Source organism: Gorilla gorilla, chromosome 9 (assembly GCF_029281585.2).
Source record: "Gorilla gorilla gorilla isolate KB3781 chromosome 9, NHGRI_mGorGor1-v2.1_pri, whole genome shotgun sequence".
NCBI lineage: Eukaryota > Metazoa > Chordata > Mammalia > Primates > Hominidae > Gorilla > Gorilla gorilla.
Window position 1 is genome coordinate 54,882,966 of NC_073233.2, and position 144,179 is coordinate 55,027,144.

The 144,179-nt window shown below is 36.1% G+C and overlaps 1 protein-coding gene and 2 pseudogenes across 7 annotated transcripts; 1 reads left to right on the plus strand and 2 right to left on the minus strand.

The window, feature by feature from the left end:
* Positions 1-7,840: 7,840 nt before the first annotated feature.
* LOC115936242 (cell adhesion molecule-related/down-regulated by oncogenes-like) lies at positions 7,841-11,678 on the minus strand (annotated as a pseudogene).
* Positions 11,679-23,977: 12,299 nt separating this feature from the next.
* LOC101147888 (glutamate carboxypeptidase 2) lies at positions 23,978-93,120 on the minus strand. Of its 7 annotated transcripts, XM_055354950.2 has the most exons (20): positions 92,767-92,854; positions 91,121-91,217; positions 90,409-90,514; positions 84,595-84,781; positions 77,164-77,265; positions 71,009-71,134; positions 70,034-70,220; positions 67,514-67,607; positions 60,194-60,292; positions 59,225-59,310; positions 57,684-57,803; positions 55,527-55,609; positions 53,526-53,589; positions 49,035-49,102; positions 42,266-42,357; positions 41,034-41,124; positions 38,553-38,817; positions 38,171-38,252; positions 33,008-33,100; positions 31,006-31,317 (listed from the first exon to the last, which is right to left on the minus strand). In XM_055354950.2, exons 3-20 carry the CDS (start codon positions 90,459-90,461, stop codon positions 31,128-31,130), a joined length of 2,082 nt encoding a protein of 693 aa, XP_055210925.2. In that variant the 5' UTR covers positions 90,462-90,514; positions 91,121-91,217; positions 92,767-92,854; the 3' UTR covers positions 31,006-31,127. The 7 variants fall into 7 exon arrangements, with proteins under 7 accessions (XP_055210924.2, XP_055210925.2, XP_055210922.2 ...); XM_055354947.2 differs by lacking the exon at positions 91,121-91,217 and having other exon boundaries at positions 92,767-93,087; XM_055354951.2 differs by lacking the exon at positions 90,409-90,514.
* A 14,369-nt stretch (positions 93,121-107,489) lies between these two features.
* On the plus strand, positions 107,490-107,634 carry LOC115936421 (uncharacterized; annotated as a pseudogene).
* Positions 107,635-144,179: the final 36,545 nt, after the last annotated feature.

A 144,179-nucleotide genomic window follows, 5' to 3' on the forward strand; every position in this document is an offset into this window, starting at 1 on the left:
CAAAATGTAGATATTTGAGGGAAAATAATTAGAGGACAGGTTTTGACTTCTGGTGCAAATACATATATACATACACACATAGAAAAGAAGGGAAGAGAAAGAAGAAAGAAAAGAGAAACCAGTCCGTAATTTTTGGTTCATTCGTTGCAACAAATTGCTAAATATCTTAAGATAAAACAATAGATAAAACATAAGAATAAAAGTAGACTATGTGTTCCAACGATTTCATTATTACTTCAGGGTTATTCGAATCTATGGAGGAAGATGATCCACGCTGAGTATTGGAGAGTTTATCATTTGCTTTATGAGGAAGAGGAATGTCACTTGGAGAGACTGGAATAGGAAAGCAAAGAGAAGTAAAGACAGTAAAGACAGAATGAAATGAAGGGGGAAAGGCGTAGGAGGAATGTATAAAAAACTGAAGGAAATGTACCATAAACCAGACCTGGAGCTGCTCCAGATCAGGACTGAGAAAAAGAGAGTCCACTGGGAAAAAATGATCTCATTCTCTTTGCCTTCTGTGTTGTGTTTGGAATGATGCTTTCATAAAGCTGTAAAAGTGAGTTGCTTGTCTAGTAATAAAAGAGACAAAGTCAGTTTTTCTTGATCCAGGAGCAAAAAACAAACAAAAACAGTAGAAACCACTCAAGAAAAAAAAAAATCCTTCTAAAATTCATTCAATTGCTGAAAAACTGCAGTAAAGAAGTTTGTTTGAAGCTTTCTGAATTTGTATTTAAATATGTTTAGATATTTAGAAATTTGGGAACTCATGCAATATATTTCCTCAATGGCCATTTCCTGGATACCAATTGCTATAAACTTTGGGCTCACCCGTCCTTAGGAATCTAATAAATTAAGCCTTCACTATGAATTTTGTGATGAATGTTAAGACTTTCTCTCTTCTTCTTTACATAATTTTGGAAATGTGTTAAAAGGTAAGTTTGTCCCTATATTCAAGGTTTGATAACTGTGACAGTAATCAGTCTAATACTCAAGTGGGAACATAATTTATTATGATAATGTACCCTCCTTCATAGTATATTTAATCTTCCCCTTCTTAAACAGTAGAAAGGTTTTGTTTGTTAGGCAGGGCTATTATTTTCAAGGAACTATAGAGAAATCACATAGAGAAAATTACCATTATCAGTTTTAATTTTCAAAGTGTATAAACAAATTGGCATAATGGCTGCAAATTATGCCAGGACTTATGGGGGAAATGTAAGTGTTTCTGACAGTGTAAGCTGGAAGCAGGCTGTAAATAAGCAAAAGAGCGGATCCTCAAGGATTTGTGGCTTTTGTATATAGTAGATGGTGGATTCCAACTTCAAATGTAAAGGCTATGGGGTGTACTTAGGGAAGCTGGGTCTTAGGAAGCAGGATGCCTGCCTCAGCTAAGCTTGTCAAGCCCTAGCTTGTGGTTATTGACACTGAGCATTACAGTGGTGTATGAGATTACACAAAAATACTTTGTATAATCATTAATTATATTAAGAATATTAGAGGAATACTTATGAACAACAGCCACAAAGTAAGCTGGCAACTTATTTTACTGGATTTATCCCTTTCTCAAGAGATAATCTGGCAGAGAATTCTCACAAAGAAAACTTTAAAAAGCATATGTGTATTTTCTTTTACTTTATTACACCTATACATGCTTTAGTGAAAATTACATAAATCTGAGACAAAGTGGTTATTTAAAATAAGAATTATTACTATTATTAATTATTGTTACTAATTTTCTGAGAATAAGGGGAAGCTACTTTTGTTACTGACTTTGAATTATTAGTAACTCCACAAATTTAAATGTTCTAGGGAACGTAGCTGAGCTTAGCAATAATTTCTGTTCTCTATATATTCCAAGAAAATTTGTAATTTTTCCCCATTTTTCTGGTTCAGGATTTGCTTGTTATGAATATGGAGTAACCCTTGAACATCAGTAAACTTCTCTAGTGTGCCCGCTGTCCTGACCCATATTTCCAGTGATAACCTGGCATACATAGACACTATGCAAAGCCCACATCCATTAGAAGTTTATAACACTATATTTTCATGTGACTGTTTTCTTATTCCTGCAGTGCAAATTTCCTGGGATAATAAAATAACCACTTGGTACATTCCCCTTGTTTGAAGATCTGAGACAGCTGCTCTTTGATTCTGATGATCTCAACACTGCCCCGAGTTCAAGAAAATCTAAGTGTTTTCTTGATGGCGAGCCCTACCATTCACTTTTGGAAGATATTACTGGGAGGAGGATGTTGGAGAGTGTTGGAACTGGGCTGCTGGATTTTGCAAGGTTTCTTGGACATGAGAAATGACATACTGGTTAGCACCAAGAAAATTTTTCTACTTTTTTGTGTCAAAGAGTGCTACTGGTGTCATCTCAAGACCTCTTCCCCACTATTACCTCAGTATACAGAAAGGCCTCTAGGCCAGATGGCAGTGTTTCTACATTATGAATGTGGCATGATAAGCTTTGTTTATATGGCCAACAATTTTCTCATTTGTAGCCTGTTCTTTCCCTTACACTTTTACACCTTTCCTTTGCTTTGGACTCACGGAATCAGCAATAGGTCAGTAACCTGACTAAAGTTATCAGAAACACCAGCTTCTGAGAATGCTAACATACTGACTACTTGATTTTCTTTATCTATTTCTATGAAACATTATCTGTACCATTTTTAAAAGTATAGAGGTAACATTTGTTTTGATTGTCTTTAAATAAAAATACTCTTAGAATACTGTGCATGTCTTTCCTTTTATGCTATATCTTTTCTTTTCCCTTGATCTCTAAGCCAGTCCAGGTAAATAAATACCTGAGCATGTTTATCCAAACTGATGGGCTAATGCAAGAGCACAGGTTTCTTCCCCCTGGCCTGGAATTTTCCTTTCTCTGCTAGACACCTGCTAAGTCCCAATTCATCAAGTGTAAGTTTCAACATTTCTTCAGGGAATTATTTCTTTAGCTCCTAGACTAGATTAGGTTATTTGTTGTATAGACTCAGAAAATCTTATACCTTTCCTTGTAAAACTCACAATGTAATATTGGGCTTCTTTTCTGGTTTTCAAATTACAAGAGAAGGATGGTGTTTGTACTACACACAGGTATATTCCAAGAAATTACACAATGCTTAATATATAACATTCAATAATTGTTTGAATAAAAGAATAAATGCACAAAATAATTGATAAAAACATGTGATACAACTGTTTAAAAGGCTACCAAACTTACCCCTCTATTTCTGTTGATTTTGGCTACTGAATGTAACCAAAATCAATAGGTATACTGAGAAATATTATTTAATAAAGTTGTAAATTGGACTGCTTATCAAATTGATAGGCTCAGCGAATTTTCTTTAGCTCAGTCACAAACTATTGATGAACACAGATCTTAACAGAATGACAATGATGCAAATAAAAAGACTCAAAATCTATAAGATTTTAGTAATTTCACCAATGGCATTCTACAGACACAGTTACCTGGGAACATGTCATTATCAGAATAGAAAATAAAACTCACTTTTTGCTTCAGAAAATACAGAATACTCAGAAGCCTCATTGCATTTTAATAAAATTCCAAATTTATTTAGTTCTTAGAAAGTTTTAAAATACATGTGCATTAAAATATCCTTATTATCAGAAATACCTATATTTTGATCATGTTAATTTTGTATGAAGCCTTTCCTTAAGTATCGACTGGGAATTGATTCCAGGACTCCCCACAGGTATCAAAATCCTTGGATGCTAATAATCCTCAGATGTCCTTACATAAGATGATGAGGTATTTGCATGTAGCCTAAGCACATCCTCCAGTATACTTTAATTATCTCTAGATTACTTAAAATACTTAATGCAATGTAAATGCTATGTAAGTAGTTGTTACACTGAATTATTTAGGGAATAATGACAAGCAAAAAAAATCTGCACATGTTGAGTGCAAATGAAACCATCCGATATTTTTTTCCTGAATATTTTTAATCCATGGTGAGTTGAATACATGGATGCAGAACCCTATCATACGGAGGTCCAACTGTATATCAAATATCATATATAATGGTGTATTTTCTGGTATTTAATTTAATTACTGACAATATGGCACACAACAAACATATCCAAAGTTTTTGATATGTAGTTTTTTAATTTATTTAAAGCATTCCAATAATGCCTCCTTTAATGAAGATTGCTGACAGCAAAGTCTAAAAAAGACTGACTCCATCTATAAGCAGTAGGCCTAATTCAAAAGTTTAATGACAGATGGGTTGCATAATGGGTTATTTCAATGATAGGAGTAATGCAAACATACAATTCTGTAGTCATTTATATTTTAATTGTATTATACTCTTTTAACCATCCTCATCTTGTATATTATCTCATTGTGTATTAGAATACAACTATTAGAGCAATAAGGAAGAGTGGATGAATACGGGCAGTTTTTTGTTATTGTTTTGTTTAGTTTTTTTGAGATAGGCTCTCACTCTGTCTCCCAGGTTGGAGTGCAATGGTGATATCATGGCTCACTGCAGCCTCAACCAACCCAGATCAAGCAATCCTCCAACCTCAGTCTCCCATATAGCTGGCTACAGGCTGCACCATCATGCCTGAGTAATTTTTTTTTTTTTTTTTTTTTGAGAAACAGGGTCTCACTCTGTTGCCCAGGCTTGTCTCAAACTCCTGGGCTCAAGAGATCCTCCTACCTTAACCTCTAAAATTGCTGGGACTATAGGCACAAGCCACAATGCCAGGCCTAAATTCAGCCAATTAAACTGAAGTTTAAATTATTTGTGTTTCACTCTCTTTCATTATAAAAATAATCTGTGTCTTAAAATGTGTTCTTGAATATGAATTACTTTATGATTGCACCTTCATAAGACTAGTTCTTAAAGTTTAAGAATAATTCATGAAAATATAAAAATTCATTTATAAAAAATCACTAGCATTAATAGAAGGAATACTAGGTACAGGCAGTGGATAATCAAACTTTAAGTTCATTATCTCATTCTGTCCTCACAATTATAAGAGAAAGTGGTCCTCCCACCTCAGCCTCTCAAAGTTCTGGAATTATAGGCATAAGCCACCATGCTTGGCCTAAATATGGCCAATAATTTAAGCTTCAGTTTAATTGGAAGTTCTTATAAGTTTATGAGAGAAATATGTTTCTCTTATAATTGTGAGGACTGGATTAGAAAATGCACATACAACCTCCACTGATAGGGTAGAATCTCCACCCTGGAACAGGAGGTCTAGGGTTGCTATGCCCAAGTTTCCTGCTGGCTGTATCTTCCGTCCCTCAAGGGATAAGACAAAACACTGGGGGACACCATCCCCCTACCTACCCCAGCGCAGACTTGTAGGGCATGTGTGAGTGCTAGAGAAGCCACTGTCAACTCCTTTGCAGTGATGTAGAGATTAAGCTAGGAGGACTGACAGGCCAGAAAAACTGAGAGCTTTGCTCAATGCCTCACAGTAATGATTGATTTTGAATCAGTCATGAAAAGGTACATTCCCAAGGGCATTGTCAAAAACAATGGAGATCTCGGTTAGGAACATTAAAGAGGAGCTTGGAATCTTTAGCATGCTTTGTAGCAACAAATAAACTTCTGGCAGACAGCCTGAAGTTTACCAAAGAAAACCAGGCAAGGAGAAAGCCAAGAAAATGTGTTTTAGGATCACTAATTTCTGGAGATCTGGAAGGCTGTGTATCTGTGCTAGACTGCACCCGCTCAAGAGCAATCAAGGTGGAATGTGGACAAATTTGTAAGCACTCCCCAAGCTAACCACTGATTCATCAGCAAAGAGCCTTTAGCCCTCCTGGCTAAAGAGCTAAAGCACAAATTCTGAGTGAACACTGGGTGAACAATAAATTATTCTATTCCAGGGAGTGGCTCCTAGAAGCCAGACTTAAAAACAAAATCACATTCATCTCCGGTGATCTGGAAGCCTGACAATGTACTGTCTTAGCAGTAACCAGAGAGAGGACCTCTGAGCTGTTAGTCCACTGAATGCGGGATGTAATTGTAAACTTCCTGACCAGTGAAAGCTGTCTCCAAGCCACACACATTGAATGACAAAGGATAAAAATCTAACTAGGAGGGTTAGACACAACTTTTGAAATACAGATTTAGGTAGAAATAGAGATAAATAGATATGGATATTGCTGAGTTTAATGTTTAACTGAATTTATGGTAAATATTTATCATCATGAATATGTTCACCTCAGAAGCCAAAAGCATAGCTACTCTCACATGAAGGTTATATATATATATATATATACACACACACACACACACACGTATATATGTGTGTGTGTATATATGTATATATATGTGTGTGTATATATGTGTATATATATATGTGTGTGTATATATATATTTCAAAGTAGTCATTTGTGTATATTTTTTAATTAGTAAGCTAATTTTCCAAGCACTATTATTTTATCCATGAAGTAAATATATATATGTGTGTGTGTGTATATATATATATATATATATATATATATATACATATATATTCTAGTGAAGTATAAACCAAGGTGCTTTCTGCATGAGTGACTTGCAGATAATTTTATACAATATATATTTTTTAATTTCAGCTTTTATTTTAGATGCAGGGGGTACATGTGCATATTTGTTACATGGGAGTATTGCATGATGCTGATGTTTGAATACAGATCCTGTCACCTTGGTAGTCAGCATAGTACCCAATAGGTAGTTTTTAAAAAACATATTATTGTTATTTATTAATGTGGAGAAGAGCCTTCCAAAGGCAGCTGCAAATGTCCTTGTCACGCAGAGGCAGCAGTGGTCAGGAGCTCTGCCGACCAATGCTTTAGGTGCCTATTTACAAGGATGACATTCTGAAAAAAGTGGCAGGAAACTTCAGAAGAAAAAAAAAAACGCTTTTCTTCCAAAGTAGGTATACTCTGACACTCACACCTTCAGGCTGTTGCCCCTGTGGGAAGTGAAAGGATGACTGGTTTCTGGCAGTGTGACACCAGGAGCATGCTCCTAGGCTCATGGAACAGACCGAAGAGCTCCCTCCAAGACAAGCTTCCCACAGCCCTTCCCTTTCTTTCTTCTGAAAATCTGTATCTTTCTTTTCAAGCCACCACTTAAAATCTTATTTTGTTGCTACTCTTAGAAACAGTAAAAAAGAGCCCCCATACTGGCCATTTTATAAATTAATGTAATTTTAAAGCAGTGGGACATTAAGGCATTATTTGTCTCTCTGGCCTTGGTTCCTTTTCCACATACTGCAATCATTCAACTACATCTTACACTCCACCATGTCCATGTCCACGACACTGCTTATGACTAATGACTAGAAGACTGAACATCAATTGTGCCCACCTGCAGATAGAGAGAAAGTCATCCAGTCACATTACCACTTTGGTGGAAGGCACTCTTATAAAATTCATCAGCCAGGTCTGCTATTATAAACACTGGGTCAAAACCGTGGTTGACTTCAAAGTGTTCTCAGAAAGTCTGATAATACGCTATTAAAAGACAATTTTCCATCTGAAAACCTGACTGGTGGCAACCTTCAGTTGGCCTCTGCATTTCCTCTGAGCTGAAGCAGCCAAGAGATGGAATCGTTTGCATGAGGAGTTCTTACTGCCACTAAGGTTGTTAGAAAACATGGAATGATCCCTCTGCCCTCCAGGTGATTGAAAGCTATGCAAAACAAGGTTGTTTCTTTCTGAGAGGAAGAAAGGAATGGGTAAGAAAACTTTTAAGGCACAAATAATATAAAAGGGCACACATTTCAAGATGCATTCATATGACATTATACTACAAAGAAATAAATAATGATTTTCTCTAATTGGAATTAAAGTCCTTCACACAGTTCATTCACAGGCCTGTTTTGTGCAGTTGGTTACAGACTTGAAGTCAGAACATGACTGGTTTTTTGCACATCCTCCAGTTTCCTGGGGCTGCTGGAGGACCTCTGAGGGGCTGTCTAAAGGAACACCAGGCGGAGGCCATGTTGTCTTTTCAGCACAGTCCTCTGAGATAGGTGGCAAAAATAAGAGGATTCCAATGTAAAATGTTGCTGTCCATTTCTGAAGAGACACAGCTGTCTCCTCTGCTGAACTCTTCTGGATCTTCTGTGTGATTAGAGCTGACATTGTTTCTATTATCCTGACAGCAAGTATGCTGAGTAGAGATTGGTTCCACATTGTTCTTGATGCTCTCGTGAGGCAACTGGCCACAATCAGGGATGCAGAAGCCAGGCATATGGGCATCTTCATTTGACCGAGGGCCTGATTCCCACACCATACTGAGGACAAAGTGCCACCCTAGAGACCACAGGAAAAGGGCTACTGCTGAAAGTGCTGTTGGTTTTGGTGAAACAGCTATTGTTTCAACAATTTTGACAGTTAACACATTCCAGAGGGTCAATCTGAGGCACCGCTATGTACATTCCACCTCCGTTCACTAGATGATGAGGCTGTTCAAAATTCACATGTCCTGGTTAGAGAGTTAGTGTGCCCAGAGTAAAGTCCTCCATTTAAGCTCCCATTCACAGTTGCATTGACTCCATTGGAGACCTTATGGTGAAGGTGGGAAGAGCCACTGCTGAGAATGCCATGGCTCAGGAAGCCTCCATGAACATTTCCATTCATCTCATTTGCTCCTGAGAGAGTGGTGTATTCCACCATCTGCCCATTAATATCTGATCCCTGGTAGAGATAACCCAGTGGGTCATATTTCTCTATGATATTCTGCGGGTGATTCTTCCACAGGCACATTGCAATAAAAAGCCACAAAAATAAGGACCATGACACCCAGCATACAGCCAAGGATCAGATATAACATGTCACTGCTTCTGGCAGGGCTGGTTGCTGGCCTCACATTTCCTTCACTTCCTGAAGAATTCAGAGGGATACTCAAGCCTTTAGGATACTCAGAAGCTCCAGGAACACGTTTTACTCTACTCTCGCAGATCACCACATTGATAAACTCACTTTCTTCTCCTTCACTGAAGCACTGCATTTTAATGCCATAGGAAGTTTCTGACAGCAGATGGCCAATCATGTGCCACTCCTTTGAACCTTCTACTACATCCCTCTTGTAATCACTGTCATTGTCACTATCTGATGGTCAGTAATAGATATAAAAGAATGGAAGTGTTACTGTTACTTCATGGAATGTATGTCCACTTTAGCACTATCTGGGCAACACTGACAGCCTCTGTGTAGGCAATGTGAGTTCCACTATTGGATGGCTGAAAAAATGACTGGGGAACCCAGCCACCTGATAAGGACAAGATTCTGGACTCTTAAAACTCCCTTCCTAATGATTGATAGCAATGACTTTCAATTTGTATGTTGAACCCAGTTCTAAGCTATGAACTTCCATGGAAATTTTGGAAGCAAGGATATCTTCAGCTGCCACCAGCCAATCACTGGTCCTCATCCTTTCATATTCAACTTTGAAAGCAGCGATTGGAGAAACCCAATTTTCCAGAAGAATCTGAGTGACAGACCAATGTCGCTGATGCATTGGAGATGGTAGGGCCATTTGGTGCCTCTGGAACTTCGCTGTGCCTTCAAGAATCTGTAAGTACCACTCCAAAATTATTTGCAGCTTCTGAAACAACAGGATACTTATGGATGCCCATGGGTGGACAGGATGCCTGGGTGTTTTTTGTCAATGCTCTTTTTTCTTTGCTGTTTCAGAAGGTAAGCATGGCAGTTTTTCCTTCACCTGCTCCACTTCTTGCTACTATCAAGACTTTGTAAAGACTAGACGGCCCTAGTTCAGCTAAAGGGAGCTCATTTTCACTACCTGGGACTCGAACCGTATGCCCAGTTCCTACCAAACAAATCCCATTGTTCATCTTTTGATATTTCATAAAATACACATTAATGGATAGCTCACCATTCCTGCCTGCCCTCCACACCAGGTTGTTCGTATCTGGTGTGTGGGTCTGTCAAGAGATCAGTATAATGGGGGCGTCAGGAACAGTGACGCCTTTAACATTTTTCTCTGATGCTGATTCCACTGCACTGGGATGTACCTTAACTGGACATGAGCTCAATCCAGTTTCTGAACCATCTCTTTTATTTCTTTCATCATTCTGAGTAGCAGAAGAAAGTGTGACTGTTTCCACTTCTGTATTTGTTTCAAAAGGAACAACCATGAGAGATGCTTCTCCCTGCATGGTACTGTGTCCATCTGCACATGTTTCCCCACATGTTTCTGAGTCACATCCTGAATATGGAGACAGCTAGAGCCAACTTGGGACATGATGAAGTAGACAGGCTTCAGGTCCAAGATTCCAGGTCTTGATAAGTGTGACTTTGGGGACTTAGATCTAAGGACTTAAGACAGATGGCTGGCTATTAATCCATAGCTGTCATAACCAAGGAATGACTGGAACTGGCAGCCCAGTGGCATTGCAGGACACAGTGACAAAGACTCCACATACCACCTTTGTGCTTATTGGTGCCATGATTATAACTGGCTTGAATCCATTGTCTTTTTCCAATTTCAAGTCTTCCAGTAGACTGCATAAATCCAGTCGCATTATCTGTTAAACACTGATACAGCCCAGTATCTTCCATGATAACCCCACTGACTTTCAGTCAATTTCCTGCAGTTAGATGTCATGGGGAAGGATGAATAGGCTGTGCAATATAAAATTAAGTATGGTTGGCAGCTGGGTTTCCATGAATATGACAGGTAAAATGTGCTGTGGCACCCAGAGACTGATCCTGTAGCCCTTTATAAATGGAAGCATATTCAAGCACATTAACCATGTATGTCACATATTTTACATCTCCAGTCTTGTTTCCCACCATGCGGGAATAGTTTCCAGAGTCTACTGGGTCAATGCTATCTGTTGCAACATGAGAATATAACCTTCTCCAGTTGCTTCCTGGAGCAATATTCCCTGTCCGTTAGCCAATACACTTGAGGATCCAGGACCCCACTAACCACACACTCCAAGGTTAGAGGAATACGTGAAAAAACAACTAATACCTGTGAACAAGCAGGAAGAAGAATGTCAAAATCATCTGAAGAAAGGTGACTTGTAAGGAGCTTTTGGCCAATGGGTTCAACTTTTAATTCATGTATGACAGGATTATAAGCCACATATTTGTATGATCCCTTGTCCTGTAAGGATACATTCAAAATGTAAAGATGTCCTGATGGAAGGATTAAGTAATTCTTTGTGGAATGTTTCAGCCACTTCCCCTGGATTTTAGCACACACCTCAGCTTTGGGGTTACTCTCTGGTACCCTGCAGCCAATGAAACCAGCACTTTTTTCTTCTGCTGTAATAACATGCTTTGTGGATGAACCAAAATCACCAAGAACGCTGTGGATACTGTTACAGGGCCACTTACAACAACATCAACCTATTGTTGGAAATGCATTGGTAGTAACCCAAAAGGGAGGCTTTAAGAGAAAAAAATTGTCAAAGTCCCCTGATGATTCTTAATGTATTCCATGTTTCTATCCTATTTTTTTTCCATTATGTAACAATGAGATATGAGTGGTCACAGGTTTAGCGGAACAATATAGTTCTACAGGTCCACTAAGTTTCTGGACGGCAGATAGTTACTCAAAAATGAAATAAGGTGCCACGTCTGAACTCACAGAAAAGCAGAGAATCATCAGAGTAACATACAGTAGTGTCCATAAAGGGCCAAGACCTGGATGCAGAGCACCAGATTACAGAAGCAGGCAGGACAGACTTCCATACCCAAACCCTGGCCTTGGTTCATTTTCCATAGTAATGCAGTCCAGGGTGATCAAACACATTCTTTAATCTTGACTCCTTCGTGCTCACAAAAGACTCTGATAACGGACAGTCTTCATGCTGTCCACAGGGGTCTCCCAATATTAAGAGTAACAGCTGGCTTACATCTTCAGTGATTCAAGTCTGCAAGGTGTATAGACTTCTGCTGGGGAGGAAAAGCAGAGAAGCCACTTTCTGTACTTAGCCTGGAACTCACTTCAGTGCTATAAACATCATCGCAGTCCTGCCTGTAATAAAGTCCAGACTAGCAATCTGCCTTTGAGTTGAGCTTTTCTCTTACAAGGTAAGTTGTTAAGTCATGCCTTGATTTTAGATCTCTCCACAGAGAGGGCTAAGCATCTAGAGCTCCTGCGTGGCAGCCAGCTGGGAAAGCCACCCCTATGTTATGCTCTTCCGCGGACGGCAGCAGCTGTGGTGACGGCTGCGATCTGAAGGGGCCCCTCCACGCCCAGCACAGGGCAGAGGAGGGTGTGGTGCCTCGCACGCCAGGGCAGAAGCACTGGGTAGGACCGGAGGGTGCAGGGTCCCAGGTCTCCTCGCACGGAGCGGCCTAAGCCGGGCACCCGGGCTCAGGGGAGGGTAGCTGGCGGGGCGGAGTGACAGGACGCGCCCCTGCAGCTGTGCTTCTCTGGGCGGAGGCTTGAGGGCAGGTAACCCGGTGGGCACAAGGCCTGCCAGGAGCAGGAGAGCAGCAGGAGGAGCGACTCGGAGAGAGACAGACGGGGTAGGCTGTAGAGATGGCCCTCAATAGGTAGTTTTTTAACCCATCCCTCTCCCTCCACCCTCAAGTAGTCCAGAGTCTATTTTTCCCATATTGATGCCTATATGTGTTCAGTGCTTAGCTCCCGCATATAAGTAAGAATATACAGCATTTGGTTTTCTGATGCTGCATTAATTGGCTTAGGATTACAGCCTCCGGCTCCATCCACATTTCTGTAAAGGACATGATTTCATTCTTTTTTATGGCTGTGTAGTATTCCATGGTGTGTAAGTACCACATTTTACTTATGCAGTGTGTAACTGATGGGCACCTAGGTTGATTATGTCTTTGTTATTGTGAATAGTGCAGCCATGAACATAGGAATGCATGTGTCGTTTTGGTAGAATAATTTGTTTTCTTTTGAGTATATACTCAGTAATGGGATAATTGGATCCAATGGTGCCAGTTACATTTCTGCCTGCTCCAGTTTTTGTTTGTTTGTTTGTTTGTTTGTTTTCCCAAAACGACTGCATTGATCTACAACTTGCGTAGTCAGTCTCCGTAGTAATATGTAATTATTTTCTTTATTCTCCCTCCCGCCCTCCTACTGGTTCTGCTTCTCCAGTTGAACCCTGACTGATACAAGACTAATAGATTTATTTTCACTATTAAGATAGCTTTATATAATTTCTTCATTACTCTGCATATCATTCTTTGGCAGACTAAGCTAATCTCACTAATATAATCAATACCCACACATGGTTAGCTAATGCTTTATATTTGGGAGATTTAACTCTCATAAAGTTAATATATACTAAACATTCTGTTAGCTAAGAGAAAACCCTGGAGATTATAAGAAAGACATATTAGAGACTTTTCAATTAATTCAGGCCAACACTACTGTGAGTTTTCCACCTCAGCTGACTTTACATTTTATGAACTTATTTCAAAAGTCATTTTCTTTAGTCACCTCCAGATAGTACAGAATAATATAACATAGAATGTTATAGTCAACAAATTAAAATAAAAACAGGTTATTTTCACTTTACTAAATATTGTTTGAATTCCTTTTTTTTTCTTATATATGTCCAGATTTTAAGAGACAATTTATTCTTAGGACTTCCAAATCCTTATTTCTTGCTCTATTTTCTTTTCCGAGTTGCACATTCATAAAGCCACCTAGATATTACCCAGGCTCTTAATATAAATTACAGCCACTTCAAGTTCCTCACATCCAAAAGAACCCATCAGGTTTTGTTCTTGAAAAGTTATTCTCATCTTGTCTTCCTGGTTTCAGGAATCAGTATGACTACTTACCTCCTTATCCATGCTGGAAAACTAAGATTTAGTTTAGACACTGTTTTATTCCTCAACCTCTACATCCTATCAGGCCCTACACAGTGTTATTAAGTGATTAAACTTTAAATGTCTGTCAGGTATATTTTGTCCTTCACATTTCTAATTTCTTCTTTCTTAATTCAAAGTTTCATTATCTCCTGCAAATTTCTTCTAATTTTTGGACTTACTTCTGCCATTAGATTTAGCCTCATGAATTGTTTCTGAAAAACCACTTTCCATGGGCACTAGGTGGCCACCCACTGGATTCTCCTTAGGTACTTGTGCTTGTGCCTGCCACTGGGGGACTTGTAGGTGAACCTGCCCAGTATGGCCCTGCTCATCTTGCCCCAGCTGCCCCCAGAGCTGAGGAGGGAGCTGGGAACGTTGTGTACTCCAAGAATCAGCCCATTGCCTGGGGCTTCTCCTAGTAAACAAGGGTCAAGTATAAACCCAGCCATGTTGGTCAAAACCAGCTCTAACACATAAGCACCATTTACTGGCTTGTAGGTCGAACCGCACAGCCCAATAAAAAAACCTGTAGACAGAAATGCCTAGGGCTGTATGAGAGAAGCTGAAAGACCAGCCAAACCCAGCATTCTCTACATCAACTGACCTTTGACAAAGCAAACAAAAATATAAAGTGGGGAAAGGACACCCTATTCAACAAGGGGTCCTCAAACCCTTGGCCTGTTAGGAACCCGGTAGCACAGCAGTAGGTAAGCAGTAGGTGAGCAAGCATTACCATCTGAGCTCCACCTCCTATCAGATCAGCAGTGACATTAGATTCTCACAGGAGCTGGAACTCTATTGAGAATTGCGCATGCATTGGATCTAGGCGACGTTCTCTTTATGAGAATCTAACCCGTGACGATCTGAGGTGAAACACTTTCATCTCGAAACCATCCCCCTTACCGCTTCCCAGGAAACCAGTCCCTGGTGCGAAAAAGGTTAAGGACCGCTGCTCTACAGTCATACTAGGAAGGAGGAAAAAGAGAAAGAGTGGGGTGGGGCACAGGTGGGGAAACAAAAACAAACAAAAAGGAAATCCAATAACATTACAGGAAAATTTAAAAATATCCTATCGGCACAAAAGTAATTACAAAAATTAGAGATGTCTAATCTTGGAAATAGGAGTCCATAATGAACTCCAATCCAGCCAATTTAACTTCAAAACCCATCTCTTAAGGACCAGCTGTCCTACCTCTCCAAAAAGATGGGTTGCAAGACAGGAATAAGCAATTATTTTTTTCTTCAATAGGCAATTTTTTTTTCTTCTTGGTGGCTCATTTAACATGCACTTCATCAAGAATTTATTAAGTAGGGTGGATAATAGCTTTTCTTGGTGCAGAGAAAAAAGGAAATAAGGTTTTATGGATTCTGACAATTGGCAAATAAGCCTGAAGTATAGCAAGGAAGATAGCAAGCAAGATAGCAAGGAAGTATCAGTAAGATTCAATAATAGATGGATAAATGGGTTTATATTCTGGCTAACCCAATACCACTGCAGAATTATATGAATGTAAGGAGAAAAACAATCAGTGTTTAGTTTTAGAAGATGCCTCTATTTCTCCATGAGGACAGACAACATAATTTAGAAAGACTGAAAATAGAGGGCAAGAAGAATTTTTAGTAACTTCATATATACATATATACACACACACATATGTGTGTGTGTATACATATGTGTATATGTATATGTTTATGTAGCTCTGGTTTATAAGACCAGAATGGCTCATAAGAGGGAGGATCTTAAAAAGGAAATGCGCCACAAGCCAGATACGGACTTGCTCAGGTGAGAAAGGAGATTTAGGGTATCAAGGTGTTGAACATTCACACGCATGGAAATTATTTCTCTCAGATGAAATCTACATTCCCTCCAACTTTCATTATTTGTTTCCGAAAACATACTTCTATAACTGTGGCTGCTTTATTGTTTCCCCTCAAAAAATTCTCTAGAATTCGTGCAGCTTACTTATACTTTATCCATGAACAAATGAACTTTGTGAATTGGTGAATGTAGAAGGCCGAAGGAAACCCGGCCATTTAAATGAATAAAAATTTATTTAGTTTCTTGTAAATCCATAAAATGATATTTAGGTTAATATTTTGGTCATAGAAATATGAGAAAAGCTTGAGATTCTAGCTAACTAACTGCCTTCCTCCTCTATTTTCTCTTTAACTGATATCACTAGATTTTTATCGTGGTCATCTTTGGGTCAGATATACTTAAGAATGACACCTTGGGAATTTTTGGACAACTCATTCATGTTTATAACAGAGCACATTGGCTTCCCAGATCTCCTTCCACCCCACTCACTCTGAGAAGATCCTTAGAAATGAGACTTCTTCAGAGGTTTCCCCTCTGTCAATCTGCTCAATTGGGAGTCTCTATTGTAAAGAAAATAGGCAATGACTTCTCAAGTATGAGGAAACTGAGGAAAGACTATTTTTCAAAATTGTCTCAAGTTCTTAGACAGGACTTAGTGAAAGAGATGTCCTGTGAAGACCACTAAGCCTCCTGTTTTTGCCTTCACTGGCTTTTGGAGACATAATGCACGGTTGAGTCTGTCCCTGATTCCAGCAGTGCACTTTCAGAGTTTTCACAACAGCTACTGAAATGAGCTCACACATTATTAAAATGTTAACTCAATTTTTTATGAATCTATTTTTCCCTTCCTCTGATATAGAAATGTTTCCGGTATTCAGTAATTTTATTTGGCATGGTTTAAAAGAAAAGTTGCAAAAAAAAAAAAAAAAAAGAAGAATTCTAATAATCTATTCTAGGTTAATTTTTTAGTTCTAAAAATCCTATGCATATGTGAAGTTGCTAAGTTTTTTTAAGTGTAACAGAAGCAATTACTTTAGTGAATGCAGGAATAGTGGATGCCAGAATAGAAAAGGAGAGAAGGAGTCTCCCTGGAGTGAAAAACCTAGTGAGTTACTCCTATATGTTACAATTGACAGCTAGAATAGATGAAAGAGACCCTATACGTGTGAGAAAAATGTGGTCCCAAGGGCAGCTCTATAAACCAATCTCACAGCCTCCACATTGGCAAACAAACAACATAAACTACTAGCCTTGAAAAAAATCCCATTGTTCCACACAGGGAGCATTGCAATGGAGTCTGGTAAAAACTGTATACTAGCCTTTTATTCCTGAATATTCTCAAGACATAAGAGAGTCAGGGTCTTTAAAAATTACTGGTTATTGGAAGTAAAGAATAGACTCAATTCTGACTGAGAATTTTCATTTGATTTGAAAATTTAGGAGCCACAAATAGGAATTAATCTGGGAAAAACAAAGTGATGATATTGTAGTTTTCAAATTGTGAAATAAAATAAGATTTTCTTGAAGCATCTTAAATACATAATACTAGTGACTTTTTTTGTAGCTGTATAAATGTTCACTGCAAATTTTTCCTTATAAAAGTGAGGCAGTATAGCTGCAAGTGCCCTAGGCTGTGAACTCAGATCTCAGAGCAGGGCTGATTTCTAGACTGATTAAAAAGCTCAACTGCTTTCTATGTAAGGGGCAGCCCATTAGCAATATGCTCATAATCTAGTATTTTTTTGTGAAATCATATGGATAATCTTTTTACTTTAATTATTGAATTTATTTTCAGAAATTATTACATCATTTTGACCTTGAAGACTTTTTATAATTGCATACATCCTTGTAATCATATTGGCAAGATGAAGAATGAATCAGTATGAAACTTAAATAGATCTAGGCTCACAATCGGTGACTTACATAATAGGCAAACAGAATGACAAAGTAAGGGAAAAAAGGAATAAATGGTGCAATGTTCAGAGTTCAGGTAAATTATTCAATGTTACATATAAAATTGTACATTTATTCAGTGTATTTAATTTTCAATTGCTAAGAGTAGATTTTTGGGGTTGTCTTTTGTACTGGTGTGCTGTTCTTTATATTATTTTTACAATGGCATATATTATTCATATGATATAAAATTTGAATAATATTAAAATTGTTTTTAAAAAACTAAAATAAAAACTAAGCAAGGAAGCAAAAAAAATTTAACTTACGGTATGAAGAGCTAATGTTAAATCAGAAAATTCAGGGTAGCCCAGTGTGAATGCAGAGAGTCAGACAGACTAGAATTTTAAGAAAATTATTTATAAGTAATACTTCTAAAATGCTTATATATATATTCACTTCAAAAAATAACATGTGTGGACTTCCTTTTGTTTTCTAGGGAAGATCTTGAATAAATGGCAAATTCTGACATCCTTGGCAAATGATGTTGTTATTTTGAACTAAGAAATGTTTTCCTGGAAATTATTATTTAGAACTAACAAATGTTTTCAGCCATCTCTGATAGCTGAAGGGAGTTAATGACAGAAAATTTATAGGGCATTTTGTTATGAAAGTTGAACTCAAATACATTAGTCTTATATTTGATTTTTGTTATTTGAATTTTCAGAAAATGGTTAATGTCTGTGGTTAGAGATTTGTTTGTTCTGCACATGTATTAGTAATCCTCTACTTTATTAAACAATTTAAACAGAATTGTCATTGGCCTCTTGACCTCATATTGCTCAGTTATATAATACCTTGGGAAAAAATATACTTTATATGCTTTTCTGGTGAGATAAGATCCCATTACTTATGTATGTATATGTATGCATGTATCTTTTTTCTTTTTGCAATGACTATTACTCTGTATCCTGACAAAGCTAATAGCCATACCCTCCTACTTGGAGACTTGAGAAGCATGAGTGTTGGACGCGATCCTCAAGATCTACCATGTACAGCTCCAAGATCTAAGTGTTTTCTTGAATGAGAACTCAGACTCTCACTTTTGGCAGACATTACTTGGAGATGAGAGATTCTTGAAATTGGGCTTTTGGTGTCTGTAATTATTACTGGAAAGGGAAGAATAGGGATAATGAGATAAATGACGTGGAGAGATTCTCTCCTTAGATTGTTAAAGAGAACTTTCACCACAATCTATTTACCACTTCCTCACTTTTATTTCATTATGTGCCATGGTCTTTCAGTCAGAAGAATTTCTAGTTAATGGAAAGGGAACTGTGAACTTTGTTAATATTGTTCAGTTCCCTTTTATATAGCACTCCTTCTCTTTGTCAGGCCTGTCTTTTACTGTAGTCATTTCTGACCAGAAACAAATCAGGAAATTATCCATATATGGAGGAACAGAAGTAGCTGAAGGAGCCCTTCTAGTGCGTGTGTCTTCTCAAGTAAGATGCATGGGTTATATCTGATTAAGTTCCTTCTAATTTAATGAAAGCACATTTACTATGATACTATTGGACGTATTTGGACATCTTATACTTTTATTTTATTTTATTTTATTGAAATAGAGTCCTGCTCTGTTGGAGGCTGGAGTGTAGTTGCACAATCTCGGCTCACTGGAACCTCTGCCTCCTGGATTCAAGTGATTATAAGGCCTCAGCCTCCCCAGTAGCTGGGATTACAGGTGAGCACCACCATGCCTGGCTAATTTCTTTTTGTATTTTTAGTAGAGACAGGGTTTCACCATGTTGGCCAGGCTGGTCTCAAACTCTTGGCCTCAAGTGATCTGCCTGCCTTGGCCTCCCAAAGTGCTGGGATTACAGGTGGCCTGTACCTGTAATTTATACTTTTCAAAATGTGCTTGTATATATTATTTATTCATTTTATGAAAATCATCACTCATGATGCATAGCATATTGCTATTCTATGTGAAAAAGTGCTTATTAATCATTAGATTAAGGCAAACTAAAATCACATGATGAACCACTAATCGCCCAGAAGAGCGACCAGAATTTACCAAGAGATTTATTACTATGTGTTGACAAAGATGCAGAACGAATGAAATTCCTGTCATACACAGGAGAATGTAAATTTATACAACCACTTCGAAAACATTTTGGGAAATCTACATAAAGTATTCCTTATGGCCCACTAATCCACTCCTAAATATACATCCTACATAAATACATTATCTTTTTTTTTGTAGAAATGGGGTCCCACTATGTTACCCAAGCTGGTCTCAAATCCGTGGGCTCAAGCAATCTGCCCGTCTCGGCCTTCCAAAGTACTGGAATTACAGGCTGCACTCATATATTAATTAAAATATGTGTACAACAGTACAACATTCTTCATACCATTACTATTCATAGTATACCAAAATTTAAGTTAAAAAGTTTATCTCCAGTAGAATGCCTAAATAAGTTGTGATATATTCATGCATATAAATTTTATGAAGCAAAGAAAAATAATGAACTCTCACTACATGCAACAAAATGAAAGAATATCAAACATCACTTTAAGAAACAAATCTGGACAAAACTTATTCTTAAAGAATACTTAATATCGAAGAATATTAAATATTAACAACAGACAAGTTCTATTCTATCTAAAGATTTTTCTTCTTTTACCCCACTTTTTTCTTTACCTCTTTCAATGTATCTAAAGATTATGTCACACACAAAGACCTGGACCTTCCCTGTCTCTTCTTCCCTATCTCCGCAATATAACAGAAGTCTAAACCACTGCAGGAGGATCGAGAAACATAGCTTCCCTTAAGGTACTGGTAAAAATTTATTCCAGCTCATAGACGGGAACAAGAAATTAAAAGATGGGAAATAGCATAAATATGTGTTAGATTAAGACCTAGAACCGAAGGCAGAGCAAGATCACTGAGAAAGTCCCATTTACAAGTCCCAGAGATACAGTGTCTGCCTATAACAGAGGCTTAATCAGAACTGTTTCATCTATCTGTGTGTATGTTTGTGTAATTATTTAGCCTGATCATAGAAAATACAATTTTTTAAATAATATAGAATATTCTGTAAACCAAATAATCATAAATTAAATCAAAAGGAAAATAGTAGTAAATTCCACAGTGTTAAAATACACACAAGATCTATATTATGATCTTAAAGTCTTTTATACAGTATATATAGTGTTTATGTGTGTGCGTATATATATGTATGTATATAAAGATTCCATATATATATATATGTGTGTGTGTATATGGCTTCTTCATCTATTTGATACTAAAAGTCCTATATAAATATTTTCTATATTGAGTATGTTTCTACCTAAGGTTTCTAGCATCTATTTTAACTTTTAACTTTACAATTTTGGTTCCTATACATTTGATACATAGCTATTTATAAGGTTTAATTTTTCATTGCAAATTTTGATAGCATTAAGTTGTCACATTGAAAGTTGTTGATTTAAATTATACTGACTTTCTTATCAGATTCTCAGATCCTTCTTTCTTAATGTCTCCATCTTTCTAGCATAATTTTGTCCTTCTCTTTACTTGCAGTCTTTCTGAATTATTTTGCTTTAGGTGTCTTTTTTTGTATACAGGACATAGCTGGGAATTATATTTGAGCTTATAAAAATACTTTTTATCTTTTAATAGGTAAGTTAAGACCTTTCACATTTATTTTATAAATGGTGCATGAATTGAACATCTCTAATATAACTAATAAGTACAAAAAAGATACTCAACCTCATAGTCATTGAGATTATTTTAATTAAAAGCACAATTACATGCCACTATAAGCTCAATACAACAGCTATAAGCAGCAACATTGCAAAGTAGGTATTATTTTATTTATTTTCAGAGGAGAAACTCGGGATTGATTTGTTCTAGAACACCTTAATAATAAATGTCAGAATAGAAATTCAAACTAAAAAAATAAAATAAAAAAATAAAAAACATAGACAATAGTATTCGTTGTTAAGGTCATGAAAAAATGGGAATTTTAATGCATTCTAGGTAAGCATGTAAAATAATACAGCCAATTTGAAAAATAGTTTGTTTTCTTAAAAAAAATAAATAAATAAACATAAATGTACCAGAAAATCCAGGAATCCCTTTCCTCAGTATCTACCTAAAATAAATAAAAATATGTTTATACAAAGACTTAAACTCATATATACCTGATAGCATTATTTATAATAGCTAAAAAGGTAAAACAATCCAAATCTTCATAAACTCTTTAATGAATATCAAAATGTGAACTATTCATACATTGAAATGCTAATCAGAAAAATAATAAATAATGAAATACTGATTTATATTACAATATGGATAAATATTGGAAATATTATGCCAAGTTAAAAGACACACTAAAAACTACATATTGTATAATTCCATATATATGGAACATTCAGAGGCAGAACATTAGAGAGAGGTAATTGATTTCTTGGTACTAGGGTAGAAGGTGAAATTAATTGTAAACCAGCACAAGGCATCCTTTTGGAGTAATGATAATGTCAAAAACTAAATTATGGTGACAGTTGCGGAACACAATAAATATACTAAAATTCATTGAAAGTTACATATGGGAGAATGTTACATGGGAGAATTTTATGGTATACAGATTATATCTCAATAAAGTTGTTGAAAGTACTGAGGAATATAAAAGTTATAAAATTGCCAAAGTACTCTTCAAAAAAGAATAAAATGAGATTTACATTATCTGTATCCAAATGTGCTATAAGTCTGTAGGGATCAAGAAAGTATATTAGTGTATGGTGAGAAAAATAAATATCTACAACAATAAAACAGAATTAGAGTCCAGAAGTAGATAACACGTATATGGTCAATTGATTTTTGACAAAGGTGGTAAGATCATTCAAAAGATTCAAGGATAATCTTTTCCACAAATAGTGTTTAAATTTTTGGAATTTAGGAGCAAAAAATATGAACTTCAAACCCACATTACACTGTACATAAAAATTAACTCAAAATGGATCACTAACCTACCTAAATGTAAGCTGAAATTATAAAACTTCTAGAAGTAGTCATATAAAAAAATTTAGTGACCTTGTGTTAGACAAGTATTTCTTAACATGTGGTGTCAAAAAAGGAAACATTAAAAAATGACAAACTGGATTTATTAAAATTAAAAATGTTGTTCTTCCAAGGAGACAACAAAATTAAAATATAAGCCATAGACTGGCAGAAATTATATTTGCAAAACGTCTATGTGATAAAGGATTTGTATCAAAAAGAACTCTTACAGCTCAGCAAGTAGACACACTATCCAATGAAATTATTGTACAATGAGCAGATTATTCACTAAAGAAGATACTTGGATGGAAACTAATGATAGTAAAAGATGCTCAAGGCCAGGTGTGGTGGCTCATGTCTATAATTACAGCACTTTGGGAGGCCAAGACAGGAGGATAACTTGGGGCCAGTGGTTCAAGATCAGCCTGGGCAACACAGAGAGACCACATCTCCTCAGACCATTTTAAAAAGTAGCTGGGCAGTGATGTGTGCCTGTAGTCCCAGCTATTTGGAAGGCTGAAGTGGGAGGATACCTTGAGCCCAGGAGTTTGAGGTTACAGTGAGCTATGATCTTGCCATTGCACTCCAGCCTGGTTGACAGAGGGAGATCCTCCCTCAAAAAAAAAAAAAATGTTCAACACCGTTAATCACTAGTAATATATATGCAAATTAACCCACAATAAGCTATTACTATACACTAAAAAATAGAAAAGCTTATGTAATAAAGGTTGAAAATACTAAATGTCAGTGAGGATGTAGAGGAATTAGAACTCTTATCAAGATGCTGGTGGCAATGTAAAATGGTACAGTCACTTTTTAAAGAAGTATTTTGACAGGTTCTTAAATGATTAAAAAATCCACTAAATAATTCAGTACTTTCACCCCAAGTAACTACCCACAATAAATGAAAGATGTGTGGGTTGATTTGAACAGAAATATAAATCACAGTTGCTAAAATTGGGAACAATTAAGATGTACATCATCTGGTGTTTGGATAAATAAAACGTGGTGTATACAAGGTATGAAAAACCACTCAGCTAAAAAAGAATGGAAGGGCCGGGCGCGGTGGCTCACGCCTGTAATCCCAGCACTTTGGGAGGCCGAGGCGGGCGGATCACGAGGTCAGGAGATCGAGACCATCCTGGCTAACACGGTGAAACCCCGTCTCTACTAAAAATACAAAAAATTAGCCGGGCGTGGTAGTGGGCGCCTGTAGTCCCAGCTACTCGGGAGGCTGAGGCAGGAGAATGGCGTGAACCCGGGAGGTGGAGCTTGCAGTGAGCCGAGATCGCGCCACTGCACTCCAGCCTGGGCGACAAAGCAAGACTCCGTCTCAAAAAAAAAAAAAAAAAAAAAAAAAAAAAGAATGGAAGATGGCCAAACAGATGCAAACGGAAAGCTCCATTCCTGCTGAAAGAGACCAAAATATTGAGTAAACCATATAGCTAACAGACACTATAAAGCAACTATACAATCAACTCTACAAAACAACCAGCTGACAGCATGATGACAGGATCAAAATCTCACATATCAATACAAATCCTAAATGTAAATGATCTAAACTCCACAATTAAAAGGCACAGAGTGGCAAACTGAATAAAAAGACAAGACCCAAGTGTATTTGGTTTTGAGAGATCCATCTCATATATAATGATCCATCTCATATATAATCCATCTCATATATAATCCATCTCATATATAATCCACAGGCTCAAAGTAAAGGACGGAGAAAGATCTACCATGCAAATAAAAACAAAAAAATGCAGGAGCATCTATTCTTACATAAGATAAAAAAGACTTTAAACCAAAAACAATAAAGAAGAGCATTACAAAATGATAAAGGTTCAATTGAACAAGAAGGCTTAAGTACCATGGTACCATATCTATGTATCCTTTATGTAATGATATTTCTCAGCCTGTTCTGTCTTGCTAATTATAGCTATACTGTAGTATATTTTTGTTGGTTCTATAGCTTTTGATTTTAATAATTTTACACGTTTATTCATTTAATTACTTACATATTTCTTGAATATCTCTCATATCATCAGACTGTTTCTTATTCCTATAATGAATGAGAAGAACTATCATTGGCATTCCCTTTTTGTAATTTACAAACTTGGAAAAAGACCCAAATTCTGTTAGGAGTTTTACAGAGGAAATGTATGAGCCATTCTTGACATCTGAGACCTCGTCTAGTTCAGAAAGGTGGGAACTGGTGAAGGGAAAGTTTTATCCAGATGAAGGCAGGGAATAGAGAATTTTAGGCTGACGCTGAGTTTTGAATAAGGGCTATCTGGAAGGCAACTTGTCTGTGCTTTAATTTGACTCAGTTAGCTGGGTTTTCATGCTCATGTATTCTTTTACCTCTAGTACGCTTTGATAGCAATTTAAAAGAACATGCATCCTAAACAATATAATAAGAGACATTACATCTATTCAAATAAAATAGAAATGACAAATGTACATTATCAACACTTTAAAAAATGATACAATAAATATATACCCAGGAGGTAAAATGAAGTAAAAGGTAATGAGATATGACTGATTTTCCCCATTAAGAAAGTAACCAGAATAGGAGCCTCCTCTGCTATTAGAATTCCCAAGGCCTTGGTTAGGTTTGTGACCTGTCCCTGATTATTTAGATCCATGGCAAATGAAAGGTCTGAGAGGAAAATAGAAGATGCATGAGAGGAAACTACAAATGAGGGAACTTTGGGCAACATTAACAAAGCTCACTACCCCACATTCATAATCCAGGAACACCCCTAGCCAGCCTTGGGGCCTTGGAACATAGTGAGGTAACAGTGGGGAGGTAGAGAAGAGACTGAAATGGTCATCCACTTTAAGACACAGGAGTAGAAAGATACCCTCAGAGTCAAGTCACATGTCATTCCTCTTTGTCCAGGCTTCTCTGCAAAGTCCTGTAACCCAATTACAAGAGTCTTTCACATCCACCTCCCAGTAATATTTGCCAGAGCTGAGGATCTGAGCTCCCCATGAAGAAGTATACTGTGTACTTGTTGGATTACAGAACATGTCTGTATCATCAAGGCTGCATTGCAAATGCCTCAGGTCTTCGAACAGAAGCTTGTGATTACTGCATATCTTACGATCCAAGGTGATATACACTGTAACAAAAGAAAACAGCGAATGCAAAAAACAGTTTAAGAGTTCAGAGGTACAGGTGCAGAGGCAGTCTGGCAAATGCTTAACAACCTATCCCTGAAAACAAATAAATAAACAAAAGCAACTGGTTTTGTTTATTAGGAATATTTCCACCTCACTAAGGACAGTTTCAAGTTACCAACAATTTAATAATCAGTCAAAAAATTTCAAAACATTTAACAATTTGCTCTCATGAGTCAGTACTAACTGGCTCCGGCACACCACTCTATCACGAGTGGCATACAGAGTATATCAGAGGAATTATGTAGACAGTTTAGCAACAGTTTCTTGCCCATTTGCAGGGCAAATGAATCTTTAATGAAGCAACTAAGACAAAAGAAAATTTAGAGAAAACATAAAGATGTAGGATGTCAAGCTCTGATTTAATTTTTACTAGACTACTAAAAATTTGCCAACTTATTCATAAGATGCCAAGAAAACATCAAAATCGCCCTTTATTTAAGCCTCCTTATTAACCAATTTTCACAAAATAAACATACTAAAAATAATAAAAATATTATTAATTATACTCAAGCTATGACATTGTTACCATTATTAGTCCTAAACAATACCACTTTACCTAAGATGGGAGGGCTTCACACTTGATCTTAGCCAAAAGGCCAAGAAGTAATGAGGGCTTCACAACTTAACCAAGCAAAAGTGAAATAAACTGAAAATCTATATGTGCCTTTTTAAAAAGGTGGTTTCTCTCCCAGAATTTCTGGTTTGGACACCATTAAATCAGAATTCTCTTCATCTCATCCCATGGCTGCCTCTCTTCTATATGCCAGACTCACCCTCCATTTCCATTTGTCTGTATAGCCCTCTACACAGTGAAGGGATTTTCTTTCAGACTACTTTGTGGTTGTACCTATTGTTTACAAACTTGTTTTTCTGCTTTTGAGAATCCTGTGGTTTTTCAAATGTATTCCTTAAAAACTTCAATCTTTAGGTAAACATTCGAATAACAACATTAAGATATTTCTAAGAATCGGATCATGTAAATATAACCAGAGTTGAAATGCTTTGAATGAATATGCAGTTTTATATGCTACACTGAAAACTGAATGCTTTATTTATAGCATTCCTCCAGGTCTTTTTTTTGAGTGTTTTTTTAATCACTTAAAATAATCATGTTACGCACTGTATTTCTTATTTGTTTATTTATTCCAGACTTCAGTTAGCTTTTCCTGAAAGTTTATTAACAGTTTTAAAATTGGTTATAAAGGTTTCCATATTTACCTGCTTGCTCACTGAAAATAATAATAGAGACAGAGAAGTGAATATAGACTAAAGTGAATATAGGTCATCATACTGAATGGGCAAAACTTGAAGCATTCCCTTTGAAAACTGGCACAAGGATGACCTCTGTCACCACTCCAATTCATCATAGTATTGGAAGTTCTGGCCAGGGCAATCAGACAAAAGAAAGAAAGAAAGGACATTCAAATAGGAAGACAGGAAGTAAAGTTGTCCCTGTTTGCAGATGACGTGATTGTATAGTTAGAAAACCCCATTGTCTCAGCCCCAAATCTCCTTAAGCTGATAAGCAACTTCAGCAAAGTGTGAGGATAAAAAATCAATGTGCAAAAATCACAAACATTCCTATACACCAATAATAGACAGAGAGCCAAATCATGAGTAAACTCCCATTCACAATTGCTACAAAGAGAATAAAATACCTGGGAATGCAGCTTACGAGGGATGTGAAGGACCTCTTCAAGGAAAACTACAAACCACTGCTCAAGGAAGTAAGAGAGGACACAAACAAATGGAAAAACATCCCATGCTCATGGATAGGAAGACTCAATATCGTGAAAATGGTCATACTGCCCAAAGCAATTTATAGATTCAATGCTATCTCCATCAAGCTACCATTTACTTTCTTAATAACAGAAAGCTTTAATAATTTGCCCATAGACATACTGTAAGTAAGTGGGAGAACTAGGGTTGGACCTCAGGCAGTCTGTCTCTAAAAACTCTGTTCCTGGTCAGGAGAGGTGGCTCTCACCTGTAATTCCAGCACTTTGGGAGGTGGAGGCAGGTGGATCACCTGAAGACAAGAGTTCGAGATCAGCCTGGCCAACCTAGTGAAAGCCCATCTCTACTAAAAATACAAAAAAAATTAGCTGGGCATTGTGGCAGGTGCCTGTAATTCCAGCTACTCAGGAGGCTGAGGCAGGAGAATCACTTGAACCCAGGAGGCAGAGGTTGCAGTGAGCCGAGATCACACCAATGCACTCCAGCCTGGGTGACAGAGCAAGACCCTGTCTCAAAACAAAAACAAAAACAAAAACAACTGTGTTTCTATCATTGCACTACCTCTTATGAATGACAGTGACATTAAATATGTTGCCAAAGTATGTTCCTAAGCCACCAAATTACATATAATATTTTGGGGAGATGCTTATTGCATGCTTGCAGAACTGATTGAAACTTGACAAAGCTTTCAAGTATTATGTAGGTTTTGGTCCATTTTTTAGAATAATAATATTCACCTTATCCTACATCTACAGTATTGTCCAACTCTCTAACACTGACATGACGAAAAGCCTGTTAGCATGCTCAGCCAAACCCTGTAACAAAGGCATTGTGGAAATCCTAGTGTGCAGTGCAGCTTTTATTTTCAAAGCACAGAGTGTCTCAGAAAGTCTCATATGCACGCTACTCTGATTACTCACAAAATGAGTGTCATCTATGGACTCTCCCTACTGATAGAGACTGAAGTGAAAATAAAAAAACAAGACTCAGTCTCTAAGGAGCTTATGGTCTAGTAAGGAATATAAGGGGAGGGGCAGTCATTCTGGAAGTATTCCTAGAAGAGATGACATGTAAGCTGAGACCTGAAGGATGAGGGTAGTCTTATCTTTTCTGGGGATAAAGGCTACATGGCAACTGTTGTCATGAGAAAAGATTTTGGGACCTGGCATGGTGGCTCCTGCCTGTAATCCCACCACTTTTGGAGGCCAAGGAAGGTTGATACCTTGAGCCGGAGAGTTATTGACCAGCCTGGGATACATGGTAAAACCGCATCTCTACCAAAAATATAAAAATTAGCCATGCATGGTGGTGCACACCTGTAATCTCAGCTACTTGGGAGTCTGATGCTGAAGGATCGCCTGAGCCCAGGAAGCAGAGGTTACGTTGAGCTGGGATTGTGCCACTGACCCCAGCCTGGGTGGCAGAGTGAGACCCTGTATTAAAAAAAAAAAAAATCTCTTATCTTTTGCTGGGTTGATGGCCTTCTACTCCATCTAGGCCAGAATGCTTTCTGAAATGCAAATATGCTCGTATCCCTATCCTGCTTAACCTTATTATGGGCTTTTGATAAACTACAGGAAAGTACTTACACTCCTCTGGATGTCTTCTATGCCCTATGTGATGTATTTGGTGCTCAATGTATGGATTGTTCTTCCCACAAATCCCTTGGATTCTAGAAACACTGAGTTCTTTGTATTTCTTTAACATGCCACAATCTTCCATACTTGTTTTTTATCTTGAATAACATGATTACTTTGCCAGTGGGAATACAAATAAATAAAATCACTTTGAAACAGCTTGGCATTGTAAAATTGAAGATGCACAAACTTTACAACACAGACATTCAACCTATAGGTAGATACTGTCAGGAAAGAGAATCTCTTGAATATTTGCATTAGGATACATGTTCACAGAAGCAAAATATAGAAAACATTCCAAATATACACCAGCAGAAAATGAATAAATACATTTTATTATTCACCAGTTATCCAAATTTGGGTTATCCACTCCAAACTCCTGCTTGATTGTCTTCATAAATAGATCTGGGCCCATTAAATAGTTCTTCTTTGTCACGTGTTAATGATGTTAAACTTTGTGAGTAGAAGGCATTGGAGAGATGTTCCAAGAAGGTGCTTTTCAATCTGCTTTCTGTGTGCACCCTTGGCAAACTCTGGCAATGCAAATGACATCTCCAGCATCTGACACGGAGGGCATACAGAGCTACACCAGTGCCCAGATTCTGTAGTTCAGGCTGCTGCTATGGCACCCACTTCCTGAAGTTCATGGTGGCCAGGAGAACCCAGTGGCCAAGAGCTTCTCCTGAAATTGTCCTTTGCCAAATTTGCAGTAGAGCCCCTCTGGCTTGACATTTCTTCATAAACAGCTTTACACATTGGCCCAGAAGACAAGTTTCTGGGGAGTTCTGAAGTGTCAATTTGAAGCAGATTCTTCAAGGGCAACACTACAGCGACTTCTTAACTTTAAGCGAGGCCACAATGTGAGGGGGCTCTTCATTGGTTGCTCCAAATTCACCATGGAGACAAGAGCAATTCCTTATATCTGCTCATCACATATTCTTGAGACTTCTCTTTACATATTACTAGACAATATTTCATTGTTCCAATGCTGTAACAATTAATAATTCTTCATATTAACTTTCCCTATTCACATTACTGTATGTTTTCTCTGTCTTGATGGACCCTGAATCCTACCCTCATGTGAATGAATGCTCTATATCAGCAAAATATGGCAAACTACAGCCACAGTGATAATATATTTGAACCCTTAAAAGTCAATGAAAAAAATCAAGTCCCTGAAAATTACGCATGGTATGCTTGTCTTCATAAAAAGTTCAAAAATACATAATGCCAAAACATGTAAAGGATACAGCCATGTGTGATAAAATTATAAATAATGACAGAGGAAAGATAAATAAACATAAAATTCAAGAAAATGCAAAAGCATAACTGTCATTAGTACATGGGGCATCCAAAGATATTAGAAATGTTATTTTCTTCATATGGCTATTAGGTTCACAAGTGTTCATTTAATTACTATACATATATGTTATACTATAGCCTTTTATATAAATAAAAAATAATTAATTATTTCTTATGCTATAGAGTGATAACATTTACTAAAAGTATGATTTGATCCATTTCCCAAATAGTGTGCTGAGATAGTGATCCTCTCAGCCCAGGCTGGCCAGGTAGGCCGTGAGGCCTCTGGCTTGGGATAATCTTGTGCATATTCCCCAGTGTGCTCTCTGACACACTGATGTTTTCTTCTGTGTGAAGTGACATGAATAGATTAGACTTGATTCCCTGATAATGCCAGATGAGAGTTTTACTATATTAGGCCATTCTCCTTAGATTTAATACTGAGTTAAATTTTTCCACTTCAGAATAACCTCTTATAACTATGAAATTTATTTTTCATCCATAGGGAGAAGATAAACAATATAAACGCACACATATATAAACACTCACATAACAATATATAATATTCAACTTTATTTCAAATATACCAATTTTAAAATTTATCAGTATACCCATTATGATTCTTTCTGAGTGACATACCACACAAATTCAATACGGATTCTCTAAAGAATCCTCTTAGGCTACTTCACTCAAAGTCTCTGCAGCTGCCTGCACTGTGAAGGCTGCAACAGAAATCTGTCTCTTCACTTCTCCCCAGGCCTTGGAAGGGTCCACTTTGCTTTCAATATCAAACAGAGCATCATAAATTCCTGGGAATGACTCCCCTGCATACTTGTTGTGGCTGCTTGGAGCATAGATGACATGCCTGTTGATAAAATCGTTTGCTGTTTATTAGGTGCCCAAATGATATACAAGAGAAACACAAGAGCACTCTGCAATTCCTGGATTGCATATTCCTATAACAATTTGAACAAGCCACTTGTCAACTGAACTTCCAAGTTCAATCATCTCTGAAGACTATTATATGAAATCTATAGTAATTAATTATATTTTTATTTCAAACAAATAAATTAAAGTGGTTCAGTGCTACAAAACTAACAATGATGATAGTAACCACAGCAATCATTCTTGGTATTTAATGTTTACTTACAATTTTTCTGATGTTTAGAAATAAATTCTACACAGTTGATATTAGTATTTCACAGAGAAGGAAACTGAGGTCTGAGAGATCAAGTAACTAAATGATTTGTCTCAAGTCACACGACAAGTAACTGCTGAGTTTTTAATATATCATGCTACCCCCCTACATTATAGCACAATTGTAATCATTACAGTCTTGCTTGTGATCAGCCAACCCTCTATTGTGGTTTTTTTTGTCTTTTTTTAGAAAGTCACACTACCATGTTAGAATGCTTAATATAGAGTTTGAAGAATCATCAAAAACAATTTTGTAATGTTCCATGTGACCAAGGCAGAAAATGTTTTACAGAATGGGCTACGACAGTTCATGTAATAGCCCACAGAAGAGAAGGACAAATTCCATAGTAAAGATGTAAATAAGGCCAGAAGCAGTAGCTCATGCCTGTAATCCCATATATTAGGGAGGCCAAGGTGGGAGGATTGCTTGAGGCCAGGAGTTCTAGACGAGCCTGAGCAACATAGGGACACCCTGTTGCTACAAATGAAAGTACAAATATTAGCTGGGCATGGTGGCATGTGACTGTAGTCCTAGCTTCTTTGGAGGCTGCCGCAGGAAGATTGGTTGAGCCCAAAAGTCTGAGGCTGCAGTGAGCTACAATTGCACAACTGAACTCTAGCCTGGGAGACAGAGTGGGACCCTGTCTCTTAGGAAAAAAAGGGGGGGTGGGGGATGGATAAAAATATGCTGCCATTGGTGATCTGATCCAGTCAACCTGCTTGGAAGATGCTCTTACTCCCAAGCCCGACCCTTTGATAATCCCTAGAAAGAAAGTTAGGGCCATTTCTGGCTGTCCAATGATCTATCTCATTCTGCAATATTTAGAAGATCAACCTGGGGACAGTCAATGTTTGGCAGAAAAAAATCCAACTGTCAGGATTTAGGAGGAAATAAAATATCTAAATATCAACATTAGGGAAAAGAATAAATAAATATATATTTATTATATACATTATATAGAGAGATGTTTGGGTTCTGTGTATACATAAGTAAAAATATATTTAAAATAGAAAAGGAGCTAAAATTATACACACAAGAATATAACAATGATTTTATATTTTTCTGATAAAATTGGGGAGATTTTTATTTTCTGTCATGGCTTTCTGTATCTTCTATATTTTCTAAAATAAATTTATATTCTTTTATAATCAGGACAAAGATATTCAAAATAAAGATATGCAAAAATCATATTACATTATATGAAGAAACAATACAACTATCACTTACTACATATATTTTGAAATTTTCTATTTGCTTGCAAGAAATCAACTACAATATTTTTTCCACAGTGAAAAAAATAAAAATAATTAGAAGAAAAAGTGATATTACAGAAAGGAGTCATATTTTCTTTTCTTACCTATAAAAAGGCCTGTCTGGTAACCCTAATGGATCAATAAATGCTCTTTCCAGAAACATGAGTTGATCATTCATCATTCTTAATAATATTGGGCTGAGAAAGAAAATGAATATAATTATAACTTCATGAAAATGTTTCTACCCAGAAAATAAAAATTTCAGAACAAAACTGAATTTAGTTATCTCCGGGGATTGGTTTCAGGACCACCCTCTACACCAAAATTTGTGCATACTCAAGTCCTGCAGGGAGGACACATGTATGTGAAAAGTCGGCCCTCCTCCTTTGTGGAATTTTTTTTTATTATTATACTTTTAAGTTCGAGGGTACAGGTGCACAACGTGCAGGTTTGTTACACATGTATACATGTGCCATGTTGGTGTGCTGCACCCGTTATCTCACTCATAGGTGGGAATTGAGCAATGAGAACACTTGGACCCAGGGTGGGGAACATCACACACCAGGGCCTGTAGTGGGGTGGGGTGAGGGGGGAAGGATAGCATTGGGAGATATACCTAATGTAAATGACAAGTCCTCTGTGGAATTAACGGGGTGAAAATGAACAAACTACCAATCAAATTAAATTGATCTCTCGGTATAATGATCCAGATTTAAGTCTAAAAGTTATTTAAAATTATATCGTTTCAAGTGATTTTCAGAATGGTTTAAGTACAGCGTTCTTGGAGCCTGATATGACTTTCTGGATTAACTTGGTCTGCCTCAGTGAGGAAATGTAGCTGTGTATGTGGAATCTGAAGCCACATCTGATCTCCCTTGGGTTAGCTGCCCCCAATATAACTCTTGCCACATGCTTAATCCCCCTTTCACATCTCAGTCTTCATATTGTTAAGACAATGAGATAGGCAATTATATAAAATGGAAAATGTTTGTGGAACACATGGCTAGTAGTCCAAATGGAATGCAACAGTTTTTTTTTAAGTTTCTATAATTCTCTTACTTTATATTTTTCATTAGTTTCTCATTAGCTACATCTGAGGTTCTCAGATTCAAGCTTGTAGAGTGAGCATCATTCTGTGATAAAAGTTCTAATATATCAAAGCTAAAAGAAAGATGATTGTTGAGATTTTTTTCCACATAAATGAATTTACTCACTTAAAATACTTTTGTTCTAGATTTATGTCCATCCTACTTTTAGATATTTTTAATGAAATCATTTTATGTATGCAATGCTAACATTTTCAAATGTAAGCTTGAAAATAAAAGATTTAATTTGGCAAAATAAAAAGTTTTCCATATTTAAAAATAACAAGAATAGTCAGCCCTCCATATATGTGGGTTTTAGTCCTTCAATACTGTATTTTATTTTGTTTTCTTAAGAGATGGAGTCTTGCTCTGTTGCGCAGGCTGGAGTGCAGTGGCTTAATCATATCTCAGTATAGCCTTAAACACCTGAGCTCAAGCAATTCCTCTGCCTCAGCTTCCTGAGTACCTGGGATTACAGTGAATAATACTGAATTTTCCAACTGTGTTTGCTTGCTAATGTGAAATCTATGGATAAAGAGGGCTCACTGTATTAACTGAAAAAAATTCGTAGATAAGTGGACCTGTGCAGTTCAAATCACTGTTGTTCAAATGTCAATTGTAAATTTTAACATTCTGTAATATGCAAATTAAGAACAATAACATACATAGCTATGACATCTTTAAAATCTTATAAAATACTATACTGCTCAGGCTTATAAAAGCACAGAAACAGTTGTATGTGCAAATGGAAAAAATAATAGTGATTTTTATTTACATTGGCATAATTAACTGATCAACCCAGACATACATATATAGGCAAGATTTTCTTCACCTTAGGTATCCTAGCAATCTACTCACTGAAGTAATATCAATATTAAAATAAGATGACTTGCTAATGTTTAGTAAGATGCCTGGCAAATTATAAATATTTACCAAGTGATAACTAACAATATTCCTTTTATTTTTAAAGCTAAACCTATTATGAACACAACGGATGGTGATTACTTAAGTCTTTCAACAATATTTGGATACCTGCTATTTATTAAACACTCCCTGCTTTTACAGAACTTACATTCTAAAAGGAGTGTTGGGGTTGTTATTATAATAAGAATGATTCGATATAATTGAAAGTTTATCAGCAAGCTCTGAATACTTCAACAATGAGTTACTGAATTTAATATACCAATTATTTCACAATTTAATTAACTGAGAAAAATCATTACAATAAGAAAGCATGAATCATCTTATTCATTAATTTACCTCTTGCTTTTCATAATTTAGTTTTACTATAAGAGCATTTAGTGATCATTTCCAATGTGCCAATTACTGTTCTGAATCTTTATACAAAATGCGGTTTTTAATTTTCAGAGCAATTCTGCAAGTTGGGTAGGGTAACAGCCCCATTTTGTAGATGAGATAACAAAGGATGCCTAAATTCACACTAGAAAGTTTTAGAGTGAAATAGGAGATTGATATTGTTCTTTCAACTGCACCTTGCTGACAAAAGGAAAATAGGAACAACTTAAACTCCCATAATTTGGATTTGAGCTATTTTTAACATTTATGTATTTGGCATCATGAATTCAGATTCTGTGATAGTATAAAGGTAAATGAAACACAGAATACCTGTTAGCAACTCCGATAAACAGTTGAGACAATCGAATGAAGGATAATTTCAATAAGATGCTATGGGTTTCGGAATCAAATTCACAAAGCATTGCTACAAGTACAAAAACTCATGTGGCTACACACACGTAAATGCGCGCGCGCATGCACACACACACACACACACACACACTTCTCTTTCTCTGTATCCTGTGTTAACGTCTTATATTCTTTGATGGGGCAAGAAGTGATACAAGAAAAGCAGGATAAAGTCATGTCTCTTCCTTAGATTTCAAAGTTTTGGTTGAGAAATTCAACATTCAGTTTAATTTACTTAGTCAGAATTTACTATTATTATGTGCAAAGCACTGCTCAGGTGTGTGAGAATTTGTAAATATCATATATGGAACAGAGTGTATCTTTACTATCACTTACAGAAAATAAATATAGAAATACTAAAGGAAGGGGAAGCCGAGTGTGCTAAACAATAAGTGTCCTAAACAAACCACAATTCAAACCATGAGGTATTTTGTCAGAGGGAGAAAACATTTTTTCTTGTAAATACAAAAAGAAAACCAGTTTTATAGAATACCTGGTGTTTGGGATCTCCTTAAAATGTATTTCTTATTGTTGACTTTTTTACTCACATATAAAAATTATAAAGAATTGAAAAGAATAGGAAAACAATTCTTCCAATATTCCCTGAGGATAACACAATTATTATAATAATTCATTAATTCCCTTTAAGTTTTTCCTGTATTTGTTAAATAAAAATTAATCAAATTATATTTACAATTTTACAACCTTTTTGCTTACTTCATATTTTATTCTAAGTATCTTCTATTATGTTGTATTTCTAATAATCCATTGTTAGGATTATAAAATGTTCAAATTGGTGAATATCAAATTTTTTAGTAATTTCTCTTCTCTTAGGCATTAGGTTATTTTGAATTACTTGCTATTATAATTTTATACTTCAAATCTTTCTCCAGGCAGCCTTTCTTTTCCAAAATTGAGACTTTTTCCTAAGAAATAATCCAAGAAGTGGAAATACTATGTCAAAGCACAGGACTCTGTGACAGCTCTTGAACACATTAGCAATATGTATCTATCTTTTTCAAAAAGGCTAAAATAATTCATAATGCTATCAGAAAAGCATGGAGAGCATATGCTTCAGTGTACCAGTTACAGCAATGGGCAAACCAAGGTTTAAATTGTTATTAATGTGTTATAAAAATAACATCACATTACTTTCATTTGTATTTCTGAATTATGCATTAGTGAACTGCAATATTTTGCTATGTTTCTTTGCAGGTGTATCTTTGACAACATTTTTAAAATTGTCTTGTTTCTTACTGATATTTTCAGCTGGTTCTTTTGGACTGTTTCAATTAATTTTCAAAAAATATTTTTATAATGTATATATTACTCTCCATTTTTGCTAGAAAATAAGTTTTCAACTTTCTTAATTTTTCTTGTGAATATTAATTTTCATATTCTGAACCATTTCAAATGGTCTCAAATCTGATTGCATCATTTCCCCATTGCTTCTAAACTTGGCATCTTTCAAGAAATTTCCATTTTTACTAAATAATTCTTTACACTTGTTGTTTATGTTAGCATACAATGTGAAGTGTGATTCTGAATTTACTTTTATAGCAGGTACTAACATAGTTTATATAATATTATGGCTGAGTAATCTTTCCCCATTAATTTTTGCTGTATCATTTATTACTAATATTTCCTTATAGATCACCAAGCCTATTTCTACATCATCTACTGTAATCTTTTTATGTGTCCTTACATCAGCTCCTGGGGATTTGATATTTATATCATGATACTATATTTAATACACAGATCTCTGCCCTCAAAATTATACTTTAAAAAAATTACCTTAGTATTCTCACCAAGTATTTTTCCTTCCATCTTAAAATTTTGTTCAAATTGTGTTGTACTTGTGTAATCTTACACAGAATTAATCCTAAATGTTTAACATTTCCAAAATTAATGGCTTCACAATATTTGCTATTCTGGATAAACAGAATTTTGCCAGATGGAAGTGGAAATAAGGAGCTCTATGTGGAGGTAATGACAAAAGCAAAAGAGGTAGAAAGAAATCATGCTTTGAAAAATAAATAGTCTGGCTGAGTTATGATGTACAGATACTGAAAAAGCAAGAAAAAAACTGGAAACAGCTGGGGTCACACAGTAGAGGACCTTCAATGTTAAGCAGAGTATTTTGTAACAGATCAAATGGCAGGAGGGAGGGACTGACATTTCTGAGCAGCGCAATTGCCGCTCAGAATGTCGAAAGTAGGTCTTTTGAGATAGGGCAGCCCTACATAGGACGTGCTAGAGTGGAAAGACAGAAAACAGCAGGAAACGACACTTGTATACCTATGTAACAAACCTGCACGTTCTGTCCATGTATCCAGGAACTTAAAGTGAAACAAATTTAAAAAAAAGAAAACAGCAAGAAATTCCCAAAGCTAGTTCAGCAACAGTGATGTCAGTTTACTTTTAAATATATATATCTATACACACATATACACATATGCACATATATGTAGAACATACTTGCTTTTGTCAAAGTCCTGGAGTCTCTCACTGAACTTGGAAGCAATTTCTGTAAAATTCTTTACTGCAGAAAAAAGTGAATCTGAAATAGAAATTGGGATCATCAAATGCTTAAAGAACATAATTTCTAATGGCACTGCTCTATAGTTCAAGAAAAGGAACAATATAGAAGCCATCATCTTTTGTGTTTTACAAGGTATTTATATTTTTATATTATAAGATGTGAGCATCCATAAAATGGAAAATACATTTATAGACATAAACAGAATATTGGATCACTTGAAATAGCAATAAATAATAAATGACCTAAGATAGTCCATTATATTTAGGAGATTAATAGAACCATACAGATGAGGAATTTGAAAAAGGAAGGGTAACATACCAAATGATACACTGTATGTCTTCATTTCCTGTGGATGTTTCATAGAAATATTGTAGATTTTGTCAGCATACTTTCTTAAAACTACAGCATAATATCGACAATCAAAAGGGAGCGCTATGGAGTTGGCTAGCTCAAACACCATCCCTCCTCGAACCTGGGCCACAGTGAGGTGATATTTAAACATTGGATCATAAAACTTTTCCACCAACTCATATGTTTCATAGACACTGTGATACAGTGGATAGCCGCTGAATTTGTTTGTTTCCTACAGAAAAAATAACAAAACATATCTCTTATAGGATAGCTTACAAAAAAATGATTAGCACCATATTTACTATTAATATTAGTAAGATTGGTCAGTGATGGATCAAGGAAAGTACTTAAGCATCTCAATAAGCTACATCCTAAATGGCTAATATTATGATACATAAACACACTCCAGGCTTGTATCAATTAAAATATGTGTATATGATATAACAAATATTATTTAAAAATTATTTGAAAGGGACCAAACTGGCTTGCCTTTAAGAATGCAGAAGATTGCATTCTTAGATTCATGTTTTAAGAATCTGAAAAAAAAGACAAGACAATCTTGCATTTGGATAAAAATAAGAAGACGAATTGTTAAAGGCAAGTACATAAGTATTACACAATATTATATAGGAGAAGACACTAAATTGCTTAATCACTAAAATTCCATGGGTAAATGATTGTCTGACAAGCAGTGTGCTGAAGGCTGGAGAGTCTGAGTGGTGAGGGGTGCAGTAGTGAATCCAAAATCTCACTAAGGAGAGAGAAGGGAGGCCCAGACAGGTGTCAGGAAAACCAAAAGCATAGGTGGAAGGAAGGACTTTTCAAACTGTGAATTGCTGGTTTATCACTTTTGATCATCTTAAGATGCTTATTTTTTATTATTAATATAAAAGGACATTTTATGTAGTGATGTGTTGAAGAGACTGGGATTCTGGAATTACCCTGCCAGGGTTTGAATCTAGGCTTCAGGACTTACTACCAAAAACTTCAGGTGGTCATTTGACTTTTCTTTGTTATAATTTTTTCATAGTAAAATGTAGACAATATTAATATTTATCCTCACTATCACCTCATACATAACTCTGCCTAACTTCCTACCTCACAGACAGGAGACTGAAGATTTTCCATCTGGGAAGAATAGCCCATGAGGAAAGGCTTACAGAAACTTAATGTCAACTCTAAATCACCAAATGTCTTTTCTGTATTTGGAGTTGAGCTCGATCTCTTATTATTGCAATATTCTTATTGGAATAGTTTTGAATGAACTCTTCCTTACCATTTTTATAACTGTGAGAATGATTTTTCTTTATAACATAAAATTTAAAATTGAAAAAGTATCAGGATTAAAATATTACTTATAAATATGGATGTATCATAAAAGTTGACAAAGTTTTCATCTGATGAACAGAAATCAGGGGTGGTATGAATATGAAATGGAAATAAGAAACAACTGTTTTTAATTATAAACCAGCGTTCTTATAAAACTACTTGACATTTTATAAACTATGTACCCAATTTACTTTGAAGAAAATGAAAACCATATATATATATATATATATATATATATAATCAACAGCAAAAGAAAGGGAATCATGACTTTTACACGTACACAGTGTATTATACTGATAAGATTTGACTCTGTGTCCCCACCCAAATCTCACCTTGAATTATGATAATCCCCACGTGTCATGGGAGAGACTTTGTGGGAGGTAATTGAATCATGGGGGTCGAGTTTTCCTGCACTGCTCTCGTGATAGTGAATAAGTCTCATGCGAGCTGATGGTTTTATAAAGGGAAGTTCCCCTGTATATGCTCTCTTGCCTGCTGCCAGGTAAGATGTAACTTTGCTCCTCACTCACCTTCAGCCATGATTGTGATGCCTCCCCAGCCATATGAAACTGTGAGTCAATTAAACATATTTCCCTTTTAAATGACCCAGTCTCGGGTATGTCTTTATTAGGAGCAGGAAAACAGACTAATATATATACCATTTTTCATTTGTTTAATGACTTGTTATTTGTTTAATAATTGGAGATACAGTAAGAGATGGAAATCCAAATACACTCATTAATTTTGAATGATAATGGGGAGATACTAATTTTGAATAAGGAGGAGGGTGAAATCAAAGACAATTCCTACATTTCCAACTTAAATGACTGAGTGAATGCAATGCCACCAAATGAAACAGAAAATATGTTTAAAGGAGTACATGGAAGTTCACATTTGCAGACATGAGTATTGATACCAACTGACACTTGAATTTAGGGTTGGAATACCAGATACAGGAGTTATCCTATGTAGTAGTGATACTGTCAACCACTGAGACTTCTCCCTCTGCTTTCAAATTTCTCTATTCCTCTAATGCTTGAGTCACTTTTTGGAGTCAGAATTATTTGTTTAGTTAAAACATATTCATAAATAATCTTGGATAATTTGAGATTCACTTACCCAATTTTTAGTATACCGTGCTCTGCCTGAAGCAATTCCAAGTCGTTGGAAGAACACCTCAAAATCATTTCCAGATCCCAATTTGCTTATCCTTTTAGAGATAAAACAACAGAATTATTTCAAAGTAATTTGTTCATTAAGCACAGATTACATGTCCATTAAACTAAACCCCATTCTTACTATTATAAATGTAATTTTAAACATACAGCTTTAGACATGCAGCAGAAACATGAAAAGAATATTAATTTTGATCACAAAATATCTCCTTCTATGAGACTATTTCGTGTAGGAATGACTATTTTATGTCACATTTTGTTAAAGGTTTCTGAAGTTGGAAAACATTTTCCTTAAGATTATTTCATTCCATTTATCAACTTTATTTGTTGTACGTAATAGAGTGAAAAGCAAATATTTTTCAGATAATTTGGACATAAATTTTGCCCTTAATAATATAAATAGTGCTGTTGACATCGATAAACTCAGAGCACTGAGATATTTATTCTTCTTCCCTTGCTTGTGAAGACACAACCAATGTTGAAATGATGCTTGCATTTTTATTGCAATAAGCAAAATATTTGTTAACTATATGATATTCAGAAAAAGGATAATTACAAGGTGATGAGGTGGCAGAAAAATGAGGAAAATTACTTTTCACCATTATCTCTATCATGGGTTGAGTATCCCTAATCCAAAAATCCAAAATCTGTATCAAAACATTTCATGCACCCCAAAAATAAATACACCTACTACGTACTCACAAAAATTAAATATTAGAACATTTTTAAAAATGCTGCAAAATCCAAAAGTGTTTAAGCACCTACGTGACACTGAAAGGAAATGCTAACTGAAGCATTTCAGATTATGAATTTTCAGATTAGGGATGTTCAACCGGTAAGTATAATGCAAATATTCCAAAATCTTAAAAAAACCAAAGTCCAAAACACTTCTCATCCCACGCATTTCATATAAGAAATGACCAATCTTTATAATCTGTTGAAATGTTCCATATGTATATATTACATATTCTAAACAGAAATCACATTTTGATATCCTGCAGATTTAACTACAAAACACACAATAATATTTTATTTGTGAACCAAAGTAATGCTTTTCTTTATCAGATTTTAGACCATTTTGAAACAGTTTTTCACTTAATGATTGAAAGAAAATATGCTTTTATTTTCAAAACAATCCCACACTGAATTCAGTGGAAACTTCATTCATTTGTTTACCTGGGCATGCCACTGAACTCTGGGGAAGGACTTTTTTTAGTCCAACTTTCATAAAGAGATTTGCCTTCAAAGCCTTCATCAGGGCTTTTCAGCTACACAAATTAAAAGAAAAAAAGAGAATATTTACAAATCAGATATATTAAAAACTAGATGTCCATTAACCAGAAGTGAGTAACTAAGCCACAATTCAGCAAAAACAAGGGATGCTATCTATACACTAGCAGTCATCAAGAATTATAAGTTTCTGACAAGTGGGAAAATACTCATGTGATTATATATAGGTGAACTATATTATAAAAATAAATGTATGAAGTGCATAGCATAAACAGGCTACACCAAATTCATACCAAGCCATTGTCTTTAGATGAATGGCATAGCGTATGATCTTTTTGTCTATTTTTCTGAATTAAAAGATACTACAGTCAAAACTATTTCTCATCTCACAACAAAGAAAATAAAAAGAAGCAAGCTGGTTAAGGGTAAGGATTCAATTTAATATTGTTTCTTGCCAGTAGGGTTGCCAAAGTCATTCAATAATATACAATAAACCGCAATGTCTGTTCTTGTACCAGTATCATGCTGTTTTGGTTACTGTAGCCTCATAGTATAGTTTGATGTCTCCAGCTTTGTTCTTTTTGCTTAGGATTGCCTTGGTTATATGGGCTCTTTTAGGGATCCATATGAATTTTAAAACAGATTTTTCAAATTCTGTGAAGAATGCCAATAATAGTTTAATAGGAATAGCACTGACTCTATAAATTACTTTGGGCAATATGGCCATTTTAATGATATTGATTTTTCCTATCCATGAGCATGGAATGTTTTTCCATTTGAGTATGTCATCTCTGATTTCTTAGAGCAGTGGTTTGTAGTTCTCCTTGTAGAGATCTTTCACCTCCTGAGTTAGCTGTATTCATAGGTATTTTATTCATTTTGTGGTAATTGTGAATGAGTGTTAATTTGTGACTTGGCTCTTGGCTTGTCTGTTGTTAGTGTATAGGAATGCTAGCAATTTTTGTACATTGATTTTGTATCCTGAGACTGCTACAGTTGCTTATCAGCTTAAGGAGCGTTTGGGCTTTGACAATGGAATTTCCTAGATATAGAATAATGTCATCTGCAAACAGGGATAGTTTGACCTCCTCTCTTTTTATTTGAATGAGCTTTATTTTTTTGTCTTGCCTGATTACCCTGGCCAGCACTTCCAATACTATGTTGAATAGGAGTGATTAGAGAAGAATCCTTATTTTGTGTCGGTTTTGAAAAGGACTGCTTGTAGCTTTGGCCCATTCAGTACGATGTTGGCTGTGGGTTTGTCATATATGGCTGTTATTATTTTGAGGTTTGCTCCTTCAATATTGATAGTTTATTGATAGTTCTTAACATGAAGAGATATTCAATGTTATTGAAAGCTTTTTTCTGCATTTATTGAGATAATCATGTGGTTTTTGTTTCTAGTTCTGCCTATGTGATTAACTGCATTTATTGATTTGCATATGTTGAATCAACCTTGCATCCCTGGGATGAAGCCTACTTGATTGTGGTGGATAAGCTTTCTAATGTGCTGCTGGATTCTGTTTTCCAGTATTTTATTGAGGATTTTTGCATCATTGTTCATCATAGATACTGGCCTGAATTTTTGTTGCTGTTGTATCTCTGCCTAGTTTTGGTATTGGGATGATGCTGGCCTCATAGAATTAGTTAGGGAGGAGTCTCTCCTCCTAATTATTTGGAAATAGTTTCAATAGAAATAGTACCAGCCCTTCTTTGTACCTCTGGTAGAATTAAGCTGTGAATCCATTTGGTCCTCGGCTTTTTTTGGTTGGTAAGCTATTTATTACTGCCTCAGTTTCAGAACTCATGATTGGCCTGTTCAGGGATTCAATTTCTTTCTGGTTCAGCCTTCAGAAGGTGTATGTTTCCAGAAATTTATCCTTTTTTTTCTTTTTCCTTTTCTTTTTTGTTTTCTGTTTTTGTTTTGTTTTGCTTTTTGATGAAGTCTTGCACTGTCGCCTGGGCTAGAGTGCAATTGCGCGATCTCTGCTCACTGCAACCTCGTTCACGCAATTCTCCTGCTTCAGCCTCCTGAGCAGCTGGGATTACAGGCACCTGCCACCACACCCAGCTAATTTCCATTTCTTCTAGATTCTTTAGTTTATGTGCATAGAGGTGTTTATAATGTCTTCTGATGTTTGTATTTCTGTGGGGTCAGTGGGAATATTCCCCCTTATCATTTCTGACGGTGTTTATTTGAATATTATCACTTTTCTTCTTTATTAGTCTAGTTAGCACTTTATTTTTTATTAATTTTTTTCAAAAAATCAGCTCCTGGATTCGTTAATATTTTGAAGGGTTTTTCATGTCTCCAACACCTTCAGTTCAGCTGTGGTCTTGGTTACTTCGTGTCTTCCGCTAGCTTTGGGGTTTGTTTGCTTTTGTTCTCTAGATATTTAGTTTTGACACTAGGCTGTTAACTTGAGATCTTTCTAATTTTTTTTCTTTTTTTTTTGAGACGGAGTCTCTCTCTGTTGTCTAGGCTGGAGTGCAGTGATGTCATCTCAGCTCACTGCAACCTCCACCTCCTGGGTTCAAGTGATTCTCCTGCCTCAGCCTCCCGAGTAGCTGGGACTACAGGCACCCGCCACCACGTCTGGCTAATTTTTTGTATTTTTAGTAGAGACGGGGTTTCACTGTGTTTGCCAGGATGGTCTCGATCTCCTGACCTTGTGATCTGCCCTCCTCGGCCTCCCAAAGTGCAGGGATTACAGGTGTGAGCCACCACACCTGGCCAGATATTTCTAACTTTTAATGTGGGCATTTAGTGCTATAAATTTCCCTTTTAATTCTGCCTTAGCTGTGTCCCAGAGATTCTGGTGTGTCATATCTTTGTTCTCATTAGTTTCAAAGAACTTCTTGATTCCTGCTTTTATCTCATTATATACCCACAAGTCATTCAGGAGCAGGTTATTCAATTTCCATGGAATTGCATAGTTTTGAGTGAATTTCTTACTCTTGATTTTGAATTTGCACGGCAGTACAAGAGACATTTTTAATTTTATTTCTTTTGCTTTTGCTGAGGAGTGTTTTACTTCCAATTATGTGATCAATTTTAGAGTAAGTGCCATGGGCTGTTGAGAAGAATGTCTATTCTGTTGTTTCTGGGTGGAGAATTTTGTAGATATCTATCAGGTCCATTTGATCCAGTACTCAGTTTAGGCCATGAATATCTTTGTTATTTTATGTCTTGAAAATTAATTAATATTTTCAATAGGCTGTTAAAGTCTACCACTATTATTGTGTGGGAGTCTAAGTCTCTTTGAAGGTCTCTAAGAACTTGCCTTATGAATCTGGGTGCTCCTGTGTTATGTGCATATATATTTAGGACAGTAAGCTCTTCTTGTTGAATTGAATCCTTTACCGTTATGTGATGCCCTTCTTTGTCTTTTTTTTATCTTTGTTGGTTTAAAGTCTGTTTTGTCAGAAACTAGAATTGCAACTCCTGCATTTTTCTGTTTTCTATTTGCTTGGTAGACTTTCCTTCATCTATTTATTTTGACTTATGTGTGTCATTGCATATGAGAAGGGTCTCTTGAAGACAGGATACCAATAGGTCCTGGTTCTTTATCCAGCTTGCCACTCTATGTATTTTAATTGGTGTATTTAGCCCATTTACATATAAGATTAGAATTGAAATGTGTGGATTTGATCCTGTCATCATGATGTTAGCTGGTTATTCTGCAGACTTATGTGATTGCTTTATAGTATCACTGGTCTGTGTACTTCAGTGTGTTTTTGTTGTGGCTGGTGACAGTCTTTCCTGTCCATATTTAGTACTTCTGTCAATAACTCTTGTTAAGACAGGTCTGGTGGTAACAAATTCCCTCAGCATTTGCTTGTCTTAAAAGAATCTTATTTCTCCTTCACGTATAAAGCTTAATGTGGTCGGATATGAAATTCTGGATTGGAATTTCTTTTTCCTAAGAATGTTGAACATTGGCCCCCAATCTCTTCTGGCTTGCAGGGTTTCAGCTGAGAGGTCCACTGTTAGGCTGATGGGCTTCCCTTTGTAGGTAACCAGGCCTTTCCCCCTAGCTGCCTTTAACATTTTTTCTCTCATTTTGTCCTTGGAGAATCTGAGGAGTATGTGTCTTGGGGATGATCTTCTCAAGTAGTATCTTACTGAGGTTCTCTGCATTTCCTGAATTTGAATGTTGGCCTATCTAGCTATGTTGGGAAAGTTCTCATGGATTATATCCTGGAATATGTTTTCCAAGCTGGTTCCATTCTTCCTATCTCTTTCAAGTACACCAATCAGTCATAGATTCAGTCTCTTTACATAATCACATATTTCTTGGTGGTTTTGTTCATTCCTTTTTCTCTATTCTTGTCTGCCTGTATTATTTCAGAAAGACAGTCTTCAACTCTAAGATTCTTTCCTTCACTTGGTCTATACTGCTATTAATACTTGTGACTGCATTGTGAAGTTGCTGTAGTATTTTTCAGCTCTATTCTTCTCTAAACTGGCTCATTTTACTGTCAGTTCCTGCAATGTTTTAACATGATTTTTAGCTTCCTAGAATTGGGTTACAACACGCTCCTTTACCTCAGTAAACTTTGTCCCTATCCATATTATGAATTCTACTTCTGTCATTTCAGGCATCTCAGCCTCAACCCGGTTCCGAAACCTTGCTGGAGAAGTGATGCAGTCATTTGGAGGAAAGAGGGCACTGTGGCATTTTGAGTTTTCAATGTTCTTGTACTGATCCTTTCTCATCTTTGTGGGCTTATCTGCCTTCAATCTTTGAGGTTGGTGACCTTTGAGTGGAGCTCGTCCTTTTTTATCTTTTCTTTTCTTTCTTTTTTTTTAAACAGTCTAGCCACTTTTCTGCAGGGCTGCTGTGTTGTGCTGGGGGGTCGACTCCAATCACTAGTTGCCTCAGATTTTACAGTACCTGGAGGAATCATCGGTGATGGCTGTGAAACAGTAAAGAATGTAGCCTGCTTCTTACTGTGGGACTTCCATCCAAGGGAGTTAAAGACATGTTGCCAGCCTGAACAGACCTGTAGGAGGTGGCTGGAGACCCCACTAGGAGGTCTTACCCAGACAGGAGGAAAAGGATCAGGGACCCAGTTTAAAAAGTAGTCTGGCCACGTTTTTGTAGAGCAACTGTGCTGTGGTGAGGGTCCACTTCAGCCCTCGGTTGTCTTGGACACTCCGAAGTCTGAAACCTGGGATGGCTAAGTCACCCAAACAGCAAAGATGGTGGTTTGCCCCTCCTCCTGGCAGCTCCATCCCAGGGTGTCCTAAAACCTCTGTTAGCCAGACAACATCAGTGGGGGTAGCCAGAAACCCTAGTTGGGAGGCTCCACCCATTGATGAGGAACGCAGTTGGGGATCTGCTTTATAAGGAAGTCTGGCCACGTTTTTGTGGGGCCACTGTGCTGTGCTGGGGTACCGCTTCCACCCCCAGTCATCTTGGGCTCTCCAAAGCCTAAAGTTGGGAATGGCTAAGCCACCCAAACAGCAAAGATGGCAGCCCACCCCTCCACCCTCCACTCCATGCCCCCCACCACCACCCAAGAGCTCTTTCCCAGATAGGCACAACACTGCTACCAGTGGCTGGCTGGAAATCCAAGCCAGTGGGTCTTATCCTGTGAAGTGCTGTGGAAGTGGGGCCTGCAGACCATCACTGCTCAGGCCCTTGAATTCGGCCTCTTTTTTATGGGTATGTATGGGGGTCTAACCTCCTGCTGTGCTGGAGTTGCAGTTACTTTTGCCATGAAGCCTGGAAAGCTGGTGTATCTAAAGCTCCTGTGTCTCCGTGCATGCCTGAGTGGCTGTTCTGCTAAGACTCCATGCAGCTGTGTATCAGACTGAAGGCCCTGGTGGAGTGGGTTCACGAGGGTATCTGCTGACCTAAGGGTTGCAAAGATCCATGGAAAAAGCATGGTTTCCTGGGGTTGCACATTCGCTCATCATATTCCTGGGTGGGGGAGGTTCCCTTGACTCTGTGTCATTCCCAGGTGGGCCATCGTCCTGCCTTGCTTTTCTCCATTCTCCTTGGGTTGGGTTGTTTCCTTGATTAGTCCCAATGTGAGTATCTGCTCGTTTCCGTTGAAGGTGCTATATTTACTTGCCCCTTCAATTTCTCTTTGTGAGAGCCACACACCATAGTTGCTTCTAGTCAGTCATCTTGGTTACTCCTCCATTCCATTCTTTTGAAACCAAAGCTTAATGGCATTTAAATTTTATTTATAATCCCTATCTGAAAAAATGTAATTGTGATCTCATCTAGCCTCTGTCCCTGGAAGCCAGCACCTGGTATTCTTATAAATATTCTTTCTCAATCAATTAGAACATTTAATGATTCCTGTGTTCTGAATTAATTGGTATCACTATACTGAAGAGTATAAACAAGTTTTTTAATTAAGGAGTTGAGCCATAGGACCAAGTCTTGGTTCGGCTACCATACAAGTTGTGTGTGACTTTGGTGGCCAATGTTCTTTGAGCTCAGTTTCACTGTTTTAAGAATGGAGATGGTAGACATGATGCTACTAATGGGCTACCTCACAGTGGTGTGGTGAGAAATGAGGCAATCTGTGTAAACAGTTTACTAGATGTGATGGTCTGTGAAGATGTGATGTCATATATGTTATATGAAATGAAGACAAGAAGTTATAAAACACCACCAATGTTTAACATAATAATACCTCAAGAAAACATCATTTGTAGAATTTGGGTTTTCTTAAATTATATGTAATTATATACCTCTTTTGTTAGGTTGTATACCAAGCTGTACATCAGCGGTGTACAATCAACTCTCAGAGTGTAGTTTCCTGAAAAATAAGAAAAGAATAGATTTTAAAATTTAATTTCTTTCTGTTATTATTTTCTTCAAAGACCACTGCTAAATTCCTACCAGAATGATTGTTTTAAAATCTGATTTCAACTGTAACTCTCCAATGGCTTCCCAACTAACTCTGTAAAGTCCATCATCCTCACCATGGCCCACACTGCCATATATGAAACCCTAGGTCACCTCTCAAAATCTGCATTTTACATTCTGCCCAAGAATACTCCCTCAGCATCTTTGCACACACTGTCCTTCCAGCCTGGAACAGTATTCTGCATTATATCTGCATGACTTACTCCTCCTCCTCTGGTCTAATGTCATGTTTTTCTGAGAGATTTCCCCTGATCACCCTACCTAAAATAGCACTCTCTTACCCCCTAATTTTAGCCACTCTCTCTTTTAACCTTGGCTCATGTTTCTCCGTATTACTTATCTATTTAACGTAAAACATATTAAGTACTTGTCTTTTTATTATTGGCCCTCCCACTAGACGATAAGTCCCCTGGGATAAGGTGCACTCTCTTGTTTGCTGCCATACCCCAAGTGTTTAGAACAATCCTAGAATTTGGCATTTAACCAATCAATATTTGTTGTGACAATGAATTTGTGAACCAGGTGCTCTTCTTAGAGTTTCAGTCCCCATTCCTCAGGAGGGGGCTGGTGGTTGTGACAATCAAGTGAAGCACCCAGGAGAGGTGTTCTTGGGAAGCCAAGACAGCACAGGGAGGGGCTGCTGACTCAGGAGGAGTTTTGGGGGAGAGAAGTCAAGACAAATTCACAAACTTGGAGAGGGGACTCTTGAACTGGGTTTTCTAGAACCAGGACACAGTTGGGGGGAAAAATGGCATTTGCAGCTAAAGGCATAGCCTGTGCGAATGCCCAGAAATGTAAAAGCACATGAAACACTCAGAGGATGGCAACTAGCTTTTATCCCAAAGCCTCAGATCCATGTTTGAGAACAGCAAAAGTTGAGGCTTTTAAAATAGTGACACCACAACAGAATTGTTTATGGAACTTAAAGATTTGATTTTAGATTCTAAAATTTATCTGGAAGAATAAATATGTACAAACAGCCAATGTAATTTTTAAAACAGAAGTGCTTATAAGAGTGGAAATTGGGGAGTGGAGTAGTTTGGCAGCATTTATTACAATTTAATTGCCCACATCTGAAGACCAAATAAATATACTTGTAGCTCTCTACCCTCTCCTCACATTATACCAAAAAAGCATGCAAATAAAATAATATTAACCACAACAAACTGAAGCAATCTGTCCAGCAGCTAGAAAACTGATACAAAATTTGTCCTATTGAATATATTGTAGATTTTTGTTGTCTGGTGGTAGTGTTTGTTTTTTAAGTGAAACAGAGATACGTGCTGATATGGAAAGTTTTTCATAATGTGTTGCTGAATGAAAAAGGCAAGTTGTAGAACAATTTAGCTGTAATATGATACCAAATACCTGTATAAGGTGGTGAGAGACAATACAGTGTAGTGGTTAGAAGGGTAAAGTTGGAACAGACCAGTCTGATTTGAGTCTAAGCTCAACCCTTCACTAGCTGTGTGGCCTTGGGAGAGTTACTTAACCTCTCTGAGTGTCAGTTTCTTCTTTTATACAAAAGGGATAATAAAAATATTTACCTACTTATCTCAGAGGGTTATTGTGAGTACTAAATAATTTTTTTACGTGTAAAGCACCTGAGATAGCACCCACTACGCTCTTGGTGCTTTGTGAAGCTAAATTCTATATATTAATGCCAACATGATGGAAACACCTAAAACTGAGGACAGTAATACCTTTGGAGAGAGGACTAAGTTTGAGAATAGTTTGCATTGGGGAGTTTCGCTTTATTTGTAAATTTTACATTTTAACATTAGAAATTTCAGAATCTATGATTATTTGTATTATTTGAGAAAGAAACATTAATACAATGTAAAAATATAAAACAAGTGAGATGAATGGTGTCCCAATCATATAGTACCTCCTGTCCTTTGTTCTCGATTTTGAAAATTATAGAGACACAATGGAGCAATTTCAAGCCAGGGATGACATAAGTAGCAAAGCTTAATGAGTTTTTAAAATACATTAAAATATCAAATCTTAAAAAACTATGGCCAAGTATGGTGCCACACACTTGTTTTCCCAGCTACTTGGGAGGCTGACGGGGGAGGATCAGTTGAGCTCAGGAGTTTGAAACTATCCTGGACAATACTACAAGATCTCATTTCAAAACAACAATAACAACAACAACAACAACAAACAGAAAAAAACTATCAATAAAGAGAACGTTATTCTACGTTTCAAGAAAATATATTTGGAGTATTTATTCTGGGTGGGCATATAATATACATATATATACATATATATATTTCACTTTATTATGTGTTTTAAGTAGGTGTAATGATACTAATCAAAGTTAACTTTTTTTGACATTTACTCTGTGCAAGGCACAGGTCTGGGAGATTTGCAAATGTAACTTTTTTTGCCCTTACAGGAGCCTTCGAGATAGGAGCTCTTAGAAGTTATATTTAGAAGTGAGAAAACTGAGGCACAGAAAGTAAGTAGCTTGGGTCACACAAATAGGAAGTTTCAGGGCCAGGAATGAATCCAGGCATCTGACGCCAAAGGTCAAGCTCTTAGCCACTACCCTAAGAGAAGGAGAAAAGAATAACCAAATGCACTGTGTAAACTAACTTTCAGAGCAGTGTAGCTCAGAGGCATTGACAAAGAAGAAAAGGAAGGTTGGGAGCTGTGGCTCAGACCCGTAATCCTAGCATTTTGGGAGAACAATGTGGATAGACAGCTTGAGTTTCAGACCAACCTGGGTAATATGGTCAAACGTCATCTCCACTAAAAATACAAAAATTAGCTGGACGTCTAGCTGGACGTTTGCCTGTAGTCCCAGCTACCAAGGAGGCTGAGGTTGGAGGATCACTTGAGCCTGGGAAATCAAGACTAGTGAGCCATGATCGCTCCACGCACTCCAACCTGGGCTGCGGAGTGAGACCCTGACTCAAAACAAACAAGCAGACAAACAAAAAAACAGAAGAAGAACAGAAACAGAAAAAACAAACAAACAAACAAAAAACAGAAAAAGAACAGAAACAAAAAAACACACACAAAAAAAAAACAGAAAAAGAAAAAGAAAATGCCAACGTGACTCCATCAAGGTCTCATGTTCCGAGTGTTGACATGGCAAATTTACTAATACACTAAAGAAAATATTCTAAAAAATTCCCCCTTCATTCATTTAGTCCTTTTTTTTCTTTTGCAACCATACCACAAATATTTATTTAATAAGACATTAGGAATCTAGGAGTGAATAAAGCAAGATACTGTCTGTTCCTTGTTAAAGAATACAGTCTATTAATTGTAAAACAAATAATTACTTAGTAATGACAGTGATGAGTGCCATGAAGACATGTCTTCCCTGAAAAAGTAACATTTCAAAGGAGGGTCTAAGGATAAGGATTGAACACATAAAGAGGTGTTGAAGCGCAATCTGAGTGTAGAGAACAGGAGTGCAATGGCTGGGATGTTGCATATGGTCAAGATATAGATATATTAGTGGAGCTGGATTGTAGTGACAATGGACTCTTTCATTTTCGTGAAAATCAATCTGAGATTTCCTTTAGTTTGGTCCTTTGCTTATTAAACGTATTTCCATTCTTCAAAGTCAGCCTCAAATGCCTATCCCCTTTCTCAACCCTTTCCTGAAGTTTCTATTATTCTTTCCTCTGAACTCCCAGAGTGGTTTTATCCTGCCCTTTCTAAAGTACCTGCATACATTATAATTCAAGATTGATTTAGTATATTATCTATACTGAGTGCGCCACCACAGCCGGCTAATTTTTGCATTTGTAATAGCTACGGGGTTTCACCATGTTGGCCAGGCTGGTTTCGAAATCCTGACCTGAAGTGATCCACCCGCTTCAGCCTCCCAAAGTGCTGCGATTACAGGCGTGAGCCACCGCACGCCACAAATGATACTTTTTTTCTACACCATTCTAAATTATAGAACTCTTTAGGTCCCTGAGTTAATCATTCAACAGATACTTACTAAATTCCTGCTGTATATAAAAAGAAATCTGCCAGATGAAGCTAATCAAAGAATGCTGCTTTTCTGAATTAGTACTCTATACTTCAAAGCAAAAAAAAAGTAAGAAAAGAAAGAAAAGAAAAGAGAAAAGAAAACAAAAGGAAAGGAAAGAAGAAAAGAAAAACCTGCTCACCTAGGACTCACCCAACTCTCAACTAGGGTTCACACACTGCTTCCTGTCAGAGGTTGCAGTAGATTCCCTAACCACACGTTAATACATAGCCTTCCTTGTTAGTGCATAATTTATTAACTAGACTGCTGCTCCTAGTTTAATCACATCTTTTCTTATAAGACCAACAATATTCACCTTCTATAGACGAGTCAGCATTAATATAAGCCACGCCACGCTCTTGAAGGAGTCTTGAATTCTCCTATAATAAAAAGGAAAACTATAAATATAAAGTTATAACCCACTCCCCCTCCCCCACAAAATGCACATCTACATTTAATGTATGTAGATTTCTAATTGAGCTGACCCATATTAACGACAAATTTGACATAAGAAATTCTCATAAAAGAGCTGCTTTGAAAGAATTTCAATAAAGATTACTGGTAGGAAACAACAAGCAAAACTTGTTAAAAGCTAATATTTAAGATGAAATTGTCCATATACTTATGGTAAGTGGAAAATGAGTTAATTTCTTAACCATACTGTAGTTTGTCCTTCAAAAAGTTGTCTTAGCAAACATGAATGACCTAAGAGACTTTTCAGTGAAAATCTTCCTATAAACATCTCATTATTTAAGCAGAGAATCTTGTCTGATTCATATGGAATGAAGGTATTTTAAGTGTATGAAATTTTAAGTTAAATTTCATATCATGAAAAATAAGTGAACTTAAATCATCTCCTGACCATGAAGTCAGGCTCTCCTGTAGGATGGTACCATCTCCTGGTCAATATTGATAATTGCACACTTTTAGAACAAAGCGTAGCAAAGTTTTTTTGAGATATCAATGTGAATTCTGAGTCTCTAAAATAGGTAATTTCCTAAGCATTCTGACTATAAGATAAAAAATGAAAAAAATACAACTGTAAGTGAAAAAAATAATTTGAAAGACACAAACTACACCGTCAAAATATTAGGTTCTTCCAGATAGTGGCAAAATTCTTTCTTATAAAACTTTGACTAAGTCTACAGGAGCACCATTTTTTTTTTCAGAGAAAATTAAAGTCCACAGGGTTTCACATAATATCTGGAGTATGAAAGGAGCCAATAAATATTTACAGCATGACTGGAAATTAATGGAATAAACATTGACTTTGCACATATTTAATTTATAGCTAATGCTTCTGTTATATAAAGCCAACAATACATGCAGGTAAAATTACTTTTCAAATGGCTTAGTAAATATTCTGTGGTGGAAATTTCTCCCTTACTTTTACCATAAATTAACATAGAGCAGGTCATTATTAATTAAGAAAGATAAATGAAAAGTATACCTTACGGCCAGGCGTGGTGACGCACGCCTGTATTCCTAGCACTTTGGGAGGCCGAGGCAGGTATATCACTTAAGCTCAGGAGTTTGAGGCCAGCCTGGCCAACACAGCAAAACCCTGTCTCTATTAAACATAAAAAAATTAGCCAGGTGTGGTGGCACATGCCTGTAATCCCAGCTACTCAGGAGCCTAGGGCAGGAGAATTGCTTGAACCCGGGATGCTGACGCTGCAGTGAGCAGAAATCACGTCACTGTACTCCAGCCTGGGCAACAGAGTGAGACTCTGTATAGTTAGCTTTAGGAGATATTTTGGAAAGCGTAATAGAATCATGATAGAAATCAAACATGATACAGGAAAATTTGGCTTCATGGTCAGGAAATAGAGACAATTTAACTTCACATTTTTCATAAATTTGAAATAGCTTAATTCCCTTTGAATCAGACAAGATTCTCCATTTAAATGACATGTTTATGGGAAGATATTCACTGAAAAGTCTGTTAGGTCGTTCATGTTTGCTAAGACAATATTTTGAAGAATAAACTACAATATGATTAAGAAACGAACTCCTTGTTTTGATGTTTGGTTTCTAGCATATCTACTTATTTACTCTCATACTCCCAGGAAATGAAGATAAATTAATTTTGACAATTGACATTAAGTGGCTCTAAAAGGTTCAAACGAAACTTAGTTCTTTAGCAACAGAGATTTTTATTGCTGATTTTTGAACAAGAATATGTTACTTCAGATTTTGGGGAAAAAACTTTGAATACTTTCTCATTATATTCACTTCTTATTTTTATGTGCTTGGCAAATAAGTCCTGGCTACTTTATTTTATAAAAATTTATATTATAGCAAATTACCAACTAACCTCTGCCCACTCAGTAGAACCAAGAAGACCAAATTCTTCTGCATCCCAGCTTGCAAACAAAATTGTTCTTCTAGGTCTCCACCCTAAAATGTATGTGTATATATAAATGATAGAAAAAAAATTCATAATATACCCAGGACACTACCAAGCCCAGATTGGAAAAAAAAAAAGTCATTGATGGTTTGGGAAGGGCAAATTGTAGTAAAAAATCTTTACTTACGTAACTTTCTTTTGTAAGATTTTAAAGTTGTCAATACAAAATAGCACAATTACATAGAAAAGGGGGGAAATGTGACAGTAAAAATCTTGCAAGATCATAAAACATTCTAATAGGTTTATAATGATTCGCTATGCATAGGAAGTCATTGGTGGTCTGCAACCGCCTAGAACAAAGAAAGAAATTTCTAGATGCATTTGGTATTCTGAAAGCAGATATAACTGAAAGAAAATCCTTTAGAACTCTTTCCTGTTGTTCTGACATCAAATGAACAATTGTTCAATATCAGCTGGTCCGTATGATTTCACACCATTCTCTGCCAGAATTAATCAACAAGGGCTCAGTTAGCAACAGCAATGTTTGCTGTTGCTGAAAACCACATAATTCAACAGAGGGGTGATGTGTCTCAGAGGTTATAAACACTGACCTTGGAGTTAAAGCAAGATCTTGTTTCAAACCCTGGTTCTCTCACTAGCAGCATGACTGAGGGAAAGTTATTCAAACCTACTAAACTTGCATTTCTTCATCTGTATACAAGGAACAAGACAGTAAAGATGAAGGACACCACTTGATTGTGGGAGGATTAAATGGAATAATGTTTAGAAAGCACTGAGTAGGTGTCCCCAAAATTGCGAGTAGTCATCATCTTAGTAAATATTCATGTGTGCTTAAGAATGTGTATACTATAGCTGTTAACTCGAGTCTTTTGTTTTTGTCAATAGTATTATTCAAATTTCCTATTATTATTCATCAGCATTCCATTTCTTTGGCATATTCTATAATTGTCACAGTGATGTTTTGTATAGTTACCACAGGAATTTCCTAGAAAAATCATGAAACATTTTTGTAATAAAATTAAACACTACGTACTTCATGAATTATGTAAATTTAGGTCTCCATTGTTTGTTTTCTTCAAATATAAGATGGCTGTGTAGAAAAAAGAACTGAGCGCCTTTACATTTTATTTTAAATAGAGACATCATGGTTTTGAGGACTGGTAGTGAGAAATTTGAGTTTCAGCCCTGATTCTCTTATGCTGCCACATGCTAGCTACATAATCCTGGGGAAATTACTTGACTCTCTAAACCTTGGTTAACTTATCTGTAACATGAAAAGATAAGTAAATATGTCTTCTCCCTAGTTGCTATGACTTCAAAGAAGATAGGACATATAAAAAGTTTCTCAAAAAAAAAGTAAATACTATGCAAACAACATACATTATTGTTTTTATTGTTGATAAAATATATAGATTACATTTTACAGCCCCAGACACCTTGTTTGCAGGGTCAATAAAGAGAATGAACTTCCTGCTCTCAATGTGTAATTATTTTTTTAAAAAGCAAACATTTGAACTAAATTTTGCTTTGGCTTTCATATGAAGATTCTAAAATGGCTAAAGTGGTGATGTTATGAGTGTAAACCTAATTTTTGTGAGAGCACACCAGGGCTCAGGATGTGAGAACACAGATTCCAAACTTTTGACAGAATCCCATTAGACCTAAGACCAGTATTTCTCTGAATAGAGCATCTATCTCCTTAATTACTTTGTACACATAATCTGAGGTCTGGGGTTAGAAGAGATGGAGGAATGTCTGCTTACAGTCTCTGACTAGGAAGTTTTGGCTTATAATCTAATTTCAGTGTGTTTTCTCTAGTGATGTAACCCATCTTCATCTTCTTAGTTGCCAAGAACAACCATTAACAGTATAATTCCTTTATTTCAGATAATCACTTAATACATACATATCAATAATATATGTGTTATATAAATAAAAGCAAAAATAAATAAACAATATAATTAACCAACCAACACTGAAAATTGTATTGGTATTTTTACCAAACACATGTAATGGTTGAGGTAGTATTTTTATACTCCCTTTACAGAAGGCTAAACTGAGACTCAGATAGGTTGTGTTTTTTTTGCTGTTTGTTTGTATTACCTTCCTTTTTCAGTGTTCCAAAGCTCCTCACAATTTCATGAACAACAGCTGCTCCACTCTGAGGGTCAATACCACCAAACACCCATGAGTCCCGGTGACCTCCCAGAATGACATATCTGTCTAGAAAGCATAGATACAAGATTATTTGTCATTTCAGGTCAATAAAAGAGAAAATTGCAAACAGCATCTAAATACAAAGCACTCATGCCTCAAAAAAAAAAAAAAAGGCTAGGTTCCCCAAGATTTGTGAAAATATGTTATTTCTGATTTTAATATGTGTTTCTTCTATCTGAGAAAGCAAGCATAAATGTGATAAAGCAAATATATATTTCGATGTATTACTATAATTATAAGTACTACATTAAGTAATTAAGAAAGTTTAAGGTTATCCTTATTCACATTTTTTGTAATTCTCTATTACTCCTCTCTTACCTAACTTACCATTTTCTAATATATTCAGAGTAAGAGAACATAGTGGCCACATAGGAAGTTCTCCAATTCCTATTCTTTCTATTCAGTTTTTAAGGTACAGCTCAAATATTTTCTCCCTCCATTCAGTTTTTAAGGTACAGCTCAAATATTTTCTCCCTCTATGCAGTTTTTAAAGTACAGCTCAAGTATTTTCTATAGAAGAGGGAATTTCTTTGCCTACCCAGCTCTCAGGAGTGATAAAGCATTGATCACCCTTAAGCATATGGCTCCCTTCACAAACTGTCAGTTGTTTGTCTCTGGTCTGTGTCTTCTTTTATCTCCCCATTTCCAATGCTTATCATGGAACTGGCACAAAATAGGTACTCGGTATCATTCAATAGTAGCCACTTATATATTGTTTAGTACTCTTTAGAATATGCAAACAACAAGGATATCAATATTCTTGATCTAAAATAAATCACTAGCTGCTTGTAAGAAACATGCAATTAATATGTTTAATATGCATTTAATAGTATCTGTTTTGGTAAGAAATACAGAACCAAATAGTTCATAAGAAACTGAGCCTTCATGAACTAAGACTATGTATAAATTGTATTAATCAGTAGATCATCTGAACTTCTATGGAAATCATATGTCCATATATTTTATCAGTGGCTTTAGTGGTAGAAAATAAAACTATGCAAAGGATTCATTAATACAAGATTATCTTAATTTTCTAAGAGTGTGATATTTTATATAGATGTTTATAGTTATCATGAAGATATTTCTCTATGCAAAAATATGGTAAAAAAAAATTCAGAAAACTCGGAAGAAAACACATCTTTCCCTACCCTGCTTCCCTTGATCCTTTAATTGAGGCCTGCACAATTTATCATTCACCTTGGTCATCTGCCCAGCCTAGCACCAAACATTCACTTTTCTTCACCACCTGTACCACAATACAAAATTATTTCATACTTATTTCCTTTGTTTTTAGGTGAGTTCCACTGATTTTCTTCATTTGTTTGTTTGTTTGTTTGTTTTGATTCACTTCGCACTCCCAGAGCTTGGTAGTATACAGCACATAACAGTTACTTGATCAATATTTGCTAAGCAAACGATTCCTTTACCTGGTTCCACTGCTCCTCTGAGAGTACCTATCACATTGTAAATTCTCGTCACTTCATTGGTAGAGTGGATGTGCATCTTGACTTTTCTAATGCAAAAATAAAAGACATTCTTTAAAAAAAAAAAACTGGTTAACAGATTAACACTATAAGGGTTAAGGGAATTTTCCCCTCTGCCTTTGAAGGTTCAAGTCTGGTAAAATAAACTGAAAATTGATTAACAGGCGAAAAGGCATACAAACTTACTAACACACCAGTGTATACAGGAGCCAAACAAAATGTGAGACGCAAACAAAGGTCAAATGGCTGAAGTTTAACTAGCACCCTCTTCATAGAGGAGGGGGAAGTGGGGGAGTGCAGGTGGTTTTGAGGGGTGGTAAATGGTTTTCAAGAGAGTTAAATGGACCCAAAGAGCAGGCAACAGTTTATAAATAATTCTCTTTGGAACTTGAATGGAACTAGAGAACAGTCAACAGCTTGTGACAAAGCCTGTGCAGATAAAGTGATATGCCTCAGTCTTCCTTCCCACTACATGAGTTCAATCTTCCCTGGTTAATAAAATTTCAGGGAGGGGAAGGAAAGTCATTGTCTTCCTTCTGCAGGAGCTTCAGATAAGGGAACTTCAGAGAGAAACTTACACTCTGCTCTTGTGGGGTGAAGTAAGAGGTCAGAATTATTGATTCTGAAGCTGCATCTAAGGACTTTTATCCTTTAGTTCAAAGTGCTCAGCATGCCAAAACACCAAACTTTGGGTTATTCATTTTCTGAGTTTCAACAACACTCATAATTTTTAAATCTTCAATCTTGTTTAAAGATTTCTAATTGTTCACAGGCAAAAATTACACTGGTTCTAACTTGCAGTTTTGTTTCCTGCTGGTATTACATAAATTTTACTTTTTCTGTCATCCTCTATAGTATTTTTTTCTTTAAGGCTCCCCCGTAAAAGAGTTAAAATTAAAATAGTCTCTTAACTGTGTAGAAAAGTTTCCAGTAAAGCCAGGTCCAACATTGTAGGGCACTTTGAGACTTCCTCTCCAGCTGCTATCTGGTGGTGCTGAGCCACCCATTTTTCTGTTGGACACAAAAAAACATTATTAGCCACAAAAAAACCTTGAAGTAATGCATTAAAATGTTAATGGATTCACTTTACTGAGCATCTGCTCATAATATCTTTAATGAGTGCAAAGTGCTTTGAATATAATACGTCATTTAAACCTTACCATAATTCTGAGGAATTGCTACCTACACTTCACAGATGGGGCACAGGAGGCTTAGATAACATGCCCAAAGTCATGCAACTAGTAAATGGTATAATTAAGATTCAAATTATTGATAAGAATTTGATCTGCCTTACCAGTATCTAGTAGTAAATCTAAAAGTGCTTTCCAGAGCATGTGCTGAAGAAAGAGCTTGATGTCTAACTCTCTGAAATTTTCCATTCTTATTTGTCTCACTGGTATATAGTTATTTTTTACAAAGTACTTTCATACACACCTACTAAGAAGACAGGAGGATCAAAAGAAAGGATTTCATTTCAGAAGCCCCTAAAAGCTTCACGCTATTTTTTAAAATTCAGAAATAAAGATTCAGGCAGACCACCCAGTATATGCCATGGTCCCTGGTTATCTTTCAGCAGGTGACTGAGAAAGAAAACATGGCAATGTTTATGAAATGGTGGGGTTCTTGTAGTTTCACTTCAACATATCTGCCTTTACTGTATTAAGATGATGGATTAACTTATTCTTGATATGGGCATGTAAAACAATATACTTTTACTAAACAGCTACAGAGAGACAAATGTGTTTCCAGACAAACTTAAGAGACTGAGTGTTCAAACTGAATAATCTCGACCTTAATTGTAACTATATTTTTATGAAAATCCAGCTGTAAGGCAAAAACAGACTTCTTTGGGCCTACCACGGGCATTTTGTTCCTGTTAAATGAATATTCCAAACCTTAAACCCAGCTCCACTTAAATAATGGCCTGGAAAAATAAATGTCATTATCTGATATTATACTGAGATGTTTAGTTATGAAATCAAAAGTGGAGAATTTCAATCTGTCCTGTAAGGCTTTCTCTGCGGTCTCGCACCCTCATGCACTCCAGGCTGTGCGGTGGAGCATGCTCTGTCGTGTCCTGTTTTCTTCTGTGCCTGTATACGGGTGCTTGTTCCCTGTCTACCTGTTTGAGGAAATATGAATAGCTCAACTTAACCTAGAATCTACTGCACATGCAATAAGGAAACAATCAGTAAGATCACTTTCTCATGGAAAATTCATTAGAATTAACATCTCGTTTTAAAATGCTCTATCAAAGTGTAAATAATTCCTCTCTTTTTTCCCTTTTTCACTAAGGAGTTTGTATATTAAACAGAATTTCAAGTAATGTATTATAAAATTTATTTAAACTATTTACAATAAAATGCCACGTATAAAGCATCAAGCAACATGAAGAGGCATTTTACATTGGTAGAAAGCATAATACATAGTCAAAACAGCAGAGTATTAAATAAACAGAAAATTTGCAAAAGGCAAGTAAAGAATATACATATACTTAATTATACATAAAATATTGATACAGGAGGTAGAAAGAAATTTAGTAAGCAGATAATGGGGGCAACAGAGTCCTCAGCAGAGCTTCCCTTCTAACAAAAAGCAGCCCAAGAAATTATTTTTTTTTTCTAACGAAAAGCAGCCTGAAAAATCGAGCTGCAAACATAGATTAGCAAGCTGCAAGTGCGGGAGAATGCTGGCAGCTGTGCCAATAGAAGAGGGCTACCTGGAGCCGGGCGCGGTGGCTCACGCCTGTAATCCCAGCACTTTGGGAGGGCGAGGCAAGCGGATCACCTGAGGTCGGGAGTTTGAGATCAGCCCGACCAACATGGAGAAACCCCGTCTCTACTAAAAAAAAAAAAAAAAAAAAAAAAAATGCAAAAAATGAGCCGGGCATGGTGGCACATGCCTGTAATCCCAGCTATTTGGGAGGCTGAGGCAGGAGAATCACTTGAACCTGGGAGGTAGAGATTGCGGTGAGGCAAGATCACGTCATTGCACTCCAGCCTGGGAAAAAAAAGCAAAGCTCAGTCTCAAAAAAAAAAAAAAAACCAAAGAAAAAGAAAGGCTACCTGGGGGCCAGGCATGTACACATGGAGGGTCCATCTTCCCTGTTTTTGTTATCACATGCACAGTAACAGAGAAATGAGCAATATGACGCAGCTCAGGCAGAAAACTCACCTGAATAATAAAAGATTAGGGTGGGGCCACCAGAAATTCACACCCTATGCAAATGACACACCTGCTCTAACCAGTTTGTCCATGACTTATATAAATCAGACACTACCTCTTCACCAGCTCATCTATAAAACCCTCTGCATTTTGCAGTGGACCAGCAACACACTTTTTCCAGGACCTCTCTCTGCAGCAGAGAACTATGCTAATACACTATAAACTAATAACATCAGGTGCTTTGGGGGTGTAAATGGATGAGAGGAAAACTTTACTATAAATCCCTTTGAATTGTGAACTTTGTAAATGTATTTCCTTTTCAGAATAAAAATTAATAGTCCATATTTCCATAAAACAACACAATATAAAGCCACGATTGTAGTGTCCCCACAAAGAAGTAAACAAATGACTATAAGAGAACATAATAATAGTTATATATAAGAATCTAATATACCAATAAAAAAATAATGCACATACATGGAGAAGTTTCAGTTGAAAAATGTTACTGAAATTTCTCTTTAGGTTCTCTTTAGGTTCTCTTTAGAAATAAATCTCTTTAGGTCATTTTCTCACTTTATAAATAAAAAATAAATTCCACAAATATTTAATAGTTGAATATTAAAATTTCAAACCACAAAAATATTAGAAAGTACCATTAAATGTTGGAAAATGTCTCCAAACATATTTGGTAGATGGTAGATGTCCAGTAATTAATGTATAGACAGTATTGAGTTTATAATTCTGTATCTTGTAGCATATTAATTTTGATTTGACAATTTGGAGAAGACTTGTTGTCTACTATGTTTAAGGCACTGTGTTTTATTCACTAAAAAATATAAATATATACAAGACTCAGTCTTTCCACCAAAGAGTTTATAAATCACTCAGAAGAAAATACATATAAAACCAATCATAATATAAAACAGAACATGACAGAGCAAAGGTAAAATTCTAAAAAATTTGGACAAAAGAAAGCTTGAATCAGTTTGTGAGATCAGGAATTACTTTCTAAAGAAGGTTTCACTTGATCTGGATTTTAAAAATGAATAAGGGCCGGGCATGGAAAAATGAGGGCGAAGAGCCTTCCAGGCACAGAGGCAGGCAAGCATAGAGCAAGTGTAAGGCATGATGACTATTCTGGCTGGGATATAAAATGACTAAGATTCCTTGAGAAAGAAATTGAAAAATAGTGTAACTCAAGTGCACATGGAGCATTTTTCATAATAAATCATGTCTGTAAAACGAGTCTGGATAAATTTGAAAGGTTGAAATTCTACAATCATTTTATTACTCATATACTTCTTTTACTAATCCAACCACAATAAAAGGAATTTAGCAATCAATAACAAAAGTAAATTTAGGAAATTCACAAAAATATGGAAATTAAACAACTAACTCCTAAATAACCAATGGGTCAAAGAAGAACTTGCAAATACAATTTAAGAATGCTTTGAGATGAATGAAAATGAAGACACAACATATCAATATTTATGAGATGCAGCAAAAGCAGGGCTTAAAGGAAAATACATAGCTGTAAACACCTATATAGAAAGAATCTCAAATCATTAAGCTAAGCTTTCACCTTAAGAAACTGGACAAAGAAAACTAAACTAAACTCTAAAGCATAAGAAAGGAAATTACAAAGATTGAAAGAGAAATAATAAAATAGAGAAAATCAATGAAACCAAGGGCGATTCTTTAAAAAGATCAACAAAATTAGCAAACCATTAGTTAAACTGACCAAGTTTAAAAAGTAATTACTAAAATCAAGAATACAAGATAGGACATTACTACTGACTTTACCTAATTCCTACTTCTACCACAGTGCGTGAAATATAAAAGTCATTCTATAAATGTTTCTTGAGTGAGTGGGCTGTGAGACGCCATTAAAGGTCTCCTGAGCAGAGGCATAAGAATGAGCCAACACTATAATCAACAGAGGTGGCTACTAAATGCTTGCGTCATTGAGTAGAGAGTAAGTAGTGTTTACCAAAGTGTCTTTTGCATCAGACATGAAATTGGGCCCCGGCTCTCTCACTTACTCTCTGAACATTGGTTACAATGAGTATCACAATACTAACTCATATTGTTGTTTTATAGGTTAATTGAGGAGATGTATGTAAAGCATTTAGCACAACAGTAAGTGCTAAAGCGTAATTAGCACTCCATGCAGGATACATGCTATTACTGTTACTGTTGGCACTATAATTATCGTCCTGGAAGTTATTGTAGAAGGCAAATTAAAACCACATAATCACACTGTGTTCAGGGTACATGTAAAGAAAAATAGGAAACAATATATATGGTGTCCCCTTTCTGTCCCACTCAAGTCAACATTGAAGTTTTTAACATCACTCACATTTCATCAACTTTTTATTTAAGTTCTCAGCATTCTTGGGCCATTATATGACTTTGTATCTCTCCTCATTTACTCACACATTTATTAATAAACTTTTATTTCATGATATATTCCATTTGTAAAACACTGTCTTTTCTAATTAGTGCACAATGCTAAACTGCTAACCACTTGAGAGAACCTCAGAATTGAGAATCTTGGCACACTCCCAAGGTACGTGTGCCAAGAGAGTAAATTTTCACAGTGAAATTCATAAACAAACCATATGTTCTTTTAAACAATTTTTTAAAACTAAATTCCACTTATATAGACTGTTTCATTATGGCTTAGAAAGTATAGGTGGATAAATAGAAAGTGTCTATTTTTAATTATGAAATTTGAATATAAAATGCACTTTTCCATGAAAGTTATGTTATTAACGGTGATTGTATTTGTAAAATGGCTTACAGAGGCTGACACAGTAATGTCAGATGAATTGCGTTTGTTATTTTTCAATCAATCAGATAATTCCATTACACAATCAGAGCACAGCTGACATTGACCTAGTAAACCAGACCAAATCGTAGACGTCTAAATAAATCTCACATCTAATTCCACAATATTATGCATTCCTCTTTTCTAATTACAAAGATAATACAGGTTCATGTTTTAAATTTTTTTTTTCTTTTTTTTTGAGACAGAGTCTCACTCTGTCGCCCAGGCTAGAGTGCAGTGGCGCGATCTCGGCTCACTGCAACCTCTGCCTCCCGGGTTCAAGTGATTCTCCTGCCTCAGCCTCCTGAGTAGCTGGGACTACAGGCACGCACCAGCATGCCCAGCTAATTTTTGTATTTTTAGTACGGACAGGGTTTCACTCACCATGTTAGCCAGGATGGTCCCCATCTCTTGACCTCATGATCTGCTCGCCTCGGCCTCCCAAAGTGCTGGGATTACAAGCGTGAGCCACCGCGCCCAGCCACATGTTTTAATTTTTTATACAACTGAGATAATACTATATATATATAGTTTTGAAATTTGCTTTTCTTCACTTAATAATATAAGCATTTTTCTATATTATTATTCTAGTACTACATATAATATCTTTTAATCACTTCATTTACTATCAGAGTCATTAATGTATTATTCGAGTACATATAAATTGTTGAAGATTTGTGTTGTCTACAGTTTTCCACTATTACAAGTAATGCTAAAATCACTTTTATTTTTTAAATGTCATGAGTACTTAGTCTTTATTTATACATATTTTTAGGCAAATGCATAGTCTATGGTGCTATCAAAAGTTGTGCCTGGTCCTGAATCTTAACCAATGCAGTAAATCTTATAGCCCCAAGGAAGAAAGACCAGGGTACTTTCTTAATCTGCCCTTAAATTGAACAGATGTGTCCTACTCCCCAGATGTCAGCCTCCTCACCTCTAAAAATGAGTGCCTTGCCCTTGGTGAAAAAGTGCTTCCTCATAGATACTGGAATAAAATTATTAAGAAAGGCTTGAACTTAAAGAAGAAAAGGGAATACCTGGCCAGACGCTTTGGTCTCTATCAATTTCACTTTTAGAAAAGCCAGTGTCCTCTCACCTCTAAAGAGTAATGGTGGCTGGGCGTGGTGACTCATGCCTGTAATCTCAGCACTTTGGGAGGCCAAGGAGGGCGGATCACCTGAGGTCAGGAGTTTGAGACCAGCCTGATCAGCACGGTGAAACCCCATCTCTACTAAAAATACAAAAATCAGCCAGGCATAGTGGTGGGCACCTGTAATCCCAGCTACTCAGGAGGCTGAGGCAGGAGAATCACTTGAACCCGGGAGGCGGGGGTTGCAGTGAGCCAAGATTGTACCATTGCACTCCAGCCTGGGCAACAGAGTGAGACTCTGTCTCAACAAAAAAAAAAAAAAAAAAAAAAAAAAAAAAAAAAAAAAGGACATGGCAATGGGAGAAAGCAGCACAGGGAAGAGGAAACAGTTCCAATGCCAGGTTAAGCAGAACAAATCTGGGAAAGTTTCAATAATGAAAGCAGAAAGTTTCAATAATGAAAGCAGAAGGGGAAGAAGAATAGAGATAAAAACAAAATGGAAGTTGCTTTCATAGTGTGTTATTCTGGGTCCTCCCAGACGTAGACAGTAAGAGGAATACATGAGTAAGAGATTTACTAGGGAAAAGAATGTGTGGAAAATGAGGAGAGAGCTAGGAAACCCTGAGAAAGTCCTTAGACTGCAAGGTAGGTCTAATATTGAATAAAGGAAAAAGGGAGGAGGAAAAGAAAGAGGAGTGTTAGGTGCAGCATCTATTTAAGCGAGGCTATCAGGGAGTCCCTGGGCCAAAGTTTTGCATCAGAGGAGTCCAGTGCCTTCCAGAAACAGGCCTGCAGTAGTATCCTTGCCACATTGAGTCATTGCCCGAGAACACCTACAGGAAGCATAGTCTTGACACAAATATAGTGGGGTTTCAAAGCACAATGTCTGGAGCAATTGATCAATTAGGTTCCCTGAAGTTAAATATCTGAAAGGCTCATTTTCATGGCTGTCATACACTAGATACTCATGTATATACTAAATTCCAGAACAGAACCACTCTTCTGTTTTATACTGATAAAATTACAAGCAACACCCATGTTGGAAAATTTAAGTACTAAAAAATGGAGATAAAAGCCTAACATTTGAAAACTGTCAATAATGAAAATTACCCAAATAGCCATCCACAGTTTCTTACAAACTTACTCTAGGAGCTTCTGTGCATCATAGTATCCAATTGGATGAACAGGAATACTTGGAAGACCAGCAGCCTCTGCAATTCCATGCCTATAAGCATATTCTGAAAAAAAATATTGCCATATTTCCAGTAAAAACTCAGTTTCATTCAAATAGTTCTCTATAAATCACATTAAATACATTCTAATTTCACATTTGCTAGAATTGTTAAAGTAAAACAGATTAACAATTCAAATGTTAGCAAGAATGCAGAGCAACTGAAATCCTCATACATTGCTTGTGATAATCTAGGCTAAAATTATACAATCACTTAAGGTAACTCTTTTGAAAAGCAATGTCAAGCAGAAATGTGCGCTATGGCACAGCAATTCCACTCCTGGGTACTCTAGAAAGGTGAGCACATGCCCACAAGAAGACATGTACAAAATTGTTCATAACAGCCACATTTATATTAGCCAAATATTAGACAAAGTCTAGGTTTCTAACAACAGAAGAATGAATAAACAATCCGTAGTATAATCCCACAATCGAATGCTACTCAATCATCAAAAGAAAAAAACTAATACATACAATATGATGGAAAATCTCAAATTACTACACTGAAATAAGCAAGGCTTTAAAAAAAAATCTACTGTTTGATTCCACTTACTTGAAGTTCAAACCCAGGCAAACGAATACACGATGCTAGATATTAGATAGTGATTGCTTCTAGGGGACATAGAGAAAATTGACCAGAAAGGAGTACAAAAGAACTTTCCAGAGTGATGGAAAGGCCCTTATATTCTATTTTAAGTGACATAAACACATGCAATTTGCAAAATTTATTGAACTGAACTCTTGAGATCTATGTATTTTATTGCATGTAAACTGTACCTCAAAATAAGCACACACATCCTATCATTTCTTCAGATTTAAGAAAAATCAGAATTGTTTTTCCATTTTTTTCTCTGTTTTTAAAACAATCTAATAAGAAACTTAGGTAACTGCAAATCCTTGTTTTTATGGGTAAAATGACATAATGATATGTTGTGTGGGATTTGTTTTCAAATTCTTTAGAATAATAGCAAAAAAATTGGAGAGATAAACAAATAAAACAAGATTGACAACATGTTTATAACTGTCTCTACTTTCGCATATGTTAGAATTATGCCATAATAAAAAGTAAAATTAGAAAGAAAATAAAAATGTATAGGGCACAAAAAATAATTCAATAAACATTAGCCCCATAGAAATAACATAATTTCCCCCTAAAATACCATCATTCAAATTTGAAGAAAATCAACAGAAACATTCCAGTTAATCTCATTTTATTTTCATTATTTTGACTTTGCATAACTAATAAAGCTTAGGCTAAGCTGCATTTTTTAAAACTTGGAAATAAAAAAGTGGAGCAAATAAAGTTCAGGTAGATTTATATAATTTTACTATAGGGTAATATGTGTCATTTTTTAAAAAAGAAAACAAATCTCTGACAATGTATTATGTTCTAAGAAGATTTACAAAGCCAAAAAAAATACATAATCTTTACAGGAGTCTACAATTTAAGAGTAAAACCAGATGAAAACATAAATGTCATAGAAAACTTGGCAAAGTATTTTATACAAGTTTTAAAAATTTAGCTAGCTTTAAACCACACAAACTTAATGATCACAGATTTTTGTAAACATCATCAAATAGTTGAGCACATTCAAAATAAATTAGCTCCCTTTGTTAATGTTTTACAATGGAGCCTTTCAGCATAAGACTACTATGTGGACTCTGTGAGCTAGACTGCCTGAATTTGAATCCAACTGCCCATTCAGAGGAGGGGTGATCTTGGGCTGACTTCTAGTCTCACTTTCCTCCCTGTCAAATAAGAGATAATAACACCCCCTAGCTTTAGGGTTGTTAATGCAAGTAAAATGCTGGCATTTAGGAAACACTCTTTGAAAGTTATCTCTGTTAGCTTACAGAAATGAAGCAATATGCATTTCCTGGGCCCTATATCCTAAATTGGCCATTTAAAAAGTTTATGGAACTTCTGCTCTCCTGTCCCTTACCCACACTGTGAAATCTGTAAATCTGGGGGGAATTTATTTAACAGCAAAACCTGATCTGACCTGAACTCATGTGAAAGCAAAATTTGACTTGAGTAGACATAAGTCTGTTTATATTCCTTATTCCCTGACCCCCACTTACTACTTAGCGTAAGTATTCATACACTCTGCAGCAAAAATATTTATATGCTTTTTCCCCATATTCTGTCCCAGCCCCCTATGTCACTGTTATGCAAGTTATGGTATATGTGTAACACCATAATGTTTTTTAAATAGCTGAAAAAGTCTGAATTTGAAAGCCCACCAGGCCCAAGTTTCAAAATAAGGGGGTAAGGGGCCTGAACCAATCACTTTAGAGTTCAAAATTCTTTCATTCTTAAATGCAAAGAGAATAAAAAAAGACATGCTTAGTCCATTGTACCAAAGGAAATTCTTTAATAAAGTCTCTTTCAAATGTTAAGTTTCCTATGATATTCAAGGATTGATCATTCACCATTTGCTGGGTAACCTGGTGTGAGAGGGTCTCCTGCACCATTCAGATTTAGGATATTTCCACGCTGGACACCACCTCCAGGAAGATTCCAACCGTCTGGATAGGACTTCACCCCAGGAGCAAAGTAGTCAGCAGGGTCTGAATAGAGAATGACTCCTTTGGCCCCTGCCAGCTGGGCATTTTTAACCTAGAAAACACAGTGTCTTTCTTTCCTTATTTTAAATTGGTTGTTCCAGATTCGGTAATATCAATTTTCAATATTACACTTAAATGAATACTAGAACTTTATCTTCAACCTTTTCTCATTAGGCCTACAACAAAGGACATCTCAGATAGAATTTCCCTTTTCTTTTTGCTACTATAAGCTCAAAAATCCTCAGAACATCAGATTTGGAAATGTTCTTATTAGTGGTAGTGAGTATTTGCTATTTCCTACCACTAGCTTACAAATATAATAAGCAAGTAGACCCCACAGGCCAAATTCCTATTTGTTCTACAGTCGAAAGGGAATTTTTTAAAATTTAATTTCCCACTAAAGAGAAAGATATATTAACAAATCAAATGACAGTAATTTTTAAATTTGCTATGTGTAAATTGTTTTCCCTCATTATTTATAACAATTCCCACTACAATTTAATTTAGTAAACATTTTTGTAGAAAATATTTAAAACAAAGACACTGAAAGTTAATAATAAACCCAGTGCATGCTTCTTTGTAGGCCACAGCCATAACCTGTAAGCACAGAAAAATTTGTTCTGTTCACTCTAAACATCTACACTGGCCAAATTCCAATGCTCGAATTTAACCCCGGGATATAACCTAGTAAATGTGTCCTCTCTGTAAGGTGGGCACGTCACAGAATAGAAGAAAATAATGGTATTCATAAAGTTTTAAGAAAATGATTCTACACATGTAAAACCCACTATAACTTTTTATATTGGAGGAGAGAAAAAAAAGAGATAATTTTTACCTTACCTTATTTCCTCTGAAAACTTTCCCATATCTGGCAATTACAATTTTCCCAGAGCAATTGATTTTCATGTCCTGTTCCAATTTAAAGAAGTCTTCAGTTCGTGCATAGTTAACATACACTAGATCACCCTGTTGAGATCGGGAATGACTTAATATGAGTCAGATATAAAACAAGGAGGTTTTTCTGCATGGGGACTGTTGGACATTTTTGAAAGAGGGAAGAGGTCAGAGCACACAGTAGGGTCAGAAATGCATGAGCTCCAAAGAAGAGATTCAAGGGAAAAATGAATTTAAATTGAGAATGGAATTAGATGGGCTAGAAGCACATGAATAAAGTAATATTTGTTTGTATTTGTCCCATATTTAGTGGCTATGAAGCTGAAGCTACAGAAGCACCCCCCACACACACAGAAAAGCATATACGTGTACACATTGCTGCACGCAACTTGAAGGGGTCCAGATACCCTAGGCTAAGAAGCCCTTAATGAGACCTTTTCTCTCTTCAGTGTGTGTTCACAGGGAGTAGCTTAATGGTTCTTAACAACCACCAAGTAAAGAAAAATGCGCAGGTAACATCACTGCTTCACAGGTCTGATTTCAATCATTAAGTGATTATGTGCAAATCTTATAACATATTTGAGTCTCGATATTCTCATTGGCTCAATGATCTGCTAGATTAAATCAGTGATCTTCCAACTTTTTTGCTCACCTATTCCCTAAATTAATTTTGACAATGTACCCCTTCATCTAAAATTTAAAATTTTTTATCATACCTTTAAGTAGCTGCAAAGCATGCAATATCTAGCTTACTATAAATACTAATATTTTTAGAAGAAATTGTATACAACTTTTATATTGATCCAAAGGATTTAAATACTGTATTTATTTACTATTCAACATCATCAATTTTAAAAAATACATGAACATGCTGTTCTTTACAGTCAAAATTTTGTCATCTCTTTTTTTTTTTCTTGAACTTGTATATTGTCCATCTTCCGCCACAGAATTTTAATTTAAAGTAAAATATATTTGTGCTGGGCACCAGATGAGCTGTCCAGATTCATGGTCAATGAAGGACTTTTTGCTCCAGCTGCAGGGAAGGCTCTCTGCAGACAATCTTCATCCGTCAGCCCCTTCAAGGATTGCCTCAGCTGTAGACAGCCCCCTTGCTCAAGGTCATGTCCCTTCCTAGAATGCCACACATTCAGTGACTGATTGATGTGAGGGTACAGAGACCTGGACATCTCAGTCTAACGTAGGACAATTCTGAGAAACTATTCCAGACCTCCTCATAGGCTTAGCCAAGGCTATCCTTCAGCTGGCATTGCAGGGTGACTTCTCCCTCTGCCTAATCCAGCTCTGCTTTTCACAGATGTTGATCCCAAGAGAACACTCCACAATTATCAACTAGCATTCTAAATTTCAATTCAGAATCTATTACCTTAAATATGGGTATGCTTGAAAGTCTTTTATTAATCACTGTCAAATTTCCTTGAATCAGTATATCTTTATAAGTCAAATTTTTTAAAAAATTTATTTTTGTGACAGATTGTGTTAAGAAACAGCTTCAAGAGTAAGTTATAATTATAGGCCAGGCATGGTGGCTCATGCCTGTAATCCCAGCACTTTGGGAGGCTGGGGTGGGTGGATCACTTGAGGTTGGGAGTTCAAGACCAGCCTGGCCAATATAGTGAAAACCCATGTCTACTAAAAACACAAAAATCAGCTGGGCGTGGTGGCACCGCCTGTAATCCCAGCTACTCGGGGGCTGAGGTACGAGAAATGCTTGAACACGGGAGGTGGAGGTTGCAGTGAGCCAAGATCATACCACTGCACTCCAGCCCAGGCGACAGAGTAAGACTTGGTCTCAAAAAAAAAAAAAAAAGATAGATTAAGTTATAATTATAATTACTAGCAGTATCAAATTAAGTCTAACAACATCATTGCAATTCTTATATATAATGCATAACCATAAAATTTGATTAGAAATATATCTTTTAATGCAATGAGTGGTACAGTGAAGCGTTATCTTAACACATTTGTTCAGTGGGTGAAGAAATTATTGCTAGAATGAGACTGGGATCAGCAACAACAGTTCCATTTACATTTCTTGTTTTTACAGTAAGTTCTGAGAAAACTTGGATAGGAATGAAAGATTTGTTATGGAATTGTCACTAACTTATTTAAACTTCTTTCAAGTTATAATCTGAAAATCACAAATTGATCCATCATTCAAGTGTCTTTTAATGATATTAGCTGGAAACTCAATTGGGTTTACCTTTAATTTTGCTCAATTGTAAACTATTTGAATTGCTAAGAATTTGTTACCCAGCTATTAGAACCATTCACTATCTTAATATTGAAAACAATATTTCTAATTGTCTCTTTTTTTGAAGCCCCAGAGATTTTTACAACACAGATATATGCTTCATATTGACTTAGAATGGGTAGGAGATGTTTTTCATTTATAAAATAAGATGAAAATGTTTGTAAATAGGGAGCAGGACCTCACGACAGGCTAGCTTTCAATACCATGAAAAAGGGCACAGGGTAATTGATGATCTGGAAACTGATCTCTTTAAAACCATGTCATGCTTGCCTTTCGAAAGTCTTTACACAGCCTAGTTTGAAACCCGTGTCCCAGATGATTTCCAATATCCTATCATTTTATTTTGGTTATTGTTTTCCTTTTTGACTACATTTTTCATAGCATGTACATGACAAATATACCTAAGATATTAAAATAGAATTGTTTCCAAGCTGATTCTAGGATTAATTTGGCAAATTGGTGAAGATCTATTATGTGTTAGGCAGTGCCCTATGTAATACAACAAATCTCTGCCCTTGAAGGAACTTACACTGCAGGTCCTCCTTCAGTCACAATGGGATTAAGTCTTACTAAACTCACCTAAGTTGAAAATAATTATACGTCTGAAGTGTGTTTTTGACTTAGGATATTTTCAATTTATAATGGGTTTATCCAGACATAACCTCATGGTAAGTTGAGAAGTGTATTGAATGAGTATGGCTATTACACCATCATGAAGTCAAAAAATTTTAAGTAGCCATCTTAAGTTGGGGGTTTCCTGTAATGTGGATGGGATAATACAATAATGAGCATTAAATTTAATAACTAAGCAAAGCATACATTATATTAAAAGGTGATAAGTAGTATAGAAAAAATTAAAAAGCATTTAAATAGAGTATACAAATGGTGAACTAGAGCTTAAGTGGGTGTAATATTAAATAAAATGAGGAAAGTTTAATTGGGAAACTGACATTTGAATCTTTGCCTCTGTAAAAGGATTACATTTAGCTCTTGTATTTCTTCCTAAGACCAATGTAATATTAATGCACTATTAATCATAACACTATATGTCTGATTTATCATTGTTAGCCCTCTCTGGAGCACACTCATTCTATTTTAACTGTGGCTACAAAGTCATTAACCAATGTGATTTCAGCAAAATAATTTTTTTAGTGTAAGTATCCTACTTTCTTTACCCTTAATATAAGTAACTTTGAGGAGATTGTACCTTTAAATGTCTCTAAATGTGGCTGACTTTTGATATATCAGCAATCCTCACAAAACAAACTGTGAAGGAGAGAAAACTGAAAAACATATTAGCTTAAAAATGAGAGTAAACTTTGAAAATGAAAACAAGTGTGACAGATATTCCCTCTCAGCACTTCTCAAATGCAAGTTTTCACTGTTAGTTAGAAAAGAGCTTTGTTTTTAGACAAAGACCTTCTTGTACAATTTACACTGTACCATCCATTGTTCTATGACTGTGAATAAATAGAATCTTGCACTCTTAGCCCGGAAGTTTCTTTGTTTCCTTAAGCTTCCATCTCCCTAACTCTTATTTATAGAGACAGAATTGGGAGGCAAAACCAGTGATTCTCAAAGATGGTCCTTGAACCCTCAGAAACAATATCACGCTTGTTACAAACACAAACTCTCAGGCTCCACCCCATTAAACTTAGGAAGTGGAAACTAGAATCTGTGTTTTACGAGCCATCCAGATTATTGTGACAGACACTAAAGCTTGAGAACCACTAGATAGACTATATTTTATGAACATCGCAAATTGCTAATTTTAAATAGCATAAAGCAGAGTCCCATGTTTCATATTCCACAGGATTCAGATGTAAATTCAAAGATTACTGATCGTGAATTTTTGTTTTGTTTTGTTTTTTGAGACGGAGTCTAGCTCTGTCGCCCAGGCTGAAGTGCATAAATTTAATTTAAAATAGCTAAAAAATATAAAATATACTTTAAAAATCTTAAATGAATGTGATCTATTGAAGAAGCTGAAGTGTGAAGTGTGAAATTGAAGAACCCTGAAATGTATTGAACAGTGAAAAGATTATGTATACAAAAACAGGTTGGCCGGGTGCGGAGGCAGGCAGATCACCTGAGGTCAGGAGGCGCGATCTCGGCTCACTGCAAGCTCCGCCTCCCGAGTTCACGCCATTCTCCTGCCTCAGCCTCCGGAGTAGCTGGGACTACAGGCGCCCGCCACCACTCCCGGCTAATTTTTTTGTATTTTTAGTAGAGACAGGGTTTCACCGTGTTAGCCAGGATGGTCTGGATCTCCTGACCTCTTGATCCGCCCGCCTCGGCCTCCCAGAGTGCTGGGATTACAGGCGTGAGCCACTGCCCCTGGCCTGTAAAATGTTTTAAACACACATATGGACATACATAGTTTTGAAAGAATTGACACTCCACTGGCTGGGTTACAGATGATCCAGTGAGGAACACCGATCAGCAAACTCATCTGATATTTGAACATAAACAGCAAACCCATACAACATGTGTGCTCTTTGTATTTAGCCATTGATCTGGAAGATTTTAAGTCTATTTGAAGGAAATAAGAGACAACGGTCTTTATAACTCTTTCTTACGATTAATAGTAATGTCAAAGTCCAAAAATTATTTGGAAGATTTATTTGGGTATGCAGTAAACCTACAAACTAATCTAGGTGTAATTTTCTCCTTATAATATGATGTCTTCTCAGCCAGAAACATAAACGGTTTAACGGTTTTTTGTTTTGCTTTGTTTTGTTTTGTTTTTCTAAGATGGAGTCTCGCTCTGTCACCTAGGCTGGAGTGCAGTGGCACAATCTCAGCTCACTGCAAGCTCCGCCTCCCGGGTTCACGCCATTCTCCTGCCTCAGCCTCCTGAGTAGCTGGGACTACAGGTGTGTGTCACTGCATCTGGCTAATTATTTTGTATTTTTAATAGAGATGGGGTTTCCCCATGTTGGCCAGGCTGATCTCGAACTCCTGACCTCAGTTGATCCGCCCGCCTCCGCACCCGGCCAACCTGTTTTTTTATACACAGTCTTTTCACTGCTCAATACATTTCAGTGTTCTTCAATTTCACACTTCACACTTCAACTTCTTCAATAGATCACATTCATTTAAGATTTTTAAAGTATATTTTGTATTTTTTTAGCTATTTTAAATTAAATTTATTCATTATACTTTCTGCTATCATATACTATCTGGTCATTTATATTTAGCTTCAATCTGATAATATTAATATTATTTTTAAATAAAAATGTATTGTTAATTTTTGGTATACATAAGTCATGAAGTTATATCACTGTAAATAATAAAGAAGGAGAATATTAATAAAGAAGGCCCAAAGTGCAAAAACATAAGGAAAATAATTTGACAATATCAAAATTAAGAATCTCTTTTCAACAAAGGAAAACACAGAGTGAACAAAAAGATGAAAAATTAGAATAGGCAAAACTAATTTATGGTGGCAGAAATGTCAAAGAAAGATATCCTCTGGGGTATGTAGAGTTGATTAAGAAGAACCATAAGGGAACTTTCTGAAGTGAAGGTAATATTCTGTACATTGATGGGATTTGGATCACCCAGATGTTGGCATTTGTCAAAAATCAATAAATGTCCATTTGGGATTTGTGCATCTCATTGCAGTAAATTGTATCTTTAAAAATACCATTAATAAAATATAATCAATATTCCTTCTTCTTACTAAGACATTCTCATTACTTAAATGTGGAAAAAATGAATTGGATTACATTAAAAGTCCCTTTATGACCCTTTAATTATCGGCTGAACATATGAAGAGAAGGAAGGCTTCTTTTTGTCATTTTTATTTGTTGCACTGTGTTTTTACCTCTGGCATTCCTTGAGGAGAGAAAGCACTGAAAGGTGGTACAATATCCGAAACATTTTCATATCCTGGAGGAGGTGGTTCAAATAATGATGTGTTGAAAATCTAGAGAAACAAAATATTATAATCAAAATAAAACAAAGTTTGATTACTATAATCAAACACAAAAAAATGAATATTATCTTTTATGTCAGTAGAGGGTGAATGAATCCTTCAGGATTTTGATGATAGTATCAGATACCCAGCACTATGCTAGAAGTTGTGAAGAATTCATGAGATGAATAAATCACAGATTCTGTCCTCAAAATGGTTAGATCTATTCAAGGAAACAAAGCTAAAAAAACCCCACCAATAAATAAAAATCAACCAAACGAAAAACAACAATCATAAAATAAGTAAGTACTATAGAAAGAAAAGCTCAGAGGAGGTAAAAAGATACTCTTCCAAAAGGAATACTGTATACTGTAAACTGTGTACTGATAGAAGGAAGAATTAGAAATTTATTTTTTGTAAGTGGCATACATACTAAGCTAGTGTGAACACAAGCCTAAATATGTAGTTGCTTCACAGAAGGTTAGAAGTAAATTAACCTCATGAATTTCTTGAGAGAACTTGTAAGGACTAGCTTTCGATTTTGGAGAAAGATTTTAATCACCAAATAAAAAGTACCTTTGTTTGGTAATCTCAATCATTATAATAGTGCTTAGATAATTACCTAGGAACAAATTAAATATTAAATTTACTTAAAAAAAAGTACATGATTGGGGAATCCACAACTGGCCTTATCTAGATTCTCTGAACAACATATGCACTGAAAAGAATGAAAAACACTGAACCAAATATATGTCTTTTTAAGTTTATAATTAAATTGGAAAAAAATAGTAAGGAATATTCAGAAGCAAAAAAATAAAATGAAAGCAAGAATCCTCAGAGGTAGCACGAAAGTTGGCTTTGCCTTAGATGGATCTATCAAAGCCTATGGCCCCATGAAAAGGATGCAGGAGTTAGTTTAAAGCTGGTTCACATAATGGAATCTAGCAGAAGACTGTGCATAAAGCTGGTCTAAGAACAACAATATCCTGGCCAGGCGCGGTGGCTCACGCCTGTAATCCCAGCACTTTGAGAGCCCAAGGTGGGTGGATCAAGAGGTCAGGAGTTTGAGACCAGCCTGACCAACATGGTGAAACTGCGTCTCTACTAAAAATACAAAAATTAGCCGGGCCTACGTGCTTGTAATCCCAGCTACTCAGGAGGCTGAGACAGGAGAATCACTTGAACCCAGCAGGCAAGCTTGCAGTGAGTGGAGATCGTGCCACTGCACTCCAGCCTGGGTGACAAAAAAAAAAAAAAAAAAAAAAGAACAACAATATCCTTCAGGGTTAAGGATAAATTCAAAATAAACTTGCTCCATGGAAAGTAATGGCTTAGCGTAAAGCAGGAAAAAAAGGTTCCAGATAATTCATAACCCTACAAATTTCCATTCACTGTTTATATAGTATGCCTCAAGTGAAAATATTTATTTTAAAGCAGTGCCAGGTTTGTAGTGCTCCCTGGGGCCTAAGAGAAATGATCAGGAGGAATCAGCCTTCAAATTAGCCTTAAAGAATTCCCAAATTCTTATTACTATCATATTAATAAACATATTTATTAAGTTTATGAAACAAGACTGAATTAAAATTATGCATATAAATTGGTAATATATAACAAAAGTGAAAGTGTTCTAAGGTTTCTATATTGTAGAAATATTGATTGAATTATGACACCAAAGCTTTAGGGGAAAAAAGGAAGAGTAAAATTCACACTAGAGGAAGGTAAAAGTGACCTAAATATTGTATATCAGAATTATAAAAAATGAAAATGGAAAAAAGAATAATTAAAAAGCATAGCATGTCTAAATAAAATCAGCTGTGTACCAATTGACAAGCAGTGACATAAACCTGCTGAAAAAGAAATACCAAACAAATATTAATTAAAAAAAATTTTAGGACAAAGTCAAATAACATTATGATGAGATAAAAAAGGCTACTACATAAGTCTGTCATTTCATCAACAATTCTAATTTTGTTTACATATGATAATAGGTATCCAAATTATACGTAACATAAATTTATGGAATTATAAATTTTATATATATAGTATAAAACAGACATCACTATAGTGAGGGGAGATAATTTAACATTTATCTCTAATTAATAAAGCAAGCAGACAAAATGAGAGAGCACATTAAGGATAATGGAGATTTCAGCCAAATAATAAGCAAACTCAAACTAATGTACAAATACAAAATATTAAACCAAACAACCATCAAATACATGTTTTTCCCAAAGAAACACAGAACATCTATAAAAACTGAGCACATATTAGGTTCCAAAGGAAGCCTCAACAATTGTCAAAGGATTAGTGTCCTACAAACCACATTATCTGATCTCAATATATTCAATTTAGAGATCAGATCAAACAAATAACAATAACAATCTTTATATTCAGGATTTTAAAAAATACTTGTAAATAGTTCCAGGATCAAAGAAGAAAATACAGAAATTAAAAAATATTTAGATACTAATGATAATTAAACTACTCCTAATCCAAATTTGTGAGATGTAGTTGAAGTGGAAAGGGAAGTTAAAGGGGAAATTTATGGCTCTAAATACTCATAGTAGAAATGAAGAAAGACTGAATGTCAATAAGTTAAACATTCTACTGAGGATTTTACAAAGAACAGCAAAGTAAACACAAAGAAGATAAAAGAGGCAATTATAAAACAAGAACAGAATTAATAAAATATAAAGCAAAGATAGATGAGAAAAGATTGCCAAAGCCAAAGTTTATTCTTTGGATACACTAGTAAATTTGACATATCCCTCTCAAGAGCAATAAGAAAAAAAAAAATAGCAAAAGCACAAACAAATAATACTATTTATCAAAAAGAGGCACATCTACAGACGCTGAACAGATTACAAAAGATAAGAAAATACTAGGAACAACTATACTGTAAATTTGAAAGCTTACATCAAATGGAAAATGCATTTTAAATAAAACTTATGAAAACTGACATAAGAATACATTTTTTAAAAAATCGGCCAGGCACAATGGCTCACGCCTGTAATCCCAGCACTTTGGCAGGCCGAGGAGGGTGGATTACGAGGTCAGGAGTTCGAGATCAGCCTGGCCAACATAGTGGAACCACGTCTCTACTAAAAATACAAAAATTAGCCGGGTGCGGTGGCTCATGCCTGTAGTCCCAGCTACTTGGGAGGCTGAGGCGGGAGAATTGCTTGAACCCGGGAGGCGGAGGTTGCAGTGAGCTGAGACCATGCCATTACACTCCAGCCTGGGTGACAGAGTAAGACTCGGTCAAAAACAACAAAAAAATCTAGTTGTATAGCCATATAACAATAAAGTCATATATCAAACAATAAAAATTGTTCTATGACATAAAATTATCATATGACAAACAATAAAGTCATTTAACAAACAATAAAAATTGTTACATGACATAAAATAGTCATATTACAACCAATAAAGAAATTAAACCAGTAGTTTAAAATTTTCCACAAACAGAGTCAAGGCCAACTGGTTTTCCTTGAGTTTGAAAGGTTAAAGGAAAAAATAATTTAATTACAACAAAACCTATTTCAGAAAATATTAAAAACACAACTCATTTTAGAAGGCAAGTAGAATATTGAAATTATAACCCAACAAATAGATTGCAAAAACACAGACTAAACATGCTATGAGTATAAACATAATATATATCAATATATGAATTTAAAACCCTAATGCTAATATTACAAGTTCAAAAAATGTAAGATTATTCTAACATTAGAATATCACTGAATGTCATCTTCAGATCAAGAAAGAAAAATCGCATGCTCATCTCAAAGAAAAATGTGTTTAATATAAATCCATACAGCAAAAAATTTTAGTGTATGTGGAAAGGATGTACTTTAAGATAACAAGAAAAAGAAAACAGCAAATATCATAATTAATGGTGAGAAAGAATTAAAGGTATTTCCTTCAAGACCAGAAGAAAGTTAAGGATATCTGCTATCAAAACTTCTTTTCAACATTATATTGTATAGGTCTTGGTCAGTGCAGTAATACAGATGGGAGGGATTTGGAGATGAGGAGGGGATCTGGGCAGATTTTACATTGTACTGACTAGAGCAGTAGTTATTTCCCTTTTCTGACATGGATAGAAGCTAAAATGAAACCAAATCAACTACGACTTGCCACATCCCCACATATTCCAAATTTCCCATATTTTTTTCTGTGATTCACATAAGAAATGAACTCATCTGAATCACTAGGTAAGATTAAAAGAAAAATTATGCTGAGGTGCAATAAAAATCAGTAAAGGAACAAAGTCATTATATAAGCATGTCTTTCAGACAAGGGAATATTCAAACTTGTCTCACTTGATTTGCCTTTATGGTAATCAATTTTGCAGCACCACTATGCCACACTGAATTTTACAGCAAGTTTATGAGCTATTCTAACAAGTAAGAAAAGTTTTTAATGTCAAGGAAATGCCTTTTTGGTTGACTTTATCAAAGTTAGATTAAATTTCAGTCTTAGAGTATTTTTTACTTTCCAAAATGCACTGGTAGCCTCAAATTATATATTCTGAGTATAACTAAAACAATATTAGTTTATAATTTCTGTTTACATTTTGTGACATAAAAAAGTCAATATATAGCTAAATCTTTATGGGATGTTAGTTCTGCATAATCAAAGGTGAAACAATGTCTCTGTATACATTAAAAATATTTCTCACAGGATCCACAAAATACTAATCATATTTGTTGCCTGCGGATGGAGAACTTGTCTGTTTTGTGCAGGGGTATAAAAGGAATCATAGTTTACCACATAGCTCAGCTGTGAACTGTTATTCATAACAATTAAATTGTACTGGGAGATGGGAGGTAGTAAGAGAACATGGTGGTTGGGGCCAAGGGATGAATAGGGAGCTGACTTGTCACAATGTCAATAGATAATGCCTGCATCTGAAATAAAAGCCATATAAGCATGTAATTTATAGAAATAGATGTAAATATCAAAAGAATGAACTTATAGTTGAATAATGATTGCCTCTGGAAAGAGGAAAATAGAGAAAAAGCAAGGCACTCAGGAAAATTATGTGATTATGTACATATATAACTTGGATAAAAATAAAAAAGAACTAATGATATAAATTTAAAAAATTAAGAAACTAGGTATCTAACGTTATTCAGGAAAATCTCCCAAGTGAAACTTTTACATGATTCATTTTGTATTATGTAACAGGCTTTGGTAACATTATGCATGTTTGTAATACAAAAGTAAATAATGAAATAAAATAAGCAATGGTATAGTCAAAACTGGGAAGTGAGGAGGAAGGAAAAAAGAAGAAAAAACGACAACATAGCAAGACCCCATCTAAAAAAAAAACTAACCAGCACTTTGGGAGGCCGAGGCGGGTGGATAACGAGGTCAGGAGATCGAGACCATCCTGGCTAAAACCGTGAAACCCCGTCTCCACCAAAAATACAAAAAAATTAGCCGGGCGTCGTGGCGGGAGCCTGTAGTCCCAGCTACTCGGGAGGCTGAGACAGGAGAATGGTGTGAACCCGGGAGGCGGAGCTTGCAGTGAGCGGAGATCCCGCCACTGCACTCCAGCCTGGGCGACAAAGCGAGACTCCGTCTCAAAAAAAAAAAAACTAAACTAAAATATATCATATGTCTGCTCTTTTCCACATTGTACCTAGGCAATTCTCAAATTTGATAGATCAAAAGAGACGTTTAAGCATATGTATACATTTTAACATTGTCAATATTTTATTTCTTTAAACAAATTTTCTGAACATGTTTTAAAGACTCCTTGGTATTTAACTGTATAGATATGCCACCACTTATTTAACAAACATTCTGAGACTATATGACGTGTAGTGGTATTGCCTTTTCAATATAATATATTTTAGGGTTTTTTTAGTTTGTTTTTCTTTTTTTTTTTTTCTTTTAAGGTGGAGTCTTGCTATGTTGTTCAAGCTGGTCTGCAACTCCTGGCTCCAGCAATCATCCTATCTCAGCCTCCCAAGTAGCTGAGATTAGGGGAACATGCCACCACGCCTGGCTTAATAATATTTTTTAAAGTTATATTGTTAACTACTATGATTGAGAACAGTAGTTAATATGAAAAGCTCCAATCACATTAGGAAATTTAGTATGGAATTATATCACTGACTGTAAAACATAACAACATATTAATCATTAAGAAGAGACTGATTCATTAGTCAATGAAAGGAGGTTATTGACCTACTATGAAAAAAATTATATATGTACTTAAATCACATGACATTTTCAGTTCACTGATCAAACTGGACATATTTCAAGCTACATGTAATTAAGAGTGCCCGGTAATAAAAGGACTAAAGGAACTTACCTAAATAGAAACGGACTCTTCTACATACGGTAGCTCTAAAACTGAGGTATGTTAAGTAAGGATGAATGTATGTTATATTTTGTGATCTTTCATATTGAACATACATCATAATAAATATATCAATTTATCTGCATTGTCTTCTCTTTCTCAAGTAAACAAGATTGCAAATTCTTTAAATACCATGCTAAAGACCTTGCCTCCAAACTTGTCCTCTCCAAATGTCCACACACAAATTCTTCGCACAGAGTTCAACCTGATCAATTGAGACATAATCATTAAGTACCAATAAAAACTTGCTGGGTCAAACTGCATACTGGATCCGTGCATTTCCCAGCAACTCCAAATCTGTGCAGTGTCTTTATAAATTAAACCTATCAAAAATGTATCTCCTGGCCAGGTGCAGTGCCTCACGAGTGTAATTCTACAACTTTGGGAGGCTGAGGCGGGTGGATCACCTGAGGTCAGGAGTTCGAGACTAGCCTGGCCAACATGGCGAAACCCTGTCTCTACTAAAAATACAAAAATTAGCTGGGTGTGGTGCTGCACACCTGTAATCCCAGCTACTCAGGAGACTGAGGAAGGAGAATCCCTTGAACATGGGAGGTGGAGGTTGCAGTGAGCTGAGATGGCACCACTGCACTCCAGCCTGCCTGACAGGAGTGAAACTCCATCTGGAAAAAAAAAAGAAAAAAAGAATCTCTTTTATAAAGTATCTCTTTTTATGCTTGGAGGTTTACAAGTATATCATATTTTATATTGGTGTGTAGTACTAAAAACTAAAAAACAGCAGCTGTTATTAAGCATTAATTTCTCAGAATCTTTCTAAAACACAGTAAACTCAAACATCATAGGAAAGTAGTTGACACGGATAATGAGATATTAAAGGTATTCACAAGATCCAATAATATTGATTTCTATTAATATTTAGAGATGGGATAGAACATTATTTCATAGAAGGTATTTGAAAAAGAATAAATGGGAATGTTTCTTTTATTTATTTATTTATTTTTTACCTCATTTCCATCTTCATTAATTATTGAGATGTAGTTGGGATGAGTCTTATTTGGATAGGACAACAGGACATCATAATGAGCTAGCTCAACAGCATCCAGGCCAAATTCTTTCCACTGGGATTGAATTTGCTTTGCAAGCTGAAAGTTTTGTTCTGTTCCTGCTAAATGTGGTATCTGTGTAAAATTACTGGTGAACAAAAATTGAAAGTAGTTAGATATTAATGTTTAATCAACTTTTATTCCAAATCAACAAAGTAAAGCAGAGTTACACAAAAGTACTTTGAAGTGTGATACGTTAAAAAATTAAAGTGGTACTATTATTGCATGAAATAGATTTTCAAAGTCTGCTTTGAAATTTTTATGCTCTAATTTGTACTAAATCAAGAGAAAAATTGGAGAAACTGATTTTTGTATCATTATGTGTAATCCTATTACTATAACCTCATATGGTAGATTATCATATTCTTTCTTAAGACCTATACTTCTTGGAACTTACATGGAATTATCTGTTTATATCACTGTGTAAAATATCGAAACAGACAAAAATATTTTATCCAAAAGATCAAGGTGTAACATGGAAAGAATTACTAATAATTACATTTATTTAAATACTGAGAGTTATAGACAAGTGATAAACTTGTTGATTAGCAACCATTTATAAAGTATCTTCATCAAAGAATAATCTGAACATACCGATACAAGTTCAGAATGAATCTCTTGCACTCCATCTATCATATAGAGTAACACACTTAAAATCAATGACAATAATTAGTCTGAAGAGGAATATCTTTAACAAAGAAATTATGTGGCCAAAATTTGGCTACCAGAAATATTTTCAGGAGTAGACTAATTTCTCATTTAATACATTTAGATTCTGGTGCTTTTGATTGTTTTAAATTTCTCCCTCCTGGGAAATTTCTTGTTTCCCTGAAGAGCTCATTGGTAAGTATTTTTAACTTAAGCCCTTAAATATATGACAAGATATTATGTAGCATGAAAAGATGAATATATATATATATATATAGTTCATAAACTTTTGGAACTTCATAAATTTCTAGTTTTAAATATGTAGCTTTATAAAATCAACATAATTCCATCCTTATGGTGATTTAAAAAAACTAATAACCAACATGACTATGATAATTCCAGTTTCAAGTTTCATTCTACCATGTATTTTAATTTTTTTTCATTTGGTGAATCAACAATGAATTAAAGTAACTCAATTTTTTAAAATTGGAATTTCCTGTAACTTGTTTACTTTAATAATTATATTAAAGTTATTTAAATTGTATTTATAAAAATAGTATTAAAATCCTCGTTTGGTAAATGTTTAGGGGCAAAATATCTTACACAGAATTTCTAATATGGAAAATATTGTAACAAAAAGGGCACAAACATAAGAGGCAGCTAAGGAGTCTCTGTCCCTTATCAGTGAGCACCTGCAGGGAAAACAGAAAAACAGCCAACATATCGCTATTTTCTTGAATATTACAAAGATCACAAACTGCAATGTAACTAATGTAGGATGCAGATATCCTGAAGTGCCAGCTATGCCTCTGTCCCTATAAGCAAAAGGAATTACTATGGGGAATCTTGAACCTACTCACAAAAAAGTGGGGGAAAATCATTATAAGGCTTTGCTACTATTAAGTGAATTTTCTTGTAACAGTCTTGTCACTACCAACTAGGAAACAACATTTTGCTATTATCAGGGTTGGGACTCACTCATTTGAACAAAACACATCCTGGAAAAGATTAGTAGGAGAAAAAAAGATCCATTGCAAATACTAAATAAATTAATTAGCATAAATCATGTAAGTGGTATAATACAGGTGTTGTCATTAACTCAGTATGTAACCCTAGCTGTGTCTTGAGTTTCTTATCTGTATATGGGGAGAACATCACCGTCTCACTACTTCACAAAGACTTGAGGCTCAATTAGATTGCATATTAAATAGCACTTCTCAATGATTTTAATCATTTGAGATGTGTGTCACAAGTTGTTGAACCCACCAGAATATCAAATTTTGTAAAAAGTAAACAAGAATAAGAATAAAAATATGAATTTACAAATTTTCCCAAATAGCCAAATTCTGTTTATATATCACTGTAGGGCTGCTTTAAATGTGTTCCTAGTATTGTCACATTATCTCTTTTTTTTTTTTTTTTTTTTTTGTAAGAGACAGAGTCTCATTCTGTTGCCCGGCTGGAATACAGTGGTGCAATCATAGCTCACTAAAACCTGGAACTCCAGCTTCCTGAGTAGATAGGACTACAGGCACATGCCACCATGCCCAGATAAGTTAAAAAAATATTTTGTAGAGACAGAGTCTCACTCAAGGCATCTGCCTGCCTTGTCCTCCCAAAGAGCCGGGATTACATGGGTGAGCCACTATGCCCGAATACAGTCCTTTAAAAGAGCTACTGTTATTTCTGTTTTAGTACATTTCATCTTGTTTACAAATAATTTGGCAGTGTTTCCAAGACTTCAAGATGACGAAGGTATTTAGTAAAAGGTGGAATTAGCTGAGCATGGTGGCATGTGCCTGTAGTACTACCTACTGGGGAGGCTGGAGCTCCAAGCTGCAGTGAGCTATGATTGTGCCACTGCACTCCAGCCTGGCAACAGAGTGAAACCCTGTCTGAAAAAAATAATAATAATAATAATTGAGATAATGTGACAATACTTGGAATATATTTAAACCAGTCTGACAGAGATCTATGAATGGATTTTTGCTATTCTGGAAAATGTGTAAATTCTTATTCTTACCTTTTCTTTTTAACAAAATTTGATATTCTAGTATCAACAAATTACTTGTGACACACATCTCAAGTGATTAATAGATTAAGAAGTGTAGTTTAATATGTGATTTCATTGGGCCTATATATTCAAATACATACCTATGTATTCAAATACAGACCAGTAAAATTCTGAGACCAAAAGTCTAAAACACCTTTTAAAACAATCTTATCTTGCAAAACAATGTGGAAAAGGAAGAATCCCTCTAGAGAGATGCAAAATGGTAAACAGATCTGTGAATTCAACTGGGTGTTTTCAAAGAAGGGAAAACACAGACAACCCTGTACATCAAGGCAGAGTGAAAAAAAGCTGCTCCTAATTAATCTTCCCATTCACTACTGAGGCAGATATTTCAGAGGCAGTGGGGGCTTTTAAGAGCAGAACAAAAGATTTTAAAGGGGGACCAGATGGAAGGTCAGAGGTTTTAATAGTCCCTGACCCATGGGTATATTTTAATTGAAAGCTCTCTGATGGACAAATGGCAAATTGAAAATCTGGAGAGTTTAGGAGGCTTCTGGAGATTCTGTGGTCCTTGGAGGAATGAGAGGGAATTCTTTCAATTTCTTTCTTTTGTGTGTTTATGCTGAATATCCCCCTGAGTTCTGGTTAGAGGAGCTTGGTTAGAGACATGGAGAATAAACAAGAAGCTGACTGCTTAATCTTGCTGAGGGTCCAAAAAGAGAAATAAAGGCATTTATTTTTCTTCTTTGTTGGTCAATCTATGTCACAAGTTAGTGTTACAGGTAGTTAGACAGGAGCAAGGCAGGAGGGGGCTCTCCCCCCACCCTCTAGAATGTCAGGTGATGGTTCGGTTCAGCGATGATCTCATTGCCTCTCTAAAAATGATTTAGCAGTGCCAGGGAGAGGCCAGCTCTTGATGGTCCACACCTGTTAACACCAAAATGTTAACTGAATGCAGACTCCAGGAAGAAGCAACTTCCTGGGCATGCGTGTTAGAGACAAAAATGGTATAGTATAATCTTCCAGGTACACTCCACCAGAAAAAGGAAGAGAGACTCAGATGGGCCTGTGTATACTTCCCTAAACACATTGCGGGTGCTCATTTCCCAAGGGTTAGGAGGGCTGGGCAGCCCACCCTAAGAGAAGAATCACGGGAAAGAGGCAAGCGTAAAAAAGTCCTACGATCACAGTTAAGTGGGGCACTTGGCCTTCTCTCACCTTCATGTGCCTGCTTGGCTCTCTTCCAAGCACACCTTCCTTTCTTTCCTGTTATAAGGCCTTTTAAAATAAACTTCCATTCCTGCTCTGAAACTTGCCTTGGTCTCTTTTTCTGCTTTTGCCCCCAGTTGAATTCTTTCTTCTGAAGAGGCAAGGACTGGAGTTGCTGCTGACCTTATGGATAGGCTGCTGATAACTTGGAGTAACTTGGATCTCTTCCACCACTAATATTGGGAAAGGAAGAAAGCTGGAACAGCAGCTCTGTCCAGGAGTAAAGACCATACCTTGCCAGACCTCCACTTTTATTATACCTACTATACATTATAGTGGAATAAGCACAACAGGCAGAGGAGGGTTTTCCACAAAGATAAAGAAGTTCGAGCTTCAGAGTCTCACATTTAAAACGGCCCTTCCAAAGACCTGAGAGGTATCCTATCAATTTTTATTTATACTTTTAATTCTGTTGTAATTAATACAAACATATATGTGTTTGTATGATTATATGTGTGCACATCTATGCATACCTATGTGCGTGTGTGTGTGTAATGGTCTTTTAATTTAGAATTACAACCTTTATTCACCAGGGAATCCTGCAATCATTAGAGGGACTTCAAGTATTTTAGGACACATGAGCTAACTCAATTTGTAAAAATTCACAAAAGGATCTCATGCTTAAAAAAAAAGCAAGTATTCTGGGCTGGGTGTGGGGGCTCACACCGGTAATCCCAGTACTTTGGGAAGCCGAGGCGGGCAGATCGCCTGAGGTCAGGAGTTTGAGACCAGCTTGACCAACATGGAGAAACCCTGTCTCTATTAAAAATACAAAATTAGCTGGGTGTGGTGGTGCATGCCTGTAATCCCAGGTACTCAGGAGGCATGAGAATCGCTTGTACCTGGGAGGCAGAGGTTACAGTGAGCTGAGATCACGCCATTGCACTCCAGCCTTGGCAACAAGAGCGAAACTCCATCTCAAAAGAAAAAAGGAAAGAAAAGAAAAGAAAAAAAAACAAGTATTCTAATCAATTATATATAGTAATTCTATATAAGTATTTTCTTTTTGGTTGCTTTTTAAATTTACTTATTCATCTCTTTCATCCTACACTGGAAATAGCTATTTCAGGAAGTAGGGAGCTAGTTTTTAAAATATGCCAAATATATGCTAAATATATGCTCTTTGACTTCATCCATATCATAATAAGATCATTATTCCCATTTTACAGATGTGGAAAAGAGAGCTCAGAAAGGTTAAGTATTCATCCAAAGTATTAATAGGCAAAGATGGAATTCAAACTCAATTCTAACTCAAAGTCCATTTTTTTTTAACTAAAATGCAATATCTTTCTCTAAAGCATTAATCAGCAAACTAGGTTCCATTGGCCAAATCTGGACCACTAATTGTTTCTGTACAGTCCACAAGCTAAGAATGGTTTTTATATTTTAAATTGGTTTTAAAGATAATATTTTTGACACATCAATTATATGAAATCCAAATTTCAGTGCCCATAAGGAAAGTTTTATCAGAACTGACTGTTTATGTATTTTCTATGACTTCTTTTGTGCTGCAATAGCAGAGCTGACTAGATGTGACACAGATCAGCTGGCCTACAAAGGCTGGTCCTTTTACAGAAAAAGTTTGCTGACTCCTGCTCTAAACCTCTGTAATGACAAAATTTAGCTGAAAGTATAGTCCTCCTCAGATGAAATGTGATCCAAGATCTTTAATAAATAAAATTTTAAGAAAAAAGTCCAGTTCCTATATATAAAATATTGGACCAAAACAGAATGATAAATTTTTCTAACAACTTGTCCATATAAACTTTCGAGAATGTGCTTACTATAAGAACTTCTTGATGTTCTCAGCTTTCAATTCATCCAAAAATGCTTTCATATTATGCTTTGGAGTAATGTTAGTAGCTTCATTGGAGGATTTTATAAACCACCCTGAAGAATACATCCAAAAATAGGCATGAGATACGAGCCTATAGATAGGACTTATTTTTCATTATTGTTGTATGTATCATTTGTAAAACACAAATTATCAATATTACCTCTGACATTAGGTGAGATATTTCTGAATTTTAATTTCTCTTGCCTACTTTCACTGAAAAAGAGTCATGCAAACAGATTTTTAAGTTGCAAACCAATTGCAAAATATTTCTTATCCAACTTCAATGATAGGTATTGTTGTTATTCTAAGAAATGTTTTATGAGATAATCAGGACGAAAATAAAATGACATTAATGTTTCAACTAATGGGTGTAAACGAGATGTTCTGAAAATGAAGGCAAAAAGGAGATCCACCTTCTACTTTCATAAAGTTTCTATCTTCCTCTGCTGACTCAGAATAAGCATTTAATACATTTTTATAATGAATTAATTATGAATATATTTCAAATAAATAAACTATTTCCAAGTGTTGAAGGAAATTCAGACTTCTAATTTGCTCTGATTCTGAAACTAAAACAAAATGCTGTGAGAGTTTGCGTTTCCAGTGAAGTAGGCTTGAGAAATCCAAGTTCAGACAGCTACAATGAAACTACAATTTACCCAGCCTCTCTGCCAGACACCCAGTGCACGCATAGGCGGCCAGAAACAATGGATAGCTAGATCATGCAGTCATTAGACCCTGCAGTTGGCTTTTAACCTGAAGGAGATAAGGCAAGATTCCAGGATTTATTTAGAGAAATTACAGGATCTGGGAATAAAATAGTTACAAAATTAGTCTCCAACCAGCTTTCATGGAGCTTTCCAATTATTAATTATTCTAGTTCTTAATCGCATGCATACAAATGCACATACATATATACATGCATATTAAAATGCATGATTGGACGCAAACGGAAATAAGATTCCACCTGTGCATAAAACAGAAAGACTTGGATTAGAGTGAGGGATCAGGAAACACCACACTGAGAATGAGATGCTTGAACTGAGATCTGAAAAATGAACAGGATGAAGAGGATGGAGGCCTGTAGGGGGAGGGAAGAGCAGAGAATCCTAGGGGGTGGGGGGCGGACATCAGTAAAGAACTCTTCTGTGTCAGCCACTGAGCACGGAATACAGGGATGAGAGTGAGGGCAATACCAGGAAGAATAAAATCCTTTTAAGAGATGAAGATTGTTATGAGCACAGTGTGTGGTTCAAAAATCTTTTAACAACCCCAAGGTGAAGCTAGTGGAAGATATTGAATTTGTTTAAACCCATCTGGTCCATGCCCTGTTCTTCTAAATCCCGAAAGAGGGTCAAGAATTCCGAGCAGGAGTGGACTACCTGGTGATACCTTAGACTAGTCCTGTGTATTAAAGTCCAATGAGGAGCATCTTGGTAAAAGAAGAAATAAAGTGGCGAAAATCCCAGTACTGTGCTAGGAGATTTACATGCTATATTATTTACTATTACCAATAATTTGCAGATAATATTATCCTCATCATAAAATAGGGTAACTAACGCTGAGAGGGACTCGGTAACTTGTTCAAGGCCACTAAGAAGTGGCAAAGTCAAAACTGGAATTTAATAAAAGAGTCTGAGCTTGCCTGTGTGGTTCTGCTTTTCTTAGAAAGTTGGATCAAGTCTGCAAATCAGTACCCAGGAAAAACAGCAAAAGACCTGCTGGTAAAGACCTGTCCAGATTGCTGACCTGGTTCACACAGTTCCCAAGCTTGCCTCTGTTACTTCCAAGGAAGAAAGAATGCACAGACAGGGAAAAAAAAAAAAAAAAAAAAAAACAAAAAAACAAAAAAAAAACTTCCTTTGAAGAATATCCTGAATTCTACCGTACACCTGAAACAGTACGGTCCGATAAAAACCCTAAACAAGTCTTGGTGCACAGCTCCCTGGGAGACCTGGTTCAACAGCCCTCAGGGTTTGGCGCTTGTCCTAAACCCTTAAAAGTGCTCTGTCTTGCAGGGCTCCAGCACGTGGAACCTTCCTACGCCCAGTTTCAGGTTCTCTCAGTTCTACCCTCAACCTGAGTGACTGTCCTACCAGCAGCTTGTCGAGAACTCAGCCCTGCACCGTTCCCAGCTACCCTCCTCCTAACTCGAGGGGGTGCTCACCCCACATTACCCCGACCCTAATCGCCGCCCCTGGGGAAGACCAGCAACAGGATCCCACTCGACAGCTGACCCGCGAGTCCCAGCACCGCGGCACCACGGGGAAGACTCCGAGGTTTGCTCCGCGAGGCGCCCCCCTACCGAAGAGGAAGCCGAGGAGAAAGAAGCCACCCGCCAGCACCAGCGCCCCAGCGCACAGCCAGCGCGGGCGGCGCGCGGTGGCCACAGCCGAGTCGGTTTCGTGAAGGAGATTCCACATCTCGGCGCGAGCAGAGCCGGCCTCCCGGGACTCGCGCCTGTGCTGCTGCTCTACTGCGCGCCCTCCAACCACCACGGCGGGGTAAAGTCTCTCTCAATCTCACTAATGCCTCGCTTATCAGCCCTGCAGGCTGGAATTCGCTCCAGACCCTGGGGTCCAGTTTCTCCACCACAGCAGTGTTTCTAGAGTGCGCTGAACCAATCGGAGCGAGAGAGAGAGGTAACATCTGCCTCCAGGAGAAGGAAATCCAGCCCCTTTTGAGAGGCGCCTTAAAAAAAAAAAAAAAAAAAAAAAAAAAAAAAAAACTTTCTTGGAAAATGTCCAGCTCTTGGTTAAATATAAAAATGAAAGGAAGAAAGAGACTCTCCTCTCTCCACTCCTATAATTATGAGGAACTTTTATTCAACTCTGAAATTCTATACAATCTCTACAATACTCTAAATAAAAGCAGAGCAGAAAAAGCTGCGCTTTTTTTCCATAGTCGGGAATGCTTGTCATCAGTGTAAATCACCACCGCGCCCTTTTTCCTAATGAGTATTATTGTTATTAATAAACATGTAGGGTATTATCCTCCACTTACATTACAAAATCATTTTTTAAAGAAATAAGCCGGGCGTAGTGGCTCACGCCTGTAATCCCAGCACTTTGGGAGGCCCAGACAGGCGGATCACGAAGTCGAGAAATCGAGACCATCCTGGCCAACATGGTGAAACCCCATCTCTACTAAAAACACAAAAATTAGCTGGGCGTGGTGGCGGGCTCCTGTAGTCCCAGCTACTCAGGAGGCTGAGGCAGGAGAATCACTTGAACCCGGGAGGCGGAGGTTGCAGTCAGCCAAGATAGCGCCACTGCACTGGAGCCTGGTGACAGAGTGAGACTCCCTCAAGAAAGAAAGGAAGGGAAGGGAAGGGGAAGGAAGGGGAGGGTAAGGGAGGGGAGGGGAAAAGAATACTGGAACTTGTTGAAGGCAGAGACTTTGTTTTCATATCCCGGCTATGTCTGGCTACTGTCTTACGTAGTAGATATAAAATCAATCTTGGTTGGATTAACCAGAAGAATCATCATACAAAATTACATCCCTGCTATAAATTCTTAATAATAATAATGGTATTTCGAGGGAGAGAATAGCTACATGCTTTATAAAATAAACTGTGTTCTTATAATCCGTGAGAGAGGCCGTGCATTTGCTAGGAGTACTTTATGGAAACACTGCTTTTAACAGAACCATAAGGTACAGGTAGGATTTGACCCAGTGCAAATAAGAAGAAACATTAGGGGCCATGGGCCAGCTGAGTAGGCAAAGGCAGAAAACTCAGAGTGTATTCAAGGAATAGCAAACAGTTTGCTTTGAGAAAGGGAGAGCACAGTATGAGTTAAGTGGAGAAAGATGGACTAGATTGTACAGTCTTGGGTGCTTCGATGTAGACTTTCTGAGCAAAGTGAAAAATTTGGGAAAATTAATTTGTCAACAATGAACCATGACAACTCCTAGATGACCTAGGGCAGGAAGGAAGGGAATTTCTTCATCTCTTTCTAACAAAATCCTGAATGTACTATATCTTTCCTAATGTTCCTATTGTCAAATCTAATCAGAGATGGCTAATAATAGTGACTAATATTTAAAGAGCACTTATTATGAGTGATGCATGTTATGCACATCACCTCATTTAATCACCATTGGGACCCTTCAAGGTTTGTTCTATTACTCTTCCCGATTTACACATGGTAAAACTGAAATTTAGCTAGATTAGGTAAGTCATTCAAAGTCACAAAGCTAAGACTTAATATAATGTCTGTCTTACTTTGTACCACTCTACAGTCTCTATTCAGCACAGGATACCTTTATGGAGTTTGCTTGTGGCACTGGAGGGAGCACTGAGTTTGGAGTCAGAAGACTCTTAACAGTCTTTGGACCTGGTCCTGTCCAAGCTGTGTACCCTTGGGTGCTAAGTATTCAACTTACCAGAATATATCTTCTCATTTGTAAAACGTGGGATCACCCAGTAACATTACCCAGTACAGTTGGTTAATGTGTTTTCTTTGAAGGTTAGATGTGATTATAAGTGAGCAAATTTCAGTTAAATATAAAAGTGATTTTTGAATAATAGAATTTATTCAATTAATAATTCAATTAATAAGACGCTATGGTGAAGAGGATGTATTTGAAGAATTCAGACAACGAATGAATATCTGTCACATATTGTAAGCCTTGTGGAACTTACAGTTTAGTGGAGAAGATAAACCTTCAACAAGTAGTTAATAACCAATACACTGAGCATTTTCTATATGGAGGACACTACACTATGTGCTTTAAGTGCATTATTTAATTTAATTCTCATGACTTATCCTGAAATAATTTAAAATCTCTAACAGGTGATTATGTAAACCACACTAGATTTTTCTGTTGCACCCTGTATTATTATTTACCTTTTACCGATAAGAAAACTGAGGTTTAGAGAAATTGATTAAGTTTTGCGGAGCACTAAGGAGTTAAAAGAAAAATGAAAAATGGGCTTAGCTGGCAGGAACAGAAACAGGGGTAGAGGGGAATGAATGTTCCAATAATAGGGTCGACTGCAAATGGCTCACTTAGCACCCAAGCATCCTCTTACAAGCAACCAGCTCACAGCCCATCTGTAACCAAGCATCCTGTCTGCAAGCATTCAGCCTAAGGAGCACCCTTATAAAACTCCACTTGAGTCCCTGCCTCTTTGCAGACATCCTTCCCTCTGCTGTCTGGCCAGTTGCTGCCTTGCAATGTGTCTCCCCTTTTCTCTAAATAAATATGCCTTTCTAAACTCATTACTGTCTTGGTATTAAGGTAAATTCTTTTACTACCTGCACGCCAGCCTCACAGTTGTTGACCATGACAACTTTCTCAAGAAAACAATTGGCAGATGTTTGTTTTCTGAATCCCACCAATAAGCATTAGGCCATACTATACTTCCTTCTTTAACTATTGGAAAAAGATTGAAGATGACTCTTCATGTCAGAATTTGTAGAAACAAACATGAACTAAATCAAAGTATTATACTCATCTATGAGGTGTGTTCTAGAAAAAAATTAAAATATTTTTAATTCCTCTTATTTCCAGCCTTTTACCTATATTTGCCTTTGAAAAATACTTAGTCAAGAAAAATCACTGGCTGCTTTATTTATTTATTTATTTATTTATTTATTTATTTATTTATTTATTTATTTATTGTCAAAGTCTGGCTTTGTCATCTCAAACCACTGGGCTCAAGCAATCCTCCCACCTCAGCCTGCCAAGTAGCAGAAGCTACAAACACCAGCCACCATGCCTTACTCATTTTAAAAAAATTTTTGTAGAGACAGGGTCTTGCCATGTTGCCCAGACTGATCGTGAACTGGCCACAAGCAATCCTCTTGTCTCAGGCTCCCAAAGCCCTGGGAATAAATACATGAGCCACTATGCCCAGCCTCCTTGGCTACTTCTTAATCTGTAGACATAGCATTCTTGGACTTTAAACTGCATGCTAAATAACATAGCTCTAGAAGACAAAAATTCTAACTTATTTCTCCAAGTAATTTGATTTTTTTAAATTTCAGTCTTTTTAAATTGGGGGTGGTTACATAGGCATTTATATTTGTTGAATTCTTTTTGTCGTATGTTAAAAATATGTGCACTTTATTGTATTTAAAGTATAAATTTTAAATTTGATATAAACAAAAAGATAGGGCCATAGATAAATAAGAATGTTCCCTAATGGTTCATCTGAATTCCATTGTTTCAAAGTAATTAATTCTCATTCTCCTTATGCTAACTTTACCTAAAGTAGGGGAATATTTACAGAGGGAACTTTGTAGACAGATTTCTTTGCTTCAGAATTTTGAAAAATAGAAAATGTGGTAATACTGTCTCCAATGTAATGATGAAATGGAGTAGTAAATGAACATATTTTAGGAAAAAATGCTTGTAATATTTAAATAAAATATATATTTTCCTCTGCTAATTTTTATTACTAAAATAAAATGCTTTTTTTTTTTTTGTGAGATGGAGTCTTGCTCTGTTGCCCAGCCTGGAGTGCAGTGGCATGATCTCGGCTCACTGCAACCTCCACCTCCCCGGTTCAAGATATTCTGCTGCCTAGCCTCCTGAGTAGCAGGGACTACAGGTGTGTGCCACCATGCCCAGCTAATTTTTGTATTTTTAGTAGAGGCAGAGTTTCATGTTAGCCAGGATGATCTCGATCTCTTGACCCCCTTATCTGCCTGTCTCGGCCTCCCAAAGTGCTGGAATAACAGGCATGAGCCATCGCGCCTGGCCAAAATGCTTATTTTTTGATGTATACAGAAGTATAAAAAGTAGGAAGCTTAAGTACCATTTTATAACCCTCTGTCCTTTCCCTTAACATATCACCATCCGGAGATGAATACCGTCAACATTTTGGTAGTTATTATTTGAGACATTTTTCTTCAAATACACATAATACTTCAAATGAAAAATGAAATCATGCTATGCCTTTATTTTTAAGAAAACTTTTAATTAACACATACATAAAATGTACAAGTCAAGTGTACAGCTTGATGAGTTTTTACAAAATGAACACACTGGTCATTCAGCATCAAGATCAAGAGACAGGGTATCAACACAACTCCATAAGCCCTCATCACATCCCCTTTACATCACTACCTTTCATGCTGACGGATATCCACTATTCTCCTATTCTAAATTCTAAATAATGTCTAGTTTTGCTGTTTTGAAATTTCTGTAATTGGAATCACGTAGTACTTGTATTTTTGTGTTTGGCTTGTTTCCCTAGGAACTATGCTTGTGAAATACATTAGTAGTGTGCTAGTAAATCAGCTCTAAAGAAGGGGAAAAGCCTTGGTTTGCAGCATTTACTGATTTCTGTGATGCAAATATTCCCAACCATGGTAGATTTCAAGGAAACAACAAGTTACTGAATGTGCAGTCTGAAAGGGAAGGCCACAATTGCCTTTTGTAAGCTGGCAGAAGCAGGCTGCAGCACACCACTGAACACTCCTTGTCTTTCCATGTAGCAATAGTTCATTCATTTTCAGTGTTGTGGATTTATCAGTTGTATAAATGTTTCGCAATTTATTTATCTATTCTCTCCTTGATAGATTTTTAGATTTTCTCCAGTTCTTAGCTATTAGAAATTGTACTTCAGTGAACTTTCTTGTGCATATCTTTTGGAGGTCATATGTATTTATTTTTGTGGGTATTTATCTAGAAGTCATAGGTATGTATATGTTCAGCTTTAGTAGAAACTTCTAGAGTTTTCTAAGGTTTTTATGTACTACTCATACCAGAAGAGTATGTGGAATTCCAGTTTCTCTCTGTTCTTGCCAACCAACTGGTATTTTACTGATGACAACTAAAATGGAGCAGCTTTTCATGTGGTTGCTTCTAATTTGTACTCTTCTTTTTTTGCACCGACCAAGTGTTTTGTCCCATTTTCGCTTGGGTATTCTGCCTTTTTCTTTTTTATTTGTAGGAGTTTTTGTATATATTATGACTATAATTTTATAATTTATTTTATTCAATAATGCAGAATTTTACATGAGCATATAAAAGATCTATCTTATCATTTTGTCACTTTATAGTATTTATAAAATATTATATTTATAATATTTTAAAGAATAGACATAAAATGAGGTATTTCATTTTTATTCATGTCAAAATTCTTATCAAATAAGTGATTTACAAACATTTCATTTGACATTCTAGTTGTCTTTTCACTTTCTTGGTAATATCACATGAGTACTTAAAACAAATTTTTTTATGTGTACCTGATTCACATGAGAATTTAATAGATGCTCCCTGACTTACAATGATTTGGCTTAGGATTTTTCAACTTTATGATGCTGCATAAGTGATATACATTCAGCAAAAACCATACTTCAAGTACTCATACAATCATTTTGCTTTTCGCTTTTTGAACAGTATTCAATACATTACATGAGATACTCAACACTTTATAATAAAATAGGCTTTGTATTAGATGATTTTTTTCAACTGTTGGCTAATGTAAGTGTTCTGGGATGTTTAACTTAGGCGAGGCTAAGTTACACTGTTCAATAGGTTAGGTATATGAATCATACATACATGATTTTAAATTTATCTCAGTCAGTAACTCACATATGCAAATATGGGCAGATTGTTCCATTTTGCCTCATTTGTAATCTTTACCATTCCCAGAAAAGGCTCTTCTCAAAGTTACCAATGGTCTACGTCTTTTCAAAGGCATGATCAGTTTTTTGATTCTGTGTTGTGTGTGTGTGTGTCAGTGGAGTGACTGAACCATGTGACGTGGTATAGCCACAAGAATTCTTTAGACCCATAAGAACATCTGTTCTTACCAAACAGGAAAAACATGACAAAGGTGTAGCTTTCCATCAAGATCAGAGGTATTTTGACCTATGTAAGAAGATATTTTAAATAATATAAAAGCCAAAGAAAATTAAATCCAGTGATATAACCCTGGGTGGGTTTGCAGAGTTCTGTGGGAAAAAAATACTATAGGTGAAATCCAAACTGAAGCATGTAATGTACCTGAGCCATAAGATCTGCAAGACCATTTAGTGAGTTGATATGGTGACTACAGATAAGACTGAGTATGTTCTATCACAGTAACAGATATCAGAGTCCCTGGTCAATATCTTAGGCGAATATGCATATTCCAGCCATCTAGGGGAGTATCCTCAAAGACTCTGTGGTAACACTGTTGTTTCCTTTGTGGGAAAGCCTACTTTTACCCTTAAAATATTTAAAGTAAGCATAGAAATATTTAGGTAATTAAACCCATTAGTTAAAATAAGTTTAAGCATATTTAGTATTTCAAAAATGTGATGCGTGCTGTTCAGAAGAATATTGACTATTCAATGAAACTTGTTTCTAATGTAAGCTGTATAAATTGAGTAGTTGAGCTCACCTTTTGAGTTTTAAATTCAAAGTACTTACTGTATTTATATGCACTGTGACTGGAATATGGAAAAGAAGTTAAAATTGGGCCAGGCACACTGGCTCACTCCTATGATCCTAGCACTTTGGGAGGCTGAGGTGGGCAGATTGCTTGAGCTCAGGAGTTCCAGACCAGCCTGGACAGCATGGTGAAACCCTATCTCTACAAAAAATAGAAACATTAAGTGGGTGTGGTGGCTTGCGCCTATAGTCCCAGCTACTGGGGAGGCTGAGGTGAGAGGACAGCTCACACCTGGAAGGTTGGAGCTGCAGTAAGCCTGAGTGCAAGCCACCGCACTCCAGCCTGGGTGACAGAGTGAGACCCTGTCTCAAAAAAAAAAAAAAAAGAAAAAAGAAGTTAAGATTACTCATAATTATAAATTAAATATATTAGACTTACAAGAATTAATTTTAAGTACTTAGAAATGTTTGTTGGACAGACCATTGAAGTACCTAAAATATTAATAGAATACATTTATAAATGTTATTTAAAATGCTTAACAGTATTTAATTAACTATGTAAAATAAGACAAAGACTATGAGATATCCTGTAAGTTATTGTTAAAATTTATTAGATTTCTAAATAGAGTAAGATATGCCGAGACCAGCTCGGTCTGGGAGACCCTAACCCAGCAGTGCTAGAGGAATTAAAGATACACACACAGAAACATAGAGGTGTGAAGTGGGAAATCAGGGGTCTCACAGCCTTCAGAGCTGAGAGCCCTGAACAGAGATTTACCCACATGTCTATTAACAGCAAACCAGTCATTAGCATTGTTTCTATAGATATTCGATTAACTAAAAGTATCCCTTATGGGAAAGGAAGGGATGGGCCAAATTAAAGGAATAGGTTGGGCTAGTTAACTGCAGCAGGAGCATATTCTTAAGGCACAGATTGCTCATGCTTTTGTTTGTGGCTTAAGAATGACTTTAAGTGGTTTTCCACCCTGGGCAGGCCAGGTGTTCCTTGCCCTCATTCCTGTAAACCCACAACCTTCCAGCATGGGCGTTAGGGCCGTTATGAACATGTTACAGTGCTGCAGAGATTTTGTTTATGGCCAGTTTTGGGGCCAGTTTATGGCCAGATTTTTGGGGGCCTGCTCCCAACAAAGATATATATATATATACACACATATATATATATATATATATATATATATATATACACATATATATATATATATACACATATATATGGAATATCAAGAAGCTAAAGAACAGGGTTTTTTTTTAAATGTAGCTTCAATCAGTTAAATATTGATTATAAAAATTGAAGTAAAACTCTGAAGAGTTTTCTGTATATAAACCTGTCCTCAAGGATATAAAAAAACAGTCAGTGCAGACACTCAGAGAGTTTAACAAAGTTAATTGCTAATTCCTTCATTAACACTTTCTCTTCTAGACTGTATGACACCATTGTCCTCTGAAACTGACTGGCATCCCTTCTCAGTCTCCTTTGCCAGCTCTGCCTTTTTACCAGACCTTTAAATGTTGGAGTGTTCCAGGGCTCTCCCTTTGGCCCTGCTCTTTTCATTCTATAGTGTCTCTTGAGGTGATTTCAAACTCCAAGTACCATCTATATCTGGCCACAACTGGCTAGAGGTTCACCAAACACATTTCCCTATTGTTCTGGGAATACAGCTAGGCCACATGTCTCAGTCTCCCTTAAAGGTAGGGGTGTCCTTATTATTGTGTAAGAGCTAATAACATATGAGAGGAAGTGATGTACGCCCCTTCCAAGCTTATCCCCCTCCAAAAACCTCCTATACAATTTTCCCCTCTCTTTGTTTACCCTAATGGTTTCTGAAACACACAGAGGCTCTAGCAGAGGATGCAGAGGCCCTGGAGAATGATACAGCCACAGACAGAAAGAGCCTAGATTACTGAACCATTGCTAGGAGCAATCAATAACACCCAAATAAACTTTATAGCAATAAAAGAATAAATTTTTTTAACTGAATGGATTGATTTGGTACAGAAGCTGGTGCACTAAACACTTCTGATCTTGATTGAGACCTGCATTTTGTTTCATATTTGTTGTCCACTTAGACTTCTCCCTTGAGATTCAGCATTAAATATGTAATTACTTAATTGAGGTCTCCAACTGGAAGTGTATTAGCTCAAGCTTCACATAGTGAAAGATAAGTTGCTTTACAACCCACTGCCCAACAAATTTACTTTGTGCCTCCCCATTACCAACCCAACCTATTGCCAGACTTCCCTCCCTGTCGTACCTGAATAAATGATGACACCACTCTTCACAGCAGTTCAGGCTAAAATCCCGTCACTCTTGACTATTTTACTCATAACCAGCAGCTACCTCTACTTAGTCCTAAAAGGGAAAAAAAGTCATCTTTTCCTTGTAAACCTTTGCCTTTGCTCCATTTTTCTCTGCTAAACAAAGTTAAAACTTTTTATCAAGGTGTACAAATCTTTGCAAAATCTCATACAAATCTAGTCTTGTGATGAACTTCTACCTTGAAAACCTCATGCCCCTGGTCACGGTGAAATGGATGAAGAGTAGATATCTGACTCAGCTTTGGAGAATATTTTTGCCAAGGTGTTGAACTCAAGTTTAAAGTGACTGGAAGCATTACATGAGTGGCTAGCTAGATTCTACCTCACATATGAATTGACTAACAAAGAAAGCAGGATTAACTAGAAAGCAGAATAAAGCAAGTGCCCAGAGAGGAGCAGAAACAATATTAGAAATGGAGCACTCCTTCAATTTATAATCTCCAAGATCTTGATTACTGCATTTCCTGAGACCCATTGTCATTTCTACATTTGGCTTCTGTGAGACATTCTTGTGTCTTTATAATAAGCCCCTACCACCATTACTCCCTCTCTTTTTTGCTTAAGCTAACTGGAATTGGTTTATTTTATCTACCGTATAGAATCCTGAATAATTAAGCTTTCCAGCCTCATCTCTAATTCACTAGTACTCCCCGATTCCCTCCTGCCATCACATATGAAAACTGGATACATTGAACTTCAAATGGTTTCTAGAATATTGTTGGCTATTTTGTGATATTAGGATTTTAAAAAAATCTGTCTCATTTGCCTGTGATATTCGCTGCCACTTAGCTTTCTGGAAATGTTTTAGTCATGCATTAGGGCTCGTCTCAAATATCACCCTTGCATTGGACTTATTTGGACCTTCTGCAGGAAGATATTTTTATTCTATCTTTTGTGCTGTCATGGTACTCTATCTACCCATCTGTAATGACATGAAGGACATGAAATCATTATTGAAAGATTTTCTTCTTCATTAGACTGACGCAAAGGCAGGAATGATGCCCAATTAATTCTGAATGCCTCAAGTATACTACACGATTTGACACATAGTTGTATGTCTACTTGTCAAATGAAGGAAGAAATACATGAAAGAAGAAACTGTGCTAGCTCTGCCAATTATTATTTTAGCAGATGATATCTTATTTAATTGTTTAAGTTTCAAATGATCTTTGTGGTATACTGGCTTATTTGTTTAGTTTATTTCTCAGCACATTCTTTGCATATTTTATTACCCATCAGCAATAAAAGTCAAGAAGGGAAAGAAGGAATTGTAATAATCAGCTCTTCACACCCTTATTTCTCTTCCCTAATATTTCCCCAAGTTTTTATTTTGTTCTCACAATTAAGTCTATACTACTTAGAAAATAAGATTAAATCTTCTATGCTCCTTTGGTTAGAAATTTTGCTGGGATGGATTTAAAGTTGAACATCTATTGCAACTTAAAATTTTTGTTAAAGTTGCTCTTTCTTTCTAATAGCAATTATGTTGGGCTAGAGGATAAATAGTTGGAGATAATGGAATTTTCTATTAGTGTTATTGCTGCCCCATTCTTCTATATCTTGTAATGGACTCTTTGGAGATTATAATAATAATGAATACTAGCTTAATATTTATCAACCACAGAGCCAGGGGCTGAGCCAAGTGGTTTTATATACATTGCCTTATTTACTCCTTTTCTCAGCACTGTGACTATAGTACTTTCATAATACGTATAACTTTAGAGATATTTTGAGTTACTAAGAAATAACATGAAAACAAGCTCTTTGAGCCTGTAAGATTACTAGCTAGGACAGCTTTGTAAGAGAAAGACCTCTTTACCCTTCAGGAGTAGCAGGAAAGGTATGCTATTCAACAGGATTGGCTTATCCACCTGACTCTGACATAATCATATATGAAATGATACTGACATCAGCTTTCTTTCTCCAATTGTTGATAATTTGGTTCCTTATTTCTTGTCCTTCCTCATGAGTAATTTGATCTGTCCTGTTCCAGTTCTTCCCTTCCAGAGCAGGAAAGTCAAAGGAAGGGAGGAAGTTGTGTAGAAGAAAAGTTTCAAGGGACATTCTCCGGAAAGACTGAAACATTATGCTAACCAGTCAAAACATATTTTGAGAAGTTAAATTTGAATTAGAAGTCTCTTTCTATAAATTTTTTTTCAATTTTTAAAAATTTTTATCTTTAAAAAATGTTTTTCAAATTTTATCAAAAAGCTCGAGCTTTGTCCTAGCTGAGCTCACAGGAAAAGGAATGTTTTCAGATCTCAGATCTGAATAAGTGGGGGAACAGCTTAACTCTGAGGGGGCAAGCTGGTAAAGAGGGTCCCATTTGAAAAACTCAGAAACAAGAAAGGATTTTAAGTGGGAACCAGGAGTTTCTCTTCAAAATAATCCTTTACACTCTGTTCATTAAAATATCTATATATATTTTATATATTATATATTTAAATATATAACATATTTTGTATATTATATATTTAATATATATATTTTATATAAAATATATATTATATATAAAATATATAAAATATATTATATATAAAATATATATTATATATAAAATATATAAAATATATATTATATATAAAATATATAAAATATATATTATATTATATATAAAATATATATTATATATAAAATATATATTATATATATTATATTATATATAAAATATATATTATATATAAAATATATAAAATATATATTATATTATATATAAAATATATATTATATATAAAATATATATTATATTATATATAAAATATATATTATATATAAAATATATAAAATATATATTATATATAAAATATATTATATTATATATAAAATATATATTATATATAAAATATATATTATATTATATATAAAATATATATTATATATAAAATATATATTATATTATATATAAAATATATATTATATTATATATAAAATATGTTATATTTTATATACAAATATATGTTATATTGTATATATAAAATATATGTTTAAAATATTATATATATATATGAATTTAAAAAGTAGTCCTTTCACAAGGTCTAAGGATTTCTCCACTGCTGTTAATCACAAGGGAACAAACTGAGTCTCTAGATAGGGAGAAAGTGAGAGTTGCAGTATAGTTCCAGACTCCAGAAGAACTGTGATAACTTAGCTTCTGCTTAGAGTGCTTAGGCCTGTATCTCCTATCTACTATTTTCTCTATTTCTTGGGAAAGCTGTCTGATTCCATCTGTGTTTCTATCTGGATATTTAGCCCTTATCACCATTTTATTATATTGTCATATATTATTCAACTGGATTTTGTGGTTTAAGAGAATGTTGGGTTAGGAATCAGACCAGTGGTTTAATGCACTGAAAAGACATAATAATGTTATAATAACTAACACTTATTGCTTATTTGCTCTGTTTTGGGACTGTGCTTAATGCTTTACATGGAATGTTGAGAATTACTGAAGTGTTCAGTGAGCAACAAACTATGAAGGTAGATCTATGCGATAAAAATTTAGTTTGGTAACAGAATAAAATATGTAAAAAGAAATTATCTGTGGTGTATGTGGGATCATTGGTGTGCTTTGTCCTTAGACATAAGTGTAGGAGGGGGCATTTCAGATGAATGTTGCTATTTCTACAAGTCAAGCCAAGTAACTCAATAGAATAAAAATTTGCCATTATTAATTATTATTACTATTAATTTTGTCAAGCCTGAGCAGCTATATGTCATACCTTCAGTAAAAAGGAATATCCATAGCCTAGACATTGAAACTAGTATATTTATTGTTCCAGATGCTAACACAGCTGAGTGATGCCCTTCATTCAGGAGCTCCTGGGGAACACAGTGCTATATAATACAGTGAAATGGGAATCAGTGAGAAGAGGAAAAATAACTTCATCAGGAATGTGAATCCAAGATTCTTAAAAGGGCAGAGTAGTTTTCTCATTCATTTTTTTTTTTTACCTTCATTCAATTAAAGAGACTTGGAGTCATCGATGTTTCTTTTCTCTTCCATTTCATTTTTGACTTAATACACAAATGGAGTATGTTATTGACAGAGGGTCCCCCTTGTGGTCCAGCGTAAACTCCCTCATTCAATCAAAACTGCACACCGAAAACCTATATGATTCATAAGCAACGTGGCATAGGTGTTTGCGCTAGGTCATATTTCAACAGGTAGCATACCTCCAATTTATTTGTTTATTTTTGAGTTGCTTAGTTTGCATTTGCATTTTCTGGGTACTAGATTCCTGACAAGAATCAGGTAAGGCTATCATAGCCCAATATATGGAGTTCTGTAACTCAGCACTTTAAAGAAAATAGTCCTCAGGACTTTAAAAAAGTTTTTAAAAACGTTTTAAAAAGTTTTTAAAAGGCAAATTAAATAATTATTTGTATTTTAAAAAAATCTTTGTGCTTTTAAAATGCTATTAATTTAAACATGATTATGGACAATAGATTGCTAGTGATGAATGATGGGGTTTTGGACGCGCCAGACATTGTACAGCTTCCCTTGGGGCAAGCATGGAGATCGATGTGGGTTTTGCAAGCTGGAGTCATTCAACTTGGTGTTCTAGTCTTGTATATATACTTAATTTCATATTTAAATTGTACAATTATGTTATTTTGACTATAGTCAACCTGTTGTGCTATTAAATACTAGATATTATTTATTCTTTCTATTTTTTGTACCCAATAACCATCGCCACCTCACCCTCAAAGCCTACACTACCCTTTGCAGCCTTTGGTAACTATCCTTCTGTTCTCTACCTCCATGCGTTCTATTGTTTTGATTTTTACATCCCACAAATAAATGAGAACATGAAATGTTTGTCTTTCTGTGCCTGGATTATTTCACCTAAAATAAAATGTTTGTCTTTCACCTAAAACAATAAAATGTTTGTCTTTCTGTGCCTGGATTATTTCTCCTCAAATAATGATCTCCAGGTCCATTCATGTTGTTGCAAATTTTTTTCATGTGTCTTTACCTTCTGTTCTGGTACCATACCCATCTGTGTTCAATTTTTTTTGTACTGAAAAGTATATATATATATATATATATATATATATCTCCAATTCCCTGTGATACCGAGGAAAGACAGCATACACACACACACACACACACACACACACACATATATATGTATATGTATATATATATACATATGCATATACAGCTACTGAGTGACAAGTGGTATGGTATAATATCACCTGTCACTCAGTAGCTATCATATATATATATATATATATATATATATATATATATATATATATATATATATAAAACAAGGAATTGTTTCCAGGAACCCCAAAGATACTGAAATCTGAGGATGCTCAGCTCAAGTCCCTTATGTAAAATGGCATAGTTATATTGTTTCTCTGACTTTTGGCTAAGATGAAGTTTAGTATCTGTTCTTATCAGTTTAAAGTGGCATAGTATTTGCATATAGCCTATGCATCCTCTGATATACATTAAGTAATCTCTAGATTACTTATACTACTTAATACAACACACATGCTATGTAAATAGTTGTTATACTATATTTTTTATTTGTATTATTTTTTATTATTGTATTATTATATTTTAATGTTTGTTATTTCCAAATGTTTTTAATTCATGGTTGGTTGAATCTGTGAATGCAAAATCCATGGATATGGAGGGCCGAATGTAAACACACACACACACACACACACACACACACACACATTCATAATTTTCAAAGTCCACAGTAAGTATCAAGCAGTGTGTGTTTACCTGCATGTGTATGTGAATTAACTCTGTTCCTGAGGCGGTTTTATTTCCCTCCAATGGATTCTACTTTATTTCTTAATGTCAAGAAATGGCTTATCTCTATCTGAGTACCTGTACTTCCTTTCTCTGTCTCTCTCTGCTGTCTCTGTCTCTGTCTCTGTCTATCTTAGTGTTTGTGTGGGTGAGAGATCACCATTCTGCCTGCACCACTCAAAATGCAGCTCTCCTAACTAAAAGACTGTATTATTCATGGAGGTCTCAAACGAAAATGTTTCTCCCATTGGACAGAAATAAGAATGCCCTGGCACTTCTCATATAACACCATTTAATATATTCTTTCAATTGCAACAGTTTAGAATTATTATTGATGAATAATTCTAATACCATTTAGTGTCCAATAACATATTAGGGAAACATGATAATTTACCACATCCTTTCTGTATTCTTGTTCATTTATTTTTCATTCTGTCGTACTCTGTACCTTTTTATAGGCCACTTCAATTTGTTTTTTACTAGAGCTGGAAACATGTTACTTCTCCTATGAACCAGACAAGTTTTTATGTGCTTATTATGGATTCAACATACCCCTCTTCTCAATCCACAACGAATGGCTCCTCTCTATCTGAGATAGAGCAAGTTGAAGTCCTATCCCTCCAGTACTGTACTTTATAATGTGAAGGCTTGGGACGGATTCTCCTCCACAGCCCCCAGAGGGAACCAATCCCACTGACACCTTAATTTTATACTTCTAGCATCTATAACTGTGAGACAACAAATTTTTGTTGTTTTCAGCCACTAAGTTTTAGGTGATTTGTTCTGGCAGTCCTAGGAAACTAGTACAATGCCTCTATTAAAACAATTCATCTTGTTTACTCCAGTTTTTTTTTTTTTGGCATATCTGTTTCAGACTGGACTATGTACTCATCAAGAGAAATGACCTTATCTGTCATATACTTCACTCTGTGGTATTTATGTGAGGGACATAAAATGTAAGACATGATATGCTATGTAAGATATGATACCTGCCTTAAAATCCAGTGTTTATTCATCAAATTTTTATTGAGTGCCTGATGTAATTATGTAACAGCCACTCCTCAGGATACTGGTCATACAACGGTGAGCACAGAGATGATGGTCTCCTCTCTTGTGGAGCAAACAGTCTGGAAAATGGTGGGGTGCGGGGACATTAAAAACACAAACAAAAAGAAAATAATTGCAGAAAAATAATTGTCAAGCAGGAGAAAACATCTGTATGTAAAGAAGAGGAAGCAGCGATCATTCTTGGCCATGGGATGATCTGGAAAGGCTTCTAAAAGGGGGAGTAGATTTTAATAAACAGCACACAGAGAGAGACTATTTCCTTGTGAGGAAGAGAATGGGGAAGGACCCCTGAGTCATTAGCAGTTCATTTGCCTGGAGCATAGAGAAATAGAGTAAGTAGAGTAATCATGGCAATAGTTTTTTGGGTGTTTTTAAAATGCTTACTAAGTATCAGCCTTACATTATCTCATTTACCTTCACATTTTTTTTGATGTAGGCTGTTATCATCCCAATTTAAAGATAAGGTTGTTGAGTTTTCCTTAACCATAGCTTTATACTTATTATTACACCATACCACCTGTCACTCAGATTTATTCCTAGGGATAACTATAATTTGAAATGAGATCTCTGACTCCACAGGCTCTGTTTTTTTTTTTCCATTCCACAACAGAGAATTATTCCCTAAAATGCAGAGTCAGAAATATAGGTTGCAGGCAGATTTTAGAATACTTCTATTACTAATCAAAGACTATAAAAATATACTTTACAGTAAACGAAGGGGAAAATCAAATGTCTGCAAAGTAGTAACATGATATACAAGCTAAAACATTGAAATAGGAAAAAATATTGGGGGAAGTAGGATTCCTTAGCACTTACTGAAGGAAAGATCCAGATAAGAAATGTAAATGTATCAGGCTTGGTGGCTCACACCTGTAATCCCTGCACTTTGGGAGGCCGCAGCTGGTAGATCACTTGAGGCCAGGAATTTGACACCAGCAGGGCCAACATGGTGAAATCCCATATGTATTAAAAATATAAAAATTAGCCAGGCCTAGTTGCATGCACCTGTAATCCCAGCTACTCAGGAGGCTGAGGCAGGAGAATCGTTTGAACCCGGGAGGTGGAGGTTGCAGTGAGCCGAGATTGTGCCACTGCACTTCAGCCTGGTCGACAAAGTAAGACTCTGTCTCAAAAACACACACACACACAAAAGAAAACGAGTTATGTAAATCCATCATCAGAATGACTTAGTGTGAACAAGAAGCATCTCAGTTGTCTGCTAAAAATTCCTGCTTCTTCGCAATGAGAATATTCAAAAATCTCTCTTCAAGGTGGTGGATAAATTACCTCAATTTGATCATTACACAATGCACCCATTTAAACACATATCGAAACATCAGGTTGTACCCTATAAGTATGCACAATTATTATGTGTCAATTATATTTTTGTTTAAATTCTACTTCCAGTCACCACCCCAGAGGACTGCTGACGTGAGGAGGTTTTAGACAATATTCTGTTCTGGCCTAGCCAAGGGATTAGGGAGGCAATGTAAGCCAAACTTCCTTTTTCACAGCAAGCTCTTGGACTGCAGGGATCAAATTTCATTCATCTTTTTATTCCCTTTTCCCCTAGGTCCCAGAGCCTTGCTCATAATAAGCATGTGGATGACTTGAATTGAATGAATTGTAAGAGTGAAAGACTCTTGTGAAAGAAGAATCATTAAGACTGTGTGAATGTAAAAAGAGAACGAATTCAAGAGAACATGCTTTGTAAGTCTGGGAAAGAGAACGTGCACGGTACAAGGGCGGTAACATGTGACCAAGAAGAGAAGAGTAAAATGAACTCACTAGCCGATTACATTCGAGTGATCTGCTACTTAGAATGCATGATTGAACTCCTAGGTGGTCTTATAGCCACTGGGTACTTTTTCTCTGCCAGAGTTTGAAAGCACTTTGAAGACAGGGTGTCATCTAAAGGTTGGTGATTTGTATTGAGTTCCCGCACCCTAGAACTGGCAGGCACCATTCTCTCTGATAAATATCATAGGAAGAAATCAGAGAATTGTATTTTCCATTGAAATTTTTGGAAGATATATAGAGAAGCCTAATGTGGTTTTCTCAGTTGGAAATTTGCTAGGACATAGGGAGGTGAATGCCCATCTTCTCAAAAGACATGCTGTAGATGCCAATAGATCTGAGCAGCAGGATGGAATGTATCAAAATAAATGGCAGGATTATCCAGTGCTGGAGCCCTTATTTAAGAAGCCCATATTAATTGAACTGAATATAGTTGACATTCCAACAAATATATGCTGAAAGAAAAATAGCAAAAACAACTTAGGGGATATGTTATCTCAAGTGGTTGATAATTTGTTTCCTAACCTTCTGTCACTGAACCTGGCTGGATATGGAAAGGTCCATTCTACTTTCATTCTACTTCAGCTACTCAGATCTTAGTTGTACCCTAGAACTTTTCATGATGGATAATTGTACCCTTCTATACTTTTCATTTAAACCATGTCACTCACCAATAATCACCTACATTTTCAGCTAATTACCTCTAGTGCCTTGGCTCCAAACATTCTTTAACCCCACTGTATTTACACTTTTCCTCATTCCTTTATACCCCTAAAATTTGCAGTCCCCTTCTTACTTAGCTAATATTTTACAATCTCTCCCACAAACACCCTCAAATAGCCTTGCATCTCTCTTCTTCATTGTGTTACTTTTGTAAAATCCAGGCCCTATTTAAATAAAATGTTCCATGTATTCTGTGCCTGAACCTATGCAGCTGTTGTAGCTGAAGCAAAGCAGGGGTATTGGCTGGACTCACTTTAAATTCTTCATCCTTAATTGGAAATGTATCTTCATACTCCCTGGTAATTCTACTTTATATATTTTTATACCTATTACTTCTCCTGAACTTCCAATACTGCCTCGCTCCTCTTCATTTTGGTTTATGAACCTGGCTTCCTATTTCACTGGGGAAATAGAAGTAATCAGTAATAACTCGCACGTCTTTTCACCACGACATCGACCAGCCCATCCTATCTGCACATGTTTATTGTCTCTTCCTTCCTGTTCTTACTTGAGCTGTACATGCTCCTATCTGATCACACTTATGCACAGGGTCTCATTCTCTTTCACTTCAGCAATTAGACTCTTCCTTAAAAAATAATTTTCTGTCTCAACTTGATTATTCCCACAATAGTGCAAACATGTTGTAATATCTTTTTTCTTTAAAATAACCCATTTTCTTTAAAATAATTTCCAACCATCAACTGATTCCTCTGTTTCTCTCTATATAAAATTCCTTAAAAGAGATTTCTTATGTTGCTTCTCTCCCTTTTCTCTCTTCCCATTCTCATTTGAATCTACTTCAAAAGGTTTACCATACTAAGAAAACAAGCTCTTCTCAAGATTACCTATGGTTTCCATAGTGCTAAATTCAGTGATAAATTTAGTCTTTGTCTTAATCAGCCTCTCAGTATCTTTGATTCAGTGGGTAATTATCTCCTTCTTGAAATACTTTCTTCACTTGACTTCTGGGAGCTACTCTCAGTTTTCCTATTCACTTTAGATGTTCCCCTAAGCTCTGTTTACTCATTTATCTCATCCCTCCACTGGAGTTCACTAGGATTCAGTCCTTAGATCCTTTCTCTATCAGCATTCACTCACAAGGTGATATCACATAGCCTTTGAATAGTATCTGAATATTGATGATGGTCAAATGTTATTTCCCTTGAACTCGAGATTCTATTCAACTCCTACTAGACATCCTTACCTGCACAATTAATAGACACATCAAATTTAATATATCCTAAGTTGAACTCTTGATGTCCTGCTCCTCCAAACCTGGTCCTCTTGCACATTTTCTATCTCATTAAATGTCTACTTCTTCCCATTGCCTAAGCAATTCAGGGTCACTCTCGAAGTGACTTTTCTCATTTCCCCATGCATATTTGATCCATCAGTCGTGTTAATTATGCCTTCTAATGTGTCAAGAATATAATTACTCCTCTTCCACTGCTAACTTTTCTTGAAATGACCATCAGCTGTCTCTTGGATAAATACGATGCTTTATTTTGGTATTTCTGATTCAGCATTTGCTTCCTTATTATCTGTTCTGAACATAGCATCTGGGTCAGAGGTCTTGTCACCTCTGTGTCCCAAAGTCTACAGTGATTCCCACCACCCTCCTTATCAAGGCTAACAAGGCCCTACATGATCTGGTCCCCACTTCTTTTCAGACCTAATTTCTTCCACTTTTTTCAGGCTTCACTCATTAGCCACACTGTCCTCCTCGGTGTGCTTCCACTGTTAGCACGTTCCCAGCAAAGGCCTTTTGTTCTGACTGTCCCTCTTCTTGGAGCTCTCTTCCTTAAATATCTGCAAAATATCTGCTTATCTTTTTCCATCACATCCTTTAGGCCTTTCCTCAAATGCCAATTTCTCAGGGATGTTTTCCCTGGCAACCGTATCTAAGATTACGCTTTCCTACCCCAGCACTATCTAATCCCATCCCTGCACAGTTCTCTTCCTATTTACAGCCATCTAACCTACTACATATGTGACATATTTATGTATTGACTGTTTTCCCCTCTAGAATATATGTACAATGAGAGCATGGATTTTGTTCACTGTTTCATTTCCAGCACCGTAAAGAGAACCTGATATATAGAAGACCCTATATAAGTAACAATTGAATACTTAAAGGCAGGCAACTCTAGGGTTTCTTCCCCAGACCTCTGTACCAGAAATTGAAATAGGAAATAGAAGATATTGAGGATACTAGGTATTCTCTACCTGTGTTATTGACCAGAAACAGCAGCATATAATTTTTCTTTACAAGGACTAAGCTAATCAATAACGAAGCAATGTCACTGAAAATCACACTCATGGAATGAATTTTAATAAAAATATATTTTTTGGATGCTTTTTGTTATATTTGAGAGAATGAATTGAGAATTTTTGTTTTGTTAAGTCAGGTGGACTCCTAATAACTTTTAAAGGCTAGGTTAAAAAGGTCTCATTTTCTCTAAAGCATTTCTCAGTCAGTCAGTCACTCTTTCCTCAGCATATTTTATGTATATCTTAACTCTAGCTCTTATCACATTATTTCATAGTTTGCTGTACTGGGTTAATTCCACAACTAGGCTTTGTGTCCCCAGGAGCTACAACTGCTTCTGTCACATAGTAGGTTCTCATAAATCTTTGTTGAATAGCTTATGTAGACTCAGATGCCACAAGATTGGCAATAATTCACTGTTATTACAAAAAGAGAATTAATATAAAACATCATCTTGTTTGTAGACATATTAAAGAAGAAGGGAACCATGAAACACAATCTTAAGGAATTACAATGTGTCCTCTAAGTTTTGGATTTAATTGTCCTACCTAAATCTTAACAAACAAAAGCACATTGATACTTTATTTTTCTTCTTCTTATGTTTTGTATTACCCTGACTTAGTCACCAGATGTCACTATGAGACTGTTGTCCAGGTCACTCTTTCTTTAAACAAGAAGGAAACAAAGACCTCACATGAGGCATGGAGCAAAACCTATGTCCTTGCGGAAACACCTTATAAATGTTAAGGCTAGTAGCTTTAGGGTTTTATTTTAGAGTGGATTTTGGCATGGCTTAGTGTGTAAGAAAGAGCACTGGACTGGGAATCGAGAATCCTGTATTTTAGCCCCAATTCTGTCATTTTAAAATATTTGACCACCTGGTAGATTTCTTTACCTTTCTGGGCTGTGAAAGATATCCTCATCTGAAAATAAGGGTGGCAGAAGAACCTCAAAATCTTCAAGATCTAACATCCAGTGATTCTATTCCCTTCCTTTGCTAATTTCTTGGAAAGTAGCCAGAGGTCTTTACTACCAGGGATGATTTGGAAAGTCAGCATAAGTGAGGATAATGAGTACCTATTGCATACTCTATTTTATTCTAAACACAGTGTCTGCTAGGCTTTGACCTACCATGAAGTGGGGAAACCTTTATGGTCACTCTCACTTCTACACAGTCTCTGTATATTGGTGGTACACATTGTGTGAAATACCTTTTCCATCTAGAGATTGCTTCATTTTTTTATTATAAAAACATTACACAAAATTTGTTTAAGGTGTCATGTAAATATACATTTAGTGACTGTCATTTTTGGGGTTTCACTCTCAGAGGAAAATGAATTATTTATATTAGGTATTTCTGAATACCTAATCTGAATATTCTTGCTTTTTTTTAAAAATGAGTTCTCTGCAATGTTCACCCATCCACCTACCTAAAATATGCACCACTTCATCTTTTATTCATGCTGCTCCACAGCGTCCTGTAATCATAACGCACTTGTGGTAGACTCAGACACTGTTGTTGTATGAATGCCTCATTTATCTCCTTCTGTGCATATTTATGTTTCAGTTAGCTATTTTCATTGCATGTAGTTCCTTCCATAGTGTGGGTTCTTGTATTCTCAGCCATTTTCTTTGTCATTATTTTACTCAGAGTCGAACCACAGAGTAAATATTTTTGAGAACAGTCTGAATTACATGGAGCCTTTAACATTTAGAGGCACTATCCTAATATCCAAATTATTATATAGAACAAGTTGACACATGCTTTTATAGAATTATCTAATCCTGAAGCATATCTTGAGTATTTACTAAATGCTCCACACTGTTGATGTTCTGGGATTGAAACAACAGATAACACAGTGCGGCACAGAGAGAGCAGGAACAAGCATTTACACAGCAAAGTGGTGACTGTTACAGTGGAGTTGTGTGCAACACACTGTGGGAGGCTAGAGGAAGGCAGCCAGGCTTCACAGAGGATGGTATAGACTTACCCTTGAGCTGACCTTCAAAAATAGTCAGGAGGGTTTGCATGGGAGGTTGGGAGTCTATTCCAGGCAGAGGGGGCAGCAGAGGCAAAGAAAAAGAGGTTTGAGACTACATATTAAACTGGAGAAGTGCATATGGTCTGTACTTACTGCTTAGCAACAGAGTAGAATGATTTGCTGGGAGGTGAGACTGAATTAATATTAATCTATTGATTTCTCTTTGAAATTTACAAAATTTTCTCCTCTCCCCTTCCTTCTTCATGTATTTTGGTTCTACTGGAGTCAGTTCAGGTGTCTCTTAGGAAATTGTTCTTTATGATCTCTGTGAGTTGACATTAAAATATACATTATGTATGTTCTGTGATACTTTGTTTCTCTTATATGTTAGTTGTTTAACACCTATATGGGCTCTTGGCTCAGCTAAACAGTGAGTTCTCAAAGGTCACATTCATGATTGGCAGTCACACTGAATTATTATTACAGGGAAGAATGGAAGGCAGGAATGAAGAAAGGAATGGTGGGAGGGAGGAAAGAAGGTAGGAAGGAAAAAGAAACAAGGGGCGGAATAAGCGCTTGTAGTGGAAGATGGAATTAATGTTTTTCAAGAGTATCTTAGTTTCTAAGATGCTCAAATACAATGAGAAATATATTTGAGCATCCCGAATTGTGTGAAAGTTTTAAAATAATATTTGTCAACGTTCAGGAGAAAAATTCTTCTGAGCATGTGAAACAAGAGGAAGACCGAAGGTAGATATGCATAGAACCCTATCCACAGTTACTGAGTATGTTTAGTAGGGTAGAAATTGAGAAAAACTGCCTTATAGAGAGCTCAGCTCCAAAATGACTGGCATGAGATTTAAACTCAGCATGTATAGGTTACACAAAATAATATCACATTCCAATCTTAGATATCATAGACCCTAAAAGGGCAATAGTGCAAGGTCTTTCATTGCATTGTCTTGATATTTCTAAGTCAAACTGCTTTTTGTTTCAAGGAAACAAAACCTCTTGAGGAAGAAACTTCTGAGATGGCAGCTGCCAGAGATATACAAGCTGCCCAAGTGAGGGGTTAGGAAAAGCTGAAGCCAGGCAGACATGACTGTGGGTCCAGGCTCTACCTCTTGGTAGCTATGTGACCATCAGCAAGGTGCTGTGTTTCTTCTACCCAAGCTTCAGTTTCCTTGCTTATTAAATACAATGAGTTTTTTTTTTCTTTCTGACAGAGGGGGCAGCAAAGACAAAAAATTGGTTACAAGAAAGGTAGTATCTGAAAAACTCGGCATTGTGCCTGACACGTAAAGTGCTCAGAAAATAATAGCCATAATTATTGTTGACAAGTCTGGAGCAGGAAAACAAACAAGCATACAAAACACAAGATTAGACTGTAGGTTAAAAAATACAAGGTCTAGTTCTGGCTCTGTCATTTATTTGCTATGTAACCTCAGTCACATGTGTTTTTTTCCCTCATCTATACAATTGGAGAATTCTACCTATTGTACCTACTTGGCAGCATCATATGAGATTATATAGATATAGATATATATAGCACTATATGGTCTAAGGGATCATTTTTATTACAGGCTTGATCTGAAAAATGCAGAGTTCCACTCCCTCAAGATGAAGCACCCGTGCCTTGTTGTGCCTGACAGCCTAGGACTGATGCTACTTGCAGAATTTTAGTGTTCTGGTTACTGAAAACAGTATCACATGGCACCGTGCAAAGTACAGTGCCCATTTTATGGTCTTATGAAGCACGCATGCCAAAGTTGAGAGTTTAATTGAAAACCTAGCAGTTTTTCGTGATGGCTCACAGTACTTTACATTTTTAAAGAAAGTCTTAATAGATTAGCAACATGGTGTTTTGTTGTCATGGTTATCATAAACATCCAAGTCACTATCGAGTGTTATTCATTTGTAGGTTATTTAGTCAATCATTCTACTCACTATTCTTAGAGATTGATACGATTTAAAGATACTATTGTTCTTTTCAATTCTTGTTTCTGCAATTAAGATATACTACAACATTTTCTTACATTAATGCCAAATCTTTTAAAAAATATCAGCTTTCTTCCAAATAGTCTCCTCAAATAATATGTTAAGGACTTCCAGAAAACACGGGGACTACCAAACCAATACTCACTCTTTATAGCTAAGGAAAACTGAGCTCCAGAGAGTTTTAGAGATTTATACAAACTTCTATGGTGTTAGTTGAAAAATATTAGGTGTTCTTGCCTATATGTTTTCAAAGGCAGATCATGTCATACTTGAAGGTAAAGTCATATTTTGTTTTGTTTTGTTTTAATTCAGTTTACTTCATAGCATTTGTATTTAATATAAAGTTAATTAATTCAGCAAATGTCACTTGTTTCTTTATATTGTTACATTTTGTTTTATGTTATCCCTGGTAAGTCATTATAAACTTAGTTTTCAAAATAATTTCCACACTAACAATTTTGTTATACCTTAGCCATATCCCTTTGAAGAACATAGTATAGTTATCACTCTATTATAAAGTTTACGTGCCAAATGATGATATTGAGGTTCAAAGAATTTATGGCCTTGCTCAATGTCTCATGGCTAGTAAAAGAAGATGTCAGAACTTAAATAGAAGTCTCTGACACCAAGCTTTCTCTAATCCACAAAAAGTATTATTTAAAAGAAAATATTAATTGCTTAGAGAACGTAAACTTGAAGAAGTAAGGAAATCAGTTTTGCTTGGAATTAGAGGTGATAATTTTCATTTTCTTCAGAGCTCTGGTTGCATGTGAAACTAGACTGGATCGGAATCCCATTATGTAATTTGAAGTATCGTTAGTCCTTAAGACACTAGACATTGATATGTTTAAGCATAATTTTGTAAGCTCCATTCAGAGTAAGATATAATGTAATTGTTTTTGAATTCCCCATACTAATGCCTTTCTTCACCAGAGAAGTTAATGGTACCTTCTCTATGTGCCTTATATGTGCCCTTCCTCAAATTATCAACAAACCACTGAACTTGGCTTCCTCAGTGTGAAAATATCTTATTGCTTTCAAAACATTGCAATATTACAACTCCAGAAAAAAATGTAATTTTGATCATATGCATTTTATTAAGAAATAATGGTTATTATTACATTTGGTTTTATTTATTCTGTATTACAGTTAAATACCATATAGTAAACATTTATTCATATGCTGCTTCCTCTTAAACAGGCTTTGAGATAGGCTCACATATGCAATAGATTAATAAAATATAAGTACACGTGAAAAATTGACAATGGTTGAAGAATGATGGATAATGCTTGAATAAAAGAAAAGATGAAAGAATGAATTTTCTCTAAATTCAGCCATTATTTATGTATTTTATAATCATAGAATTTTAGAACAAGAAGAAATCTTAAAGTTTTTATTATTGAATATCTTTTTTTATAGCTGAAAAAATTATAGACCTAAGCGTTTTGCCAAATATCACACAGTCAATTGGTACCAGCACCAGGACCAGGACATAAGTTATTTTTTAACTTTGTGCCAGAACATCCCCAACCTGACACATCTGACTTCCTGAATAATGCATTACTTAATAATTTGACTCTACTTTCACTTTTCCTTTGTAATCCTCAAAGTGAATTACATGACCAGAAATCAGAAGTTCAGAAAGAATACATTTATGATCAAGCTTTGTCTTCCCTTTTCAAATATATTTTTCTTATTATTTGCTTAAGCAAGCACATTGAGTGAAGAATAGCATCTAGCAGTTTGCTCATTCAGTGTGCATTGCCGATAGCTACCATAAATATTGTAAACCACTGATACAACTTTTTCTTTTCTCATTCCAAAAAAGGACATAGGCAGGGGAGCCATGAGAATATCTCATCACACCATGACTGGATTATTGTCTAGTACAACCCTGAGTCCTTCTATCTACTCCCAATCAATTCCAGCCACAAATTTTATGCTCATTGAATCCATGAACAAGAACATCACCTTAAAATATTGATTTATCAGAACAAAATAATTGACTCATTTAAAATTGTTAAATCTAAACTTCTTTAACAAAGCTCTACAAAATCAAACCCTATGAACTAGTATTGTAATGAGGGAGGGAAGGTATGCATAGGGCAAGTTTTAGATTTTAAATAGGAGGAGTAAGTGCTATTTGAGGGCGATTCAGGGAAGGATCCAATCCTAATATCAAAGTCAGAGGCATACTCCATCATGACAAAGGGGGACAAGAAGCAGTGGAGGCAGGATGCAGTATTGTCCTCAGAAAAGAAGCTTGAACCCGTAGAACGACTCCCATAGAAGAAAAAGGCACAGGTGGAACTTCTCAAGGACTCTCTTCTCTACATTGGCAGGCCACCTGGCAGTTTCTGGGGACTGAGACCCAGGTGCTTTAGCCAGATGGGGTTGCCTTAGGGAAAATGCACACAGAGCTGATCTTACTCTGCCTTCCTTTCTAATCTCCAGGGTTTCCTGAACAAGTTTCACTGAATTTTTGATCAGAAGCAGCTTTGGGCTGTTTGAAAAAAAATGCTGTTGATCTGCATAGTTCTTTATGCACCATTAAATAGAAGGCACTTCAGTTCAGTCTTTTACCATGAAACCAAACATACCCTTTTTAGGTCCATGTTGGAATAGTTCTTTGACCAAATAAAAAAGAAAGGATTATATATCAGGTTATGAACAAAGAGCATGTGTGATGTGATAGAGACAGATTGGTCAGAAAGTACACGCTGGCATTCTGAACTGGATTTAGGAAGACTGCTGTTCCAAAATCACTTTAGAGACTATATAAGCAAAACAATAAATTACAATGTAAAATAAAAATATTAACACTTCTATTTTTATATAAGATAAGAATAATTATCATTTAATGTAGTATAATATTTAATATAGTAGATTAACACATATTCATTATTCATGTATCAGAAATACATTTTCCAAAATTTTCTCTGATGGGTGAAGCATCAAAGAAGTTTGGAGACTGCCGCTCTGGACTTTCTCTTCATAGGCTCATGAATCTTGCAGAACTATTCACTTCAACATTTTAGAAAGACATGAGCAGATTACAGATGAATCTGCTTAGCCTTCTGGAATAACTATGGATATGGTTGTGAAGCCAATGTAAGTTTAGAGTAACTAGTCAAACTGAGGGGCCAGAAAGAGGATATGAAAATGTCTTGCTTTTCTTCTAGAACATAGACATTCAATGGATAAGAAAAAAATAATAAAAACAGGAAAACTGAGACCCAGAGAGTATATTTAAATGTCTAAGATAACAAACCTCATAACAAGTGCGTGAGCATTTGAATTCAGTTCAATTTTTCATCAAGGCCTGTGTCTTGCTGCTACAACTTGAAGCATTTGTTCTTTTGTTTATATTATTTACATGACATAACAGCCTCTTTTCTGTCCTTTCCTTTATCTGAGTCCTTTCCTTCCTTCAAGACTCAGTCCCTCTTTTCCATGAAGCCCTACTGATAATTCCAGCACTTATTATTCAGTGTCTTTTTCCAAACTCCAGACATGAACTTTGTTTATTGAGAGTTTACTCCATGCCAGCCACACAGGCATTTCACATCTCCTCACATAACTCTGTAAGTTGTTGTGGTAGGCAGAATAATGGCTCCCAAAGATGTTCACACCCTAATCCCTGGAACCTATAGATATGTAACATGACAAAAAATTTACAAATTAAGGCGATGTACATTAAAATACACAGCTTATCCTGGGTTATCTGAGTGGGTCCAATCTATTCACATGAGCCCTTAAAAGTGGAAGAGTAAAGTAGAACAGTTCATCTGAGATGTGACAGAAGAAGATGCAGGAGAGATCCAAAGCATGAGAAGGCCCGGACCCACTGTAACTGACTTTGATGATGAATAAAGGGGCAATAAGCAAAGGAATGTAGGTGGCCTCTAGAAGCTGGGATTGGCCCTCAAATGACAGCCAGCAAAGAAATGGGGAACTCAGCCCTACAACTGTAAGAAATTGAATTCTGTCAATATCCCAAATGAGCAAGGAATTGGGTTCTCCTCTAGAGCCTCCAGATAGGAATACAGCCATGATGACACTTTGATTTCAGCCTTATGGGGCCCAAAGCAAACAAGCCAAGACATTTGATCTATGGATCTAAACTGTGAGATAATAAATTTGTGGGTCTTTTGGGCTTTTTTTTTTTTTTGAGACAGAGTTTTGCTCTTGTTGCCCAAGCTGGAGTGCAATGGCACAATCTCAGCTCACTGCAACCTCTGCCTCCTGGGTTCAAGTGATTCTCTTGCCTCAGCCTCCCAAGTAGCTGGGATTACAGGCATGCATTACCTTACCCAGCTAATTTTTTTGTATCTTTAGTAGAAATGGGGTTTCATCATGTTAGCCAGGCTGGTCTCCATCTCCTGACCTCAGCTGATCTGCCTGCCTTCCTCAGCCTCCCAAAGAGCTGGGATTTCAGGCGTGAGCCACTGCACCCGGCCAAATATGTGTTTTTTAAGCTGCTCAATTTGTAGTAACTTGTTATAGCAGAAGTAGAAAACCAATAAAGTTTTTATTTCTGGGATAAATCCCACTTGGTCATGATGAATTATCTCTTTAATGTGTTGTTGAATTCAATTTGCTAGTATTTTACTGAAGAATTTTGCATCAATATTTATCAGAGATACTGGCCTGTAGTTTTCTTTTTTATATTTTATGTATCTTTAACAAAAAACTGGCTATAGAAGGGACATACCTCAATATAATAAAAGCCATATACAGCAGAACCTTAGCTAGTTGCATACTGAATGGGGAAATCCTGAAATCCTTTTCTCTGAGATCTGGAACATGACAAGGATGTTCACTTTCACCACTGTTATCAAACATAGTTCTGAAAGTCCTAGCTAAGGAATCAGAAAAAAGAAAGAAAGAAAGAGCATCAAAATTGGAAAGGGGGAAGTCAAATTATCCTTGTCGGCAGACAATACGATCTTATAGTTGGACTCCACCAAAAAACTATTAGAAACTATTAGAATTGATAAACAAATTTAGTAAAGGTGTTATCTATAACTTTCAAACAAAAATTGGAGCCATACAAGAGTTAAGCTCACACAACTTGCAATTGTCAGAATTGATGCTGTTAAATATGCTCTACTTTGAATGTGTGTGACACATGGTTTCTCTTTCTCTTTCACTTGAGAGAGATAACTGTATCTTAGATACATTACTTATCTATCTTCTCCACATTATCTGGTGTAGTCCTGGACACACAGACATCCCAGGGGGTGGACACTTGATGTGCTTCCCAGATCCTCCAACAATGAAGGACTTGGTGCCCTAAGAGGTGAGAATGTTGTCAGCCCCTTCAGAGATTGCCCCAGCTACAGAGCGGCCATAACCAACCACACACCCTCCAGAGGGTTGCCTGGATAAAATGACCGCTCCATATAGAAGGCCTGGCCAAATTGGCCCGAGTCTGGACAACAATGAAGGGCTCTGATAGCTTCAGAGCTCCCCATAGGGTTGGTGGAGGCTGCTATTGAGATTACTTTGCCCATCAACTTCTCCCTGCTGCTTCCTGCTTCCTTCCCCTTCCTTCAACAGATGTGGACTCCATGGACACTCCTTAATAAACATCTTGCAAGCTAAACTGCTTCTCAGAATCTGCTTCCCAGAGAACTAATCCTGTATAATCCCACTGATACATTTGGTTACATATGTACATATTGAATAAAGTTTATTTTACCTAGCAATTTGGGTAAAATATTAGCTCCTTGTTACAAATTTCCAAAGTGCACAGAGGGACTATTTTAATTGTGCTTGCAACTTTTATCTCATATTGTATGACTTTGAAAGTTGTTGAGAGCATATTTTATAAATAATCTCACTTTGGGTGTTTTAGTAGTGTATGTATAGCGCATAAATTAGGCAGCATTCTCATACAACACATATATCAGGTACTACAGGGACAGAGGAAGATCAGCATGTATCAACAAAAACCACACATTTTATGATTAACACAGAGGATGATATGGAAAGTTGATGTATACCCTCCCCTAATTTTTTCCCCAACTCTACAACCGTGCTGTGATGTTCCTGGCTTTGTGTGAGTTAACTTACTTGGGAGTACAAGAAAAGAAAAGAGGCTTTTCAGCGTAGGATTATTTGTTTATTTGTTTGTTTGTTTAAGAGATAAGATCTCACTCTGTTGCCCGGGCTTGAGTGCAGTGACGCAATCATAGTTCACTGCAGCCTTGAACTCCTGGGCACAAGCAATCCAATTCTCCCATCTTGGCCTCCTGAGTAGCTGGAACTAAAGGCATGTGCCACCATGCCCATCATGTTGTTTTTCCTTGTTAAAACCACTGAAGCCATCTTCCTGGTACCAATGATGAGATCGCTTCTCTACTTGTCCTCTTGTTGCTTATTCTATCATCTCTGCACCTCCTGCTTTCCGAGAATTCACTGGCTACTAGATAGCCTTCTGCTATTTTCTAGTATCCTTATGTGCTCTCAAAATATGTGATACATAAGCAAAACACTGTTAACCATCACGAGAGGTTAGATTAACAGCTTCTTTCTTTTTTGTAGTTGCAATCTTTCCTCTCTCCTTCTACCATTTTTTATTTGTTTTTAATGAAAAGAGGCTTCTAAGCATTGATTTTCACTACCTCTTCAAGAGCCACAAAAATCAAAAGTACTAAGAGCAATATTTTTAACTTTAGGAGCCTAGGCAATCTTTCAAATAGATGACAAGCTTACAGTCAATAAAGAGGAATTTTAACCACATATCTCATGGATACAATGATGAAACTTGTCCCTTTTTACAGTCAGGAAGTAGAATCACCAGACCTCAAGTCAAAGTCCACATTTAAATCCCAAACACTCAGCTTCCTATGACGCATGCAGACATCCTTGCCCTTTGAACATACTACATCCCGTAATAGCTGTTTTGCAATGAATGCACATTTCCTGGAGAATCGAGGTTGCCTCCTGGCCTTCCAATGTCCTGTGCTTCACTTCTATAATAGGTACATATTCATGGGCAAAGCTGTTGCCTTTGTGTTTTCACTGTCCAACCTCAGGCAGGAACATAAGTTATCAGGATAGCATCCTAAAAGCACTTCTATTTCCTCCTGTTGGCAGTACATGCCAGAAAACTAAATTTTATGTTATTTCATCTTATTTTTGGCAAGTTCATTCTGCATAAGATATATCTTAACAGTAGCCAAGCACAAGCAATCAAACTCAGGCTTATTATTTTCTTAATCCCGCGTCACCCCTCGATATGGCCATTTTGGCCAGATTTACCCTGTGATTAAATGTCTACTTGCTTTCTGTTTATTGGTTATTGTCTCAGTACATCTGCAATTTTAAGATTCATTACATTATCTTTTGCTCATCTCTCCTATTCACCTGTCCGCAGTCTGTGTTTCACCTTTGCCCTCACCTCCTGTCATCAGCCTGTCTCCCAAGAAAGGCCCCACCATTGTTCTGTTGCAAAATTCTATTTGGTCAGCTGCCTCATTACCTCTATTCAGGTCTTTTTCCTCTCCCCATATGCTCCAGTTCTCTGTTCCTGGATATGCTGGGTATAACTGGCACTCACTACTGAGTACAGGTACCCCTTATATGTGAGAGTCCTGGAGGCACCCAACCAATCTCACTATGGTCCTCAGTCAATGACTGAAATTGAGCTGCATTTCTTCATGGAGAAGTGGGAAGAATACCTCTTTCCCAATATTAGCATGGCTGTATTCCACACAAGCATAAGACATTTATGTTTGTGTCTCAATCATTTACAAAGTTTATAGTGAAGTAGCTCTTTTAGGTTATAACTTACACTGCTTACTTTCCCCACCACCTATTAGCAAAAGAATGAGCCCATGGGACATTTGAATAGGAGACCAATCTGAGTGAAACTTATCTACATGCAGATAGGTAACACCCAAAATGCTTTTTGGTAAAGCCAAATGCTGATGAACAGTGGGCCAAACTCATTAGTTTAGCTCTCTTCCCCCCTACCCAGCTTTAATGAGGTATAACTGACAAGTAAAACTTATATATATTTAAGATGTACAACATGATAATTTGATATATATACATGGTAAAATGGTGACCACAATCAAGTTAATTAACATATCCGTCACCTCACATAGTTACCATTTTTTCTTTGTGGTACAAACACTTAAGATCTACTCTCTTAGCAAATATAAAGTATACAATACAGTATTAATAACCACAGTCTCTATGTTGTCCATTACATCCCCAGAACTTATTCATCTAATAACTGAAAGTTTATACCATATGATCTTAGATCTTTCTTTTATGGTAAGTCTCAGACTAGCCATACTCCTGCGGGAGACTAAATGAAATTCCTGAGCAGAAAATTGGAGTACAGCAGGTAGATCTGAATAGAAAGTTAGCATGAAAGAAGTCATAGGGGCCTAAGAAGAAGGAGCATTGGGGAAGGGGACATGGTATGAGGACAGAAGCAGAATTATCATCAAGAGACTGCAAAGCACATATCAGTCATAACTGCCAGGAAGCCATATGGATGCCAGAATAAGGCTCGTAGTCCTATTGTGGCTATTTACATAGGCATTTCTGCACATAACGTCTGTCAAGGGTACATGTTGGCTGTTCTCAGCACCATCGGACAGAACAAACCATTACCACTTGCCTCTCCATGTGTGAGGACCTCCCAGCAGAAATACTGCTTACCTGTGCCATGAGATTTGTTTAGCACCCCTGTGCTGTCTGGGTACCTTCCTCTAAGCTTCCCAGGAAATTCCTAAGGTCTGGAAACACAGGATAGTGTTCTTGACCAGTAGTGGTTTCAAAGAGAATTTTCATTCCACTTCCAGCCTCTGCATTTGGGTAGAACAAGACCACAATAAAATGAATTCCATTACACAAATATTACTTACAAATTCTGATCCTTCCTGAAGTGACTTGGAATATTGTATTTCTCTTCTGATTTGGAAAGAGTTGATATTTCTTCTCACCAACCTGCACTAAGTTCTGTTTGAACTGAGAATCTTTTACATTGGCTTTTTTTTTTTTCCCAAAAATCTGAAGTAGTGTTTCTTTTGACCTTACCGTTACTGAAAGGAGAACAATATGGCTATAAAAGTAAGTGCAGCGTCTCTAAGAAATCCAAGTGTTTAGCAAATCAAATACAACATAAGGCACATTAAGGTTTTATTAAAATCTCATTTATTGGCAAGTGTTGCTTCTTTCTGAAGAGTTCTAGTCTGCCTCTCAAGACTTAATCTGATGTTTTCCATTTGTTTTATAGTATGTTTTTTACCCTTTTCCTCACACAGGTCTCATACCTTTATGAAACTTTTCCCTTATGACTCTACTTCAGTGTCGTCTTCCCAGAGAACCCAACCAGTGACATCCTGAAAGCACACGCTGTGAGCTTTGTGAGAGCTGGGACTTAACGGCGGTTTTGTTCAGGGCTCTGTTTCCAGTGTCGTGCTCCGCAGACGACATAAAGCAGGCACTGGATAGGAATGTTGAATGTTAAATGAATGACCAGCATCCATGCTTATGGTCAACAAACCTAGTGGCATCTGAGTGTCATGATAAAGAGCACTTGTTCTGGAATCTGACCATATGAGTTCAGTTTGGCTCAGTTGCTTCCCAGTTTGTAACACTGGATGAGTTAATTAACTTTTCTACTCTTTTATTTTTTCGTGTGTAAAATCAGAACCATAGTTGTATGCACAAGATAGTTTTTCTTAAATTTGTATTGTTTTATTTTGTTTTTGAAGATTAAATGAATTGTGAAGCACTTAGGAGAACACTGAGCAGAGAGATGTTCTCAATTAAAGTCAATGATACTACACAGTATGAATGTTTATGGTGGCAGAGTGCTCACTATCTGATTAGGTGATTCTTACTAGTTTTAGAAGTTTTCATTTCTAGAATGACTTTTCTGCCCTCTCCATCAATATACTTTATTATAGAAGTCTGTTCATTCTCTTTAAAACACTTAGTAGTCTCTGAAATAAACTTGCTTTACAAAATCTATACGGAGGGAACTTTTCCATCTTGTTTAGTGTTATATCCCCACTTCAAGAAGAATAGTTAACATGTAATAGTTGTTTAATAAATATTTATTTGAAGACTGCATTGAGTAAATTGTTTAAGTTTTATTTTATGGCAAATTTGACCTCATAATTGTATCTATCAGTTCTATCTCAGCTCTGTGGAGCAAAAGATAATGGCTTTAATGTCTTTTATTTTCTTTTTAGCTATTCACATTTTTATTTGTTATTTTTAAAAATTATTCTTAATTTTTTGGTGTACATAGTAGATGTATATATCCTTATGGGGTACATGTGATATTTTGATACTGGCTTTAATGCCTTTTCTATATGACAATTTATTGGACGTTTGAAGAAACGATATTTCCTTTATTTCTCTATTCTTTACGTTTTCCTTATGATTGTGTGTGTGGTGGGTGGGGGTAGGTAATGGAAGATAATGTGAATATAGAAGAAGACATAGAGAATTCCTAAGATGGGGCGGGCGTGGCGGCCCACGCCTGTAATCCCAGCAATTTGGGAGGCTGAGGCAGGCAGATCACATGAGGCTAGGAATTCAAGACTAGCCTGGCCAACATGGCGGAAACCTGTCTTGACTAAAAATACAAAAATTAGCTGGGCATGGTGGCACACACCTGTAATCCCAGTTACCTGGGAGGCTGAGGCACAAGGATCACCTGAGCTGGGGAAGCAGAAGTTGCAGTGAGCTGAGACCACACCACTGCACTCCAGCCTGGGTGACAGAGTGAGACTCTTTAAGAGAGAGAGAGAGAGAGAGAGAGAGAGAGAGAGAGAATTCCCAAGAGTGAATTTCCAGCTCCAAGAGCTTTAAAGTGTCATGTGAAGTCACTGAAGGAAGAAGACTTTGGAGAGTGGTGTTCCAGTAATAATATCCAGCCGTTAGAATAGTCTCCTAAACCACAGAAAAATATATGCCAGAAGAGTATCTAATTCAAGAAAGAGGAAGGTATGTAACCCAGAAAATGCAATCAGGTCTGCCATACGGAAGCAAATAGATGGCATCTGTATGGCAGACCTGGAGAGGACAGAGGGGCTCAGGGGGGAAGATGTACTAGTCATTTACCTATGGGTCCTTGGCTCCAGATCCATATTCCTGTTCTCAACTTTGTGATGCTTAGGTTAGGACTGTACAAATTGTATTTCAGAGACCTATTTTTCAGCACTAGAGAAATATTAGGAGGTAAAAGAAGGGGAGCTGGGTCTTCCTATTTATTGCTATTTCTGTCAATATCAATCTACAGTGGTAATTCGTTTCCACATTTGGCAGCTGAATAAATACTATTGGGAAAAAATATACACCTGCTTTTTAAAAGTCATTATTAGTTAAGTTCTCCCTATCCACCTGAATAGCACACTGTTCAAAGCTCATATGCCATTGCAAAAATAATTCTAAAATTTGTTTGGAACTACAAAAGCACCTGAATAGCCAAAGCAATTTTGACAAAGAAGAAAAAACATGAAATCACACTTCTTGACTTAGAATTATACTACAAAGCTATAGTGATCAAAACAGTATGGTATGGGCATAAAAACAGACACATAGACCAATGAAACATACTAGAAAGCCTGAATGTAAACCCAAGCACAAACAGTTAACTAATTTTTCCCAAAGTCACAAGAAAAACAAAATGAGACAAGGATAGTCACTTCAATAAATGGTGTTAGAAAAATTAGATATCCACTCGTAAAAGGATAAAATTGAATCCTTATCTAATACTAAACATAAAAACTACTCAAAGTTGATTAAAGGCTTAAACATAAGACCTGAAACTATAAAATTCCTAGAAGAAAATATAGGAAAAAAAACTCCGTGACATTGGCCTTGCCAGTGATTTATTTGATATGGCACCAAGATCCCAGGCAATAACAGCAAAAATAAGCAAGAGGGACATCAAACTAAAAAGTTTCTGTATAGTAAAGGAAACAGTCAACAAAAAAAGACAACCTATTGACTAGGAAAAAACATTTGCAAACTATGTATTTTATAATGGATTAATATCAGAAAATATAAGAAACTCATACAATGGCAAAAAACAAACATGCAAACAAACGAAACAAAACAAAAAAACACACCTGATTTAAAAGTGGGCAAATGACCTGAATAGACATTTTCCAAAAAAGGCATATAAATAACACGTATATGAAAAAGCACTCAACATCACAAATCATCAGGGAAGTGCAAATCAAAACACAATGAGGTCACCTTACAGTTGTTAAGATAGTTATTACCAAAAAGATTAGTATTGGCAAGGATGTGGAGAAAAGGCAACCCTTGTATACTGCTGGTGGGAATGTAAATTGGTATAGTCACCATGAACAACAGTATGTATGTTCCTTAAAACATTGTAAGTAGACCTACCATAGGACCCATCTGGGCATATGACCAAATCTTATGAACTCAGTATGTCAAAGAAATATCTGCACTCCCACATTCATTCCAGTATTATTCACAATAGCCAAGATACGGAAGCAACTAAAGTGTCCACTGATGACTAATGGACAAAGAAATTGTGGTATATATACGTATAAATACACGCATACACACAAATGTTATTCAGCCTTCAAAGAAGGGTGATCTTGTTATTTATGACAACATGGATAAACGTGGAGGACATTATGCCAATTGAAATAAGCCAGACACAGAAAGAAAAATACTGCACCATCTCATGTACCTGTGGAATCTAAAAAATGAGTAAATAGAAGCAGGGTAAAGTGGCTACACTAGGGCCAAGGAGGTGGGGGAAATGGGAATATTCTGGTCAAAGACTGAATAAGTCTAGAAATCTAATGTACAGCATGATGGCTGAAGTTAATAATACTGTATTGTATACTGGAAATTTGCTGAGAGTAGATTTCAGGTGCCCTAACAACACAACACACAAAAAGGCAACTATGTGAAGACATTAATATGTAAATTACTTGACTGTAAAAGACATATATATATATATACACACACACACACATATATACATATAAATATACACATATATATATATATATATACACACACACCATGACTGTATACAATTTTTATTAAAAAATAAAGTAGCAATATGTGAGGGAGAAAGGCTCATATGCTATTAGACAAGCCTTCCTTACAAACATATAGGAAAATAAAACAAGAGTTTAGCATATCTAGAAACTTTGTTATGCATGCATGTAAGTATATATGTATTTATTTATTTCCTTGTATTTTGATTCTAAATAATCTGAGTTGGCACAAAATTTGAGAGTTTAACTTCATAAAACATTTTATTTAAAAAACAGAGTCCATATTGACACAAATTATTTAAAAAACAAATTAATGATGGAGAGTAGACAACTCTCCCCTGCAGAAGAATTCTAAATAATTTATGTAGGTATTCCACCCTTAAAAAGGTAGAGAATAACTGTCATCTTAAGTGTGGACTGTTCATAGTGACATTTTCTCAGGGAGCACAGTATGGAAAGAGGTGGAAAAGATTAACTTTATAATGGAGAGTATGACAAACAGTATTTCAGTGAAGAGATTAAAGTAAATATAAATGGTTATTAGTCATCTTGATCATGTGTATCCTTGATATACTGTGATGAAAATGGCACTTCATGCCTTTGGTCATTCTTCCAAAATACCATAATTTTATTCTAATTATGATTTTTTAAAAAATCTGTAAAACCTCAGTTGAGGGACATTATACAAATACCTGACCAGTATACCTCCAAACAGTCAAGGTTATCAAAAATAAGAAAAAAACAAGAAAAAAAAGTTTTATTTATTTATTTTAACTTTTATTTTTAAGTTCAGGGGTACAAGTGCAGCTTTGTTACACAAGAAAAATAACTTAAAAAACAAGGTCATCAAAAATAAGAAAAATCTGAAAAAATTGTCATAACCTAAAGGAGCCTAAGAAGACATAATGACTAAATATATGATATCCTAGATAAGATCCTGGTCATGGGGAACAGACAATGGGTAAAATCTAAGGATATCTCAATAAACTATGGAATAGTAAGTTTAATCAAAAATAAGATGAAGTCCCCAAAAATGTTTTTAACAAGAATATTCTTACATTTGTATTTTTGTCCTTGTTACTGTTTACAATTCCCCTTTCCATGATCTTTTGTTAATTGATACATAATAATTGTACATGTTTATAGGGTGCATGTGCTATTTTGATACATACATAGCATGTGTAATGCTCAAATCAGGGTAATTAGAATATTCATACCTCAAACATTTATTACTTCTTAGTGTTGGGAACATTTAAAATCTTCTTTTCTAGCTATTTTTCAATATACAATAAATGACTGTTAACTGTAGTTATTTACCCTAGTGTGCTATCGAACACTAGAACTCATTTCTTGTTTTGTTTAAACAACCTCTCTTGTTTTCCCTTCTCTCTCTCTCTCTGTCTCTCTCTCTCTCTATATATATGTGTGTGTGTGTATGTGTGTATATATATATGTATATGTATATATATGTATATATATATAACTCACATTTAAAGATAATTTGTTTATGCATTGGTAGACACTTAGGCTGATTCCACATCTTTGCTATTATGAATAGTGCTCAATCAACATCGGCATGCAGATTTCTCCTCGATATACTAATTTCCTTTTATTTGTATATATATACCCAGCAGTGAGATTACTGGATTACATGGTAGATTTATTTTAGTTTTCTGAGGAAACTCCATACCATTTTCCATAGTGACTGTACTAATTTACATTTCCACTGGTAGGATACTAGAGTTCCCCTTTCTCCACATCCTCATCAGCATTTGTTATTTTTTTCTCTTTTTGGTAATAGCCATTTTAACTGGGGTAAATGATATCTTATTGTGTGTTTCATTTGCATTTTCCTAATGATTAGTGAGGTTGAGTATTTTTTCATACGCCAGTTGGCTATATGTGTGTCTTCTTTTGAGAAATATCTACTCAGATTATTTACTAATTTTGTAATTGGATTTTTTTTTTGCATTTGAATGTTAGAGTTCCTTATATATTTTTGTTATTAATCCCTTGTTGGATGGATCATTTGCAAGTATTTTCTTCCATTCTATAGGTTGTTTCTTCACTCTGTTGATTGTCTTTTTCTCTTGCACAGAAGCTTTTTAGCTTAATGTAATAGCTTTTGTCTATTTGTCTATTTTTGTTTTTGTTGCCTGTGCTTTTGAAGTCTTTTCTAAAAAACTTTTGCCCAGATCAATGATATGAAGTGTTTCCCCAATACTTCCTTCTAGTAGTTTCAGAGTATCAGGTCTTCATTGAAGTCAAGTCTGTAATTCATCTTGATTTTATTTTTATATACAGTGAGACATAAGAGGTCTAGTTGATCATCTCAATAGATGCAAAAAAGCATTTGAAAAAATTCAACATCACTTCATGATAAAAACCCTCAACAAACTAGGTATAGAAGGAGCGTGCCTCAATACAGTAAAATCCACACATAGCAAACCAGTGGCTAGTATTATACCTAATGGGGAAAAGCTGAAAGATTTTTACCGAACAACTGGAACAAGACAAGAATGCCCACTGTAACCACTCTTATTCAACATACTACTGGAAGTCCTCGCCAGAACAATTAGTCAAGAGAAATAAATAATGGGCATCCAAATTGGAAAGGAGGAAGTCAGATTATCCCTTTTTGCAGATGACACAATACTTTTATATAGAAAATCCTAAAAAGCCCCACCAAAAAAACTTTTAGAACTAATAAACAAATTCAGTAAAGTTGCAGGATACAAAATTAACATACAAAATTGGTAATATACCAACCACAAAGAAGCAGAAAAAGAAATTAAGGAATTCTATTTATAGAATCTATAAAATAATAGCTACTATTTATTTATTATTCTAGGTATAAATATTTCTAGGTATATTTATACCTAGATATATCTAGGTATATTTATTTCTAGGTATAAATATACCTAGAAATAAATTTAACTAAGGCGGTGAAAGACCTTTACATGAAAAACCATAAAATGCTGATGAAAGAAATTGAAGAGATCACAAAAAATGGAAGATATGTTGTGGATTGAAAGAAATAATATTGTGAAAATGACCATACTACCAAAATCGATCTACAGATTAAATGCAATTTCTATACAAATACCAATGATATTCTTCAAAGAAACGGGAAAAAAGATCATACAATGTAAATGGAACTAAGAAAGACACCAAATAACCAAAACAATTCTGAGGGGAAAAAAAAAGAAGTTTATGAATGACTTTTGTATGATAGATGAGTATGTTTTCTTTCCTATTGACTTGCCACATGACTTGTCTTGACTAATGGAATTGAGAAGAGTTTGTGTGCACAATGTAGCTTAGCCCCACTAGAATCGCCATTAAAACAGAGAATATATTTTAGGTCTCTGTGCCTCTATGTCTCTATGCCTCTCCCTTATGGGGAGAAAACTAATCTAAAATGAAAGAACAGATACAAGGGACCAAAGTAATCCTGGCAGTATTTGAATCCCTAAGGCCAGGTCTTTCTAAAGACAGCTGCATTCCTATCCACAAATCAATCAATCAGTAAGAAATAAGTAAACAAATAGCAAAAAACAACAAAAAGGTATCTATGGAGTGTGATGGATATGTCAATTTGCTTGACTGTAATAATAATTTCACTTTGTCTGTATGTATCCGAGATATTGGTTATTCCTCTTGCCTGCATTCCAGAATGAGAAAACAAGTGGAGCTGAACTGAGCCAAGTCTAGCCAAGCAGCATGGAACTCATTGGAGCTACAGCCATATCGTAGCCTTCATGTAATATAAGTAAGAAATAAATGTTTGCTCTTATAAAACACTGAGATAATAGGAACATTTATTATTGCAACAAAAGAAGATTAACACACTTGTTGATACCTTTTCAAAAACATTTAGTTCTTGTACTGTCTCCTTCATAAAACTTCCTCTAAGTGTTTCTGTGACTCATCTATAGTTTCCAGATTTAGCAAATAAAAATAGAGGACTCAAAGCTGGCATTTAAAAATATGTATAGCTCAAGTTCCTAACTTGATTATAAGCTCTTTAAAGTAGGACCCAATCTTATTCATAACATCCAGCAATATATATTGGACTTCTACTGTTCCAAGCATTTTTATTAGGCATTGGAGATGTAATGGAGTGTGAAAATAAACAGAAACTTTATACTCTTTAAGTTTTTAAACTACTGGAGGAAACAGAAATTAAGCAAATAATCAACATAATAAATATCAAAGTGTAGTTCTAACCAATGTTATTTAAAGATACCAGTGTATGGTCCTCTGAGAAACTGTGTATGGGAGACCTGATCAAGTCAGGAAGGTAAGGAAAGGCTTCCCTGAAGGAGTGAGGTGATTTCTCAAGTTAAGAGGCAGAAAGGTCAGAAAGAATAGTCCAGCCTCTGCAAATTCCAAAGATGGAAGTTAGCAATGTGTCTGAAGAAGAAAGACTAAAGTTGCTATGAGATGAGATTGAAGAAGTAAATAAGGACAGCCATGGTATCTCCCTAATGATAAACGCAGTCCCACATGCTTAGTATGTGTCCAACAAATAATCATGACCATATATGGCTTGACTTAGGTATATTGAATGCCTGTGGCTAATTGATAGGATTACAGACAGAAAAAACACATAGTCCTTATCTTCAAGGACTCTCTCTCTCTCATACTCTATCTGCTAGAAGCTATAATAGTTCAGCAACCATCAGTCATAGTTGAGTTCTAAGTGACAAAAAGCCAGCTCTCACTGATTTATTCAAAAGAAAAAAAATCACTTTATTGACTAATGGAATACAAATAAATATTAAACAACCAAGCTACAGGAAGGATAGGAGTGTGGCTGTCTTTAGAAAGACCTGGCCTTAGGGATTCAAATACTGCCAGGATTATTTTGATCCCTTGTATCTATTCTTTCATTTTAGATTAGTTTTCTCCCCATAAGGGAGGAAAGGTATAGAGACATAAAATTTAAAATTGAGAGATAAGCATGAACACTCCAGTGGAAAAGAGGTAGAAAATCTGAAGACGAGTGAAATTATGGGGTCTGAAAAGCCAAAATACATTTATTGTTTGAGAAGTGTATTTAAGAGAGTATAGTAGGTGAACTTAGAGATAATCTAGAGTTACATCATGATAAACATTATTACCTGACTAAAGGAAGTTAAACTTGATGCCAAAGGTATCTAGTCTTCATCATTAGTTTTCTTAATTTTTCTGGGCTAAGGTATTCTCATTTGCACAATGAAAGATGTATTGGACATACTTTGCTCAGTGTTGCTTTACTTGAAGAATTAATCTTTCCCTACATCATGCGGTGATGGTGCAACTGTGAAATATCACCACTCCATCCCCCAACTACAGGTATAACCACATGGCTCAGGGGGGACAATCAAAGTGCTTCATCCCTTTAGCCATAGAGACTTTTCAGAGATAAGAAACTAATCTGAGCAAGGCCATTCAGATTCTTATTATGAGATTTGATATAAACATGTCAGAGAAAAGGGATTTTCTAACTTTCTGAGGGAAGATAAGATAGGCTAATGGCTGCTTCAGTGGCCAAGGAAGAATGAACATGAAGCCAAAACACAAAAGAAAGCACTGTAAAGGGAAGGAAAGAGAGTTATATCTAAGTCCCTGGATCTGTCCATGCCTGAAGCAACAGCCACTGGTGGACTTCCTAGTTATATGAGCTAATTATTTTCCCTTTTTTCTTAAATAGTATGAGTTAAGCTTCTTGAAATCAAAATATTTTTGATTAAAATGGAGGTAATTCTTTCTGCTTATAGGGTTATTGTAAAGATCAGATTTATAAGAATCTGGCAAGGCTGATGGCCCATACCTGTAGTCCCAGCTACTCTGGAGGCTGAGGCAAGAGGATCGTTTGAGCCCAGGAGTTTGAGGTTGCAGTGAGCTATGATCATCCCACTGTACTTCAGCCTGGGTGACACAGTGAGATCCTGCCTCAAAAAAAAAAAAAAAAAAAAAAAAAAGAATAAATATATAATTCATTGTAGGCTCTAAAGAGCACCTGAGTCATTTGACTTTTAACAAATTCCTTTGGCCACAGAGAAAATAATAAAAACAGTTATTCTCACGAAATAGTGGTAAGTTATACTTTTCATGAAATAAACTACAGTAATAGATTTTTGCATATGCTGTGATTTGGAATCATAAATGATCCTAATTGCCTCTGTGTTGGGCTTTGTCTAAATACTATACTTTGTTTTTACTGGTATTTGAAGCCAGCAAGTAATACGTTTATTCAAATACTAATGGCCAAATATCCTTAATTACTTTCTGAAACAATAGTTTCTGAATAGGGAGACTGGTCAATTATTTTTCTTTAATATGATTATTATAATAAAGCTATGGACATGTTTTTGCAGTCAAGCTTCCTCAGAGATGTTTATAATGATTCAATCACAAACTAAATATCTGTGTTTCCTGCTTTGTTGTTGTTGTTGTTGTTGTTAGGGAATTAGGGGATTCCCTGGTATAGCAGTGTCTTTGTTACATCCACTTCCTATCTTACCTCTTTTCTGAAATATTTCAAGTTCTCCCTGCCAGTGCACCAGGAGTAAAAAGTCCTATTTATATTGTTCCTCACTGTGTATGTCATTGCTTCTATCATATTCTGGAATGCTTACGGTACCGTACTTAGATTCAGGATGGCCAGCATTTCCAGCCATTGATGACATTATTAAGAAACAGAATGATAAACTATGGCTGAATCATTTACAATGCCAGGTGTTCCTGGCAATAAATCTCTTATGACAAAGTATCTGAGGCTGGGCAACGTGTCTCACACTTGTAATCCCAGCATTTTGGGAGGCCCAGGCAGGTGGATCACTTGAGGTCAGGAGTTCGAGACCAGCCAGACCAACATGGTGAAACCTCATCTCTACTAAAAATACAAATTAGCTGGGTGTGGTGGCATATGCCTGTAATCCCGGTTACTTGGGAGGCTACCTCAGGAGAATCACTTGACCCGGGAGGTGGAGGTTGCAGTTAGCCGAGATCACACCATTGCACTCCAGCCTGGGCAACAAGAGTGAAACTCTGTCTCAAAAAAAAGAAAAAAAAGAAAATATATCTGATATATTCCAGAAATGAAAACTACCCTCAATCTGTCTGTATCCGATGTGTTTTTCCCTGGTATTTCCTTAGTAAGCTGCCTGGACGGAATGCGTAAAACAATAACAGCATTGCTTTTTCACATAAAAGTTTGAAATTTTCCCTTCAAATACAAAAATATTTTTCTCAGTCTCTTTTATTAGAAAGTCACCACTGCAGTGAGGCGAAAATATACGTTCTGAGAAGTTAAAGTAGAAATGACAATTTACAAAACAAACTGTGCTCTGATTTGCATAATGTGTAAACTGAACTAAATCATGGCATGCAACACAAACTATTTAAGCCCAAAATGTTTTAATGTCATCTTATTCAGACCCACACGTTCCAAGATAAAACCATAGATAAGTGGCTATACCCTCAGTCTGAACTCATGTGTTTCAGAGAAAAGACTATTACCTGTTCTACTAATTTTCCTGTTTATCAGTTCTGAACACCACCTGCCCAGACCATGCTTACTAACTTTACTCTAAAACCACTTTGTCTGCCTTCTCCCGACCAAAAAACCTAGCAGTACCTTTCCCTAAATTTTCCCCATGAGAACTATGGGTACTCTGGTAAATGTTCTGTTTTCCCTTGTTCAGTCAACTTAATAAACTAAGTTTTGTGTGGTTAGCAGATCCCTGATGATCTTTTCATGGAAGCTTGTGTCATTCAGACATGATGACATTGCTTTCTTCACCATCCATCATGGTACCCACACTGTGTTCTGTGCTCCTAAAACTTAAATACTTGGCCCTAGGGATATATTTGTCTCCTGTTAGATGTTGAACAGGTATCTGGGAAGAGATAAAGACTAGGGACTTATTCTTGTTCAAACTCGGTATTTATTGGCTGACCTTACGTTTATCCAAGGACAGTCAAAACCAGGTGGTAGCCAACCACTTTACTTTTGAGTGATGGCTCTGGTTCTGCAGAATCTATGAATTTGAGTCATAAAAGACAATGATGTGCTTATATTCTCAATCACTAGACTCTGGTTTTTCTTTTTCTTACAGCATGCTACCAATGCCAGAGGCTGAAACAAGGACAAATGTGCAGAGGCTACATATCGCCACACAGCTGGAAAATGGCTTTGACAAGCACACAAAGTATTCTTGCTGTGGATAATTTCCTTTCAACATAAGTAAGATGTGTCCTCCATCATGACCTGTGTGAGGTTGGACTACATGATTGTTAGGTCTCTTCAAACCCAAGACTACTTTAGGTTATAAAAATTTCAAAGTGGGTAAACTTTGGCCTTAATCATTATTCAGCCCATCTTTTTTCCCTGCTCTTCTGACATTGCTTCTGTTTGCTACCTTTCACTAGTGTTCATTGATGGTTTTAGTGTATTCATGTTTTCCTCATTTACCCAAGATCTTTATTTTAGGCCTGGTGCCAAGAGCCAAACTTCATTCTCACACATATGATTTTATTTCCTGTGTTAGAACCAAAACAATCAGAATTCAGTTTTTAATAGCTGAGAGTTACAACTCCAAAAGAAATTTGACTTCATCAGTACCTTCCTGAAAGAAATAATCACTGAACCAAAAAATGGATGTCCATGTGTCATTTATATAGCAGTTGCCTACCTTTCATATACAGTATATTAGGTTAGAGCTGTGCAATAGTATTTTATAATTTACATTATGAGCACGGATCAATGGTACAGTCAAAAATCCTACCTTTCAATCTGTTGCCTAACAGGCATTTGTTGGACACATTTAAAAACCAGCTGACTTATATTAAACATAATTGTGTGCTAAACTATATATTTGGCCTTCTTATCTCATTGAATTGAATGAGATAAACCTAGAAGGAATGATTTTATAACTCCCATTTTGTAGGTTTTAAGAAGTTAAGTAACTTACTCTGTATCACATATTTGGTAAATGTTAGACTTTGCTCTCAAGCTTTCAATTTGGCTGAGTAAATAACAATATTCATGGAACAGTTATGAAATAACATGAAAACACAAAGCAAGTCACAAGGCACTACTTTATTAATTGCACCCACATAATTTGGGAAATCTATTATCACTTTCCTGAATTAAAGGAGGTATTATTGTGAGATGGACTGTATTTAGAAAGCTCCCTAAAAGAGATGGATAATTACACTGGGTTGTGAAATATGTACAATGGCAGAATGTTTGTCGAAGGGAAGAATTTCAGAGAACGCAGGAACAATACATTATTGGAAGGAGAAACTAGTAGGAGTACTCACAGATTATCAAATTACCAAGAAGATTTTCAATGGCTAGTGAGGCCTTGAATGAGGGATAGGGCAGGAGGAGGGAGAAATAAAAACTAAATAGCTATTAGTGTTGAGGGAGGTGTGAAGTGGAATTTGTGGCCACACTCTCCTTTCCCTCCATGAGCCACTTGGTCTATAAAAAGACCGGCAACTAAGGTTTATTCAAGCGGAATTCATTGGTATCCACACTAAGAGTTTTAAAAGCCACATTGTGACATACAGAGAATTTGGATGGATGGCCTGACAACAGGCAAACATCAAGGAAATGTATTTGTTTATTAGTTGGTCAGTTAGTTTGTTTGTTTGAAAGTTGCCTTTCTCTGTCTTTTGACAGATAAAAAGATGGGAACATATATAACTGAGAGTAAGAGAAAGAAAAAACTAAAATTCACCTACAATGTGGATGTGGTAAATGAGAAGGAAATTGATATGTTTTAAGTACCTAATGTCAGCCAGAAACTGTACTAATTTTTTTTTTTTACACATTGCTTCACTTAATCCCCATAACAACTATAAGAAGTAGATGTTACTTAAAGAGGGGGCGCTAAAATTTAAGGGATTTTTTGTTTTTTGTTTTTTGTTTTTTTTTTTTTTAGTTATACTTCAAGTTGAAGAAAGAATTTAGAGAAGTTTAATACCTGGCCTAAAGTCATATAGTTAATAAAAAATAAAGTATTTAAACCAGTTCTCACTGATATCAAAGTCCATTGTCTCTCATTAAATGAATCTCATATTTAAAAAAGAAAAAACCTTAATAATTTACTGAGATGAAGCATTCTTAGGAAATTTAATAAGCAAAATATTCAGATAAAAATTAGTATTTTAGTCAAGCATTTCTGTGCAACACATCAACCCAATAAAGTGGTTTAAAACAACACCTTTTTCTTTTTTTTTCCTTTTTTTCTTGAAATGAGGTCTTATTTTGTCTCCCAGGCTGGAGTGCAGTGGCACTATTACCAGAAAGGGGTCCTGATCCAGACCCCAAGAGAGCGTTCTTGGATCTCACACACTCTATGACTCCATAGAGTAAAGTGAAAGCAAGTTTATTCGGAAAGTAAAGGAAGAGAGAGGGGCTACTCCATAGGCTAGGCAGCAGCATAGGCTGCTCAGCTGCTTATACTTACTGTTACTTTTTGACATATGCTAAACTAGCAGTGGATTATTTATGAGTTTTCCAGGAAAGGGGTGGGCAATTCCCAGAACTGAGGGTTCCACACCTTTTTAGACCATATAGGGTGACTTCCTCATGTTGCCATGGCATTTGAAAACTGTTATGGTGCTAGTGGGAGTGACTTTTAGCATGCTAACGCATTATAATTAGCATATAATGAGGAGTGAGGACAACCAGAGGTCACGTTTGTTGCCCTCAGTGATTTTGGCTGGCTTGGGCTGGCTTCTTTACAATATGCTGTTTCATCAGCAAGGTCTTTGCGCTCTGTACTTTGTGCGGACCTCCTAACTCATCCGCAACTAAGAATGCCTTAACCTCCTGGGAATGCAGCTGGCTTCAGCCCTATTTTACCCATCCCCTATTCAAGATAGAGTAGCTTTGGTTTGATCGCCTCTGACAGCATGATTTTGGCTCATTGCAGCTTTGACTTCTCCCCGGCTCAAGTGATCCTCCTGCCTCAGCCCCCCAAGCAGTTGGGACTATAGGCACATGCCACCACACCCAGCTAATTTTTGTATTCTTCTTGTGTGTACAGATGGGGTTTTGCCATGTTGCCCAGGCTGGTCTTGAACTCCTGGGCGCAAGCTATCTGCCTGCCTCGGCCTCCCAAAGTGTTGGATTACTCATGTCAGTCACAGTGCCCTGCCCAACAACTTTTAATTATCTCTCATGCTTTATCAATTAGGACCTCAGCTGAGTCGTTCTGCTATATTGCATCAGATGTCAGCTGGTTCTGCAGTCATCTGGAGGCTCTGCTGGTAGAACACCCGGCACACTTCACTCAAATGGCTGGCTGCAGCTGGTGCTAGTTATGGTCTGGGATCTCAGATGAGGCTGCTAAGCCGAATGTGTTGTTACTCCTTTACATAGTCTCTCCACATGGCTTGAACTTCTCACAGCATGCCTGCTGGATTCGAAGAGATGGCATTCAAGTGCTTAAAAATGTAAGCAAATCTCTTAATATTCAGCCTTAGTATTACATAGGGCTTCTACTGCCATATTCTCTGGTTAAAAACAATCATTGGATCAGCCCAAACTAAAAGGGTAGAGAAAGAAATTCCACTTCTCAGGGAAGGAATGACAAGTTTTGGGCCCTTTTTAATCAACATCCAAGTAAGCTGCTTGTGATGAAAGTGAAGGTGGGGAACGGAAAAAGTGGGAAGGTAAAGATCAAAAGCAAAATGCTCCAGAGAGTCCTTAAAAAGCTAACCGTGTGTGCTTGGATTCCAAGAGAGAGACTCCAGATGGAGCTAGGAATAGAAAGGTTTCCTAGCATTAGGGATTTCCTAGTAATTGGGAGCAAGGTAGATGAACATTTACCGTTTCTCATAATTTCTGTAGTCAGGCTTCAGGTACAAAATTAGGCTAATACATTGTCTGTTAATTATATGTATTTCTTAATCATATATTCGTTGAGGAGATAACTTGGGAGGGTTGAGAGGGAAGATAACTGAGAGATGGTGATATTGCTAATACTACCGATATACGGGACCCCTCTGCAATTACATGTCTTTTAGTTAATTTCATGTGTATATATTCAGCCATTGACAGTATAACCTGTATCTTCTGTGGGTAGGAGCCACAGCACTGTATTCATTTTGCATGCTCAATCACGCCTACAGATTCAATTCATTCAGACTGTTGTAAAAATAAATGCTGCTCAAAAATGCAGCTCCCCCATGTAACCTCCTAGGCAAAAGGAGACAGAATAAAATCAGCCAACCATTTTTTCACAAAGATTTCTGCCTAGTAATTTCGGGGAATAACCTTTTAGTTAATACCCTAAGTGCAGAGGCCTGCAGCGTACACCCAGGTGAAAAGTTTCACCCCACATTGACCTGTCTTAGGGAGAGGCAAGCACTTGCTGAAGAAGCAAGTTCTCATTACTAATTAGTAATTCATTATTGCACGGTTTCAAGGGAAACTTATGACCTGTTAAGACTAAAAATGAACACAATCATTAATGTTTCCATCACTTTGGAATAGGAAACAATTTCAGTCTAAAGTGCATGATTTCTGGAATGTATTTCTCGATGCTTCTGTTTTTTGTTATAATATTTCTTGAAAGCCTGGTTAAAAAAATAAAAATAGCTATGTTTAGCCTAAAATGATTACTTTTCTCTGCCATTGACAATGAGTTAACATTTACTACAAAATTGGCATTACATGTTCTTTGATATGAACATAACTTTATTTGAATCAACAAAGTCAAGCAACAAAAGTTTAAACTCATTTCTTTGAATTTTGACAAGAGTGTAAAATTGGGATAATTTTCATTAAATATGTTATACATTTAGCAGAGTAAAAGCAAATAAGTATTTAATCACTACTGAGAAAATTACAAATTATAATCATGTGGGATCCTCACACCAGAATAGAAAACATGAGAATAGATTATAAGAAATAATAAGAAAAACAATTGGGATTTTTCCCCCAGAAATCTGGGGGCAAGTGTTGCAATGAGAAAACATAAAGTTACTGATTATTGTATTTTATTATCAAATATCATCTTAAGTCATATTGAAAATGTGGCCATCTGTTCTCTAGTGTCTTCAAAATCTAAAATAGCCCAATCCCAATCCTTTCAAAAACATTCTAAAAACAAAGGATGAAAATTATTTATATTAGTAGAGATAGATATTTTAATTGAAATCAGTTTATAAATATGTCACATTTGATAAACAAATCTGAACACATAAACCATTTTTAACTATTATAAAATTATTGATTTCTGCCTCCGAAATTCCAGCGAAATTGTCCCTAAGCCACTAATCCCATGGTTCTATTGGTTTATGGCCTGTTTGAGACATTTTGCTTCTCTTTTCCACTCCCTCTTACAATTTTTTCTTCCCTTGGCTTTGTGGGCACCTCTATGCCCTGGTAGTTTTCCTCCC

What these genes read in the sequence shown, in the direction of transcription:
- LOC101147888 (XM_055354945.2), bottom strand. Translation starts at nt 93,110, where the DNA reads ATGTTACCTCTCTCTCTCGCTCCGATTGGTTCAGCGCACTCTAGAAAC. An exon ending in CAGGACTTTGACAAAAGCAA is followed by an intron (nt 33,101 to 38,170) that starts GTATGTTCTACA and finishes TTTCTTTCTCAG; the next exon opens with CCCAATATTATTAAGAATGA. An exon ending in CCAGACAGGCCTTTTTATAG is followed by an intron (nt 31,318 to 33,007) that starts GTAAGAAAAGAA and finishes TTTTATCAACAG; the next exon opens with GCATGTCATCTATGCTCCAA.